Here is a 144,179-nt window from a genome sequence, read left to right on the forward strand (position 1 = left end):
TTTCTTTCTTTATGTACCCAGAACCACCTGCCCATGGCTGAAACTCTCCTCCCTCCCCCATATGTGGTCCTTCTACATTAATTATTAAATAAGAAAAGGCTCTATAGACTTGCTTATAGGCAATAAGATGGAGCGTTTTCTCAATTGATGTCTCTTTTCCCAGATAACCCAAGCTTGTGTAAACCACCCAGGATATATGTACAGTTGCAGAACTATTACTAATGAGCTATAGGAAACTTTAGTCTGTTATGATCCAGCACAAGAGGGGCCTTAGTGGGCCAAGGGGCCCCATGGTGGGTGAGAGAAATACACGCAGACCATGCTTACAAAGAGGGTTTTTATCTGAAGAGAGGAGATGGGAAAATGGGAAAGGGGGCCGCATTGGGGAGACTGGCCTCTGGGGACAGGAGCCATGTAAGGAGAGAGGCAAAGAGAGAGAAACAAAGACCTGTATCTTCAGGGGGTGGACCAGCATAGTGTCTGAATGCTAACACAGTCTCCCCCAAACCCAAATATGTCTGTGGCCTGTTTTGTTCAGTCTCTTCTTTCTAACCCCAGTCAAACTTTTGAAGTCTCTGTACATTCTTCAAGAATGTCATGAAAATCTTACAACATGCCATGTTTTGTACCTGATTTCTTTCACTCAGCATTGCGTTTTGAAGATTCATCCCATTTTATGCAAGTCCTTACTTTCCACTGCTGTTACTATTCCACGCTGAGTGTGAAGCACAGTTTGTCTGCTCTCCAGCTGATGTGCAATTTTTTTGGTGGGTGCACATAAATAACATGTGCCTATTGATCTTTGTGTCAACATGTGGTTTTATTCATCTTAAATAAGTGCAAAAGTCTGGAATTTCTGTGTGGTATAGTAATATAAAGAATCTGTACAACTTGAAATTAAGAAACAAATCAGTAAATGATAAACAAAATATTTGGAGAGGTAGTTTGGCAAAGAGGATATAAAGTGAGTTAAGAAACATATTTGAAATATGTTTACCATTAACAGTCTTTAAGAAAAAACAAAAACTACAATGATGGTGTAGGGAGATGTCCCATTTGGAAAATGAGGACCTGAGTAGGTATCTTCAACATCCAAGGTGGGGAAAACAGTTAAGTCCTGAGTCTATCACACAAGTTGGCATCAGTAATGGTGAAGTTAATGGGATGTGATAGGGTGGGGAGGAGTGAGACAGGTTTAGGCATATTCCTCAAGTTCATTGGCTAGCCAGTCTAGCTGTCTTGTGAGGTTTAGGTTTAGTGAGAGACCCTGTCTCAAACAACAAAGGTGAAGAGTGATTCAGAAAACAAATGCTTGACCTTTGACCTCCAGATGTGTGTGAACATGCACCTGCACACACAAATACACTCACCCACATAAACACACACTAAAACCTACTATGACATACAGCTGTATAGCTATTAGGACGAGTCAAATAAAAAGTAGTAAAACTCCCATGAGAATGGGAATGAAGCCTTCTGAATTTTCATGTGCTACTGGTGGAGTGAAAAGTGCTATAGTTATTTTAGACAATAGTTTGGCACCATCTCAGTTTTCCTGAGACCAGTTTAAGCAAATGGCTCCATCTAGTGTATAAATGGGAGAGGAAAAATCAAAAGAGAAATGTTTTACCTTAGTATTATGAAAGCATTTTTACTTCATTTTGAATCTTTCTAAGTGGCTGTTTGTGATTTTGTGTTATAAAAAGACAAATAAATACTTAAGAAAATTGGAATAAACCTTTTTCTAAATGCTGTTATTCTGATGGATGTTAGAATAAGAAGAAAGTACTGTATAATGGAGGATAAGCCCCAGAGACTGACCACTGTAAAGAATTCTTTCCTCCAAGGTAAAGTGGAATGTTGAAACAGAGTTCCATGAAAGCAAGGGACTTCACTCCTTCTGAATTCACAAGGTCTTATTTTTCCTTTTTTTTTTTTTTTGCTAATGCTAGTAGTAGTAGTGTATGCTATGGTTTACATTTTGGATGTGCCTATGGGATATATATATCACATCAATGCTTGGGTGCCAGGCTATGTCATTACTAGGAACCGGTAGAAATTTTAGAAGGTGAGGCCTTGTTGGCTAGCATAGATCTGTGCTGGCATGGCTTATAAAGGTATTCCTTGTCCTCTACCCTTCTTCCATGTCTTTGATTCTTTCTTACCATGAAGTAAGCCACTTTGTGGAGACACTGTTCTAGCTGAATGCTGCTGTATCTTGCCCTTATCCTAAAAGCAATTGAACCCTGAATGTGGATAGAAACCTTCAAGTATAGGTTACCAAAATAAACTTTTCTCCTCTTAAATTGTGTTCTCTTTTGGGCATTTTGCCACTGGAATGGAAAGTAAAATAGAACATTATAAAAATGAATGTGGAGGAAGGTGATTTGTTGCTCCTTGACCCCAGATCCATTATTCAACTGCTCCTTTATTCCTTGGACTTACTTTAGCATTTAGAGTGTTCCAGATAAAAAAACCGAGCCAAGCACATGCAAAGATCATTAAATTACAATACCTATGTTAAAGAAGTTCACCTATATTTTGGTATATGTGTGTATTTATTGTGTGCTTGTGTGCAGGCAAGTTGTAATATGTGTGGGCACAGGTACATGTGTGTGTATGTGTGGTATACATAAATGCATATTTATATGAATATGAAGGTCAGAGTGTCTTTCAGGATCACTCTGAATTTTCCTTACAGGGTCTCTGGGGGTGGCATTTACTCTTTCTGATGTGCCACCTCCCAAGCCCTCCAAAGTTAATTATTGATACAATCTTATTGAACTTACACAATATTCATGTCATATTCCAAGTGAGCAAAGATAGGAAAGCCTTCATTAATTAAGAAAAGGAATACGTTTTCTTTATGCAATTACAAGAAGGCTTCTTAAATTACCTTAAGAATTTGTTATTTTCAGGTAACTTAGTACAAATAATTTCTACATAGTTTTACGACAAGTGAAGCAATGGACACACAAGTGCCGAGTGTGGGAAACGAAATGGAATTTGATAGCCAATACTTCGTAATTTTAAACGAAACTCTAAATTAGATAAAAACTTTCAGGAAAGTCTCTTCTACTTAACGGACAGAGAATACATTCTTAAATGTATTTTTGGTGAACAATACCCAAAGGGTAAAACGTTGTAGGGTGGACAGTACCTTAGGATCAGTTCCTCTGACACCATGGCATCATTTTTTTCTGTACATATGATGAGAAGTAAATTTTTGAAGGGGTATACTTTTGAAAAATAAGCATTTCTATATTCTGTACTACACAGTGTTTTAAAATACTCACTGTGTTTGTGTTTTTTAAGTGAGGCTAAATAACTTTCTACGATGATCAGGGCACATGTAAATGCTGGACTTGGGAGGGGAAAGTCATCAAAGTACATTTGAGAAAGCTGTTCTTTGGTCTGGACGTCACTTACTACTGGGCTGTTTGTTTTACTGGCTTTTTAAAGACAGATTGTGACTTGGAAACTGCTTTCATCCTGTTTAGAATGGTCATGCCAAATGGTAGGAAAGACTCACGTTTCTGTTTCCTAGCAACACGTGTCCCTATAGATCAATAGTGGCCAAGACAATGATTCTATTCCCACTGTGACCATGACTATTCAAGGCCTAACTTGTTTCTTTTTTTTTATATTTTTAAATATTTTATTTATTTATTTTTATTTATTATGTATACAATATTCTTTCTGCGTGTATGCCTGAAGGCCAGAAGAGGGCACCAGACCTCACTAACTTGTTTCTTATCTAATTTAAATATAGAGTATTTGAAGTATTGGATATAGTGCTTATGTTTAATAGTATAAGGATACCCCAAGTATTCATAGAATATTAACATGTAGTGCTTGTTAATTTATAGATTGCTTCTTTTCTATTGCATGGCAATTTGCATAACAAAACATTCAGTGTAATTTTGATTAAAGTCTTAAAATAGTTAACAACAAAAATATGCAATTCTAACCTTTGTAAGAAATGGTTTATGTACTTACTCTATTGATAGAAGAAAACCTTCCTTCATGTATTCCACGCATGCTTAGCTATAAATTACAGGAGATTTAAATCATATGTCTTTATCCTATTGTAAATATTAGTATATGCACATTTTTGGTACAATACTGTGTAAAAGCGCTGAACAGCTTCTAATGGACAGTATTCCCATGCTTCCTGTGTGGCTGCATCCACAGTCTCTGCTCTTTGTAGCGTAGGTTAGTCAAGTTTCTATCCTGCTTCATGTTTTCTAACGTGGCTTTATTTAAATGAATTTATGTGTTACACATTGCCTCCCATAAAGGAAGTCAAAGCACAAAACATTATGACACCCTTGCCAAATCCAGGTGATGTAAGAGGCAAAAGTTGCTTTCCAGAAGTTAGTGATGAGGAAAGTGATGCCTGGTGAAGTTGAACAGCTGAATTCAAGTTCTTTAGTGGTGCAGAATGACTCTCTGCCTCCAGTGTTTAACAGTAACCAGAGGGTAAACACATTGTGTGACCACAGTCACAGCTTCCACCCCTACAAGTCACTGCACAGGAGTGCACCAACACTGCTGCAGGCACCATGTGAGGCCCCTGATTTTACAGTGCTCTGGAGCAAATCAGCATTTCTCTAAAGCTCTCTGCTTAGATGTTTCTTCTGAAAGTGGGTTTTTAAATTGTGTTTGTTTGCATCATCAGTTTCTTTCCAGATCTTTTCTAACCTAGGATCAGGTAAAGACATATGAGAAGGACCAGCTTGGATAGCTCTTTTCTAAGAAAAGTTTGCTTTTACCATTTTCTGAAATAGTGTTATAGTTCTCAAAAAGATGTTCACGCAGCAGTTGATAACCCAAACTCTTCAAAATCTTTCTTAAGCTGGGTGGTGGTGGCACACGCCTTTAATCCTTGCACTCCTGAGGCAGAGGCAGGAGGATCTCTGTGAGTTCAAGGCCAGCATGGTCTACAAGAGCTAGATCCAGGACTGTATCCAAAGATACAGAGAAACCCTGTTTCGAAAAACCAAAAAGAAAAATAAAAGTCTTTTAATACTAATATATGTTGATCATATTTCCCCCTCCTTCAACTGCTTCAGATCCTTGCCACCTCCCAACTTACCCCTTGTCATATTGGTAACCAGAAGTCCTACTGATATTTGACCACAGATTTTACTTAGACTTACAAGATTAGACTAGTCATTCCTTTTCTGATTATCTAGTACAGGGAGCATGGTTCACAGTTAAGCAGAGATGAAAAGCTGAGGCACGCAGGAGACATGTCTAGGATGGTGATCTTTTCATCGAGGAAAAGAAGACTGTAAATTAATGGAAAATTGCAGGATAAATGGCTATTTTCTTCATGTTTCTCAAAGCAGATACATTATGAAATTTAAAGTAATAAGAATTTCCACTACTCATTATGGTTTTAAAAGTCCACATTTAAAAGCGCGCGCGTGCACACACACACACACACACACACTTTAATCATGAAGTGCAGCTTTTAGATGTTTATCCTATTTTATAGGTGCAAACTCTCCTGCACCGTCTAAGCCAGGACCCTTGTCATTGCTGCTCATCCATAATGTCACTCGGAGACAAGGCCCAGGCAGAAGCCGATCTGTGAGAGCTGTTGTTGAGTCTGACTAACTCAGTTTTCTCCACTCATGTGGTTCCCCTCTAGGCCCAACCCTATATAGAAGCTTCATCTGAACGCTCTGTTGCTGAGGCTAACCCTACACACCTGTGATCCCAAGTTGCTGCCACCACCAGTCTTCTATGGCTTTCCAGGTTCAGACCCAAGCAGAAAATGAAATTAGGTAGACAATACAGGATTTGCAATATGAATTAAAGAGATAGAAATGTCGAATAACCTGCTTAAGCTCTCTAGCTCATACACCACAATCAATGACTTGGTTATCTCCACTGTGGGAGTGGTGACTGTGTCATTTATGTTCAGATTGGTCTCTTATGGCCACATTGGAGCCACCATCCTAATAAATCCTTATCAAGGGAATCTGAAAAAAAAAAGAAATGTCAAATAACAAGATTTTATTAGAATAACCGAATAAATACTTAAAAAGACAAAGTGTATGCATTAGTGTAATTAAATTCCATTTAGTATATTATAGAAACTAAAATAACTTTCAGCTTTTTTTTGTTTGTTTTTTGAGACAGAGTTTCTCTGTGTAGCCTAGGAGACTGTCCTGTAACTTTCTCTGTTGATCAGGCTGGCCTTGAACTCTGCTGGGATTAAAGGTGTAATACTTCGTGTCTTTAGCTTTTTTTCTTAGTATCACTTGAAGAGCACCTGATGAACACAGACCTTTAATAATGTTCTGTATAGGTTCATGGGCCAATGACAAATGTAATCCATTTTCCTGAGAACTTGGGTTGCTGTGGAATATTATTTTAACTATGCAAATATGTGTTCCATTTGTTTCTCCTTCAGATTATTACTTTAACCATGTAAAGGTGTGTTGCATTTATTGATGCTGCATTTATTTAAATATGTAAAGATGTGTTGCCTTTGTTTCACCACCACCTAAGGCATCTGATCGTTCCAATAAAGAGCTGAACAGCCAATAGCTAGGTAGGGAAAAGATAGGTGGGTCTGCTGGGCAGAGAGAATTCAGTAGGAGCAGAAAACTAGGCAAAGGAAGAGAAGGAGCAGAGCACTAGGGAGAAAGAGAGTGACAAGCCCAGGGCTAGCCCTGATGAGAATGTAGATAAAGAGAAACAGGTTAAAATAAGATCCAAGAGCTAGTGGGACAAGCATAAACTAAGGCCAAGTATTCATAACTAATAATAAGTCTCCATGTCTTGATTTGAGAACTGATTGGTGGCCCAAAATATGAAAGCCTGATACACTTGGGCTATAGGGCATCCCTTTAATATCAGTGTGCAGAAGGCAGAGGCAGGAGGATCTCTATGACTTGGAGATCAACTTGTTCTAGATAGTGAGTTCAAGACCAGGCAAAGCAATATATAGTGAGACTCTGTCTAGGAAAATGAATCCCTAATGTAGTGAAATACTGAAAAATTTTATCAAGATACGTGCAGTTCTAATGTGATGAATTTTTGACAAAATGGCCAGTTAAACAAATTAGTGTGATCTCAAGTCAGCATCTTTTGCATTTTACCCTTGTCCCCGCCCCCTCTTCCCCTCCCCTCTACCACTCTCCTTTTCTCCTCCATACCTTCTCTCACTGTCTGAATGAACTGATAGGCTGTTTCTAAGAAGTAGTCTAACTGAACCTCATGTGAAAATGCTGCGTTAGGTGTCAGAATGTTAACTCCCATGGATTGAGTCAATTAGATCACAAAGCACAGACATGTGTTTCCTGTCGCTTCTTCTTGTCACTGCTGTTCTTCCCTGACTGACAAGTGACTCTCTCTTGTAGCAGCCTCAGTCTCCCGGGCCTTTGGATTTTAGAGCAACTAATAAGATGCATATTTGTATATTTTTTTATTTCAACTTTTTTGTATAATATTTTGTGAGGTCATTTTTTTAACTCTATTCTGTACCCCTCAATGATCCCTGTTTTCTACCACAATAAGACAGACCAAAAGGGTGCTTTAGTCAGGTCTCTTCTGTATATCTCACTCCTGTTTCCTGGAGGTCATACTGGCCTCTATGGTACATATTTTCACATTGAAAAATATGCAGAAACTTACATAAACAACCTCACCAGGATTGCTTTTGTTGGAGCATCACTTTAAATATCACCCAAACTGTCAAAGACAAGAGAGGTTGCTAAAATCCTCACTAATTATCTTCTCTGTCTTCACAAGGAACAGGGCAATCCCCTAAAGAAGAGTTTCATCATTTTCAAGAAATAAGAGGTAAACCATATTAATATAGTGGAAATTTACAGAAGGAATATGGTACTATTTGAATTTGGTAGTTTGCAAAATAGTTTGTTAGAGGCCACAAAATGGTTTTAGAGTACAGTATTTAAATGATCTACAATAACATTTTGTGAACATTCCTATGGAAATAGAAAACACTATCCTGAGTGAGGTAAGCCAGACCCAAAAAGAGGAACATGGGATGTACTCACTCATATTTGGTTTCTAGCCATAAACCAAGGACATTGAGCCTATAATTAGTGATCCTAGAGAAGCTAAATAAGGAGAACCCAAAGAAAAACATATAGGCATCCTCCTGAATATTAACCTTCAGCAAGAGATGAAAGGAGACAGAGACAGAGACCCACATTGGAGCACTGGACTGTAATCTCAAGGTCCAAATCAGGAGCAGAAGGAGAGAGAGCACGAGCAAAGAACTCAGGACCTCGAGGGGTGCACCCACATACTGAGACAATGGGGATGTTCTACTGGGAACTCACCAAGACCAGCTGGCCTGGGTCTGGAAAAGCCTGGGATAAAACCAGACTCTCTGAACATAGTGGACAATGAGGACTACTGAGAACTCAAGAACAATGGCAATGGGTTTCTGATCCTACTGCACACACTGGCTTTGTGGGAGCCTAGGCAGTTTGGATGCTCAACTTACTAGACCTGGATGGAGGTGAGGGTTCCTTGGACTTCCCACAGGACAGGGAACCCTGATTGCTTTTTGGGCTGGGGGGGGGACTTAATTGGGGAAGGGGGAGGGAAATGGGAGGCGGTGGCAGGGAAGAGACAGAAATCTTTAATAAATAAATAAATTAAAAAAAATAAAAATAAATAAATGTGCACTGAAGTATTTGGGGCAAAATGATATAATAGCTTGGGTTTTCTAGAAGCACTCCAATAAAAAATAGATGGAACATGAAAAAAAAAAAAAAGAAAATAAGAGCTGGGCATCCCCTGGTGGCTGTTGCTCTCCTTGAACAAGAGATATGAACAGCAGATCCAGCACAGTTAATCTGGAACATGTCTCAGTCCTTTGTCCTTCTTTCTGAGACATAATTCACACCATATCTCTCTATAGGCCTTACTACAAATGTAGCAAGGTCTACCAGCAGCACATGGGAAGAGAGACTGAACCATGGTGAGAGCATGAACTCTCACTAGACACCAGAATCAGCAGCCAACCACGGATTCACTTTTCACTTTCTCTCCAATTAGGCTTTAAGAAGATCAAGATAGCTCCCCTGTATTGACTGAGAGCACTTTTTTCTCGTTTTCTTTCACTCTTTTTTGTAATACAGCTCTTAACTTCGTGCAAGTACTCCATGGGGTTGAGAAGACCCATGGAAAACACTGAAAATTAGTCTGGGAAGGAGCTGAGTAGAGAAAAAAGGTTATTTTAGAACTCATAACCTGTAGGTCTGTACAAAGGACTGTGAATAGAAAGTTTAATTTAGAACAAAATGGATTGAATAATAGATATAATTAGATATCTTAATATAGTATTTTTATTTGGAGTTTTTCACACATGTAAAATTTATAACAGCAAGGATATAAAATATTTCATTGAACTTTTCCAAAATATTTACATCACATGTTAGTATCTATCATTATTATCTATCTTTCTATCACCTATTTCTATCTATCTATCTATCTATCTATCTATCTATCTATCTATCTATCTATCTATCTTTTTTCTATGTATCTCTATCATCTCTATCTATCCATCATCCATCTGTTTATCCCTATCTATCATCTATGTATGTAGGTAGGTACATATGTATGTATGTATGCATCTATCTATCTATCTATCTATCTATCTATCTATCTATCTATCATCTATCTATCTATCTATCTATCTATCTATCTATCTATCTATCTATCTATCTACCTGTCTATCTATCTATCTATCTATCTATCTATCTATCTATCTATCTATCTATCTATCTATCTATCTATGTATCTATCTATCTATCTATCTATCTATCTATCTATCTATCTATCTATCTATCTATCTATCTATCTTCTATCATTTATCATCTATCTATCTACCTATCCATCTGTCTATCCTTTTCTCTATCTCTATCATGGTGTAGGAGGTCCTTCTGTATTTGTGTTGCTTTCATTGGTTGATAAAGAAACTGCTTTGGGCCTGGTGATAGGGCAAAACTTAGGTAGGTAGGAAGACAGAACTGAATGCTGGGAAGAAAGGCAGTGAGAGAGCCACCATGAAGATGGCAGGTCAGACTTTCTAAATTTTTTCCCGGTAAGCCATGACCTTGTGGTGAACACAGATTAATAGAAATGGGTTAAATCAAGATGTGAGAGTTAGCCAATAGGAGGCTAGAGCTAATGGCCAAGCAGTGTTTTAATTAATACAGTTTCTGTGTGATTATTTTAGGTGTAAGCTAGCCAGGTGGCCAGAACAAGTGGCCCCTCCCCTTGCAACACTATCATCTATGTATGTATCTATGTATGTATGTATCTATGTATGTATGTATCTATCTATGTAACCATCCATCTATAATCTATCTCTTCATCTATCTATCTATCTATCTATCTATCTATCTATCTATCTATCCATCCATCATCTATTTGACTATTCCTTTCTCCATCTCTATCATCTATGTATGTATGTATTTATGTATCTATGTATCTATCTATCCTCTACTATCATCTGCCCATCTATTTCTTTCTCTGTCTCTATCATCTATGCATGTATCTATCTATCCTCTACTATCATCTGTCCATCTATTATCTATCTATATATCTATATTCATATAAGATTTTAACTGGAGTTACCCAACACAGGGTATTAAGGGGAAGATTTGCATCATGCATAACATAAGTGTTCTCCCATTGGCTATAACATTTCTTCAATGGTAAGGTTCACCATCAAAATACAAGACATAGGACAAAACCACAGGAGCTGAAGACGAGGAGCAAGAAATTGGTACTTCAGTCAAAGAAAATGTTAAACCCACAAAAGTCCAAGCACAAAATATTTAGAAAATCTGTGACACTATGAAAAGATCAAATCTATAAATAATAGGAGCACAGGAAGGAGAATATACCTAGATCAGGCCCAGAAAAAAAAAGCATAGAAGACCCCAACCTGAAGAATGAGATTCTGTCAAAGTAAAAGAACCAAATAGAAAGGACAAGGAAAGAAATTCTACATGAAACATAGTGATCAAACGCACACTAAATGTACAGAACAAAGTATATGAAACTTTACCTAGTTACATAGTTCATATTATAAATAGATAGTTTTAAGGTGTTTCTTAGCATGAGAGTATGAGACGAAGTAAAATAAAATGGATTGCTACAAGTCAGCCTATTAAAATGATTAAGGAAGAAACATGGTTTTATTTCTAAAGATCAATGGAGTATTATAAATGTTTCACTCAGGAAAAGTGTCTTTGCACTTTCAAATAAAAATGAAAAGAACTTTTCTTAGCTGTGAGAAAAAAATAACAGGGGCTGATAAGGACCACAGGAAGAAAGAAAGCTATATCTGCACTAATATTCAACAAGAATGGAGGTAGAGAGGGGTGAGGGCAACTGTAAGTAGATTGCTGCAGGATTGAGAGTGACATGGGCTATAACGGAAGTCTATATATAAACCAAAAAATGCCTTCCAGGGATACAGGGGGGCCCAGATTAAGATTGTTTCTAGGTATTGGCAGCTAGCACAAAGGATTGGGAATAGGCTAGATGGGATGGCAGAGAGGGACGACAGAAAAGAAGAATTGGCATCTTGACATTTATATAAGTAACTGTGGTTTAGTTTGTAAGTATGTCATATTTTTTATTTACATATATGGTTCTGTAACTTTCATTAGTTTCTTAAAACCTGCATTCATTGTGTATTCAAATGGGTTTTCTATCTTTTGTCTCATGGTAGTCCCTAAATTTCACATTTATCAGGTAAGTTAACAGAAATTTTCAGGCAGTGAATATGAAGAATGGTGAAGACTGAATGAATTATTTATACATGGATACTTGCTGCACTTCTTTAGATACTGCATACGTTAATGGGTGTTCAAGCAGAGTTTGATTTGGAGTTTTTTTCTATACTAATCATTGTCATTGAACCACGAACTTCCAATTCTTCCAATGGGGAGTAAACTTCCTTGTGCCGCTGGTAAAACCTGGAGCACTAGAGAATCTTGCTAGTGTTACTGTGTGCACCACACAGATGGTTATGTTCCTCTGATGCTATTACTTGTCTGTGTTGCTCACATGGCACATTTTTCCCTAGTCATGGAAGTTGGACTTGATTCCCCTGGTTTAATCTGCCTTTCAGAATGACCTTAGTGTCCAGACCTAAGGGATAGATCTTGTCTTGTTTTGATGAATTTTTGGGATAAAATGAAGTTCCTTTCTCTCTTTCTTTGGCATTTTTTTTTTACTTATATTAGTCCCTGTGGTGGCATCCAACCTTTGGTAGATAGATGGCAGATAGATAACCTAGTCTTCCTGCTCCTTTTTCTCCTTATGAGAACATTTGCCTGGGACTAGAGGATATGGGGCTTCCCTGGTTTGTTTGAAAAGGCAAAGTGCTTCTGCTGTGTATGTCCAAAGGGACCAGCAATATAACATTCGGGAAGGAAGTTGAACATTGTTTTTTCTTAGAGCAAGTCTATTACTACCAGATATTTTCTTATTTGCCGACAAACTCTGCTAAATTGGGATGATCTATCTGTTATTCTTCAGACTTCCGAGGTTTCTCAGAGTATGGACTTGTCTCCACTTGGCTTTGAAGAGGTCCCCATGTTCTTTCCTTCTGTGTGTCTTTTCAATATGATACATACACACATGTTCTGTACTGCTTCTTAATACCTTCTTATACTTTGTAATGAATTCACCTGATGACTACAAATTCAGCTCTCTGCTGGAAACCCACAATATTAAAATATTATTTTTACCAGGCCTATATAACTGTTAGTGACAGACTGGGATAGAGTTCTCTTTGGATTTCTATAGTCTCATCAGAAACAAAATTTCCAGAGCTTTCATTGCTTGCAGAGCTATCCTTATTCTTCTGCCTTTAGGCCATGCAAGTCTGGTATCAGAAAACAAGAATAGCAATTCTCACCATCCCACACTTTTTATCCCTAAGAATCTCATTTTATTTGTGCTTATTAATATGATGAATCATTATGAGAGGATATTTATGCTGCATATAACAAAATGGTACACTAGGCATTTACCCTTATTTGTGTATTTATTATGATGACAATTTGAGTTTCTTAATACAAGAAAAAAGGCAACATTGACTGTCAAATGCATGTGGGTTTGCTGGCTTAGGCTTCAGTTGGTTGTTTGTCCTGGTATACCATGATGACACTTTGGGTGGCAAAATTGCTCAAAAGCTTCATGAATTTTGACAAGTCTATGCATGTCTTAAGGGTGGAAATAGGTTCAACTGTGCTAGAAAGTCACTCTCAGAAATATACATGACTCAGCTTCATGCCAGGAAGGAAGGAGATCTGAAATTGCATTTTTATATGAAACAAATTTAATGCCATAAACCATGGTCCTTCACGCAGGTAAGATTTTTACTCCCAGGAATAAAGCTCTGTTCTGCATTTCCTGACTTCATTTATAGTGGAATACATTGCTTGCTTCCTATTTTTGGAGGAGAATGAATTTTTCAGGACAACTCTTTTGTCACTGTAAGACCTTTCTTTCAAGTCCCTTGCTTGACTCCTTGTATTCTGATTATTGGTTGTTCTTCCAGCTCTTCCACCACAGTAGATGCAGATGTGTCTTACCATACACTTTGATTTCTTTTTATCTATCTATCTATCTATCTATCTATCTATCTATCTATCTATCTACCAATCATCTATCTATCTATCTATCTATCTATCTATCTATCTATCTATCTATCTATCTATCTATCATAATGCTTCACAATTTTTTTGAGGTAGCTACCCAGTTTTTAGATACCAGTTAATAAATTCAGTGACAATTCATGGTGTAGCCAGTTGATTCCTTTTGCTGATTTTTTATGTCAAGGGGAGAACAATAATCAGCAAAGAGCAGGCAGTTTACTCAGAAGTCAGCATCCAAGGTAAAAGAATTCTCTGCTGAATTCGAAATCACCCCCATCCTCTGATACTCTCCCACTCGCTTCTCAAGGAAGTTTGTCTTCCCTTCTAGTGAAATATTTTCCATGAAGTCAAATGGATTTTCTACTTTGGAAATCTTGCTGAACCCTAGCTCCAGAATAAGCGTGTCGGCCACGAATTCGATGTACCGCTTCATGAGGGTGCAGCTCATCCCGATGAGCTTCACAGGCAGGGCCTCTGTGAGAAACTCCTGCTCTATCCTCACTGCGTTGATAATGATTTCTTGTACTCTTTGCTCCGGCGGCTTGCTTACCAGGTGCCTGAACATCAGGTAGGCAAAGCCACAGTGTAAACGCTCATCTCTGCTAATAAGCTCGTTGGAAAATGTAAGGCCAGGCATCAGTCCCTGTTTCTTGAGCCAGAATATTGACGCAAAAGAGCCAGAGAAGAAGATCCCTTCTACAGCATCAAAGGCCACAACTCGTTCTCCATAGGTAGCCTCTTTGTCTCCAATCCCACGCAGGGCCCAGTCAGCCTACTTTTTCACACAAGGCATTGTCTCAATAGCATTGAAGAGATATTCCCTCTCTTTGGAATCTTTAATGTGTCAATGAGGAGACTGTACATTTCAGAATGTTTGTTTTCCATGGCAATTTGGAAGCCATAGAAACAGCGGGCCTCTGTAACCTGAACTTCTTGGCTAAAGTGCTCCACCAGGTTTTCATTGACTATTCCATCACTCGCCGCAAAGAAAGCCAGGACTTGAGATATAAAATGTCTCTCGTCAGGTTTCAGCACTTCCCAGTGTTGAATATCCTTGGAAAGGTCCACCTCGTCAGCCGTCCATTAGGAGGCCTCGGCTTTCTTGTACATCTGCCAGATATCATGGTATTCAATGGGAAAGACAACGAAGTGGAGGCGGTTTTCTCTCAGTAGGGGCTCATCCTCAATGCTGGGCTTAGTAGATTCTTTACTTTCCGGTTTGGCTGGGTCCGGGAAGATTCTCCTTGCAGCCTTGCTCACCAGGATGTGGATCCTTCTGAGACTCCTGGGCCTGTGGCAACACTCTCAACTGCTGCTGGTCAGTAATGGTGGCGAGTTGGACGCGGGCGGAGAGCATGGGGAGCGAGGGCGGCTGCCGAGGCGACGGAGAGGGTGGCGGAGCGGCTTGAACCCGGACCACGCTTCACAAATTTATCAAGTGGGATTATCAATTTGTAGAAAGACCACAAAAAAAAAAAAAGCAATTCTCGAGATACTAAAGGTTTGTTTCCCTGTCATATACTTAAATATTTATTTTTCCTTGTTTCTTTTAAAATGGCGGGGAGGAGGCAGAAATCTTTAATAAATAAGTAAATTAAAAAAAAACCCAAAATCTTCAAAAATGTTTGTATTGTAAATAGTCTTTGGTGTGCTTCGAGACCCCAGGTCTCCATGACACAATAGACGCCGGCCCCCTCTAGGACTTCCTGTACCTACACCACCCTGTGTAGTAGAGATCCTGCAGCATTGGCTCTATGGGTTGGGTCCCTTCACGCGCTCCAGCAGATCAAAGATGGGGTGGATGTTGGCGCATGTCAAGTCATAACCCTGGGTCTGGGCCTGGGCGGGGCTATATCGTTGGTCTGCCTGATGGGAAAGGGGATAATTACTCTTTGCAAAGGATGCTTTGCAAGTAGAGATGTAAAGGTGTACACGGCTTGACTTGCTGGGTCCCACTGCGGCTTCCATGACAAGATTTTTAATTTTTTTCCTCTAAATTTTTCCAATTTATTTACTTTCTTTTTCTCTTGACTTTTTTTTTTTTTTGTGGAGTTCGGGGAGTGCAGGAGCATAAGGTGGACATGAAGAAATGGGAATGAATGGGATCAAGATACGTGATGTAAAGGATTCCTTTCCTCTCCCCCTTTTTTCTTTCCTTCCCTGTCCTCTTCTTCTTTCCTTTTCTGTGACATAGAGAAGGCAGAATACTATCTTGGAATTTTGGCCACGTCAGTCAACCCTTCATTGGGGACGTTAGCTTCCTGCACCGGCAGTAACGTTCCCTGCAGAGGTTTAGAGTGGCAGCCACAGCGTTAGTCACTGGAGTCTACAGAGTGCACAGGGGCCTGGAAGCAGTCTCCTCGGATCTGTCACAGATAAGCTATGACACAGGCCCCGGGGAAAGAGCAAAATATCATGGAGGTGGCTCAGGCGCAAGAGCGGGATGGCAAGGACAACAAAAATATTCAGAAATCCAATAGATTAAGGCCCTTTCTGACAACAGTTCCAAGGTCCGTGTCAGTGTTTAAAAAGCTCCCACTAGAGAAAACGCCTGATTCTTCAAGTCTCTCAGAGATATCAGGTCCACAATACAATGGTACCCTGGAGGGGCCATTCGGCATAGGTCCGCTAGTTTTCCCTGTTTTTCAACGTTTCAACAATATTGACTTCTTCCTGTTTTTGTTCTTTGTGGTGGTCGTAGCTGATGGTAAGTTGGAGGAGTAGAGTTGCTTCGTTGAGAGTAGACGTGGCCAACATACTGAGAGAAGGAAAGGGTCGATGCTGAGCGTGTATGGAATCAAAATCAGTTAACCCAAATTTCTGCTCTTGCCTCTAGTCCTTGGTAACCTGCTTGGCTTGGTGCACTCCACAGTGAGTACCAGCTTCTGGTCTCCAGATACAGAGCTGATGGGAAGGTAGTATTGTTGATTCATGTCATTTGGTGACCAACATGAGTTCTGGGTTCAATTTCTTGGAGATTAAAGTTGAAAACAGCATTGCTACTCTGAGGGGGTTTCTGCTCACAATTTTGAAACACTCTGACAAAGCATCTTTTGGTCTGGATTTTGTTTCTTCATTTTAGAATTGTCAGGGAAGAAAAGTAAAGAGTGTTCTTATCCACATTTTGTCTTCTTCCTGTTCGTCTTCCTCCTCCTTGTATAATTTTAGTCATAAACTTTTCTTCACAAATTTTGTTACTATAAAAAGTCTCATTGCTTTTGCCCATAGTTCTCAAGCTCCATCACTCAACTTCTGAACTTACTTTTATTTGCAAATGTTCTGTTACCTTGGAAACTGCATTTGCCCACAACCTTCCACCTTTACACTGTTGATAGTGAGAGGCTCCAGCAGGAAGCATACCAAAAGTATAGCCAGAATCTTCTATGGTTTTCTGGTGATTTTGGCAGCAGGACCAATACAGAGTAATTGAAGTTCTTGGAGTTAAAAGTAGGGAATAGACATTCGATCAGCAGCATAAATGTTTCAGCAGCCCTGTGTACTTTGGGTCTAGCCTTGACTACTGTTTGGGCAGCAGACGCGCAGGAGATGAGTGGCTTCTCAGAGCTTTAGAACTTTAGGAAGACTCTGGACTCCCGGATCCCTGCAAACCAAGGAGTGTTTGAGATAGACAACAGCAGCTACGGATACTGCCCAGGGAATTTTGATCTAACCCCTTTTCAGATATAGTCTTGAGTTCTAATTTGTAACTATTTCTGTTTTCACTCCAAGAAAGATTATACTTTTTCTAGCTATTCCCTGTATCAAGTTATTTTTGATTCACTTAGTATGAATTTTTTTATTATTCTTTACATGCTGGATGGTGATTTTAAAGAAATAATGCTGCCATCTATCTAATACACAAGAACATAAAACAATTTACATTGAACGTATTCATGTTTTGAAAGATTGAAATGCTCAGAAATGTTAAACCTCAAGTACAGAATCCTCTCCAAAGCTACAGAGAAACCCTGTCTCAAGACATCTCCCCCCCCCATCAAAAAAGAAAAAAAATTCTAAGCTGGGTTCCAAATGTCTTTATAGTTTTAATATAGAAAATATGTAAACATCCCTTATATTATTTATTCATTCTACATAACTGATACATAGTGCATTTAAAATGAGGGATGACATGATAGACCGTAGTTTATCTTAATAAGATACTAATAGAGGTAGTTAAAGTAGCTTCTATTATTCAAGTAAATATTTAATTGGAGGAAATGAATTAATTTTTGTGTGTAAGTTGTACTCATTCACAGTATTATAAAATAAATCAAATCAGTGTAATGCTTTATTTGAATGGTTATAATATATATGTATAATAATATATATTAACATTTTTATATTGTCTTTTGTCTTCCTTTTGAATTTTTAGGATTTATATTTGCCCATGTTGATCGGAGTTATAAAATATTGGAGGAGGAATTTTCTCTGACAGATACAGAGAAATACTTAATGAATTACAGTGATTATTATGTATCTTTCATGGTAGCAATATTTGTAGCATACTACGGAGGCAGAGGGAACAGGTCAAGATGGATGGCAGCTTCTGCCTTTATATTAGGAATTACATCAGTTGTATTTGCTATTCCTTTCTACAAGTATAAAATTATAAGGCAATTCGGAGATGAGGAAGGTGAGATTTTTCAAATATATTATCATATACTAAATATTTAAATCACTGGTTCTGTAAGATCTATATATTACACATATGCTTGTAATATGTATTTTATATTTATAGAACTGAGAATTGGAATGAGAAGATGACCGATGAAAAGAAGGGAATGAAAAACATTTTATTTTTTGTTCTCTTAACTATATACTGGTCAGAAATGATAGAATCTTTTAAAAAAATTTTTATTGTTTTATTGAGCTAAAAATATTTTTCTGTCCTTCTTCTCCCTTCTTCTCCCCTCCTTTTTAACCTTCTTCCATGGTCCCCATGCTCCCAATTTACTCAGGAGATCTTGTCATTTTCCAGTTCCCATGTAGATTAAATCTATGCATGCCTCTCTTAGGGTCCTCATTGCTGTCTAGGTTCTCTGGGACTGTGATTTATGGGCTGGTTTTCATTGCTTGCTTTGTGTCTGAAAACCACTTATGAGTGAATAGATGTGAAAATTGTCTTTCTGGGTCTGGGTCATCTCACTCAAATGATGTTTTCTAGCTCCATCCATTTGTCTGTAAAATTGAACATGTAATTCTTTTCTGCTGTGTAGTACTCCACTGTGTAAATGTACCACATTTTCATTGTCCATTCTTCAGATGAGGGGCATTTAGGTTGTTTCCAGGTTCTGGCATGACAAACAATGTGTGTGTGTGTGTGTGTGTGTGTGTGTGTGTGTGTGTGTGTGTGTGTGTGAGAGAGAGAGAGAGAGAGAGAGAGAGAGAGAGAGAGAGAAAAAGAGAGAGAGAGAGAGAGGAGAGAGAGAGAAGCACATGTCCTTGTGGTACGATTGAGCATCCTTTGGATATATACCCAAAATTGGTATTTATGGGTCTTGTGGAAGGCTGTTTTCTAATTTTCTGAGAAATCATGATAGTGACATCCAAAGGTGCTGTACCAGCTTCATTTCCACCAGCAGTGCAGGAGTCTTCCCTTTATCCCATAACCTCTCCAGCATAAGTTGTCATCAGTGTTTTTGATCTTGGCCATTCTTACAGGTGTAAGATGGAATCTCAGAGTTGTTTTGATTTGCATTTCTCTGATAACCAGAAATGGCAGAATCTTAAGGAGCACAGTACTCTTTATAAATATTGAAATTCTGATCAGTGGTTAAGAGCATATTCTATGGTTTCAGAGGACCTGAATTTAGTTCTCAAAAGGCAGCTAAGAACATCCCATAGCTATAGCTCTAGGGCATTCGATACCCTCTTCTGTCCTCTGCTGGCTCTGACTTACACAAACATACAATTTAAAAATTAAAAATAAATCTTTAAAAGGTTGTCACAGATGGAAAGGAGTCACAGTAGCAAATATGTTTTTCTTCCTCTTGAATCTTGTTCATGTGATCTACATTTTGTTTTGCTTGGGATTACATCCATTAACCTTTTTGACCACAGACTGATATTTCAGTTTATACACACACACACACACACACACACACACACACACACACAGAGAGAGAGAGAGAGAGAGAGAGAGAGAGAGAGAGAGCTTTTGTATTTGTTTGTTTTATCTACCTCTATTCTCATTGCTATGTTTCCTGATTTTCCTGCTCTTCCTTTTGTGTACATTAGTAGTTACTTGGTCCATCTTCCATTGAGAGTTCCCTGAACTCTTTGGTTTATCCACACATTTTAATTTCTATTCTGTTTTCTTCTCCATTATTCCATCTGTTATCTACAGAGATGACTGCAGTCTTCATATTCAACCTGGTGCTTCAACAGACATGTTCACCACGTCTTGAAATATCTGACAGAAAATTTCTCCACAAATTCATCAAAATACTCATACCACATAGTCTACAATTGCATTGTAGAATTTTCTATGAAGTGACCATCCACAAGTCTTTCTCAGTAGACACACTGAGCTGGGCTTAATGGTGACAGCCACGATGTTTTCAGCTTACTCAGAATGGAGGCGAACTTCTTTCACAGGAACAAGATGATAGTGGCACCTTCTTTGTCTGATTCTCATAGTTGCTATTTCTCTTCATTTGTACCTTGTTTTCTGTCTGTCAACACAGCATGGTAAAATCATTCAGACCTCCTCCCATGAGTGTCCTTAGCCTTCTTCTCTCATTGTCCCTTAGGCAACACTCTATTCTAACCTTTAAAAACAATCTAGTTTTTCTCACTGAACTACTAACATGTCCTGTCTTGCATGGAAAATAGTGTTATAGAGAAAAATCGTCTTAATTTCTTTACACTGAAATGTTAATTGAGCCCACAGTTACATGTTAGTATTCTTCCCTTCTTCCCCCAGTTGAAATTCAGGGGGTGTCCTCTAGTGATCATTCTGTGTGCTTCTGTCTCACCCTCTGCTCCATTCCTGATCCCTCCTCCTGCCCTCTGCAAGCCACTCGTCTCTGTCAGTTCTTACTAACGCCTAAATATGAGCAAATTCTTTCAGTCCACTTCACATTTTGAATGCTTTTCTAGTTTTTTAGTTTTAAATAAAACAAAATGGTATCATTTCCTCCTTTCCTTTTCTGTCTTCTTACCCCTGCTACATCTTGTCTTCCTAAACACTCCCATGTTGTTGATTCTCCCCAATTCTTAAAGAATTTCTATACTTAGTCACTTTCAAAATCATGGTCTGTTTTTCTTTGTAATTGATATAGTTTAATTGGGAAAGGAGGTGGGAATCTTTTAAATTTCTTAAAACTTTTAAATGCTAATTTTGTCTTATCTGCTTGAGTGTGTGTGCCTGGTGCCTCATGAGGCCAGAGAGGCTGTCAAAACCCATAATCGGAGTTAGAGATGGTTGTGGATTGACAATTAGGTGTTGCAAACAGAATCCAGGTTCTCTGGAAGGACACTCAGAATCCTTAATTGCTGAGCCACCTTCTTAGCTCTAAGTTCCTCTCACTCTTAAAGAATAAATAGCGGGCATGCTACTGATCAGCCCTCTTTTTATGACCTGTTGAAATCTCCTTGTTTGCGTATGTGAGTCTTTGAAAGATCTGTACTGATTTCTTGAGGTTTTTTTTTTACCCATTTCTTTTGGGAATTTTAACATGACTTTACTCAAAATGTTGTAACAGTTATTTCTGTCTGTTCTTCAACATAACTCATGATATTTACTATAATTAAGCTTTGCGTGTTACAAAATCAGAACTTTAGTCAGTATTTGTAATATTGAACAAACTCCATTTCTTGTTAGTTTCTCTTCTGAGAATTTCCATGTGTGCTACTTTTTGCTACTTATGTTATTTACAATCTTCAATTTCCTTTAATATAGAATTATTTTTATTATTATGAGTAAGAAAGATTGTATTCAATTATTAGTCAATGTGAAACACAGAAATATAATTCTTAGGAGTAGATACACTAGTAAGCTCAATTTTCTAGAGCAAGGCAGAGGTAAATGGTCTCAGGAGATGTTTTATGACTGCAAAGAACATGAAGGATTTTCTTGACTCTATTTTCCATGAAGTCAAAATGGAGTTTGAATGCCACATATTTCTTTAACTCTAAAATTATAGCTAGAGATCATGGAAAAGTGATATTTTGACTATGACTGCAATTTTACTGAGAGTTTGTATGTTGTGAAAGAGAGCAAAGATACAGAGGAAACATATAAGGGACAACTTAGTTAACAGTAACATTCTAATAGGATTTTTATGTATTATTTGAATCACATACTAAAAATCTGGAAAGATTAGAAGAATACAAAATTAGAATGTGTGACTGTTGTATGATCAGCCCTTCATAATTCTTCCAAGGCCCACTGAACACTGAATATGCAGATGCAGGAGAATGACAGAACTGGATGAGCTTAAGGGTGTGGGAAGTAATATTAAATGCTGGAATTAGGCATGAAATAGTTAGTGTAGTCAAATAGCTCATGGAAGATGTGAATATCTGCACAAAAATTATTCAAGATAGTGTCTGCAAACACTATCATGGGGAAGAAAGGAGCTCACACGTTCCCATGCATTCTTGGACATTTATATGTAGCCATATTGTGGAGAATAAGAGCAGAGAGGGAGGGAGGGAGGGAAGGAGAGAGAGAGAGAGAGAGAGAGAGAGAGAGAGAGAGAGAGAGAGAGAGAGAGAGATATTGAGAGAGAGAGAGAGAAGCAGTGGAGTCCTTGCCAAGGTGCCAGGGCCTCTGCAAAAACATATCTTCACTCATCATCCTGTAACAAATTCTCACACAGCCCATTGAGTCATTTAAAAATGAAGAAGAACATGGATGTAGAAGAGATGGGTAGTGGAGAAGAGGAAACCACCCAGTGGGAGTGCGAATCAGGCAAAGGAAAGGGATGAAATTGATCAGAAACATTATATTTATGTGTGAAAATGTCATTAATAAACTAATTGAACATAGTATTTATTATTGTATTTCAAAAGAAAAGGATGAAAACATTGAATTAAACTACAATTTTAGGAACATCTTCCCATTTTCTGTAGTGTTATGTACTAGTCCATAGAAACTAAGTGAAATACCTTGCCTCTAATGTCATAGGTCATGAACGTCAGTTTAAGTTTTTCTACAGTAACATGCCAAGTATGTGTTAAATTTCACCCAAGATGGTCATAGTGGATATGGTTTGGTATAAGTTACTTAGCTCCACAAGTCTACTAGCAAGTATAAATACAAAAATCTTATCATCATTTGAGTAAGAAAATGAAGACAAACATGTCATCCGAAGATTTCAAATTCTAGTGGGTGGATTACCACAAAGTAACTAAAGAAATCATTATGATGTCATATCTCTTTTTTAATGATCCTATGTGTAACTAGATGCTCTGTTGTGAACTAATGTAAACAACTTGCAAGTAGGAAAGATTTTTTTTAGCTTTTCAGAGTGCTCCTCCATGGTTGCTAGGCTTCACTGACTCTGAGCCCATGGTCAAGCAGAAAACTGGGAGTGTGCAAGAGAAGTCTGTTTCCCTCATGTTAGGACACAAGCAGAATGAAGCTGGGAAGGGGCTAGGATAAGACATTCCCATTAGAGACCAGTGGTGTTTCCCTCTCGCGGTTCTAGGACCCTCTCCTAAACATTTGGTACATGAGCTGTTAGGGAGATACTTCATATACAAACCATTTGAGGATGGATTATAAAAGCTCATGGGTCTAAAATAGGAAATTACTTAGCCAAAGTAGTGCACATGTTTTAATTTAAAGATTGCTAAGGAAAGGGCAACAGAATTAACTCAGATGATGGACTTTGAGAAGTCTGGTGATCCAGGGCATTGCAAGTACTTTTATTCTGGAGCCAAATATCAGAAGAACAGGATGCAAAGTACAGAAAAAATGAGCTCATATGTATGAATAAATGTGTATGTATATAAGAATATCTGTGTACATGGTACCATGTGCATATAACAATCACATTGCTTCATTCATACTGTGTGTGTCTTTCTCAGTATTCCCACATTTCCTTTGATTCTACTATTTCTCCTTAGAATATGATCATTGATTGTATGACTACACTCAATGCACAAAAATTAAAAGAAAAAGTATGGTGGTAACAACTACAAGTTTAATTGTTCATTTAATTTTGAATTTGATTCAATAAAATGTGTTTCTTATCTTTCAAAAGATTTGTGTGAAGTAACAAAGGCGACAGACTGTGGGACATCTAGAATACCACACAGATCAATATGTATCTATCTCTTCATCTTCGCCCAGTGTCTTCACGGAATGACGGGGATGCCTTTTTACATCCTTGGTTTCACTTTCATTTATGAGCATACTCCCAAATTATCTACTGCCATCTATATAGGCAAGTTGGTTTTTTGTAATACGTACGACCCATTTTGAATATACATCAGGTTCCTGTAGGTTTTAACTGATACAGAAGTACTATTGACTCTGAGATGATACTGTACCAAGTTGTGATGACTTCTGTGCATAACTTCCAAAAATCACACACTGATCTACTTAATTTTGAGATTTAGAATACTAGAGAATCATCTAACTGTCTCTGAAAAGACATAGGAATAGAAAATACATGCACATTTATGTGGTAAAATTTTCTCTTTGTCTCCCTCTGGAAGAGAGGGGGAAGGAGGGGTTTAGGAAGGAAAGGGGCAGAGAGGAAGATAGGGGAAGTCTGAGGGAGGGAATAGATAGTTGAACACAGAGTCATCTCATATGCTTACAGTATCTTATGTAAACTCTGTCCTTAAGAAAACATTGATTTATCCCCAAATAATTTACCAAATAATCAGTAATGGAATCTGGTTCTGGTAGGTCAGAATGAAGACATATTTTCAAAGAGATATCTTGGTGTCATTTTTTAAAATAAAATCTTACTTTGAACTTACGTGGAAAATGTCTTTAGTAAAATATTACAGAAAGTACAGTCTATTTATGTTCATATTGAATATAAGTATATTTACTACTTAGTATAAAGATTAAATAATACAATTAAGTTTATAATTAAATTTTCTGAGTATCCAGTACTTGATTAGATAAGAGAATGTGCACCCAGCTGTATGTCAGGAAGTAGTCTATATGGCTCTCTGACATTGTCCTGAATATGATAAGCATTCACAATCAGACACTGTGTAAAGCAAATGACCTTTATGATAAGAACAGTTCTCACGCAAGTAAGGTAAAGTCCCAACAGTGCAAAGTGACTATTCCCAATGAAGCAGTGACTGTGGCTCAGGACGAGATCAACTATAAGACTCTCATCAACTCTCACACGAATTTCCCACTGGTCTCATGTACTACTAATTTTGGATTTGTTAGAATTTATATACTTTGAATATCCCTAACCCCCCTTTCACTGTCCCCTACTTTCCCCCCTCTTTTCCTACTTTCCTCTCTTAAGAAATTAAAATTAGCATGAAAAACTTTCAGATATCAAATTGTTCAGGCGTTTTGTATGATCAAGTTATGAAGCTGTTTGGTGCTGTGTTCATTTTCAAGCTATCGCTGAAACTGCACAAGTATTTGGATACGGTTTAGGTTTGGCAGTAGGAGACTTTGATGCTAGATCTTCTCAGAATCAAGCTTTGAATGGAGAGTAAGTTATGCTATTTGCTTTTCTATTTATTTAGTTTAGGTTGTATAGAATATTTTTGAATAGATACCATAGCTTGTAAGTAATACACATTTAATTAGTAAAAGTTTTGGAAAATGTATGTGATTGTGAGTGATGTACAGTTTTAGCATACATTTATATTTTTACTGTTTGAAATATAACTAAAACCATTACTTAAAAGTTCACTCATGGAGCCTGGACAGATGACTCAGTGGTCAAGTGTCAGTTATTTCAGTTCCAGGAGATCTAATGCCCTAAGACATGGATGCAGGTAAAAACACCTAAGCACATAAAATAAAATAATTTGTAACAAATTTAGAAAACAGTTTACTAATATTTTAAGTTTTACCTTTAAAAAACATGCCCTAATCACTCAATACAATAGTATATATGTTTAGAATAGGTAGAAATTTTCATCTTATTTATTTTATTATTTAAGGTTTTTTTCATATAGTATGTTTTGGTCATATTCTCCCCTTACACCAAATTCTTCCCAGATACTTCCCTAGCCATATTAGTTGCTTATGTTCTTTCTCTTTTATTGCAAAAAATGAAACAACCCCTATATAAAAGCACAAAAATTAAAATCAAAACAAACAAGCAGAAGACTAGCAAGACAAATATAAATAATAAAACAAAACAAAAATGAAAGAAAGTTTAGAAAAAAACCTGCTCATTTTTTTGTCTGTCTACTACCCCTGGTCATGAGATAAGCTATGGAATGTTGCTGTTATATACAGTGACCCTCTACTGTAGAAAACCTACTGTCTCTTTGAAAATGGCATTTATTGGAAACAGTTTCATGGTTAGGACTGGGATCCCGTGTCTTTTTCTCCATCTCAATTCTGAGAACCCATCTCGGATCAGCATAGGTCTTCTGTGTGTTTCTACAGTCCCTGAGTTCATATGTGTATCAGTCCTATTGTGTCTGGAAGATGTTATTTCCACGGAGTCATTCATCACTTCCTGTTCTTAAAATCTTTTCACCTCCTCTTCCAAACAGAGTCCTGAGACTTGAGGCAAGGGTTTCGATGTAGGCATCCCTTTCAGAACTGAGTACTCCAAAGTCTCCCACTTTTTCCACATTATCCAGTTGTGATCCTTTTCCACGAGAATGTTAGTAGTCCTTCAGCAGAATAATACAATTGGGTTTTACCCTAGGACCATGACTTATCTTGTCTCAGGTTCTTGGGCATTTTAGCAGTATCATATGTGGGTTCCATCTTATAGAGTGAACCTTAAATCCATTCAAAAAGTTCTTGACTACTCCCAGAAACTTTGTGAAATGCTTGTACTAATACAACTTAAAGGAATGATACTAATGTAGGTCACAAGTTTTATAGGTTCATGGTAATGATGATTATGTTTCTACTTTGGTAACATGCAGAGTACCTTCCAGCGCCATGAACACAAGTCAGTAGGGAAGAAGTGTCTCTAGTTGAGCACTAGCTCAACTTTTCCATGTTTAATGATATAAGTTAAGTGCTGTCTTTAGCAACTGGGCCTGACTCTCCAGTTGTGGAGAGCAACCAATAGCCCTGGTAATAACTTGTGGTGTATGGTGGTTTTATTGACATGCCTTTGGTAAATGGACTCAAGGTTTTAATTTATTTCTGGGACTTGATGGCTTAACATCTAGTTGGGGCATTGTTTCCCCAAATATTTGATGACTCTATTTTGATTTCTTTCATATATCTAAATACTTTAGGAAGCTTCTAATGTAGTTAGTTTTTAAATGAGATTTCAAATGGCCTTTAGTGTTGGATTTTTTCCCCATATTTTTTCTGTTTATCCATCTTCATCATTCCCTTCCCTATTTAACCCTCCCATTCTAGTTTCTTTCTTATCTGCCCATAACACTATGTTGTATTTTCCCTGTCTTGGTACGTCCTTTCATCTCTCCTGATTCCTTAGTATATACCTAACCTCTGGGTTTTTCTTATTGAAACACATATTTCAAGTGCTCAAAATCTAACATACATATATAAAAGAAAGTATATAGTACTTGTGTTTTTGTATCTGAGTTATCGCACTCATGATGATTTTTTTCTGGTTCCATACACTTATCTGCAACTTTCATAATTTTATTCTTAATAGATGAAAAATACTTAATTTTGTAAATATACAACATTTTTATTATCTGTTCATCAGTTGACATTTAGACCATTTCTGCCTTCTGGCTATGACGAACACAGTAGCAATGCACATAGATAAGCACATATTATTAAGGTCCTTTGGGTATATGCCTATGAATGATATAATTGGATTAAGGTAGATTGACTTCCAGATTTCCTGAGAGAAAATCCATTCTGATTTCCATAATGGCTGTACCGGTGTGCACTGTTGTCTGAGGTTTTCTGTCCTGCCCTGTTCCTGCAATCATTATGTCCCAAAGAAATCACACAGAGGTCTATCTTAGTTAAAAAACTGATTGGCCTATTAGCTCAGGCTTCTTATTAACTCTTATAAGTTATATTAGCCAATTATTCTAATATATGTTAGCCACATGGCTTGGTAACTTTTTCAGTGAGGCAGTCACATCTTGCTTCTTCTGTGATTGGGTCAAGACTGCTGACCAAGCTTTTCTTTTCCCAGAATTTTCCTGTTCTCCTCGACCCACCTCTACTTCCCATCTGGTTGTCCCATCTATACTTCCTGCCTGGCTACTGGCCAATCAGCGTTTATTTAAAATATAATTGACAGAATACAGACCATTGTTCCACACCACACTGTAATTAGCAATGCTATAATTTGTTTTGTTGAACTTGACACTTTGACAGGTATGAGATAAAGTCTCAGAGTAGTTCTTTGCATTTCTCTGAGGAATACAATTGCTCAGAATTCTTTGTTTTTCAACCATTTGTGCTTCATATTTTGAGACTCTCTGATTAGATCTGTACTCCATTTTTGAGTGGGATTATTTTCTTGATGATTTAGATCTATGTTTGTTTTAGTTCTCTATATATTTGTAGATATTACTATTCTATCAGACATAATTGATAAATATCTTTACTCATTCTTTTGACTGTAGTTTTGCTTGAATGATTGTATATCCTTTGTCTTATAGAAGCTTCTCAGCTTCATGAGGTACCATTTTTATTAAAGTTGGTCTTAGTGACTTTGCTATTAGAGTACTGTTCATAAAGTCTTCTCTGGTATCAATGAGTTCAAGCATATTCCTTCCTCTCTCTTCTGTGATGGTCAGTATATCTGGTCTCATGTTGAGGTCCTTGGTTCACTTGGAGTTGAGTTTTATTTGGAGTGACAGATAGGGTCTATTTGCTGTTGTATGGAGCAGTGGGCTGCGTTCCCGCCCAGCTCCCACACGGCTAGCTTTACCCGAAATAACTACATGGAAACTGTATTCTTTTAAACACTGCTTGGCCCATTAGTTCTAGCCTCTTATTGGCTAATTCTCACATCTTGATTATCCCATTTCTAATAATCTGTGTAGCACCACGAGCTGGTGGTTTACCTGGGAGATTCTTAACCTGCGTCTGCCTCGGAGAGGAGAATCATGGTGACTGCCTGACTCAGCTTTCTTTCTCCCAGAATTCTGTTCTGTCTACTCCACCCACCTAAGGGCTGGCCTATCAAAGGCCAAGCAGTTTCTTTATTAATTAACCAATGAAAGCAACAGATAGATGACACTCCCACATCAATTTGCATTCTTGTACATGCAGTTGCTATCCAGTATTACCACCATCATTTTTGAAGATACTCTCTTTTCTTCAGTGTGTATTTTTGGTTTCTTAGTAAAAATTCCAGAGTGAGTACCTGTAATGGTTCTTCAATTTGATCCAATTTATTAGTGTGTCTGTGATTTAACGAATACAATGCTGCTTACTATATTACTCTATAACTTTCATACAATTAACAATTGGAGATGGTGATATATCACCAATTCTTTTACAATTCTGGATCATCTTACTCTGTGTATGTATGTGTGTGTATGTGTTTGAATATGAAATTGAAGTTATTTTTTAATTGCAAAGAATTGTTTTGGAATTTTGATGGGGTTTTGCCAAATCTGCTGTTTGCTTTTTGTAGGACAACCATTTTGGTACAATGATCATTAATCTTAATCCATGAGCATGGGAGGTCACATCTTCTGACATTTCTCAATGTATTAAGATTTAATATACAATTTTTTTACTCACTTGTTTTAACAGAGCTCAAGATACTTTGTGAGGCTATTTAAAAAGTGTAGCCTCCCTATTTCTTTCTCAGTCTGTTCATCATTTGCAATTAGGAAGGCTACTGAATGTTGCATGTTTATTTTATATCCTGTTTCTTTGATGAAAGTATTTATTGGCTATTGTATTTTCTTGGTGGAGTCCTTAAGGTCTTTTATTCATAGAATCATTTAATTTCCAAATAAAGATAGTTTTGTAGCATGATTTATAAACTCAGAGACAGATATTGGGGTTGAACCTGAAGGTCAGAAAAGCAAAACAGCCAGCCGCTGGCTCTTACCTCTACTTCAGTCTGAAATGGCAATCATGCCCCCAGGAATCTCAGAATGAGAAGGTGTCTGAGAAATGTCTCTTCCTTTCTTATTTTCCTCTCTAGTGCTGAGATCAAAGGTAAGTAAAAATGCCACTAGGGTTCTTTGGCAAACTAGTGTGACTACGGGAATTAAAGGTGTATGTCACCACAGTTGGTCTGTAAGGTTGAACTAAACAGCTGTTTATTCTCTGTTCTTCAGGCAATCTCTATTTATTAAAATAAAAGTGAAATATCACTACACAGGTTGAATTTTTCCTTTTCAATTTGTATCTCCTTGATCTCATTCAGTTGTCTTACTATTCTAGGTTGTACTTCAGGTACTACAATGAGTAGATGTAGAGACAGTTCTTTGTTCATGTACTTAATTTTAAAGCAATGCTTTGAGTTTCACCCAAAGTAGGTTGATGTTGGCTGTGAACTTAATGCAAATCACCTTTGTTATGTTTAGGTTGTCTCTTATATGTCTAGTTTCCCTAGGGTTTTTATCATAAAGTGTTGTTGCATTTTGTCAACAGCCCTTCTTTATCTAATGATATAATCATGTGGATTTTGTCTTTTAGTCTATGTGGCTAACTATATTTACTGATATAATTATGTGGAACCATCTCTCCATAACTGGGACTAAGCATACTTGGTCATGGTGAATGATCTTTTTGTGGTGCTCTTATATTCGGTTCGCAAATATTATACTGAGAATTTTTGCATCTATATATCCCTTGTCATGCTGAAAGCCTACATTCCATTAAAAATAGAATCTTGGCAACCCTAATCTAGGTTTGTATAGCCATTACAGAGTAAAACTGACTATAGACTCCAAGAAAAAAATCTAGTTTAGAATTTATGAAAAGCAAGTAACAGTGATATAAAGAGGATTAGAACTGGCCTGCTCCCTCAAGCCAGGATTATGACTTGACTTGCCACAACATCCTCTCAATCAATGGACTATGAGAGCACATGAAGGAGCTTGACCAGCACCCAAAGCTAGAGGGTCTCCTTCACACAGTGCAACAACAGGATGCACAAGAGGAGTCCTAGTGAGGGCCTTGCATTGACAGTATAATAGAAACAAGAGGCCTCTGTAGTAATAAGGGCGACTATGGGGCTGCGTCCCCAACACCCCAGCCACCTGCTCGGCTAGCTTATGCCCCAAAATAATTACACGGACACTGTATTCTTTTAAACACTGCTTGGCCCTTTAGCTCTAGCCCTTACTGGCTAATTCTGATATCCCGATCAACCCATCTCTAATAATCTGTGAGCACCGGTCTTACCGGGAAGATTCTAGCCTAAGTCCATCCTGGGTTGGAGGTGGGGCATGGTGTCTCTCTGAGGCGTCTGCTCCGGAGACGAGAGCTGTGGAGTCTGAGCTCACTTCCTCTTCCTCCCAGCGTTCTGTTCTGTTTACTCCACCTACCTATGCTCTAACCAATAAAATGGGCCAAGGCAGTTCCTTTATTAGCCAATGACCTTCCTCCATCAGGCCTCAAACCAGTCCAGTGAATCTTCGCAGTGAACCCTTGTAAGCAATGATGCATGGAAAAGGCAGTTTACTGTGTCACTCACTGAGTCACATTTCAGCTTCCCCCATGAGACATTTAATTTTAACCCTTTTCCCATTTTTCCTCTTTAATTTTGTTTTATTTGGGGGGAGGTTGGAAGGGGTGGAGGGCAGATACAAAAGGATGGGGAAGTGACTGGGATCAAGATACGTGATTTAAAAGACACATAGAATAAAGAGTATTAGGAAAGTGCCAGCAGGACAGCTGGGTAATTGTACGTAGATGCTTGCCATCAACCCTGAAGATTTTCCCTGAAAACCCAGGTTGCACATGATAGACAAGGCAAACTCCTGAAAATTGTACTCTGACCTCCTCACGTATCATTCCGATACACTAATATGTATGCAAAATCAAAAAACAAAACATCTTCTAAGTACTTTTTAAGAAAATCTGGAATAAACATCTACTATATTAATATCTGAATGCTGCACATGAAGAAAAGCATTCATTAAAAATGACCTCAGTTACAAATCAAACTTAAGCAAGAGATTCTACCCACATAAAAAAGCATTGTGAATGAATTCCTGGATAAAGAATTTAAAATATGTGATTTATAGAAGCCAAAATAAGCTTTAAAAAGACACAGAGAGGGTTGAGGAAATGATTCACTCTGGAAAAACACTTGTCAGGTTTGCCACCCAGAGTTCCATTCCTAGGAGCCTCATAGTAGAACTGAAGAATTTATTCATGTTATTCACCCTCTGACAACCACACGTGTCATGGCACATGTTTAAAGTGCATAGTTGTCTTTTTATTTTAAAAACAATCTTATTTTGTATACTAATACCAGTTCCCCTACCTCCCTTCCTTCTACTCCCCCTATCTTCTCCCACTGCCACCTACTAGTTGTCTTTCTACAATCAAGCATTGACATTTATTAGAAATACTTACATGTTCTGGCTAGGCTAATCCTACAATGACTGACTATGAATGGAAGGCCCGTAGTTTTTCAGTCAATGAAACTGGGTGTCTCAGTTGGTCTTCAGTATATACTGGAATTCCAAAGAATTGGGCTTTAATGCCAGTGAAGGAACAGATTGCTGCTGAGGACCAGAGTAATCAGGCAAAGGACATGGGTGACCAGGAGGAAGTCTGAGCACTCACTGTCAGAACATGAGTTAAGAATTCAATTATTCAGTTCTTAAAGAAATACAAATGAACAATAAAGATTTGAAAAATATTTGACAAGCTTCCCCATTAGCGAATTGCGAATTAAACCTGCACTGAAATTTCATCTCAACTTTATCAGAACAGCTGTCATCAAGAGCATAAATGCCCACGAGGATGTGGGGAAAGAAAAACTTTTATTCACTGCTGGTAGGAACATAAACTTGTTTAGTTAATGTGAATGTTCCTCAAAACAATTTCAGAAAATAAGGGGTTTGAAAGATGTCATAACAGTGATTAAGAACACATACTACATCTTCTAATGCTATGAATAATGCCCCTGGAATTTGATGATTGCATTGCATCTACAGAACTCTTTTGTTCTGTTTATATAAAAATATGCAATTTTTATAATGTTAATTCTCGGAACTAGTGTATATGAAGGTCAATCTAACTAATTTCTTTTATTTTTCTCAATGTCTTGATGGTTTTCTACCTTCTAGAGTTTTGTGTACTTCACCATGGTGTTTTTTCTTTTTTTCTTTCCTTTTTAACCTTCATCAGTTCCTTTATGTTTTGATACGGTTATGAAAGAGGTTATTTTCCTGATTTCTCTGTGTATGCTTCACATTGGTTATAGGAAATTCAAAATTATCATACACAATATTCCATTCTACTGCTCTGCCAAAAGCATTTATCATAATCTCTCAAGAATCTTTAGGGTATTTTAAGTATAGAATCTTATCATCTTTAAGTAAATTCATATTTTCCCTTCCTATGTATGACATCTTTCTATTTTATTTCTCTGCTGAGCTGCTTGGATGAAGACTGTAGGTGCTCTCTTGAGAAAAGGTGCAGAGAGTACTCAATGTACATTCTCAGCTGTAGAGGAAAGGCTTTCAGATTGCCCTTGCTTAGCACTGTGCTGACTGTAGTCATGGCTTACATCCTTTATTATACTCAAGTCTACACGATTCTTCTAATAGTACTGCCTTTGGAGTTTTACTCTGAAGAGGGGTTGGGTTTTTATCGTGGTGTTTTTTAAATAACCATTGTTATGGTTATGTAAATTTTTCATCTTTGATTCTATTTTAAACTCTTTCTAACAATTATTGGTAATAAGGAATTTTATAATTAAATAACCTTATAGTTACAGTTTTTTTCTATTATAGTCTAGTCTATCCCATGACATATTTTCTTCATCTCTTTGTTAATATCACTTTTTTATTTTGTTTCTCTGAGACAAGCTTTGGTGCCTATCCTGGAACTAGCTCTTGTAGATCTGATCTTGAACTCACAGAAATCTGCCTGCCTCTGTCTCCTAAGTGCTGGTCTTAAAGAAGTGTGCCAACACCGCCTGGCTTAAAATCATATGTTTAATATTTAAAATTTTATAATCTATAAGCACACACACATGCACACACACACACACACACACACACACACTTTGGAGCTAAAGAGGAAGGTCAGCAGTAGCAATCTCTTGATTTTTTTTTCAAAGGACCTGAATTGGGTTCCCACTAACCACATGGTGACTCACATCTATCTGTGACTTCAAGCCCAGGGTGTCTAACAATTTCTTCTGAGCTCTACATGTGGTGTAATACATAGAATGTAGGCAAAACACTCATATACATAACATAAAATAAAATGTATATAACAAGAGGTTTAAAAATAGTAAGAATTATATAAAATAAACAAGTATTCTTCTAGCTATAGTTGGCATCCTGATAATAATCAAAACATTTAGATTTCAACTAAATTCATGTGTCAAATTTCTTTCCATGAAAGAAAACAGCATGCTGTGTCATTTTCTCTAGTCTTCTTAGTGTTATCTTATTTATAGTGAAGTTTTATTATAGTCATTATTGAATATATATCAGAAAATGAGTGCATGGGACTTTCCAACAGGTTGCATAGTGGAATCCTAACAGCTTTTAATTTTCAAGTCACTTATTTTTAGAAAGAAATATTTTTTGCTGTCAACAATGTATCTTATAAATATGATCACCCTGTCAAAGATATTGCTTACATTTAATAGTCTGTTGTATGTTTTGCATTTGTCTGAGGCCTCTGCTCCTCTGGTACACAATCACACACAGTATGAAACAACTGTGTAATATGAAACTTGTTACTAACAAAACATACGAGTGTATTCTAAATGCTAAGTAACACAGAACTTCTGGATCTTACAAGCAACACGGAGCCAGGGTCACGAAGAAGAGATTTCAGACGCTATGTGACTCTGAGAGTCAGGTGCCATGTACAAGAGAAGCTGTGTAACTTAAAGTGCAAGGCCTCTTGCCCCAGAGGTCCAGGTGCAAGGTTTAAAGGGGCAGGATAAAGAGGGAAGACTTGTCTTCCAGGGGCACAGCTGTTAATGGAGATAATTTTGAATCAGTACAAACAGGAACGTCTGCCACCCGAGGAGTGTCACTGAAAAGGAAGGTGGGAAAGTTAGGCTCTGATGGGAGGAAACACACCACACAACTGAACATTAGCACCTGACCCATATGAGCAAAACCCCAAGATTAATTGTGACAAATTACAAATGAATGCAAATTAACAGGGAATTCTCTTCCTACCCCTGCTAATTATGATCTTCAAAAAAAATAACCCTAATAGAAATTTCCTATTTTCCTCTGTTCAAGCGCAAATGCTCACAACTTTCGACAAGGGCAGAAAGTTTGGTGGAGTGGTTTTATCTCAGTTGCTGTGGTGTCATGGTGTATATTTCCCCTGTTTCTATGCTTTCCACCTAGGTTACCTGGTGAGTATAAAAATATTGACTCCCATTCTCAAAGCATAGATAAACGACATTTACGTATGAATATGTTTCTCCTACTAGTATTGCTCTGTAATAGAATAATATCACAGTGTTTTTATCAGCACCATCAGTATCACATCCAAATATTACATTTGTGTGCTACATTTTTATTAGCATATATTGTATCACTCAATATTTTCTTTAAAAAACCCTTTATATTTAATTGCATCTTATAAAAGTGAAGTATATGGGAATCTATTTACCTAGTGTTTTAGTCAGCATTCTCCAGAGTAATCAAACTTTCTATACAGAATGAATCTCTCTCTCTTGATACACACACACGCCATAACCATACATTTTAGGGCTGTGTCATCAACTGTCAATTATTGAATGTGGCTATTGAATTTTACATTAATTTAAGAATTAATTAATTCCGCCATAGGAAACACACTTCCAGCAGTTAAAAGACAGACATAGTGGTCAACTGCAGAACTGGGCAGTGCAGATGTAAGAAACTTTTATAACCAAGAAATTGTCTTTTGTGAAGTACTACTGTAGAAGAATTTGCATTCTAAAATACACATTGGTTTTAGTTCGTTTAAAACAATTCACATTTCTTTCCATGACAAATAGGGATTATTATAACATAGACAAATGCGTGGTGTATATTTTCTTATGGACTTGGATATATCAAAAGACTGTTTGCTTGTGACCTATAGGTGGAATCAAGCTAATTCGAGAGAAAGAAAAGGAACATCTCTTCTTTGACAAGAGACTTGAAAATAAGGAATTTGGACCTAGTTTGAAGGATTTACTTCAGGCTGTTATGGTAAAGTAAAATGCCTTTGTTAACAAGCCTGTAAAGTTGACTTGTTTAATTTTCTTATAGAGTTAAGAAAATGGCAAAGTCTTTAAACTTATGTGAAGGTTTCAGGGCCTCTTAATTAAATTGCTCATTTTCCTTGTGATGAAAAGGAAGACCGTCTTTTTTTTTGGCATTGGTGGGGACCTGTCTAATGTTCAAGACTGATTACGCCCAACTGTAATTTTGATTTTTAAATTGCTTTCATATAATTTTTGTGTTATTCCCTTTGAATAAATAAATAAGGCATTTTAACTAAGGTCATGGATGGGAAGAATTCTGTTGTCAACACATATTTCCCACATACAAAAGAGTCTCACTACTGAATACAAAATCCTGCATTGCTTTGATGTTAAACAGGACAACTACCAGTAGATACCAGGATGCAGAGAAAGCCCCTTCTAACACTGTACCTTTATTGTCAATGCTTTTTCTTTTATTTACAACGTATCGTTTGCAAGGTTGTAATATTCACATAATAAAAACCTGGAGTCAGATATCAGGGTAAATGCTGAAAGATCAGAAAAGTAGTCGGTCAGCCAGTGTCACCTCTTACCACCACGACTCTCAAACAGAAAAGGGACAAAGCTCCTATCTCTTCCTGCTTTATATTCTCTCCCCAACCATATGGCTTTTTATCTGTCTGTACAGACCTCCAGATCTGTGTGGTTAACTAGTGGCTAGCTCTGTCCTCTGATCTCCAGACATGCTTTCTTTGTTAAAGTATAAATAAGAAATCACCACAATGTTTTACAACTGTCATTGTAGAAGTACTTCATTTCCGTGGTTTAAATTACTTCTGGGCATTTTGATGTTTTGATGGTGAGTTTTTCAGTGATTTTTTTTTTCACAGCAAGTCCATTTGGCTAATTAAATGTTACTAAGATTTATGGCTCAGTTTTATATGCTACAAATATCCCAAATTAATGTATTGGTTTTACTGCTGCATTAATATTAACTTTAGGTTTTTCTATACGTAAAAGCATATAATCTTTAAACAGTGACCCTGTCCTGTAACCACTATTTGCATACCTTTTTATCTAAATCAAAGATTGGATTGTCGGCTAAAACAATGACAAAATTGTAAATAATTCAGAAATTCATTTAACAGCTATGTCTAAAAATTTCATTAAGAAAATTTAATGCAATCTATTTGTATTAATAGCACCTGGGAAAGCTGACATATATGTAATGTTTATTTATAAAGGCCCAATAATCTATAAATTCAATGCAATAATAATCAAATATGGCATATGCATTTTATATTTTAAAGAATGACACATTTCTTACTTGGATCCTAATAAATCATAGAGCAGGCTACCTAACAATTGGTTATCTGTGCGTATATGTACACATATATGTTTAAGAAATATTTTCTGTGGCTTAAGCAAAGAACAGGGTATTGTTCAGTGTATGTTATGATAAATCTAAGACCTCCTATCTCACATTATATACATAGATACTTTGCAGGTTTATTGAGTTCTTTAGGTAAATTAAAAAGAAAATGTTGACAGAGAATATATGTATAAAAGAGAAGTGGAAACGTGCTCTAAGCAAATTTTAATCGTTATAAAACACAAGATAAAAATTAATAGGTCAGATAATATAAAGTCAAGAATGTTAGTTTTATGAATGAATCTATACTATATGAGTGTTGGCTACTTAAATAAAAGAAGGTAATACTAAGAATGAATTGGTAATTCTTAGGAAATCTACCCGATCCATAATAGGTAGAGTAGAATAGCACACATAAACACACAAACTGGACTTCTAAATTATATAAAGAAATCACATATTTTTGTGTATTTATGTATATGTAGATATTCACATATGTTCACGTTCACATACAAATGAGTACACATACATGTGAAATTCAGATGACTCAGGTGTCATTCCTCAGGTACTATACATGTTTATTTACTTTTTTGAGACATGTTGTTGTGGAGCTTTCTATGTAGGCCAGAGTAGTTTCCAGTAGGCCTCAGGGACTGTCTTTGCCATCACCATCTCTCAGCACTGATATTATAAGTGATGTTATGAGCACTGATATTATGTTATGACACCAAGTCTGGCATTTTTATTTTATCTGAGTTCTGCAGATTGAGTTCAGGTCCTTGAGCAGAGCAAGTACTTTGCCAACTGACAGATAATCCAGCCCCCAAAGGGCACATTTAATTTGCAAATAGAAATGCAAAAGAAATACTATCTTGTGTATGTCTGTAGGACAAAATTTTCGAGGTCTACAAATATCAGCAAAGGTTATCTGTTTCTAATTATGTCATCTATGCCTCTTAGTTATTGCTGCATGATGAAACTTAGTAGCATGACAGAAAACGGTTTTACTTATCAGTGCAAAATTTGTATGACGCTTTTTCCTCTCAGCTATACATGGGATGACTACCAGTGTGAAGGATGGATTTATATCGAGGCTTCTGTGCTCTAATATTAGCATTATTGCTGGCTAGTTTTTAGAACACTCAAACACAGTCTTGCTGGAAATTGTAAGGCCTTCCCATGCTCAGGGTCTTATTGATGCAATCATATATGTCTGCAAGAGCCTTCCAAACATGAGATGTTATTCTGATGAATCTTAGCATATATGCTGCATCCTTAGGAAATTATACTCTCTGTAATTAAGGTGTTATTGTAAAAATATACAAACTGAAGAAAAATTTGGATAAAAGTGAAACAAATTACTCATAAATCCAATATAAAAAACCCCTTCCAACGATGCACAATTCTAAACATACTTTGTCATAGGAAATCAAGAGTACATGCATAGGGGTTTTTATTGTAATCATGTACACCGGGGAGTTGAAGGTGTGATAAGTATTTTATCCTGTAGGAATCAATAAGTACATTGCAATCACATGATGCAAAATTACAGAGTATCCACCAGCTGAATGAAGGAAATTCAAAATATGAGTGTATCTAAATAGGCACTGAGAGATACTTTCAACAAGCTAACAGATCCAGAGACAAAAACTATTTTGGCTGTATAGAAGAACCAAACAACAAATATCTTATGGAATGTGTCTATTGTGAAATTACATAGTTTTGTTTGCATAAGTCTGATTTATCTATAGAAAGATACTTCTGCAGGTTGATAGCATCTAAAGACATCAAATGATTGTGATATGACCTGTTCTGTTTCAGTGTCTGGTCTGCAACCCGCTGGTGATGTGCTTCTCACTGTGCAAAACGTCAGAGTGCCTGACTCTTAAGGGAAATTACGAGTTTGTGCCCCTATATTTAGAAAGTCGGTTTTTGATGACGCCGACACTTTCCAGTCGTCTCACAGGTAGGTTTTTCTTCTTACTGTGCTGATCTCAAAATTCCCATGATGTATGTATTTAAATGTGTTATGTATATTTAAGAACCATGTCATGTAAGCAGAAGACACAGGGTGAATGTCACTTGCAGAAACTATATAAACATGATCACTCTATACTACATCAATATTTTTAATACATAAAACTCCACAATGTTGTTTTTATAGCCACTATCTTCTGGCTTCCCTCTCTATATGCCTGCATATTTATTTTCCCATTATCTATAGAAAAGCAGTCTTAGCAAGCTACAATTAGTCTTTCCTTTCTGTGCTTCTATACCTTTCTGCTTGTGTGTCAGTACTCAAGGTTTTTCTAAAATATTCACATAATTCCCTACTTATTCTTCAGTTTCTTTCACCAGAAAATGTATTTTCTGGATTCACATTGGTTTGAAGTGAATGCATTGTAACTGTGCTGTAGTACTGCTTATTCCCTAACTGCCACAGACATGCCACTGTTTATGTAATATAATTGTATATCCATTATTATACTAAGAGATATAAAATTCGATTTAATCTTAATTTCTCTAAACATTGTCACATTACATAAGACCTTTGATATCCATTCGTATTGCTAAATAGTGTTTTATGTTTTTACACTAAACAAGAATTGCTATTGTTTACACTTTCAATCTTAAAACAGAATTGAGAATTTTGCTCAATAAAAGATTCCAAATAATAGTTCAAAATGAAAGCATAAAAAGGTTCTAGTATTAATTAAAAAGTGATGAACATCAAAGTTTATTTTAGGCTACAAAACATCAAGCAGGTTTCTAGGACAGCCAGGAGAAGCCCTATCTCAAATAAACAAGCAAGAAAACACATGAAAAACAAACAAAAAGTCAAGAAGCTTTGTTATAGATTTAATGTAACTTGAAGGCATAGATAGTTAAGGGAGTATTTACATTATATTTGACTATACAGAAGGGCAGAAAAAGATAGGAAGGGATAAAGCACATGGGGAAAAAAAACAGAATCAAATGTTCACACATGCAGAACCCCTGATCATCAGCAGATTTTATGGTATATTATATATTGGCCAGGCTCCCAAAAAGCTAGAACATGAAGTAGGATGAAAACCCGTGCCATTGTCCTTGGCTTCTCATCAGCCCTCCTTGCTCGCCATGTTCAGAGAATCCGGGTTTATCACATGCTTTTTCAGTCACAGTCCAGCTGGCCTTGGTGAGCTACCAATAGATCAGCCCCACTGTCTCAGTGGGTGGGTGCACCCCTCGTGGTCCTGACTTCCTTGCTCATCTTCTCCCTCCTTCTGCTCCTCATTGGGACCTTGGGAGCTCAGTCCAGTGCTCCAGTGTGGGTCTCTGTCTCTATCTCCATCCATCACCAGATGAAGGTTCTATGGTGATATGCAAGATATTCATCAGTATTGCTATAGGAACTATAGCTGCCCAAGGAACTAACTGGGGACATCGCCTTGGGCTCCTGGGAGCCACTCTAGGTTCAAGTCTCTTGCCAACCCTAAGGTGGCTCCCTTAACTAAGATATGTGCTTCCCTGCTCCCCTATCCAACCTTACTTTATCCCAATCATCCTGTTTCCCCAAGTTCCCCCCATCCTCCCCTTCTCACTTTTCTTTCCCCATCTCTCCTTACCCCCATCCCACCCCACCCCCAAGATCCCAATTTTTTCCAGGCAATTTTGTCTACTTCCCATAGCCAAGAGGATAACTATATGTTTTTCCTTGAGTTCACCTTCTTCTTCTTCTTCTTCTTCTTCTTCTTCTTCTTCTTCTTCTTCTTCTTCTTCTTCTTCTTCTTCTTCTTCTTCTTCTTCTTCTTGTTTGGTTTTTCGAGACAGGATTTCTGTGTGGCTTTGGAGCCTGTCCTGGAACTAGCTCTGTAGACCAGGCTTGTCTCAAACTCACAGAGATCCGCCTGCCTCTGCCTCCCAAGTGCTGGCATTAAAGGCGTGTGCCACCACTGCCCGGCCTGGGTTCACCTTCTTATTTAGTTTCTTTAGGTTCACCAATTGTAGACTCCGTGACCCTTATTTATGGCTAGAAACCAATTATGAGCGAGTACATCCCATGTTCATCTTTTTGGGTCTGGGTTACCAAATAGAAAACACTATCATGCAGTTTTTGTATCAATATCAATGTCTTGGATTATTCTAATTCTATAAGTCTGCAGAGCTCCAAGCTTCTATGCCAAAGCTTTGATTTTGTCAAGTGTCTCATAGTAAGTTATATTGCATTTTGCGAAACTGCCTTACATTAGAAAATCATTGGCCTCCAGTTTTCTGAAAAAAATCTCCTAGAAGACTATTCCTCCATTCTTCATGATCTTTTGTCTCATAAAACCATCTGTCACAAAGAGCTGTAGGTCAAGGAGGTGATTTGACTGGTGATGCCTCAAGGTAGACTCTTAAGAGAAAACTGCTGATAATGTAAGGTAGACTTGTAAGAGATATGCTCTCTCCCACTCCAAGCAGCTAGAAGCTGCTAATAGATCTATGCTTTGGACTTGGAGTTCTATCCCAACTCCTATTGTCATGCTAGGATGAGGTATTGCTTGGGCTTTCACAGGTTTTGCGGATACTATTGCAACTGCTGTGCCTTCGTGTGTGCCTCTGACTGGGTGTGTTCATAAGATGCTGTTCCTTCATAGTTACCCACTGTCTGGCTCTTTACAATCTTCCTGTTTCCTCTTTCCCAGTGATCCCTGATTCTTGGGAAGAGATGCCACAGTATATATCTTCCATTCAGAGCTAAGCATTCTTCTGTTTTTTTCTTCTTTGTCTTATTAAAGGAGGCATTAGCTCATTCAGAAAGTGTCTGTTCCCTATCCCTAGCATTCATCCCACTTTTACAGCAGTAGGTACATCTTGCCATGCCACACATTCATAGTCCTTGGAGTTAACACCTGGGTATGACTAATAACTACTGTTCTCCTCCAGTAGCGTGTGGAGGACCTTCTGCATTATGAAAACTAGTCAGTAGGGTTGAAGCATCCATGTCAGTATCAGCTGAATTTCTCCATGTTTTGTAAAGCAGGTTAATGATGTCTTCAGAAACAGGGATTTATTGTCAAGATCAATGAGTAAGCAAGAACAAGGGCAAAATCTGGGATGTTTGGGGGCTTTGTGAGGCCTTATTGTCCAACAATTCTAACCTATTTTTCTGAGGAACAATTCTGACAAAGAGATGTGAAAAGGAGCCAGGCAATATCTGTACTCATAGTTAACTGGGCCCTAGAAAACAGAAACAAAACAAAAACCCAAACCCTAAACTTAGAGAACTCAAACTTTTTAATAATTATATCACTAGTCATTCTTGTTGTTTGATTCATAGGAGGTCAATATTATACCAGACAACACATTTTTATCTTAGTTCTGGAATGAATATTGTGTTTGTCATCTAAAATTTTATGGTATCTTATCTCTTCTCTAAAGGCAGAGATACAATCTCTATCATCTATGGCTGCTTAGAGTACAAAAAAAATGTTAGCAAAGAGTTTAGAACAAAAAGTTGCTTTGTTATTCAGTACATAACTAAGATTAATGTTCATAGAAGAAAATTATTTAACAAATATCCATGAAGTATATCCTATATATACAATACAGGAAGAGGCTAAATATTGCCATACTGGGAGGAAATTGCAATATATATTGCCCAACTGAAGTTTTACTTAAATATGGAGAAAAACAAATATTGAAAGATGCAATATATATATATATATATATATATATATATATATATTATATTATATTATGTGAACATCAACCAGTGTTAATGCTGATGTAACCACATTGATTTTAGGTAAAATGACAATTCAAGAAAGATTTAATGATATGACACAAAAATGGTATATATCATAAAATTATAAGTGAACATGCATCAATAACATTGCTTTAATACATGTAAAACAAAACCACACAAAATTAATTAAATGAACCTCAAATATCTAGTATTTCTTCTCTACTTCTCCCTTTCTTTCAGTTGCTAGTGCCCTTCACATCTGGGATTCTAAAGGAAAAATGATCTTCTCATCAGGGTGCTAACTGTCCACTTGTCTAAAGTTCCTAAAATTAATCTTAATCTGTGGTAATTACTTGGAAGTTATTGCTCTCACACTTTATATGTTTCATTTTATTTTAATATACCCACAAATGCCTTTATAAAATATCCAAATATTTGCTTTCCATGACATATTTAAACACAAAACAGAAATGCATTTATATCTATTAACAAGTTTATGATGGATGTGTTATTTATATAGTTAATTCAATGACATCATGTTTTTAGAAATGATTTTTATTTTCATATATCATTCATTTATCATTTCTGTTTTTGTGTATGTATGTGTTTATGGTCTTGCAACAGCATACTTGTAGAAGTAAAGAGGCATCTTAGGGGAGCCATTCTTTCCTTCTACCATGGGGTTCCAGGGATTGGTAGCATGCATCTTTTCTTATAGAACAATCTTGCTGGTCACATAGTGATATTTTTCTCTTTAGCTTGATTTAGTGTTTTGGTAAGTCTTTTGACTAATTTTGTTAGTTGAGATTAGATGGAATATAGCCTAGACTGGTCTTGAATTGGAACTTGATCTGTAGCTGGGACTACAATTCTTTATCTGCCATATCCAGTGTAATTGGTTTTGGTTAAATTTATCAAGATTTGCATTTCCAAGCTTTGTATTATTTTTTTCAGAATCTTTTTTATTGTATTTTTTTTCTTATTTTTATTTATCTTCATTAACTGATACTGTTCATCTGTTATGTATTGCTACTTTTCATATTTTTTCATATTGAAATTTCCACATAAAGTCACATGGACAGATCTTTATTTTATATGGATGGATTTCATAATATGTTGAATTATTCTTCCAATGTCACTTGGCATTATCTGGTCTGTTTTCTACATAATTGGATCACAGCTTGACAACTTAGATTACCATGTCGACATTAGAGTATACTTTCTTTTATGCAAATCTTCATAGAGTGGACACATTCTGGCATTTCAAGCATGTTGTGGGTTTCTCCTCTGTATGCTGTGAATATGTTTTAGTACCATTTGTTAATAAAAAAGATGCTTTGGTTAGCAGAGTAGAGTCAGGCAGAAAATATGAACAGAGATATTTAGAGACAGTAGGCTGAATCAGGGAGATAGTATGTAGCTATCAATGAATAGGATGCTAGAAATTTACCGGTAGCCCACAGCCTCATGGTGTAACACAGATTAATAGAAAAGGGTTGATTTAAGAAATAAGTGCTAGCTAGGAATATTCTTGAGCCGTTGGCCAAACAGTCTTATTAAATAATTTCTGTGCGATTTAGGCTTGGGTTGCTAGGAAATGCAAGCGCCATCTCTGCTTACCCAAGCAGATGGGGAGGCAACATAAGTTTTGGTATACATTGTCAATGGTGACTCCTCTTTGGAGCAATAGCACTGTTTGGAGTCATAGACTTCCAAAGACACTGCTATTCATAAGTGATTCTTGGGTTGGTTGCGGCATTCAGGTTGGAGGGTCTATGGGCTAACTGAAGGTGCTTCATGGTGGAGGTTAACAATTAGAATCACAGATTTTGCTGTGTGACATTCCGTCACCAGACTTACCTGTTACATGCAGTCTGCCCTGCTGCAATCTTGATTGCTGTAGAATATAGATGTAGATGTGGTCTCTCCTACATCTTGATCTCTAATGCTATGGTGTGGATATTTGCCCTGGAACTAACCACAGCTTTAAATGGAGACTGCATGCTCATTTTCTGGCTTCCCAGACCCAAATAACCACATAGAACTCTATTAGCTACAACACTGTTTGGCCGATGGCTCAGGCATATTTCTACCTAGCTCTTATATCTTAAATTACCCCATTTCTATTAATGTATATTTACCACGAGGCTCATGGTTTACCAGTATGGTTCCAGTGCCTGTTTCATTCAGCAGCTACATGGTATCACCCTGACGCTGCCTTCTTTCTCCCTGCATTCATTTTAGTTTTCCCTGCCTAACGCTATTCTGCCCCGTCATAGGCCTAAGTAATTTCTTTATTAACCAATGGTACAGAAGGAAATCCTACCTCATCTCCCCTTTTTTCTGTCTAAATAAAAAGGTTTTAACTTTAGCATAGTAAAATTATATATACAAAAGCAAGAATTATAATATTTTTGTTTTATATCAAATTTATTATTTATAATAACTAAGGAAAACTATAACTATCTGTCTTCAACTACATCAAACCCCAGAATGATGTAATATTACCTAAGTAAACAGGAAGTACATTTTAAACAACTTCCAAAACTCTAGAATTGACAGAGTCAGCTCATTGCCTGGACAGTTACACAAAGTTCTTTTGTAATGTTGCGGCATCTATCTTCAGTCTACAGACCCATAGTATCTGGCAGACTTTTCCATGAAGCAGGAAATTTGAAAGAATGTTTTGTCTTTATTGGCAATTTATCAGACACTTTCTTATATATCTAGTAGAATAACAGGCAGACTCTTTCATGAAGCAGAAACCCCAAATGACTCTCTCACCTTCTTCATTTGAGTTCAGCAGTTATTTTCCTATAGGCTCTACATGTCCAGTTTATACAGCATACCACCAAGAAGTCCAGGCAAGAATAGTTTTCTGCACAAATGACTAGCCTTGTCACATTGAAAGGAAATTTCATAATGAGTTTTTTCAATGCCCATTAACCTCTCTGAAGTAATTGGTGTTGCCAGAAGCAGACTTATCTCACTATTGAGAAATGTCTAAGTTCTTTTCTTTTTTAAGACAGGGTTTCTCTGTGTAGCTATGGAGCCTACCTGGAACTCTTGGAGACCAGGCTGGCCTCAAACTCACAGAGATACACCTGTCTCTCCCTTGTGAGTACTGGGATTAAAGTCATGTGCCACCACAGCCTAGCTGAAACATCTTAAGTTCTTAAAACATTTTAAATGCCATATTCTGTAAGTTTTTTGAAGGGTTTGAATACCTGTCAATCTGAAATATATCTCTACATCTAGAAAACCTAACATGACTACAGTTTGACTATTATAGATTACTATCTATTAATCTATATTTTAAAATTTTGCATTACATTTTAAAATGAGATTGGAATTTTTTAAAGATTTATTTATTGTGTATACAGTGTTCTGCCTGCTTGACAGAATAGGGTGCCAGAACCCATTATAGATGTCTGTGATGCGCCATGTGGTTACTGGGAGTTCCACTCAGAACTTCTGGAAGAGTAGTCCATACGCTTAACCTCTGAGTCATCTTTTATGTCACCCCAATTCTGGGAAGCAGTGGGCCCATGCTGCCACCAAGTAACTTACAGCATCCTGTCCACAAATTCCACTTAAGTGCTTGGCCTCCTGAAAGAGCCAGAGTTGTTTATCAGCATGAACCAGGAAGCCATCTCTCAAAGAAGCTTCAGAGATTTTGCTGCTAATGCTGAGTCAGGAAGCCTTCTCTTAAAGGAGCCATTCCTCTGCTCTCTGCCAGCAAACAAGAGACCATCTGAAAAGTAATGCAACTACCAAGAAACTGTAGTTGGTTTCTGTTTTTGTGGATCTAGAAGCTCTTTTCTTTTTTTAAAGCTTTTTAAAGACTTATGTCAATTCATGTCCCACATTGGAAGTCATTATGTAAATGGAGACTGTGCAATGATTTTCCAGACACAAATAATCACACAAAACTGTATTAATTACAACACTTATTTGGCCCATAGCTCAGGCATATTTCTACTTAGCTCTTCAGGACCTCTTCAGAAAATATAACTTAGGGCACAATAACATTCCAGTATACACCAGGCCCTAGGTTAATGCCTAGTTATTGTGGGATGGAGAATAGAGAAAAGGAGAAGACCTTTTAAGATAATAAAAATAGATAAATAAACAAGAAATTCAAAGGCTGGAACATTAACTCAGTGCTGGAACACTTGCCTAGGGTACATGAAAATCCTCATCATTTAAAAAAGAAAAGAAGAAAAAGAAAAAGTATAAAGGATAAAAATAGGAATAAGAAGGAGGAAAAATGAAAACATGAAAAGGAAAATTTAGAAGAGAGTAAAATTCAATAAAAATTAAGATAAATATAAGAAAAATAACAAGAAATAAAAATACAAATTTAAATGAAAATAAATGGAGGAACAATTAAGTGAAATTATCTTCCTGCCTAAGATCTCTCTGGATCCTCTAGAGTTTAAAACTTCAACGAATAAGGTGAGAAGTGTAGGTTGTATTTTCAGATTTTTCTAATTTTTTTTTTTCACTAAAATAGTGGGCACAGAAGCACACTGTGACCAACATTTGACAAAGTCAGAGGGTGTAGTGGCGGTACTAGGAGCATATACCCTCTAGAGTCTTGGTCTTCAATGCCCTAAGCATGGATATTAATAGTGGAACAGGGAGACTGCCTTGCCATATAAGCATAGGAATGAAAAAGCTGCTTTAAATATATCTTTACTTAAAAAGATGTTTTTATTCTGTAGAAAGGAGAAATAGACAACATTTGGGATACAGCAAGCTCTTCTCACTGAACACTAGATTTGGAACAATAAGAACTATTCTGAATGGATACATTTGCTCTGAAGACTTTTAGATTTTTGCATCTAAGACATGGGGATATTCCTGGAATGCCTCTCACACTGTGTGTGAGCATAAATCTGTCAATACATTGTATCAAATATACTCAGGTATAACTTTCTTGACTTTGCCTTTAGTTGTTGCTTACCCAGCTATGCACTGAGGTGTCCAGTAGAAGTCTGAGATGTGACTCTGTTGAGATTTCCATTCTCAAAGTTGAGTCCCTGATACCAGGTACTCTAGCAGTAAGATTTTCCTATTATAGGCTACGTGTATATAGGATGCAGCCTTATATGCCAAGGCTTGGCTTCCACTGTCACTTCCTCCCTAGGAGTACAGACTCTACTTCTCTATTAAATTTTGTATTCTAGGAGCCAGGGTATTTGCTCACCTTGCCTTGTCATTCTCTTTAGTTTGTGGAAGGTCCCAGGTTTCCTTTTCTTTTTTTTTCATTTATCTTCTGCTTTATTTCTTTTTTTCTTTTTTTTAATTTATTTATTTATTAAGGATTTCTGCCTCCTCCCTGCAACCGCCTCCCATTTCCCTCCCCCTCCCCCGATCAAGTCACCCTCCCTCATCTGCTCGAAGAGCAATCAGGGTTCCCTGACCTGTGGGAAGCCCAAGGACCGCCCACCTCTATCCAGGTCTCTTAAGGTGAGCATCCAAACTGCCTAGGCTCCCCCAAAGTCAGTACGTGTAGTAGGATAAAAAACCCACTGCGATTGTTCTTGAGTTCTCAGTAGTCCTCATTGTCCTCTATGTTCAGCTAGTTCGGATTTATCCCATGCTTTTTCAGGTTTCCTTTTCTGTGAAACTTCCAGTGTTGAGCCACTTTTCTTTTCATGACGAGTTAAATCTCTCATTTAGTTTCCATCCCATGGAAGAGAAAACTAATGCCTAGTATCCCTCTTCTACCACTTTGGACCTGAACTGGATTTTTTTTTTATTATCTCAATTATGTTTTCTTAACCACTTTTCTTATTTGTTTTTCTTTTTCAAATGTCTCCTTTATTTCTTGCTGCTTTTTGTTATTGGTTATCTTTTTACTTTGACTCTTTATTCTTTAGTCTTTTGGTCTTTGGTATTTGGGAGCTCCCAAATAAAACACATGGAGGCTTATTCTTAATTACGAATGTCAGGCCTAAGCTTGGCTTGTTTCTAGTCAGCTTTTCTTAAAATAAATTATCCCATTTATCTTTTGCCTCTGGACTTCTTTCTTTCTCTATTTCTGTATAGCTTTCTTTACTTCTTATTTCATTGCTGGTTGTGTGGCTGAATGGCTGGTCCTTTGAGTTCTCCTCTTCTCCTTTTCTCCTTTCTTTGATCCTCTCTCTTTCCAGAGTTCTCTTTCTATTTATTCTCTCTTCATGCCAGCCCTGCCTATCCTTTCTCCTGCCTTGCTATTGGCCATTCAGTTTTTTTTTATTAGAGCAAACAGGTATTTTAGACAGGCACAGTAACACAGCTTCACAGAGTTAAACAAATCCAGCATAAAAGAATGCAACATATTTTTGCATCATTAAACAAATGTTCCCTAGCATAAACAAATGTAACACATCTTAAATTAACATTACATGACATCTTTCAATTTTTCCATTTTTGTGGAACATTTCAAATGTGTATATTTATTATGGTATGATTTAATTTTGTGTTTGTGTTGTTATATGGTATCTCTACCCATTTCTTCTACTTAATAATAATCAGCTAAGTAATAATATCTCTCAATAAGACAGCTCATAGCTTCTGTGTGGTATGGATTAAATTCCTAGTCTGTACTGGATATCCTGTGTATATCCTGGCAACAAAGCACGATTTCGACCAGAATCCAGGAAGCCTATAATGGCTCCATCCCCATGCATGTGATGGTATATATTAAAAAGTCCAGATACAATATCTTCTAGGTTTTGTGCTTTGTTTTGCTTTTTAAAAATGTATTTGGTTAGAGGGATTGTCACCTATGTGTAATTTTTCTGTACTGTCAACAGGTTACTTTTTAACAGTATTTTCTTTTCCTTTTCACAGCACTTTTTATGCTTTTAGGACATACAGTTGGCCGTTTCCTGGGAGGTTTAATTGTAGACAGATTGGAAATGTCTTACAAGAACAAAATAAGATTTATAGTGTCGACATCTTTTGTATCACTTTGTATTTTTATATTAATCCTTTCTGTAGAGTGTGAAACAGCGAAATTTGCTGGAATCAGTGAAGATTATGATGGGTAAATATAAGTTTTTGTACTAGATAATTATTTAACTAATAATCCAGGAGATAATTTCCAGAAAAATCATCCAGTAACAACATATATTTATATAACTCTTGGTGTTTTGAAACATATAAATGAAGTATAAAACACAGTTTTATTCTTTATATTAAAGTTGCATAACTCATAGAGATATGTTTGTCTTGTATTTATAAATAATTTAGAATCAAAATTTGAACTTTGTATTAAGGTATGCAGCAAGTACAAAATGGTATGTATACGTGATCTGACCTTTTGTTCTTGAACTGATCTGTCAGCATTCTTGTAGATATCAAGGATGGGTTTAAAGTATGTATGAGCAAGCATGCACATGAGCATTTTAATTTAAATATGCAAAAATTCAAAGGGTTTGGCATAGGTGAATATTAAATATTGTACAACAAAAATACAACTGAACACCAAAGGATAAGCAAGTGAAAGGATAAAAGAGAACAAGAGCACTTTCAACTTTAATGGAGTAGCTTACAGCAAACCAATGTCCAGTACATGCTCCTGGAGCTGGCCGTAGGGTTAGAAAACATGGCTTTAGCTTTGCTTCTCTTACAAATGGAGCCAAGGTCTTGAATTTGTAGACATAGCAAAGAAAGAGACACATCTGTAACTGAAAAAATGATAAATTAAAAGTCTTATAAAAATTAAAATCCTTTCCTGTGCAAAACCTTTTGTTAATCTGGTAGAACAATCATACTGTGCAGTGAAGAAAATGAAAATTAAAGCCTGCACTTGGAGAATTAATGACATGTCAACTGAAAAAGATTCTCTGAACACAAAATTAATAAGACTTAATGTTAAATGATTCCTCACTCCAGGAAAAAGAAAAATGGAAAAAAATATTTTTAAGTCTTTGTTTGTAAATATGTTTCCCAAATAAATTCCTCACATATCCAATGTGAGCAAAATCATTTATATATAAAATAAAATATTTCTCACTTTATGTCTAAGCTAAAGTGCTGTTGGCCCTCATATATGTGAATACTAAATGTTATGAACATGCTGCTTCTCTCTAAATTTGTAAATCATTTATAATTCATAGAATATCTTTTCAAAATGCATTTGAGTTAAAATAGAATTATGACATTTTCCCAAATAAAGATTTCCATATACTACAAAGAGCCCATATACATAGAGCAAAAAAAAAAAAAACCAAAAGGTTATGAGTGGATAATACACTGCTTTAAAAATCAAAACAATGAAACCAAGTTGGGGACTCAATGGCAACAAATAAATATTTATTTTGAAGCCAAAACAAATATGGTGGTATTGTATTTCCTGAAAATCTTTATAAGATTCAAAATAGCCGGGCAGTGGTGGTGCACGCCTTTAATCCCAGTACTCAGGAGGCAGAGGCACGGGGATCTCTGTGAGTTCATTCCAGCCTGGTCTACAAGAGCTAGTTCCAGGACTGGAACCAAAAACTACGGAGAAACCCTGTCCCCCCTCCTCCCCCCAAAAAAGATTCAAAATAGATGTCTCAGTGATACATTAAAAATACTCAGAAACTTAGTGTGTATAGACATTCCAACCTGCAAGGGATGTTACATTTTTGAAAAATATATTCCTGGGAAATAAAATTTAAGGCATCATAAGCAATTTTACATAATTGTTCAGTATGTACAAGATCTATGTATGCACAATAAATATTGTGGTGCTAGGAAAAAGTAGGAATTATATTTATACCTTACAGTAAGATAGAATTTTCCAAAGAAGATAAAGTGCTTTAAAATTGTGTTTATTTCATGAATAAATGGTTTGTTACAAACATGAAAAATATGATCAAACTATATCTTCTGATGCAAAAATTTAGAAAGTGAATATTACCTTACTTTGTATATAAGACAATATCTATTCTATTTGACAGGGAACTGCTCTCAGGAAATCTTAACAATATGGTCCCTGAAATAAGGCCTCTACAAAAAAATGGCAGTTAACATTCCAACATGATAGGAGAAATCTCACAAGGCCCCATGCCCAAGTTAAGAGCTGCAGGCAATTAATGGCCAGTAAGAAAGGAATAATCAGTTTTGTCCAGACGTGAGAGGAGCTCCCTTATAGTTTATCAAACCCAGAGTTCATCCTTATTTTTACCTTTAGGGAAAGAATCTCATGCTAGGTTTAAATTAAATGAAGAGTGTAGTCAAAGATAACCCTCTCATATCCAACTCCCATGCGCTACTCCTGGCTTTTGCAGTTCTCAGGATAGAAGTCAGGGCTTTGTTATTCTGGAGAAGGACTGTGTTTTCTGAACTGTGTTCCAAATGCTATGTATAATTTTAAATAAGATTACAATGCTCATATAGAAACAATATTCCTTGCTCAGAGTGGTATCATGTTCTAGTTAACTGGGTGACAAAGTGACATATGAAGGAAGCAAATGTGTGCTGAACAACACTGAGTTTATTTACTTATTTCACTTCAAGAAAGCTTTATGAACTTAGAAAGGACTGGTAGAACACTTCACGGTATTCAGTAAGTGAACCATTTCAGCCTTGTTGCGCTATAATGCAGTAGTTTAACTCTGACTTCCACAATCCTGGCCATGACAATTAAAGGTGTTATGTCTCAAGCCCAGCCTTTATCATACGACAAATGAGGGTTTATGAACAATTTCTGAAAGGAAACACACTTACAAAACATGCTTGTCTGACATACCATCCGCACAACTGGTTTGGTGTAGTAAATTGCTTTTATTCTGATTTTCCATGTGTGTGCTAAATAAAAGTAAGGTGTATATTGCAAAAGGAAAAGACATAGTAGGGCATAAATTTGTCATAAGCATTGATACATCATCATTCCAAAAATTCTCATTTCGAAATTAAACTATCTTTAACTGATGTATAAAGAACGACAATTATTTTTATTAGTGGGGTACCATGTGGGATTATATATATACATTACATGCTTTTCTATATTTTATATATAATATTTGCTGTAGGAAGTCTTACAGCATTTGGTTACCTGCCCACTGGTTTGTGGCCTCTTATACTATATATGCTGATGGAAAGGATGAGTCTGGCCTCTTTTCCAGCCTCTCTGTTCCGGCTACAGATTTTACTTTCTGATCTCCATTCAAGCAGAGGATTCTGATTTGTGAGTCTACCCCTAAATAAATAACCATCTATTTCTCAGTTATGAGCTAGTGTGGGATTTCTATTAAGCATCCTTCTTCAAATATATATTTCATATATAATAAATATATATGTAATATAAATATATATATACATATACTCACAATGCAGCTACAGAAACTAACCAACTACATAAACCAAATATCACTAAACACACAAGGAGAATTAAAATCTAATAACATAATTGTGGAGATTTAAATGTATCATGTTTCTTGAGCACAAATAACTCAGACGGATTAAAAAAAATTAGTTTTAAACTGTACTGTAAAATCAGTGGACCTCACAGACTTTAATCAATATTGTATTTAACACCTATTGACACATATTTCCTATCAGAGAAGGGAACATTATTTAGAATGGATTATATCTTAAGTAACAAAATCTGTCTCAACCTATCTTAAGAAATGCAAAATAATTATATATGTTCATTTTGACCACAAAATAATAAAAAATTATAAACTTGTAAGATAGATTGAAAATTATGTACAGCTATATAAAAAGGCAGTGATATGAACAGCAACAATGAATGGATCAGCACATATTTTTAAAGCAAAAAAAGTAGAAATATGTAAAATATTAAAACATGACACAAAAGAAATAAAGTACAAGTTTATAGCAATGAATAACTTTTCTCACAAATGCAGAAAGATTTCAAACAGGACATGTAATAATGAAAGCAAAAAGTATACAACTAGAAGAAATTAGTAGAAACGAAAACAAAATATACAAGAAGCAAGACAGGCAGTGGTGGCACATGTCTTTAATCCTAGCACTCAGGAAGGCAGAGGCAGAGAGATTTCTGTTAATTTCTTGGCCAGTTTGTACTACAGAAGGTTTTAAAATGTTATTAACAATGATGTAAATCAAATGTTAAAACTCTGTATTGATTATTACAATATATTGGTAAAAATAGAGACATTTTTTAAAAGAAAGAAACTCCATGTTCTTAAACTGGATGATTTATTTTTTATGAAGAGTTGACTCCTTCCCAAATTTCTGCTATGTATTCAGTTTAATGACAACAAAATCGCATCAGGCTGTTCTTCGTAGGTATTAGCAATAAAATGTAATATTGTCATTGATATGCAGGGACCTAGAAGAACAAAAAGGTAAAAAAGAAACAAAATTAGCAGACTAATTCTATTTGCTTCTAAAAAGAATTGTAGAACTCAGCGGGGCGGTGGAGGCACATGTCCTTAATCCCAGCAATTGAGAGGCAGAGACAGGTGGATCTTTTTGAGTTTCAACACCAGCGTGTTCTATAAGAGCTAGTTCCAGGACAGGCTCCAACACTACAGAGAAACCCTATGTCGAAAAAAAAAAATGTAGAACTCTGTTAATCAAGGAAGTGTTAAAAGCTTGTCAGTTGACCGGAATTTTGATCTTTGGGCTGGGTACAGATGCAATGAAGTAGAGACTCTAGAGCCATTTATAAAATTATTATTAGCTGACTTTATGGCCCTTGAAATATGTATATATATGTGTGTGTATTTATATATATACGTATATATATTTGTATGTGTGTATAACATCATATGGAGTAAACAGATTATAGATTTAGAAATATATGCATATGCATAGATGCATACAATACTATTTAGTGAAAAAAATTAAGCCATGAGTTTGAAGGAGAGTGGGAAAGGCTTGGAGGAAAGAAAGGGAGTGGAGAAATTTAATTATATTATAATCTCAAAAACTATAAAAATTTTAAAGAACAAAATTCATATTATATATAAATACTATTAGCATGGCTAGAGAGATTGCTTGTGCTTAAGAATGCCTGTTATTCTTCCAGAGAGCATAAATTTGGTTCCAAGAACTCGTGTCAGTCAGTTCAGCACTGCCTGTTATCCCAGCTCTGGGGGATCTAACATCCTTTTTGTGAGGGTATCTAACTCCATGACATGATCTTATACAGACACATGCATACCCACAAATAAAATATAATAAAAATAAAGATATAATAATACTATTGGATTGGTACCATTACATGTCTTTATTTTCATATAAACCAACTTGGAGACCCCACTTTGTATTATGTAGAGGAATTTAAAATGAACCATAAGTATAAATGTACAATATAATATTCTAAGAATATAAGGGAAAATATTTTTGATTTTGAAGTTCCCTAGGATTTCTTTCACGAGATATAAAACACATAACCCAGGAAGAACATTGCAAACTGAACTTCATAAAAATTAAATCTGCCCTTTCAAGAACTTTTTTTACTTTTTTTTCCTGGGGGAAGGCTTGATACAGGGTCATACTATGTATACCTGATTGTTCTTGTATATAGACCAAGATGGCCTCAAACTTGCAGAGATTCATCTGCCTTTGTCTCTGCCTTGCAAAACCTGGGATTAAAGGTATATGCCATCATGTTTGGCTTTAAAGGACTTTTATTTTTTTTAAATGAAGAAACAGATTTTAAAAAGAAATAATATATATATTGAAAATAAATATATAGAAAACTAAAGGTTTGTTTCTGATCATATAAAACATCTAATGTAAAAAATTAACAACATAAATGGAGAAATGATTTTAAATAAGACTTATAATTATATTATTTATATTTATATAGCTGGAAATATACAGAAAGAATTTATTATTACTAATTAAAAATGAGAATCAAATGTTATAGTCTAAACTATTGTTCCTATGTCATGCAAGTAGGGAGAGATATATTGTGAAGAAGTCAGAATGAAATCTTGGTTCAGATTGACTTTGCCAGCATTGATCAAATTTTCGAAAGTCTGATGCCATTTTGATTCTTTTCCATTTTTGTGTCCAAGTCACTCATGTGCCACCGTTTCCAACATCTGTTTACTAAGCTCCATCAGTTTCACTGTTACAAATGTTTCCATTCATGCACCCTTTCTACATTTACAACCCTTCTGCAATATTTCTTTTCTCTTAAGTTAGGTTGTTTGAAGTTCTCAGTGCATCTCTATCCTTCATGTGCTAATGTATACATGAGGTGGGTTAATGTTGAGTTTTAATCTTCCTGTTGCATTTTAGGTGTTAAATTTCTTGTCAAATTTAACCAAGAGTCTCCAGGAAACAGCTTAAAGAGTGGGGTCAAACCCTTAGAAGTGCTAGGCAGTTAAAAGTACATCCCATAGACTTGGACACAAAATTTTAATTTTGATCTTTTATTTTATCTAATATGAAAGATAAGTACTCATTCAAGCACTGATTTGATGAGCAGGAGGGAGACAGTCCTCCACATACTGAACGACCAATACCTTAGGAAATTTAATCAGCGTTAAATTGATTGCTTTACGTCTTAGCTGCAGTTGTTTCTATAGTAGAAGATGGCCTCTTTTTGATATTTTTCTCTCAATAAACTGAGCTATTCCTGCTATGAGCAAAAACAAAAACAAAACAAAACAAAAATAAACCACCAAAGCTCTATTCCTAGGTCATGCTGCAGGTCACGGAGCTCCTTCTGTCATTCCTTGGAGCTCAGGTGCTGTTCTGAATTAGTAGGCCCTGGACAGGGTGGACTGACTGGAGGCAGGAGAGAGACAGCTCTGAGTTCTGGTCAAATCACACAGGAGGGTGAGCGCTGAACGGGTGTGGCTGAACTGGAATCCGAACAGCTGTGGAGTTCATTCAGCCTGCCCTGCCAAGATATAAACAGCAGAAAATTCTCTCTCTCTCTCTCTCTCTTTCTCTCTCTCTCTCTCTCCCTTTTCTTTCCTCTATTTTCTTAAATAATGGACAGGGATTGTAACTCCCTTCTCATGGAGATTTCTTCATATCAGTTCCTATGCCTATAAACTTGCAAAACTATACATCTGAATGTTTATTTTTCTGGATTTGAACAGCATTTCAATAATTGCACAAAAATGATTTGTCCCAAAGGCTGAGAAGAATACACATTAGAACCCCTCTCTCAAGGATTTGTAACTCTTTTCAGTGAGAGGCCTCAGTTTCCTGAAACCCCAATAGCTTTTTATTTTTATTTTTTGTAGTGTTAATTTGGGTATTGTTTATTATAGAAAAAGGAAGGCACATCTGAGAACTCTATTTTGAGTTCATAATAAACAAGAAGTCTATGTTTCCTGGTCTAAATAGTAAATACTATAGATCTACCTACTGGATTGTACTTTTTACTCATTTCTGTCTCCTTTTGTCTTCCAAACTCATATAAGTGACCCCAATAGCTTTTTAAAGAAAATTTTCTTTACCTTCTTAGAGGGTCATGTGACCCACATTTTGGCACCAGTAGGTGTCACTACAGGTAGTGAAATGAACCAGGGAGAGGTGAGAATGAAAACTCCATCCAGATTGACTTTGTTAACCTGGATCAAACTTTGGGTGGTCTGATGCCAGGAAGTATAATGTCACCATATTCAAACACAGTATAATTTCAAAAAATACTTTCCTAGTGTAATAGCATCCCCAATGCACAAGGAAGCATGATTACATTGAAAGTCAATTCAGGATATATGTTATTTCTTCCAAGAAGATGTCTTATAGAGATAGGCTATCTGTATTATCTTAAGGACCTAAGGAAAGATTTGGCATGATCATGGTCATACAGACAGAGCAGAGATCATATCGGTTACCTCTTTTCCTTGTTGTATGATCTTGGGAGACCCCATGGCTATAAATGTAATGTAAGGATTATTTATATTAGCTCTGGTCCTGCCTCTGAGATCTTTATATTTCCTACCCAATGGATAATGCAGATCACATGACTATTCGTCACCTCCAATTCACAGCTTCCTTGATGGAAGAAAAGGCTAAAAGTCCACTCCTCTGAGAGGAAAACCATGAGCACTTAACATTTCTGGTTTCCCAGCTCATCTGTGAGCACAAGGATCTTTCTGCCCCTAAGGATAAACCATTTTGGGAAATTGATAGTTTCTCAAAACGTTTTTAAAAGGTAAAGGTAGGTAGAGAGTGGCTCAGTGTTTAAGAACACTTATTCTCTTTCCAGAGAACCCAGGTTTGGTTTCCAAGACTCACATTGGGTATCATAACTGTCTGTAAGCCTATTTCCAAGGGATTCAATGACTATTTTTGCTTCCATAGATGTTGTACTCACACAGTGCATAAATATACATTCTAACAAATCATGTACACATGTAAAATAATTCTAAAATAGTTACATAAAACCTTTTACAAAATCTAAATATTCTACTTTAATATTTCACACAAGAACAATGGAAAAAATGTCCGTATAAAGCAAAAATAATTATTTGCATGTATTTATCCGGTACCTGTAAAGATCATAAGAGAGCATCAGATTCCCTGGAACTAGAATTACAGGTGGTTCTGAGCTGCGCTGTGGATGATAGGAATGGAATTTTGGTCATCTGGAAGAACAGGAAGTGTTGTTAAGGGCTAAGCTATCTTTCCAGGACTATCATGTGATATACTCTTAAATGTGCACTTTATGTTTTTATATTTTAGTAAAATCCATGAAAAAAAATTTAAATGAAAATATTTGCAAATCTTATTGATGTATTGTTATATGCATCAACAATTTAAATGGTGATGTTATAATTGTATTTAATGTCAACTTCACAGGACAGGTATTCTTGGAAACCTCACAGCTCCATGCAATGCGAAATGTGATTGCTCAGACAAACGCTATGCTTCTTTATGTGGAAGAGATGATAAAGAGTATTTCTCTGCATGCTATGCAGGCTGCACTGCTTATAAATACTTCCAAGGTGAAAAGGTAACTTTTATTTATTATGTTTTTTCTTTTCTGTAGATGGAGCGGTGGGCTGCTTCCCGCTGCCCAGCTCCCGGCCGCTGGCTAGCTTTACCCAAAATAATCACACAGAAACTGTATTCATTTAAACACTGCCTGGCCCATTATATCTAGCCTCTTATTGGCTAATATATTATTTTAACCCATATCTAGTAATCTGTTTATCACCACAGTGTTGTGGCTTACCGGGAAAGATTTATTGTGTCTGATCTTGTGGCTGGCTCCATGGTGGCTAGCTCACTTCCCTCTTTCCCAGCATTCTGTTCTGTCTACTCCATCTATCTAAGCTGCTGTCCTATCAAAGGCCAAGGCAGTGTATTTGACCAATGAAAGTAACATATAGACAGAAGACCCACTTACATCACTTTTCCAGTAACAGGTCCCTTATTTTTAATTTTTGAAATAGAGAGGTAAAACCTAGTTTATGATCCTTGTGTTCACTTTCAGCAGCATTTACTGAACTTTGAACACAATCTTTCACACACCAAGAAGTTGCCTGGTCCCATCCTGTGAGTCATCTTTCCTTCAAATGTGCCTTCTGCTGAGATTCAAAATGCCTATGCTGTATCTCTACTTCTGCTCCACAGTAACTCAGATAGAATAAGATTTTTCTTAATGGGCTGTTGAATCCAGTGCTTCACTTCCACATAAAATTTGAGAGAGCTTGGAGAGGAATTCTAGACACAAAAGACTAGAGTTAAGCATGACTTCTTAGTAGCAGCATTTTCTTGAGTGGGTTGTGTTTGCTAGAGGCAAGCAAAGGAATGATTCCTTTAAGAGAAGGCTTCCTGACTCAGTGCTAGCAGCAAAAACTGCAGCTCCCTTAAGAGCCGGCTTCCTGGTTAATGCTGGTTATGGTCTCTGAGAAGTGTGTTACAAATTTCTTAATGGTGACATAGACCCACTGCATCCCTGGATTTGGGGCCATGAGGATGGCTCACAGAAGCAGTGAACATACCTCTGCCATGGTTCTAGCCACATCCTCTTTGCATTAAAAAAATGCACCCCTGGTCAGAAAATTATTACAGATACACAATAAGACAAATTCAGACAAAAATAAACCTCTGAATGGGACACAGAATATTTAAAAAAATGTATGTAGGCTTAAGAACAAAATGGGCTATAAGCAGTTATAGAACAAAAAAGTTTTAAAAAATAAAACAGTCTTGAAGGAGACATTAAAAGTAATAAAAAGTACAGACACACAAATTAAAGGAAATATTAAAAACATAGAGAATAAAAACCACATAAAGAATGAAAATAGGCAGAGTCTAGATATTGTATACTACTGTGTTTTCTTTGATTTTTTTTATTGTGAATGAGCTAAGTACAGAGAGACATTTCATTGTATAGGCTGGAAAGCTAAACCAATATATGTATTTTAAAAGTATCTTGATGTCAAAATTTAAGACTAAGGATATATTTCTTTGGAAAAGAGGTTCTGCTTTTTTTTTTTTTGCAGAAGACGAGAACTTGCTGATTTCTTCCTGGCTAATGTGATTTGATGGAACAAGACCCCCCCCCCCAAAAAAAAAAAAGGTCTCCATGAACCATAAAAATACTCTGCCCTACAAACAGCAGGCAGGAGTTTGGCAAAAACAATACCCACATTTCCACAATGATTGTTTATAAGTGTTTGTTTTCATTTAAAAGGGGATATGATATAATAGCTAAAACCTCATATTGATATGGATCTTAATCTATTGCTACAAATTTAAGCTCAATCTTGTTGTATGCATATTTTTACTCTTGTTTACAGTATTATGTTCATATAGCTCATTTAAAAGTGCAATATATAATTAAGCAATACAGATTAATAGATTGTCATCTGTAATAATTAAATATTAATTGTGTTAGGCTTTCTACATAAACAAATATATTTCAGTTAGATAGATAAATCTTCAACACTTCAAAAATCTGCAGAATATGGTATTTAAAACGTTTTATGAACTCAAACTTTTCTTGACAATGAGACGTATCTGCTTTGGGCAGCACCAATAGAATTTGATGGGCATTGCAGAAATTCGTTATGGAATTCACTTTCATTGCAATAAGGCTAGCCATTTTGGCAAGAAACTGTTCTTGCCTGGAATTTTTGATGGTATGCTGTATGAACTGGACAAGCAGGACCCACAGAAAAATGACCACTTAACTTGCCTAAAGAAGGTGAGACTGTCTTTCAGGGTTCCTGCTTCATGAAAGAATAAATTACCAGACATTTTGAAGGACTGAAAAACTGCCAATATAGGAGAAACAGCCTTTTAAATTTTCTGATTCGTGGAAGAGTCTGCCAGATACTATGGGCTTGTAGGCTGAAGATGGATGCACCAATGTTACAGAAGAACTTTAGGTGACTGGACAGGCAGCAAGATGTCTCTATTAATTCTACAGTTTTGGATGTTGCTTATAATCATCTTCCTGTTTACTTAGGTAATATTTTATCCTTATGGGGTATTTGATGGAGTTGAAGACTGATAGTTATGATAAAAGATAATTTATATATGAAACTTTAGACTCAAAAAATTTTGCCTAATAAAAATATTGTACCTGTAATTCTTGCTTCATAATTGTTTTGTTATATGTAATTTTACTATGTTAAAGTTAACAACTTCCTTTTTAATTAGACAGAAAATGAGAGATGATATGGGATGCCCTTCTGTATATGTGATGCTTTTATTGGTTGATGAATAAAACTGTTTGTACAAATAGCATAGCAGAGTAAAGCCAGGCAGGAAATCTGAATAGAGATGGAGAGAGAATAGGTAGAGTCAGAGATATGCCATGTAGTTACTGAAGAAGAAGGATGCCAAACCTTATTGGTAGGCCTCAGCCTTGTGGTGATACATAAATTAATAGAAATGGGTTAATTTAAAATACAAGAGCCAGTTGAAAATATGCCTAAGCAATTGGTCAAACAATATTGTAATTAGTATAGTTTCTGTGTGATTATTCTTGTCTGGGTTGCAGGGAAACCTATCTCATGGCATGAGATAAATTCATCAATGAAATTTCTTATTTTCTTGCTTGTTGCCAATGCCCGCAGTTCCTTTAAATTGTTCCTAATCTTTATTCTGTTGTAGAGAACAATGAACTATTCTACCCTTGTCTAAGTTTGTGGGTTTTTCTTTTTATGAATTTATATGTATGCACATTTTGATACATGTATGCATGTGTTTACACAAGAGGCACATGTGCAAAACTATGATAGTATTTGATACTTAAAAGGGGAAGGCATACTCAATCTCAAGATATGTGAATGAAGGGGACAGAGAACACTCTCTGATGTCATTCCTCAAGAGCAGTATACCTTGAGTTTGGGGGCAGTTTTTCACAGGCTTGGAGATCTCCAAAGTAGGCCCCAGAAACTCACACATTTTTCTTTTGCAGAAGTAGGGTTAGAAGCACACCACCATGCTCTGATTTTTATGTGGGTACTGGGTATCAAGTCCAGGTCCTGATTCTTGGTACTTCAGGGATTTAATTTTCTGCCCATGAACATTTTATCACTAGTAATTACATTTTCTTCAGTTTCTACCTTTTAACTAGTAAAAATTAAGGATCTGCATACTTAAAAATACTGTGCTTTCCCCCCCCATTTGTTTTCTAGTTTTTGTGAAGGGAACAGAGCAATAAGTAGGAATATTTACCAATGCATATATATTTTGTCAGTATCTTTAGTAGCATTTATAATTTAGTATCATATCAAGGTACCTTTTAACAAACATTAGTATAAAAAGATTTTTGCCATTTATAAAAATCATTCTCCATAAATGATACATGTTAAAATAGCTTTTAAGTCTTTAAAATGGGAAAAATTTAAATGAAATAGAAAAATATAGTGACTCACATATAGAATTTTCTATCTTCAAAAGTTGACTAAGTTACTGCAAATCCCTGTTTTATCCATGTATCTGTTTCTTTTCGTGTGCTGAAATATATAAACACAGTTGTAAATGCCCACCATGACACCATATAGTAAACATACATTTACTAAGACCATGTATGAATATTGAGCTACATTCCTTTATGGTAAATCCTGATTTGGAACATCTATTCCAAGGAATTCTTAATATTTCTTTTATTTCTATGAAGCATAATTAATTTATAATGCATAGCAAATGTACAAAGATTCTACAAAGTAGCAATACACTATGTATGGAACCATTTGATATTAAGACAGGGGAAACAATAAAACATTTCCAGTGAGGAGTATAACTGCCAGAGGTTGTCCAGAAAGACAATAATCCTTGATATAAATAATTGCTCTGAAGTAAAATTGACAAAAACCATGACTATAATTAGACAAATTTGGTATGGATGGAACTGAAGAATGTGCAGAATCAGCATTAGTGCCACATGGGAAATATGTGAAACAAAATAATTTTGATAAAACTAAGGAGAAATTCTTCCATTACTGAAACAAACAATGTTTTTCTCCTTTAGACTACATCATATACTCCTCAAAGATGCTCACTCTCTTGTTTGTTTTTCGCTGAGTAATGTAATAAAAACAAGTGGACTTTTCTCCATGGATCTTTTTTTTTTTGATATTGCAGGAAGACATTTAAGAAATTTTATTTTATTTTTTTTATTGAGAAAAGAAAAAAAAGTATCCGCCTCCTCCCAGCCTCCCATTTCCCTCCCCCTCCTCCCAACCTTCTCCCCCTCCCCCAAACACCTCTCCCCCTCCCTCTCCAGTCCAAAGAGCAGTCAGGGTTCACTGCCCTGTGGAAAGTCCAAGGTCCGCCCCACTCCGTCCATGTCTAGGAAGGTGATCATCCAAACTGGTTAGGCTCCCACAAAGCCAGCACATTGCATAGGATCAAAACCCTGTGCCATTGTCCTTGGCTTCTCATCAGCCCTCATTGTATGCCATATTCAGAGAGTCCGGTTTTATCCCATGCTTTTTCAGTCACAGTCCAGCTGACCTTGATGAGCTCCCAATAGATCAGCCCCATTGTCTCAATGGGTGGGTGCACCCCTCATGGTCCCGACTTCCTTGCTCATCTCCCTCCTTCTGCTCCTCACTGGGACCTTGGGAGCTCAGTCCGGTGCTCCAGTGTGGGTCTCTGTCTCTATCTCCATCCATCACCAGATGAAGGTTCTATGGTGATATGCAAGATATTCAACAGTATTACTATAGGATAGTGTCATTTCAGGTTCCCTATCCTCAGCTGCCCAAGGGACTAACTGGGGACATCACCATGGGATCCTGGGAGCCACTCTAGGGTCAAGTGTCTTGCCAACCCTAAGGTGGATCCCTTAACTAAGATTTGTGCTTCCGTGCTCCCCTGTCCAACCTTCCTGTATCCCAATCCTCCTGTTTCGCCAAGTTCCCCCTTCCTACACTTCTCACTTTTCTCTCCCCATCTCACCTTACCCCCATTCCACCCCACCCCCAAGATCCCAACTTTCTCCCCGGCAATTTTGTCTACTTCCCATAGCCAAGAGGATAACTATATGTTTTTCCTTGGGTTCACCTTCTTATTTAGCTTCTTTAGGTTCACCAAATTGTAGTCTCCGTGACCCTTATTTATGGCTAGAAACCAATTATGAGTGAACACATCCCATGTTCATCTTTTTGGGTCTGGGATACCTTACTCAGGATAGTGTTTTCTATTTCCATCCATTTGCATGCAAAATTAGAGAAGTCATTGTTTTTTACTGCAGCATAGTACCCTAATATGTATATATTCCATAATTTCTTCATCCATTCTTCCATTGACGGGCATCTAGGTTGTTTCCAGATTCTGGCTATTACAAATAATACTGCTATGAACATAGTTGAACAAATGCTTTTTTCATATGATAGGGCATCTCTTGGGTATATTCCCAAGAGTGGTATTGCTGGGTCCAGGGGTAGGTTGATCCCAAATTTCCTGAGAAACCGAAACACTGATTTCCACAGTGGTTGCACATGATTGCATTCCCACCAGCAATGGATGAGTGTACCCCTTCCTCCACAGCCTCTCCAGCAAAGGCTATCCTTGGTGTTTTTGACTTTAGCCATTCTGACAGGTGTAATATGATATCTCAAAGTTGTTTTGATTTGCATTTCCCTGATCGCAAAGGAGGTTGAGCATGACCTTAAGTGTCTTTTGGCCATTTGAACTTCTTCTGTTGAGAATTCTCTATTCAGTTCAGTGCCCCATTTTTTAATTGGGTTAATTAGCATTTTAAAGTCTAGTTTCTTGAGTTCTCTATATATTTTGGAGATCAGACCTTTGTCTGTTGCGGGGTTGGTGAAGATCTTCTCCCACTCAGTAGGTTGCCTTTTTGTCTTGGTGACAGTGTCCTTTGATTTACAGAAGCTTCTCAGTTTTAGTAGGTCCCATTTATTCAATGTTGCCCTTAATGTCTGTGCTGCTGGGGATATACATAGGAAGTGATGTCCTGTGCACATCTGTTGTAGGGTACTTCCCACTTTCTCTTCTATAAGGTTCAGTGTTTTCGGGCTGATATTGAGGTCTTTAATTCATTTGGACTTGAGTTTTGTGCATCGTGATAGATATGGGTCTATTTTCATTCTTCTACAGGTTGGCATCCAGTTATGCCAGCACCATTTGTTGAAAATGCTGTCTTTTTTCCATTGTATACTTTTAGCTCCTTTTGAAAATGAGGTGTTCATAGGTTTGTGGGTTAAAATCCGGGTCTTCGATACAATTCCATTGGTCGACTTCTCTGTTTTTATGCCAGTAGCACACTGTTTTCATTACTGTAGCTCTGTAATAGAGTTTGAAGTCAGGGATGGTAATGCCTCCAGAAGATCCTTTATTGTATAGGATTGTTTTGGCTATCCTGGGTTTTTTGTTTTTCCATATAAAGTTGATTATTGTCCTCTCCAGATTTGTGAAGAATTTTGATGGGATCTTGATGGGGATTGCATTGAATCTATAAATTGCCTTTGGTAGAATTGCCATTTTTACTATGTTGATCCTCCCAATCCAAGAGCAAGCAGGACCAGGTGAACAATCTAAACAGACCTGTTAGTTGCGAAGTATTAGAAGCTGTTATCAAAAACCTCCCTACCAAAAAAAGCCCAGGACCAGATGGTTTCAATGCAGAATTCTACCAGAATATCCAAGAAGAGCTAATACCTATACTCCTTAATGTATTCCACAATATAGACACAGAAGGGTCATTACCAAATTCCTTTTATGAAGCTACAGTTACTCTGATACCAAAACCACACAAAGACTCAACCAGGAAAGAGAGTTACAGGCCAATCTCACTCATGAACATCGACGCAAAAATCCTCAACAAAATACTGGCAAACCAATCCAAGAACACATCCGAAAAATTATCCATTATGATCAAGTAGGCTTCATCCCAGAGATGCAGGGCTGGTTCAACATACGAAAATCTATCAATGTAATCCATCATATAAATAAACTTAAAGAAAAAAACCATATGATCATTTCATTAGATGCTGAAAAAGCATTTGACATATGGAGCATTCATCTTATTGCATTTGGGAAGGAGAGAGGAATAAGTAAGTGTGTCTGCCTGACCGTGTTTTGGTTATTATTGTTGTTTGTAAGACTTATAATGACTTTTTCTATTTCATTAGAGGTTATAGATAAATTTGCATGTTTTTATTTGATCTTGATTTAACTTTGATTAAGTGGTGCATATAACACAGAAATCATCCATTTCCTTTAGAATATCCAGTTTTGTGGAGTACAGGTTTTGAAACTATGTCTTTATGATTCTCAGGGCTTCCTTGTTCCCTGTTGTTACGACTCCCTTTCAATTTTTGATTTTATTAGTGTGGATATTGTCTCTTCTTCTTTTAGGTAATCTGAATAAGGGTTTGTCTATCTTGATTTTCTCAAAGAACCACCTATTTTTTTCACTGATTCTTTGTATTTTTCTCTGTTGTGGGAAGGTGTATAGCTAGCAACTACCCCCCTACTGGGGCATGGCCTCATAGACTATTTACCTGGATGCAGAAGTGCATCAGGCCCCTCTTCCTCTCTGCTTTCCCTTGGGCCCTATTTGTTGTTTGGTTTGCTTTGGGATCTGATCTACATCCATTGTTCAAGTAGAGAATCCTGATCTGTAAGTTTTACCTTTCAATAAACATCGATCTATTTCTTAGTTCTGAGCTACTGTGGGATTCCTTTTTTTTATAAGTGTCCAAGCTCTTTGCCTTCAGTTCTCTTTGTTTCTATTTCACTGATTTCAGCTCTCAGTTTGATAATTTATTGCCACCTACTCCTCTTGGAAGTATTTGCCTCTTTTCTGTTCTAGAAATCTCTGGTTTGCTGCTAAGTTGCTATTATGAGATTTTTACAATGCTTTTATGTAGGCACTTGATGGTAGGAACTTTGCTCTTAGCATCACCTTCATTATGATCCATAAGTTTGAGTATGTGTAGTCATTTTCATTGAATTCTAGGAAGCCTTTGTTTCTATATTACTATCTAGACCCATTCTTCATTTCGTTGAGAGTTGTTCAGTGTCCATGAGTTTGTAAGCTTACTGTCCTTCCTGTTGTTTGTATTCAGGTTTATTCCATGGTGATCTGATAGGATTCTTGTATCTTTTGAGACTTGATTTTTGTTTCAGTATGTAATCGATTTTGAAGTTCCTTGAGTTGCTAAGAAGAATGTATATTATTTTGTGTTTGATTGAAACATTCTGGTAATATCTGTTAGGTCCATTTGGTGTATAAGATATGTTAACTGCAGTCTTTTTCTGTTTAGCTTTTGTCTGGATGGCCTGTCCATTAGTGACAATGGGGTATTGAAGTCTCTCACTATCAGTGTGTATGGGTCAATGTATATTTTAAATCAGCAGTGTCTCTTTTATAACAGTGTGTTTGCTTTTGGGAGGACATAGGTATATAGAATTAAAAAGTTATTTTTTGATTTTTTTGCTTTGATGAATAGATAGCATACTTTCCCATTGCTTTTAATTAATTTTGGTTTGAAGTCTATTTTGTTCGATATTAAAACGGTTATACCAGCTTGCTTCTTAGGTCCATTTGCCTGGAATATCTTTTTCCAACACTTTACCATGAAATAATATCTGTCCTTAATGTTGAGGTGTGCTTCTTGGATGAAACAGAAGGATATATAATGTTTTTATGTTCTGTCTGTTAGTCTGTGTATGGTGGTTTCAAAGATAATGGCCACCAAAGGGAATAGCACTATTAAGAGGTATGGCATTATTGAAGTAGGTGTTCTTTGGTTGGAGGAAGTGTGTCACTGTGGGGTGTAGGCTTTGATGACATTTTCTTAAGCTTCACTTAGAGTGACAGTCAACTTTATGTTGCCTGCAAGATTTAACACTCTCAGCTCAGCAGCACATCTGCCCGCATGCTGCCGTGCTCTCCTCCATGATCATAATTTACTGAACCTCATACACTCTAAGTGAGTCACCCTCAATTAAATGTTATCTCTATAAGAGTTGCCATGGCCATGGTGAATGAGTGAAAACACTAAGACAGAAGTTAGTACCAGGAGTCAGGGGATAGCTGTGAAAAACCTGACCATGTGTTTGTTTGGAGAAATTTGCACTTTAGTACATTGGGTTTGAAAAGAAGTAGAATGCTTTCAACACTGCTTAATGAGGCATACTAGTAGAAACATGGATGGCAATAGTCCTTATAATGATTGAAATGTTGGGAGCTTGCTATAGAGGTTTCAGAGAAGAACTTTAGTATGTTGCCTACAAATCAATGATTTCTGTGATACATTGGTGAAGAAAAATGACCCCCTTTGCCCTTATCTGAAGAGTCTGTCTGAGATTAGGGTGAAGAGTTTTGGATTAATTCTTACGGCAGAAAAAAAATCTCAAAACATCCTAGTATAGACTCTGCCTTGTGATTTTTAGTGGTAACTCAAATGAAGGAGTATTATGAAAAAGATTAAACTGAGCAGGATAAGTTACAAAATGTAAATTGGGAGGAGAAAAAGAGCACCGGGATGTAGAATGGGGCAAAATATTATCTTCAAGGAGGTAAATGGAGTAATAAATGAAATAAAGGGAGTTGTGATCTCAGAGCAAGATTCTACAGCAGCTAAGTTTCCAACTTGTGGAATGGAATTAAACAAAAATTCAAAGCCAAGTGTGCTAGTACACTCCCTTAATCTCAGTACTGGGAAGGCAGAGGCTGGAACATCTCTGAGACAGAGGTCAGCCTGATCTAAAGATCAAGCTTAAGGATAGCCAAAGTGAGGCAATAAAGGAAAACTGAAAGCTTGTGAAGATGCAATTAGTCAAGGTGGACATGTTCCAGCTCAAGTAAGCAGCAGAATTTGGCAGCTTTGTCCTTGTGGTTCTGGCTTTAGAGTTAAGGATAGAGGAAACAGATTACAAATGTGGCCTCCGTGCCTAAGGACAGTTTCTGAGGTCAGGCATGTATCAGGGGTGTTTCCTTCAACTATTCTCACACACACACCTTGGCTTTCTTTGAAGGATTTATATAGTTCCTCCAATTGTTTGTGCTTTACTGAATTTCTTTAAGATATTTATTCATTTCCTCCTTAAGAATCTTCTATATAGCCGGGCGATGGTGGCGCACGCCTTTAATCCCAGCACTCGGGAGGCAGAGGTAGGCCGATCTCTGTGAGTTCGAGACCAGCCTGGTCTACAGAGCTAGTTCCAGGACAGGCTCCAAAGCCACAGAGAAACCCTGTCTCGAAAAACCAAAAAAAATAAATAAATAAATAAAAATAAAATAAAAAAAAAAGAATCTTCTATAATCTACATCTATCTAGTTGGTTTTATGGTATTTTTCTTATGCTTCAGATATGTTGGAATATTCAGGGCCTGCTATGGTAAGATAGTTTGACTCTGGCAGTTACTGTGTTCTGATGTTGGCCTCTAAGCATCTGGGTTTGGGTTAATTATACTTCTAGGTATTGATATCTGGGTTTGTCTTCATTGAGAGGGTGTTTTTTCCCTTGATTTCAGGTTTTTCTTTGGATTTATAGTATGTTGACTGTTGCTTGTTTTAATGGCCTGCTCAGTTGATTTTTTAATTTAATTTAATTATTATTTTATGTTCATTGGTATGAAGGTCAGATGCTCTAGAACTGGAGTTACAGACAGTTGTGAGCTGCCATGTGGGTGCTGGGAATTGAACTCGGGACCTCTGGAAGAGCAGTCTGTGCTCTTATGACACTGAGCCATCTCTCCAGCCCCTCAAATGATTTTTCCCCCACTGGAAATACTTTCTGGTGTTGGAGACTGCAGGAAGAGGAGGCTGGAAGAGGGTGGTCTATTGCAATGCTAGGAGTGACCTGAGAATTGGATGTGGAATCACATAGAGTGTTGGGGAATATCCAGGGATAGTCCACCTGGTCTTCTGGCAGGAAATGCCTATTCTTTTCTAATATGTTTAAAAGATTATTTATATTGCTCTGTTTTCCAGTTATTAATTGATTCTATTCTAGAGTGCTCACTTTGCTGCTACACCTATTTTCTGAAATTTAATTTACTTTTAGATTATGATGCTATGATTTCACAAAACCCAAATATCTACAATACTACACATATTTTATTCTTTTATTGTAGTTTATAATACATGCACTTTTCTTGCTACTAACTCCACCAGCTATATCTAGAAATACATTTCTGATAAAGAGAAAAAAAGAAGTCAGTCATGAAGCAATACAAAATGCTTAAAATGAACTATGATAAGTTCTCTTTTTTGGAGACCTTGCTTGCTTGAGATGGACCGCAGACATTGATTAACTTGCTTAGGTTCTTATTAATAAAAACATATTGGTGTCTGTTTTTGATAAGATTTTGATTAATATGATCTCTTTAGTATTCAGTTCTCACCCAAGTTCTAGCCTTTCAGGTAATTCCTCATCTCCATTCCCATATGTTTCTGATTTGTATATCTCATCATTTGACTTCATTTTCCATGTATTTATCCTACCCTACCCTCTAAAAACAGAGTTTTCTGTCCAAGTGCTACTTCCTTTTCCATTTCATTTTCTGACTAATGTCTACCCCTCCTACTTGCTTCACATTAAGATGCCCCTGAAAAGGTAGCTTTCTTATTGTTTCCATGACAATTTAGGGCATGTTCTATTCTCCTTCTCCTAAGTACCTCTCACTGAGACTTTTCTCAGCAGAATGGACTTCTGTTGCACCTCCTTCTTTTCTTTAGGTTCAAGTTTGAGCCATTTCCTCCCATTCCTTGCAGAGGGTTTAGAGCTTGAGTTACTGATGCATTTCTTTCATCTGATGCTAATGTATGGACTCCTTATTTTTTTAAAAAAACTTTATAGAGTATAACATTGTGAAATCTCGCCAGGTGACAACTAAACTTTATGTTTTCAGTCTTGTTGTCAATCACCTTACTTTGTATGCTTTGTAGACAATTACTGCACGGCATTTTGGTTCTTTGGATCTGTTCAGTATGCTTTTGTACATCGGTTCTGCCCCAGAAGTCAATCATATTCTTAGAGGCCTATAAAGGGATCCTTTGATCACATCAGAAAGATAGAAAAGAGAAGTGAAATCAATATTCTATTTTCTTGTCTTCTTCTGCGCTCTCTCTCTCTCTCTCTCTCTCTCTCTCTCTCTCTCTCTCTCTCTCTCTCTCTCTCTCTCTCTCTCTCTATGGTTTTTCGAGACAGGGTTTCTGTGTGGCTTTGGAGCCTGTCCTGGAACTAGCTCTGTAGACCAGGCTGGTCTCAAACTCACAGAGATCTGCCTGCCTCTGCCTCCTGAGTGCTGGAATGAAGATTTTTTTTCTTCTTTTAGTAAAACTTCTGTGGTTTTCTTGCTTTTGTTCCAGGTAATTATACAGAGATTCCAGAAAAGTCTTTCATATCTACTTACCTATAGGATTATTTTACTTATTTTTTGTTACATAATGCATTCCATCAGCATTGAATTTTGTTGTTCTTTATTTTTTATGATGTATATAAGCTTATACCTTTGTCTTGGTAATTCAGTAATCTCAGCAACCAGAATGACTTCTAAGAATAAATACGAAAGTTCCCAACACTACTGTTGCATTGCCAACATCTGTACAACTTAATATCTCATTCCATTGTGTTTTTTTGTGTTTTTTTTTTGATATTTTGAGGCAGTGTTTCTTAATGTAGCCCTGTCTGTTCTGAAACTCACTTTGCCAACAATAGTGGTCCCATACTCACAGTAAACCTGCCTTTGCCTCCTAAGTACTGGGATCAAAGGTGTGCACTGCCACAACCTGGCTCTACCTTAGTTTTTTGTTTTCTGATTCTTTCACATCCTTTCTGCTCTAACCCTTGCTGTGTTTGGTCACTGAACTAGTTAAGCATATTTGAGCTCACTGCCATTATGATTGACTGCTTTTCTTCTCTTATCTGTAACATAAGTCTCTTAACTAGAACCATATGATCTTTAAATTTCATTTCAAATAGTACTTCATCATTTGTGCATTCTCTAATCCTGGTAAATACAGAAGTATTTGTATAAACACTGCCTGCAATTTTGCCTTGCCTTTTTATCTTCGTAGTAGCCACATAATATTACATAAAACCTGTTCTGTTGTATAATTGTTTGCCTTCCTAAGAAGAATGTTCTGTAAATGGCAAACAAATATCTGTTGTATTCTTCACAATATATCCTTAATTTAAACTGTTGTTTGACATACAGACATTTAAAAACTTTGACAGAAAGATAATTTTAGCTTGTTTGTTTTTATATTTATGCTATTTAACATGTCTATTAATTCATCAACTAGGCTGATACAATTTTATATTCTTATTTTCTTAACCCCCTCAGTCCCAGGGCATTTTTAACTTTTTTTTCTAGCTCAAGGCATTTTAAATGGTCTAATAAATTCCTATATAATCACTTCATCTCTGTGGTGGTTTGGATTTATTTGACCCCCATCGATTCTTAGGAAGTTGAGTGTAAGGTGCTGTGGCCTTGCTGGAAGAAGTGTGTCACTGTGAGGGCCAGCTCTGAGGTCTCATATACTCAAACTACCCCAGTGTGGGACTCAGTTCACCTCCTGTAGTCTGAAGATCAAAATGGGAGCACTTAACTCCTTCTCTAGAACCATGTCTTCTTGAGTGTTGCAATGTTTCACAATGACGAATATGGACTAATGGTCATTGTATCTCTCCACAGTAAGAAACCCCTAAGACAATCTCCAAACACTGTGCAAGAATTTCTGACGTGTGTGTGTGTGTGTGTGTGTGTGTGTGTGTGTGTGTGTGTGAGCACTTCTGCCTCTCCAGTGCTGGAATTACAGTTGCTGTTCTGTATACTCCTGAAAATATTTCATCTCAGAAACAATGTGTCTACCCTGCTTAAAAAAATAAACACTGCCATGATTATACACAAAAGAAATTATGAACATTGTTACACAATCTTTCATAGTTGGGGTATTGTCTATATTTCAGATCTAATATTGTAGTTCTAAATAATGTATGGCAGGTATAACATGAGTATATTCATTAAAACTAGGCTGCATAATCTGGATGTGATTGCAAATGTCTTTAATCCAGTACTCTGGAAGAAGAGGCAAACAGAACTCTGTGAATTCCAGACCAGCCAGGGCTATATAATGAGACACTATCTATGGAATGCTGAGAGCAGGAAAATATTCTTCTTCATGAAAAAGCCCACCAATTGATTATCCAATACCAAAATGCCAACCCTAAAAGCATATCTACAAATAATATTATACAGATTGATCAATTTGCATTAAGAAAAAGAGGCTATGAATTTGAAAGGGGACACATAGAAAGCATTGGAATGGAAAAAGGAAGGGGGAAAGTCATCATTATATTTTAATATCACTAAATTAAAAAATATTAACATAAAAACAATCAAAACTCTGTAAGTCTCCCTTTAAATATTTATTTAATTTTTATTTTAATAATGCTAAAACTATTTTCTCCTCTCTGTTTCTGAAATACTGTATTTATGTTCAATATTTACAGACATACTACAATTGCTCTTGCATTAAGGAAGGCCTGACAACTTCAGATTCCGATGGTCATTTAATTGATGGCACTTCTGGAAAATGTAGTACCAAATGTGACTCATTACCCTTGTTTTTTGCTTTTTTCTTTTCTTCCATTGTTTTTGCTAATTTGTCTAGTGTATCTATCGACTTGTCTATTCTCCAGTAAGTATGTAATTTTCATGATTTTTATTTACTTAATACAAAAAAGGATATATTTAGAAACAGTTCAGATTATTAAATGAAATGATATCTTGTGATTTATAGCTGTAAATATAAAGATAAAATATTTATATTGCTAAAATTCCTGTGTAGGTATAATTTTTCTTTTTAATTCTTTTATTATTTGCCTAATATATAAATGTTACATTTGGTCTCAAATTAATCTCAAAATAAGTGCAAAGTTTCGGAATTTCACCTATTACTTTCAAATTTTGTAGAAAATATAGGTATCTGTTCACCAGTAACAAACTAAACTTACATTTATTTTGTTTAACACAAATGAAAAATCCATAAACAGGAAATTTTCAATTGTAACCTATTTTAGTGTAAAGTTCCTTCACTGGTCTAGGTATTTAATCCAGTTCTACATTAAAATCCTGACTATGAGGAAACATTAGAGTCATCCACAGAAGAACACAGTTACTTTTACAATTTTAACTTATTATTCTAAATTGAGCCCACATTTTCATTCATGTGTTCTTCCAGAATAGTTTAAGTTTACCTAACATTGATTTTCATTCTAGGAGCAGATTAAAAAGGCATATTCTGAAACTTTTTCTTGTAAAAAAGAGGTTAACAACTGTATTTGAATCCTAACTGTCATGTAAGAGCTGAATAACAAAATAACAAAAATATAGCTTGTTTCTGGAATGATTTCAATTAGCTGTGGAGTTAAGGTAGAGACAGAAATGTGTAGACTATCCTAACAAGTGTATGGTTCTGATGGAAGAAAAGGCCTGATGGAGAATAAGAAGGAGCTAGAGGGGAGGAAAAATGGGGGTGGGTTTGATCAAAACTCATTATATGAAGAGTGGAATTCCCTATAAAAGAAAAGCAAAATTGATAAGATACATGTTGTTTTATTTTTTCTATGTAGTTCCATCATTTTGCTTTCTTTTCTGAACAAGGTCTTCTTATATAACCTAAGCTACCCTCAAACACATAATCCTCTGTTTCTGCCACTTTCTTGATGGGCTTAACAATGAGATAGACATCTTTTAGGTAGATTGAAGAGAGTAAGGATAATGGAGCTAAAAGAGGAAATAGTCAAAAAGAAAATGAGAGTGTAATGATAATGTTTATAGAAAATATGATAGAGCATATTCAGGAAGTACTTACCTTTCTAAATACTAGAATAGGGTTATAGAATCATATTCAGACTTTCCATTTGTGCATCTAAAAGAATAATAGTTCTAATAACTAATGTTTAAAATCAGACAAAGATAAAATGCAAAATAAGCCATGCTTGAATTGATAAAAAACCTCAGTAGGTATAGAAACTTTTTACCATGTCTGAGGACCTGTATTCAATCCTTCAAATTCACATGGTAGAAAAAAATAACAGTTCTTGAAAATTTTCCTTTGACTCCTGAAGCATCTCCCCTCTAAACCCCTCTTGTGTATGCACACACACATACACAGAAATTTTTAGAAAATTACGAATATGAATTCTTTGAAGATGGTTTGAAGTATACAAGCCAAATGTCTTTTTCAGCCCTCTCCCAAGGTCCTCATGCTCCCAAATTACTCAGGAGATCTTGTCTTTTTCTACTTCCCATGTATATTAGATCTATGTATGTCTCTCTTAGGGTCCTCCTTATTGTCTAGGCTCTCTGGGATTGTGATTTGTGGGCTGGTTTTCTTTGCATTATGTTTAAAAACGATTTGTGAGTAAGTACACATGATAGTCTTTCTGAGTCTGGGTTACCTCACTCAAAATGATGTTTTCTTGATCAATCCATTTGCTTGCAAAATTCAAGATATCGTTATTTTTTTCTGCTGTACAGTACTCCATTGTGTTAATGTACCGCATTTTCCTTATCCATTATTTGGTTGAGGGGCATTTAGGCTGTTTCCAGGTTTTGGCAATGACAGATAATGCTGCTATGAACATAGTTGAGCACATGTCTTTGTGGCACGATTGAGCATCCTTTGGATATTTACCCAAAAGTGGTATTACTGATTCTTGAGAAAGATAGTTTCCTAATTTTCTGAGAAATTGCCACACTGACATCCAAAGAGGCTGTACCAGCTTGCATTCCCACCAGTAATGCAGGAGTGTTCCCTTTACCCCGCAACCTCCCCAGCATAAGGTGTCATCAGTGTTTTTGATCTTGGCCATTCTTACAGGTGTAAGATGGAATCTCAGAGCTGTTTTGATTTTCATTTCTCTGATGACTACAGATGTTGAATATTTCCTTAAACATATTTCAGCCATTTTAGATTCCTCCATTGAGAGTTCTCCTTTTAGGTCTGTACTCCATTCTTTTATTGGATTGCTTGTTCTTTTGATAAACAATTTCTTTGAGTTCTTTGTATATTTGGAGATCAGACCTCTCCCTGTTGTGGGGTTAGTGAAGATCTTTTCCCATTCTGTAGGTTGTCATTTTGTCTTGTTTACCGTGTTCTTTGCTTTAAAAGCTTTTCAGTTCCAGGAAGTCCCATTTATCAATTGGTTCTCTCAGTGTCTGTGCTACTGGGGTTATATTTAGGAAGTGGTCTTCTGTGCCAATGTGCTCAAGTGTACTTTCCAATTTTTCTTCTGTGAAGTTCAGTGTGGCTGGCTTTATGTTGAGGTCTTTGGTCCATTTGGACTTGAGTTTTGTGTGTCGTGAGAGATATTAATATATTTTCGTTCTTCTACATGTTGATTTCCAGTTATACCAGCACCATTTAAAAATATGCTTTTTTTTCCACTTGATATTTTTTTGCTTCTTTGTAAAAAATCAGGTGTTTGAAGGTGTGTTTGAAGATCTAATCCAGATCTTCAATTAGGTTCCATTGGTCCTCTTGTCTGTTTTTATGCCAATACCAGGCTGTTTTCTGTACAGTAGCTCTGTGGTAGAGTTTGAAGTCAGTGATTGTGATGCTTCCAGAAGTTCTTTTATTGTACAGAATTGTTCCTACTATCCTTGGTTTTTTTGCTTTTCTTATATTTTTTTTGTTGTGAGCCTAGCCTTTAACAGCTGAGCCATCTCTCCAGCCCAGTTTTTTGTTTTTTTGTTTTGTTTTGGTTTTTTTTTGCTTTTCTATATGAAGTTGAGTACTGTTTTGATGTCTGTGAAGAATTTTTGCTAGGATTTTGATGGGCATTGCATTGAATCTGTAGAGTGCTTTTGGTAAGATTTCCACTTTTACTATGTTAATTCTACCTACACAAGAGCATGAGAGATCTTTCCACTTCCTGGTGTTTCCTTCAATTTATTTCTTCAAAGATTTAAAATTCTTGTCATACAAGTCTTCCACTTGTTTGGTTAGAATTACTCCAAGATATTTTATGCTATTTGTGGCTATTGTGAAGGGTGATGTTTCTCTGATTTTTTTCTCAGCTCATTTATCATCTATGTACAGGAGGGTTATGGATTTTTTTGAGCTAATATTGCATCCTGCTACATTACTGAAAGTGTTTATGAGTTGTAGTAGTTCCTTGGTATAATTTTTGGGGTCTCTAATGTAAACTATCATATCACCAGCAAATAGTGAGAGTTTGACTTCTTTTCTGAATTGTATCCCATTGATCTCCTTTTGGTATCTTATTGCTCTAGCTCAGACCTCAAGAACTATATTGAATAGATTTGGAGAGAGTGGAAAACCTTGTCTTGTTCATGATTTCAGTGGGATTGCTAGGAGTTTCTCTCCATTTAGTTTGATTGTTGCTGTTGACTTACTATATATTGCTTTTATTATCTTTAGCTATGTTCCTTTGGTACCTGCTCTCTCCAAGACTTTTATCATGAAGGGATGTTGCATTTTGTCGAAAGCTTTTTCAGCATCTAATGAGATAATCATGTGGTTTTTATTTTTGAGGTTTTTTTTTTATATGAATTACACTGACAGATTTTTGTGTGGTGAACCATTCCTGAATCTCTGGGATGAAACTGATTTGATCATGGTGGATTATGGTTCTGATGTGTTCTTGGATTTGCTTTGCCAGTAGTTTATTTTCTATTTTTGCATCAATTTTCATAAGTGAGATTGGTCTGTACTTCTCTTTCTTAGTAATATCTTTATGTAGTTTGGGTATCGGGGTAATTGTAGCCTCATAAAAAGAGTTTGGCAATCTTCCTACTGTTTCTATTGTTTGGAATAATTTGAGAAGTGTTTGTATTTATTCTTTGAAAATCTTGTAGAATTCTGAGCTGAAACCATCTGATCCTGTATTATTATTTTTTTTTGGTTGGGAGACTTTTGATGACTGTTTCTATTTCTTCAGCAGTTGTAGGTCTGTTTAATTTGCTTATCTGGTCTTGGTTTAATTTTGGTATGTGTTATTTATCCAGAAATGTGTTCATTTACTTTATTTTCCAATTTTGTTGAGTATGGATTTTTGAAATATGACCCGATGATTCTCTGTATTTCCTCTATGTCTCTTGTTATGCCCCCCTTTTTATTTCTGATTTTGTTAATTTGGATATTTTCTCTCTGCCTTTTGATTAGTGTGGAAAGAGGTTTGTCTATTTTGTTGATCTTCTCAAAGAACCAACTCTTTCTCTCATTGATTCTTTGTATTGTTTTCTTTGTTTCTATTTTGTTGATTTCAGCTCTCAATTTGGTTATTTCCTGATGTCTAGTTTCTTGTTGACTTTCCTTGTTTTTGTTCTAACATTTTCAAATGTTCTGTTAATTCACTAGTGTAGGATTTCCCCCAGCTTCTTTATGTAGGCATTTAATGTTATGAACTTTCCTCTTAACACTGCTTTCATTGTATCCTATAAATTTGGGTATTTTGTGTGGTCATTTTCATTGTATTTTAAGAAGCCTTCAATTTCTCCCTTTATTTCTTCCGTGACCCATTGATGATTCAGGTGAGTATTGTTTAATTTCCATGTGTTTGTGGGCTTTCTGACATTTTATTGCTGTTGAATTCCAGTTTTAAGCCATGGTGATCTGATAAGATACATGGGGTAATTTCAATTTTTTTGTATATGTTGAGGTTTGTTTTGTTACTGATATGTGGTCAGTTTTTGAAAAGGTTTCATGAGGTGCTGAGAAAGTATATATTTTTTTATGTTTGGATGGAATATTCTATAGATGTCTGTTAAATCCATCTGAGTCATAACATCTATTAGTTTCCTTATTCTCTGTTAATTTTTTTGTCAGACTGGCCTGTCCAGTGGTGAGAGAGGAGTGTTGAAGTCTCCCACTGTTATTAGTGTGTAGGGATTAATATATGATTTAAGCTTTAGAAGTGTTTCTTTTATGTATGAGGGTGCCCTTGTTTTTGAGCCATAGATCTTCAGTATTGAGATTTCCTCTTGATGGATTTTTCCTGTGAATAATATGAAATGTCCTTCTTTGCCTATTTTGATTGATTTTAGTCTGAAGTTTATTTTGTTAGCTATTAGGAGAGCTACACCAGCTAGTTTCTTAGATCAATTTGATTAGAATGTTTTTCCCAACCATTTACTCCAAGGCAACGTCTGTCTTTGAGGTAGAGATGTGTTTCTTGTATGCAGCAGAAAGATGGATTCTGGTTCTGTATCCAATCTGTTAGCCTGTGCCCTTTTATAGGTCAGTTGAGTCCATTTATATTAAGATATATTAATGACCAGTGATTGCTATCTCCTGTTAATTTAGTTTTCATTGTTGGCGATGTTACTTTGTGCGTTTATCCCTTCTTTGGGATTTGCTGCTATGAAACCATCAATTGTGTGTGGTTTTGTTGATATAGCCAACATCTTTGGGATGGAATTTTCCTTCTAGTATTTTGTGTAGGGCTGGGTTTGTGGCTAGGTATTGGTTAAATCTGGTTTTGTCATGGAATATCTTGCTTTGTCCTTCTATGGTAATTGAAAGTTTTGCGGGGTATAGTAGTCTGTGCTGGGATCCATGGTCTCTTAATGTCTGCATAATGCTTGTCCACGACCTTCTGGCTTGACCTTCTAGCTTTCATTGTATCCAATGAAAAGTCAGGTGTAATTCTGATAGGTTTGCCATTATATGTTACTTGGTCTTTTTCCTTTGCAGCTCTTAATATTCTTTTTTTATTCTGTATGTTTAGTGTTTTGATTATTATGTGGTCAGTGGAATTCTTTTTTTTTTTTTGATCCAGTTAGTTTGGTGTTCTGTAAGCTTCTTTTATCTGCATAGGCATATCATTCTTTAGGTTGGGAAAGCTTTCTTCTATGATTTTGTTAAATATTTTTCTGTGCTTTTGAGTTGAACTTCTCCTTCTTCTATACCTATTATTCTTTGGTTTGGCCTTCTCATGGTATCCTATATTTCCTGAATATTTTGGGTTAAGCTTTCATTAGATTTAATGTTTTCTTTGACTGACGAGTCTATTTCCTCTATTATATCTTCAGCAATTTGTAGTGATGAGGTGAGCAGGCCTGCTTTTTGTCCCACCAGCTCCTGCACGGCTAGCTTTACACCTGAAATAACAACACACAAATTGTATTAATTTAACCACTACCTGGCCCATTATATCTAGCTTCTTCTTGGCTTCTCATATCTTGCTTTAACCTGCATTTAGTAATCTGTGTATCACCATGGGGTCATGTCTTACTGTGAAGATTCTAACCCATGTCCATCTCGGGCCGGAGCTTCATGGCATCTTTCTTCCTCCCAGCATTCTGTACTGTCTTCCCTACCTACCTATGTTCTGACCTATCAGGCCAAGCAGTTTTCTTTATTAATTAACCAATGAAAGCAACAGATAGATAAAAGACACTCCTACATCAGCAATTGAGATTCTCTCTTCCATCTCTTGTATTCTGTTTTCCATGCTTCCATTTGTGGTTCCTGATCATTTTCTCATGATTTGTGTTTCTATAAATCCCTTGGCTTATGTTTTCTTTATTGTTTCTGTTTCAGTTTTCAAATCTTGAATAGTTTCTTTCATATGTTTGATTGCTTTTTCTTGGTTTTCTTTAGGGATTGCTGAAGTCTTTCAATTGATTGTTTGTCTTTTCATCCATGGATGAATTTGATAGAATTTCTCATTTCCTTTTTAAGTGTTTCAAACATTCTCCTGAAGTTATTTTTAGATCATTTTCTTCTGCTTCATCTACATTTGGTTGTTCAAGCCTTGTTGTTGTAGGGTCTTTAGGTTTTACTGGTGTCACGTTGCTCTTTGTGGTGTTGCATGTTTTCTTATCTTTTCTATTTATCTTTTCCTCTAATAGGTATGGTTGGGGCTGTCTGTGATTCTGCTGATTTACCTTCTAGGTGCCAGTGAATCCAAGGCTCAGATGGTTGTCAGTGATGTGGTTCTAGTTATCCTGTTGGTCACTTGACATTCCTGGAGGTCGCTCAGCACTCCCTGGCTTTGCTTCTGCTCCCTTGGAGTTTGCTGTCTCAGGCTTGCTCTAGCCTATGTTGTTGGCTCAGACCTGTTTTTGGAAATGTCCCTGGTCTGAATCCATTCCTGCAGAGGTCCCTGGCTTGGCGGTTGTTCCCACAAAGGTTTCTAGTTCTGATCTACTCTCTCGAAGGTCCCAGACTTAGTTTTGTCCAGACCCTCAGAGGCCCTGGCTCAGGCCTTTTCCTTTAGAGGTCCCAGACTCATGGTTGGACCTTCAGAGATCTCTGGCTCCTGCCTACTCACTCAGAGGTCCCAGATTCAGGCTCAGACCTGCAGAGATTCTGGCTCAGGCCTAGTTCCTCAGAGGTCCTATACTCACACCCAAACCCACAGGTGTCCTGGTTTAGGTCTACTCCCTTGAAGGTCCCAGATTCATGACCAGACTGCAGTGGTCTCTGTCTCTGGCACACTTGCTCAGCCGTTGCTCCCCTGTACCTGCTTCTGTGGAGTTTGCTGTCTCAGGTCTTCTCTGGCCCAGGTTGCTGGCTTAGTTTTGCGTTTATAAATGTCCCTGGTCTGGATCTGCTCCCGTTCCTTTGGAGCTCACTTTCTCAGGCCCACTCTAGTCTAGGTAGCTCGTTCAGTCTTGCTCCCGTGGAGCTCATTGCCTCTGTATTCCAATTTATATTTAAAATTCTGAAAGCTGACAGGTGAGATGCCTGGCTGTAGACTGTACCACCATGGCCAACACACACCTTATTCTGTTCCCCCAAGATCCGCTCTGCCATCCAACCCCCACCCACCTCATCAACCTCCCTTTAGCTAGCCCTCACCCCAAACCCCAGCAGAGTACATAGGCACAAACATAGCCCACACCAGTTGGAAGAAAATACGTCCTAGGCACAGGTACAGCCCACATCAGCCAGAAGAATAGGAGGATATGCTGGATCTAGGTACACAAATGGCCACAAACCTTAGCTTAGACAACCTTCCTGGATCTGAAGATCTACCAGTCACCAGAACCCTTGGCCATTTCTGCCAAAAACTTAAAAAGGAAACAGATAATAAAAGGAATAAAACACCCACCCAACAAAGACAACACAAGAATTAACACCCATACATAAAGTCATCCCAAACGCAGACGCATAAATGCCAGTGTAAGAATACATTCAACAACAGAAAGAGCAATACGGTGCCACCAGAAACCAGTGATCAGACAACAGCAAGACCTGAACATTCCAGTGCAGCAGAAGCACAAGAAGACAAACTTAAAAATAACTTTATGAAGATGATAGAGGCCCTTAAAGAGGAAATAAAAAGTTCCATCAAAGCAATGCTGTAAAAGACAAACCAAAAATTGGAAGAAATCAATATATTCTATAAAGAAAGTAAGGAAAAGCAAAGAGGTGAAGGAAATGTTTCAAGACTTAAAAATTTCAATAAAAGCAATAAAGAAAACACAAAAATGAAGGAATTCTGGACATGAAAAATCTGGGTAAGGAACTACAGATGCAAGGAAGCATCACCAATAAAATGCAAGAGATGGAAGAAATATCCTCACATGTTGAAGATACAATAGAGTAAATAGATTCATTAGTGAAAGAAACTGTTAAATCAAAAAAAAAATCATATCACAAAACATCCAGGAAAATCTGGGATATCATGAAAATACCAAACCTAAGAATAATAGGGATAGAAGAAGGAGAAGAACACCAGCTCATATGCTCAGAAAATATATTTAACAAAATTATAGAAGAGCACTTTCCAACTTAAAGAAGGACATATCTCTAATAGTATAAGAAGCTTACAGAAAATCAAATAAAGTGTGCTGAAAAAAGTCCCCTTACCACATAATAATTAAAACACTAAGTATACAGAATAAAGAAAGGGAAATAAGAGCTACAAAGGAGAAAGATCAAATAACATATAAAGACAATCCTTCAAGGAAGAAATAAAAAAATTAAAGAATTCCTAGAATTCCATGTGAATGAATGCCTAAACTTATGGGACACTGTGAAAGCAGTGCTAGGAGAAAAGTTCATAGCACTAAGTGCCTACAATGAGCAGTAAGTTTCTTGACAAAATGCTGACTGTATAGTATACCTATGCATCAATTTTCTTCTTCAATAAATATTTAATCAGTGAGAAATACATATATCTTCCTTCTTATTTTTCAACACTTTCATACTAAAATGTAGATTTTAGTTGTTTTTACCACATAATCTGTTCTTTTCTTCTTCCCAACAAGCTCCTTTGTTAGTGCCTTCTCTCTATGTGTGACTTGCTAAACTAATTAGAGTTGTTTGAATCATTGTGGGTGGACACCACTTATTTAAATTGTTGTGAAGTTTGTTGTCATCTATTTAAACATATGACTATATATTAAACATAATGACTATAATAGAGGTAATACAGGAAAGAAAACAGTCAGAAACTAGGACTATGTAAGTAAAGCTGAATAAAGTTGCAGGTTGGATGTAAGGAACACCATTGCACAGTGTGGTATGTAACCACCTCCCACTCAAGGGAGTAAGAGTGAGAAGAAACACGTGTAAGGTGGATGCCTTTCTGTGGTACTCAGTCACCCTGAGCAACTATGGGAAGGAAGCCTGAAGAAATAGACTTGACTTCACCCTTCTCCTTTCAAGGTAACATTGCTGATATAATTTGTGGAGTACAGAATCCAAAACAGTCAACAAACTGGAAAAATGTGGAGTGGACTTCACAAAACAGTGCTATGCCTGACAGCATGAGGAGAGATGAATTGAGAGGCAGAGAACTATGTCATTTCAAAAAAAGGAGGCTTAGGGGGAATTTAATACATAAAGTTCCTTCTCTTTGGAAGAATAAAGAGCTGGCAAAGAATGAATAGGAAAATCAAAAGATTTATACTCTATCTATAAGCCAAGTTGAACTTCTGTTAGCTGATGATCTGTAATATAAATTATACAATTTATACATTATGTAAATTAAAAATTGTATAATATATAAATATATTTAAAAAATAAACCTAGCATATGTCACCCGTAAGTAATATCATTGCTATTTGCTTTCAGATGTACACCTATCAGTTATAATTCGCTGAGCATGGGTGTGGCCATTACAATTTGGAGATTAATCGGTATGCATTTTCAATCTATCAAATCATCCCTTTTTAATATATAAATGTACCTATATATGTATTTAAACCTAGAGGTAAAGAATAATGTAAAATAGGAGATTGCTTTTTTATGGCTCTCCCAATACTTCTATATTTTAGTCATGGGTTTTCTACCTGGTACATAGTTTACTGTATATACATGTACACTTATTGTAACATAATGTCTCCTCCACATTTCTTAAATTTTTTTTATTGATTTTATTGAACTGTACATTTTTCTTTGCTCCTGTCCCTTCCTTCCCCCACTTGACTGAAGAATGGATAAGGAAAATGTGATACATTTACACGATGGAATACTACACAGCAGAAAAAAATAATACATGTTGAGATTTGCAGGCAAATGAATGGATCTAGAAAACATTATAATGAGTGAGGTAACTTAAACCCAGAAAGACAAATATTAAATGTACTTACTCATAAGTGGCTATTAGACATAAAACAAAGAAAACCAGACTAGAATTCACAATCCGAGAGAACCTAGACAATAATAAGGACCCTAATAGAGACATACATGGACATACATGGAAAGTAGAAAAGAACAAGATCTTCTGAGTAATTTTTGAGATTCCTTTAAAAAATATAACTAAATATAGAGAGAAATTATGTGAAATAAAAGCTATCCTTTTAAACAAAGAAATGCATCAATCGTATTCTATCACCTGGAGCCATGCAATTGGATCCAAAGCAGACAAGTAACTCTGAGAGATCATACAAAGCATCCAGATGCTCACAGTAATTTCATACTTCTTATGTGCTTGTGAAGTCCCCGATCAAAAAGATTCTTTAAATAATTTTCCCTAGTCATTGTTTTTGACAAAGTTTACAGCACCAGTCATGATTTTCCTCCATCAAAGAGATCTCAGAATCAATCAAGAGAGTGGTTGGTTGTCCCTATATACAGTCTTGTGACTTTTGCACCAAAGGCACTACCAAACCAGTAGGTTGGTACTGTAGCAGGCTCTGGTGATAGCTAGGTAAGAACTGCTTTTTCTCCTCCATCAGGCTGCATAGTGCCTTATAACTCTGTAAATACTAGCCAGCTGGGAGCTTAGGGCTGTTTTCTCTGTGTCTTGTAACCAAAGAGTGCAGTGTCTTCAGTAATAGGGTCTTATGATTGGGTTATGTTGGGATTATGATCACTGGAATTGAACTGTATTGTCTCAGGTACCTCTCCATCCTCCTTGGCCAATACTCAAAGGAGAGGAAAACCATGTTTGGCAATGAGATTTTTATTTAACGATACACGTCTTCAGGGAACAGGATCATTTACTAATGTGGCATACTTTGGTTCAAACTCTGAACTAGATCTTACCACATAACCCAGATATACCACTCCTGGGCATAAAATCAAAGGAGTTCATATGCTATTACAAAGATATTTGCACATTTATGTTCATTGATTTTATAACCATTACAGCTAGGAATAGAGTCAACTTAGATGATCATCAGCTAGTGAATGGGCAATGAGAATGCATACATACATACATACATACATACATACATATTACTCACCTGAAAAGAAAAGGTGACATTGAGAAACTTTCAGGCAAATGAATATAACTGAAAGAAATTATACTGAGTAATGTCATCCAGGTCAGAAGATACAACTCAGAATGTTCCATCTCATGTGAATATAGCTTCCTTTCATTTCCATGTTAACATAAAGTACAATTGGAAACTAGAAATGATTCATTGCTTGATGGGATGCATTTGTGAAGGAGAGATAGCAGAATATAGGTGAGATGAAAGGAGAAAGTGAGAATATAGGGAACAGAAGGGTTCAGACAGGAAGTGAAGTGACGGAGCAGCAGGAAGATGAGTGTGAGAAAGTATTAGACAAAATGAAGTCTTTAAGAAGTTATATGGGCAGCAATGATCTTGTATCTGAGGAAAAGTATAATAAAAGGGAATAATAAGACTCATGTGATGTAAAAGGCAGAAGAAAAATACTGGGAGCTAATATTTAAGAGAATATGAGATGGATCAGAGAAGATATTGGGGATAATTCCAAAACTAAGAATTATAGATTTATGATATCTCATCAGTTTGTAAGCTAAATGAAAATAAAAGACATGAAGAGGCAATGTATTTCAATTTAATTGGCAGTAGTACATTTTGCCAGAAAGTAGTGTGTATTTGTGCATGTTTGTGTGAGTGTGTGAAGTTTGGTTCCATATGTGGTTTCACACATCCACTGGAGAATCTTGGAATCTCCAAGAAGTATGGGAAGAATACTGTAGGGACAAAAGAGAATACAGTAAGAAAACATTAAGTCAATTTCAGTCATTAAAAAATCTCATAGTTGTGTATTTTTTACAGATACTAGAAATAACAAAATCATGTAGTTTACTTCCTTTGAACTAAATATGTCCTCCTAAATATCCCATGCAAATTCACCAACTGCTTTAAGATATCCTGTAAACAACATAGACATAATTCTAAAATCACTTCACACTGCTAACATTTGTATAATTCAGGGTTAAAGATATTGATTACCAACATTAATAAGTAAATCTATAAAAGACCATTATGAATTTTAAATAATGTGTTTAGAGGATTGTATATGTGTGTATTTTAAGAAGAAATTATTTTAATTATTTAGTGATCAAAGTGTTTCTATAGACAACTTAAAATCATTGTCTACTTCATAGGATCTGTTGGTCTACCGGAGATTTTTAAAGAAGCAACAATAAAATCTTGCATTTACTGGAACATTAATAAATGTGGATTAAGAGGACGTTGTTGGATCCACAATGTCTCAAAAGTGGTCTACATGATGATAGGAATAAGTAAGTAATGTATTCTGATAAAATTGTTTTTAGAATTTGTAATTGTTTATAATAAGGTAATAATTAAGAATGAGTAAATACTTAGCTAATTGTGTACAAAGTATTTTATAAACGTGTACTACAGAATTTATGTAGATACTTAAACTTTTGTTCTAAATGCACTTGATTTCTGTGATATCATATAATAAAGAGTGATAACTAGTATGATTTCAATTTGTTAACTAATTCTGGCTCTACATTGATACAGCCAAATTGATTTTCTTTATGAATTTTTCATTTTTAGTATTAAATATTATGTAACTTTGAATAAAAATTATTATAGTTCTAAATAATATTATCACAATCTTTCTGAAGACTAAATGTCACAATTTCTCCTTTTTAATGATAATACAAGACACACGTTATTTTTCAGATACTGAAAATCTCATAAAATTACTTAGTATTTTTCTTCCAAATATATTTTGACATGCCATTGCCTTGTCCCCAGAGTTTGTGTCTGTTTAATAAACACAAAGTGGAGACAGTGATCAGGATACAGTACAAAGACATGAGCTCTCAAGTCTTTCCCTGTCCCCAGTGAAGTGTTTCGTCCACTGAGGCTGCTCCATCTCCCAAAACAGTGCTAATCACCAGAAACCAAGTTTTCAAATACCTGAGCCTATGGGGATATTCTCATTCAAACTACTACATTCTACTCCCTGGTTCTCTCATAAATAAGCCCATGGCTGCATCATCATATAAAATGCTTTTAGTTTGCCTTTAAAGTCCTCATTCACTTCAACAGTCTTAACACTGTTTCAGTGACCAAAGATTCAAAGCAATCCTTTAGCTGTAACCCTACATAAAGTCAAAAGAGCAGTTACAACACTCATTATACACATTACTTTCACAAAGGGAGAGATGGGAAAATTGTTAGAAAATAACAGACCAAAGCAAGATCAAAACCCAGAAATGAAAATATCTAACCCTGTAACTCCACGCCAAGTGTCAAGAGTTTTAGATGGCTCTACCCCTCCATACTTGTTGAACACAATATATATTATTCTATTTTGTTTGCTGTGCTCTCTGACAGATATTTCACTGCTCTAGCATCTCCAAAATCTTGTAGTCTCAATGGTCACCCAGGATTCATTTTCACAACTTCATGGCTTCTTATAGCATATTTTTGGAAGGGACTGACCTGCCAAGTGCTTGCTGACTTCAGCATCAAACCAAAACATTGAAGGAGGAATTTACAATCCCCTCACTTTTAATTATTTTTATTTTTTTAACTTATATTCTTCTGTCATGTATTGCAACTTTATCACAGTTACCCCTCCCTCCACTACTCCCAGTTTCTCCTCCTACCTCCCCTCTCCCCAAGATCAACTCCCCATCTGTTTCCTATATTTCCATAGTTGTCCTCCTAGGGATACTCACTGAACATGGCCTTATAAGATACAATCAGTCCGGGCACAGACCCTCACATCATGGCTCATTGTGGCAACCCAGTAGGAGGAAAAGTGTCCAAGTATAGGTAAAATCACTAGTGTAGTACCTTGTGAACAACAATGTCAGATTTGGCTTCCAGTTTGCCATGGACCCTCACACCCTGGAGTCACATTTATAGTAGCTCTAATGGGTTTGCTGTGAGTCCCTGACAGCTTGCTGTGGGGTCTCCAAAGCAGCCACCCCCAAGTAGGGACAGTGAACAAGACCACGTGGCAGATCTCCAGGTCTCCATGCGATGGTGGCAGGTGAGAGAGAGATGGATAGGCACACCATGCAGAGTGAAGTTGGACATTTATTAGGTGGGTTATGGAGGGGAAGGGAAAAGGGGAGAAGAGGTGGGAGGGAGAGACAGAAAGACAGAGACAGAGAAAGAAAGGGGGAGAGAGGAGAGTCAGAAGCTGCCTCTCCAAGAGACGGACAGGAAGAGAAGAGAGAGGGGCTATAGCTGCAAACAGAAAGGGAGTGGGTGTGGCTTGTCTCTTAAAGAGACAGAGCATTACATTCCCATCTCTTTTTTTATAATAAGAAGTGGGAGATTAGGCACCACAGGTTAAAGAAAATGGGTTGGCGGATTCTTGAGACTGCTTCCTGTTTATTTGTGGGCATCATCTTTGGTGGGGGGAACCTGAGAAGGCTTGGTGCTGGTCACATCCTGTCATGGTTAGTCTCTTTGCTCCTGTCTGGTGTTTGCGGCATGGAAATGTCTGGTATCTCTTACACCCTGTTAAGGTATTGGCAGAAAAGAGGACAAGGTTAAATTAAAGGAAAAATATTAGGACCAGGGAATTGACGGGGATGTATCTGACTTGTTTAAGGTGGATCAGGGAATTGAGGAGGATGTATCTGACCTGTTTAAAGTGGAACCTTCAATTTGGCTTCCTGGAACTCACAATAATTCTTTGGGTTTGTGAAAATGGAAGTTTTAGCCATAAGTCAGAATGATTATGACAGTTATTTTTGCACAATGAAAAGTATTTTTTAAGACTATGAAAGACATTATGAGAGAGAAATTTGATCTAAAATTTGTTTGGTGAGGTTGTCCTTTTTAAATGGCAAAACCTCTCAGTTGTCAAACTGCATCAGAGATATTTGAGAAGGATAAAATTTTACTTGAGTTACTGATAAGAAAAAGACAGAGAACTTACTTGCTTGGTACTCCTCAGGGTCCTCCATGGTGGCATTTGCCTTTTCCTATTTAGTGCAGGGCCTGACAGGCTATTTAGACATGGCTGAGAAATCTGTAGGAAGACAAGCCTACCTTGACCTGAGCAGCTAGGCTGTTGATTCCAGAGATTCTGTCCATCTCTGGAGATCTTCAGTTTATATGAAAGGTTTTGCTTGGTGGTCAGTACTTGGCAGGTGAAGCGAATTGCAGATGGATGTTGCTGTGTGCCCATTTGTCTTCTGTCTTCTTTGGAGGAAGTAGAGTGCTGTTTCTAGGAGCCAACCTGTCTCTTTTTGTTATGAAAAGTTTTTTAATAAATGCCACATTTCCCAGATCTCTGAGCAGTTGAGGGCTATTTATCAGGTATAACTACAGAATAGAATCTGTCTGGAGGGTTGGATCTGAGTTTGACTGCACTGGCTCTCAACAGGTAAGATTTACACTCATAAAAAGACAGAAAGAAGAAGAAAAACTGCTTGCAATAGAAGGTTAATGGCAGAACTGAAAATAGTAGAGAACAGCTTAATATATTTTAAATGAGGGTTGGATTAAATATAAAGTATTTTTGTAAGAGACTTAAAAGTGCATACCAGTTTAAAACATGAGAGTTATTGTTTTTGTAGTCTGAAATGAGATGTAATGAACAATTATAACATTTAATAGTAAACATAGGTGCATTTAAAGTTACATGTATGAACACACACACATACAGAGTGGACAGGAATTGGGGAAAGTGGATGCTCTTGGTGGGCCCTACCAAAGGCATGCCACTGCACAAAACACACATGTAACAGAGTCAACAAGAGAAATTTAGTGAAAAAAAAACATAATAAACCAGGGGACAAGGCAGAGTATACTTCAGTAAAGATAGTAGAACTTGATCACCTTACCTGGCTGTCAGCCAAGATGGCCACAAAGTTACCCATGTAACAAGAGTTAACACTGGGGAATCAGACAGGAAATACCTCAGTAAAGATGGCAGAACTTGGTCACCTGACCTGGCTCTCAGCCAAGATGGCAACAAAGTCACCTGACCCCAGTCAAAATGGCAGCAGTCACATGTTGTATGGAAAAGCCACAATTTTTGAGCTGCAGGGATTTTAAGCTTATTAAGAGAGACCTAGAGGTGCGATCTGCATTGTGGCTAAGTCACCATGCCACAAGCTGCAGAGGGGAGCAAAAGGTTGGAACTGAAAAAGCTGAACCGTGCCATGGCTAGAATTGGAAAAAGCCAGGGGATAGAGAGGGATGTCTGCTACCCACAGCTAAAATTGTGAAAACCCGCAAAACACCACAAGGTGCACAGTGAGACATCTCTCGACTGTGGTCAGGGTGTGAATCAGCTTCTAAGACTCATTGGGGAGCATCCACCTAGGCCATGAGTGGAAAGGTAAGGCCTGATGTGATCCGGTTGCGATTCAGAAGCCAGAGAGGCCAGAGACTACTCCGAGGGCCTTTTACAGTGAGAAAAAAAGAAAAGGAATGGAAAAAAAGAGAAAGAAGAATCTGAGGGACCCTGGACCCACAGTTGAATGCACTGCACAGAGTGTACAGAGATAGCACAGATGGATTGAACCCAGGTCAGTCCAAACACAACTCTAGCTAATGGAATGACCATAGCAGAATGGGGGAAACTCACCAATGGAAGTGGGCATACAGAACACGTGGTTGTTGTGGAGAAAATACCTGGTTCTGGATTCTGACCACCTGGAGAGAGACTGGGAGGAGAGAGCTTCTTGAGTCCTGGCACAAAAGTAATGGGTTTGCTGCAAGTCCCCAGCAGTTTGCTGCAAGGTCCCAAAAGCAGCCAATCCAAAGCATGGGCATAAGACCATGCAGCAGGTCTCCAGGTCTCCATGTGATGGCAATGGACAAGATAGATGGATAGGCACACCATGCAGAGTGAAGTTGGACATTTATTAGGTAGGTTATGGAGGGGAAGGGAAAAGGGGAGAAGGAGAGAGAGAGAGAGAGAGAGAGAGAGAGAGAGAGAGAGAGAGAGAGAGGAGAGAAGAATTAGAAGCTGGCTTTCTGAGAGAGGGACAGAAAGAGAAGAGAGAGAGGCTAAGGCTGCAATCAGGAAGGGAATGGGTATGGCTTGTCTCTTAAAGAGACAGAACATTACAAACTCCATAGAAGCAATAGCCAAGGGAGGATAACAGAGTCAGAGACCTCTGCAGGACTGGGACAGAACCAGGGACCTCCACAAGAGTAGATCTGAGCCAGCAACCTCCAGTGGAGCAAGCCTGAGCCAGTGACCTCAGCAGGAGCAACCCCAAGTGAGTAACCTCTGTTGAAGCAGGCCTAAATGAACTCTGAGATTGAAGAGTAACCCCTTGAGTGTCAAGTGACCTCCTGGAACACCAAGTGATCTCTGGGGTGTCTGAAACTGTGACCCTTAATATACCATGAGGAACAACTATCTGAGCCTTGTATCACCTGGAACCTTGAAAAGTGATTACCAGAGGCATAGGCTCAATGACATCAATCAAAGGAAAACATGGGTAGACAAGGTAAGAGCACACTCAATACCACAAAGAACAACACACCAACAAAAAAACAGTGGTTCTACCACAGCTAGACTTGAACACCCCAACATAGATGAAGTAGAAGAAAATGACCTAAAAGATGACTTTGGAAGAATGTTCGAGTCCCTTAAAGAGGAAATGAAAAATTTTCTCAAAGAAATGGAGAAAAATACAAAAAAAATGAAAGAATTTAGAGAAAACCAAGAAAAAGCAATCAAACAGAGGAATAAAAAATTACCTCAAAGAAATGGAGGAAAATACAAAAAAATTGGAAGAAATCAGCAAATCCCTTAGAGAAAACCAAGAAAAAACATCAAACTGATGAAAGAAACATTTAAAGACTTGAAAACTGAAGTAGAGACAATAAAAAAAAAACAGAAACTAGGGAATTCTGGACATGGAAAATAAAAAAAATGATCAAAACAAAAAATGCATGTATAAACAGCAGAATATAAGGCATAGGTGAGTTAATCTCAAGCACTAAAGATACAATAGATGAAACGGACTCATAGATCAAAGAAAACATTAGATCTAACAAAAACTTAACACAAAATATCCAGAAAATATGGGAAATCATGAAAAGACCAACCTAAAATTAATAGGGATAGAAGAAGGAGAAGTCCAACTGAAAAACACAGAAAATATATAGAAAAAAATCATAAGAAGAAGACCTTTTCAACCTTAAAAAAGATGCCTGTGATGATACAAGAAGCTTACAGAACACCAAATAGACTAGGCCATAAAAAAGTCTCCTTGCCACAGAATAATCAAAGCACTAAATATAGAGAATAATAAAAAAAGAATATTAAGGACTGCAAAGGAAACGTATAAAGGCAAAGTAACATAAAAAGGCAGACCTATCAGAATTATACCTGACGTCTCAGTTGAAACAATAAAAGCATGATGGTCCCCGTCAAGCGTTATACAGACATTAAGAGACCATGGATGCCACCCCAGACTATTATACCCAGCAAAACTTTCAATCACCATCAATGGACACACAAGATATTCTATGACAAAATCAGATGTAACTAATATCTAGTCACAAATCTGACCCTATACAAAGTACTAGAAGAAAAACTCTAACCCAAGGACAAACAATAGATGATCTCACAGAATCAAATTCCAAAAGCAAAAAAAAAAAAAAAACCCCACACAATAATAATACCAACAACAAAAACTTAAATAACAGGAACTAGCAATCACTGGTCATTAATATCCAATATATAAATAGACTCAACTCATCTTTAAAATGACACAGGCTAACAGATTTGATACGAAAACAGAATCCATCTTTCTGTTGCATACAAGAAGCACATATTAACCTCAAATATAGACACTGCCTCAGAGCAAAGGTATGGAAAAAATTTTTTCCTATCAAATAAATGAACCTAAGAAATAAGCTGGTGCTTATCTAACAAAATAGACTTCAAACTAAACTCAATTAAAAAAGGCAAAGAAGGATATTTCATATTCGTCACAGGAAAAATATATAAAGAAGAAATCTCAATATTGAACATCTAAGCCCCAAATACAAGGGCACCTTCATATGTAAAAGAAACACTGATAAAACTTAAATCACATATTACATCACAGAAAATAATAGTGGGAGGCTTCAACACCCCACTCTTACCTCTGGACAGTTCTTCCAGATGGAAACTTAACAGAGAAATAAGGAAAGAAGCAGATGCAAAAAATACTCAATATATTACTGGCAAACTAAATCCAAGAACAGATCAGAAAAATCCACCATGATCAAGTTGACTTCATCCCAGAGATGCAGGGATAGTTCAACATATGAAAATCTGTCAATGTAATCCACCATATAAACAAACTGAAAAATAAAAACCACATGATCATCTCATTAGATGCTGAAAAAACCTTTGACAAAATACAGCATCCATTCCTGGTAAAGGTCTTAGAGAGAGCAGGGATACAAGGAACATACCTAAACATAATAAAGGCAATATACAGCCAGCCAACAGCCAACATCAAAGTAAATGGAGAGAAACTCAAATCGATTCCACTGAAATCAGGAACAAGACAAAATTGTTCACTCTCTCCATATCCAATATAGTACTTCAGGTTTTAGCAACAAAAGGAGATCAAGGGGATACTCATCGAAAACGAAGTCAAACTCTCACTGTTTGCTGATGATATGATCGTTTACATAAGTGAACCCAAAAATTCTACCAAGGAACTTCTACAACTTGTAAATACCTTCAGTAAGGTAGCAGGATACAAGATTAACAAGAAAAAAATCAGTAGCCCTCCTGCACACAGATGAAAAATGGACTGAGAAAGAAATCACAATCATCACCTTTCACAATAGCCACAAATAACAAAATATTTTGAAGTAACTCTAACCAAGTGGAAGATCTGTATGTCATGAACTTAAATACTTGAAGAAGGAATTTGAAGAAGACACCAGATATTGGAAAGATCTCCCATGCTTATGGATAAGTAGAATTAACATAGTAAAAATGGCAATCTAACCAAAAGCAATGTACAGATTCAATACAATGCCCATCAAAATCCCATCAAAATTCTTCACAGATCTAAAAATATAAACACTTGACTTCATATGAGAAAGAATAAAAATCCAGGATAGCCGAAACAATTTTGTATAATAAAGAAATTTCTGGAGGCATCACAATCCCTGACTGTAAACTCTACTACAGAGATACAGTACTGAAAACAGCCTGGTATTGGCAAGAAAACAGACAGGAGAATCAATGGAACTGAATCAAAGACTCAAATATCAATCTACACACCTATAAAACACATGATTTTTGACAAAGAAACAAAAAATTATAAAATGGAAAAAACATATTCAACAAATGGTGCTGGCATACCTGGATATCAACATGTAGAAGAATGAAAATAGATCCATTTTCATGACCATGCACATAGCTCAAGTTCAAATGAATCAAAGACCTCAACATAAAGTCAACCACACTGAACCTCACAGAACAGAAAGTCACAGGAGATATTACTCTTAAAATTCCAAACCTGATCTTCTATGATCACTGTGGTGAAGGGTGCCCCCTCAGGTAACTTATATCAGTGATTTTGAAGATTCTACAGGACTCATAGTTTCTTTTTTGGTCTGCCTTTACATTCCATCTACAACTTCTGCAGATATTGTTTAATATTTCTATCTTCTCTGGCTGCCTATTGTTCACTCTAGACGTGCACCTCCAAAGCTAAACTTGGCATTGTGCTATTAGGCCTGTTCTATGTGGGCTCGAATCTTGCAGCAGATTTCGGGCTTTTATTTTTCAAAATTTATGAAGGTGTCAGGTTCCCAAAATATTTGCATTTTCCCCTCTGGATGACTAGGACCACTTAGTAAGATTTGCTTCCAACATGAGTATTGGAACTTAAGTCTATAACTACTTAGCGGTACTCACTTGGAAGCAAGGAAAGTTACCCTAAGCAACAAGTCCATTCAGAGTTATAAAGTTTAGCCACTGAAGAATCCTCCACTGGCAGCAACAGACTTCTGTTCCAAGAGTTCTGGAATGTTCTGAAGCCCCCTTTTCATTGTTGTGATGGATAATGACCCACTCCTGTTTAGTCACTCTAATCTCATTAGCAAATGCTCACTGGGCCCCACTTCTATTTTCTTCTTCCAAACATTTGGTCTTGCTCTTTCCTGTTCCAGGCTATGAACTCACCAAGTCTTTTCATTCAGTTTCTTTTTATTCAGCTGTGATTCTGAATAACAAGGCCAATACTACCCACAGCATAGTCTTACTCTTTTGATGTTTGAACTTCTGCCCTCTTGGTGTTAGGCACACGTCTTGGTATATAATTACTATAAGAGTAATTTTATTTTTTATAAATTAATATTTAAACAGCTACATAAAGATTAAAGCAACTTGGTTAAATTTCAAAAATATAATTCATTTATGTGTTCACAAATTAGCACACCTCATAAATTTGTTGAATATTAATCTTTGGAATCTATCTGATGAATATGAAAAATTTTGTAAATATTTTAAATAAATATTTTGAGGTAAGTTTATATTATTAATTATATTATTTTAGAAATTAATACTTTAAGAAGAAAGTTTATCTTTTGTTTGGGTAGTATTTTTCAAAACTTTTGTTAAAAGAATAGTTACATTCCTGATTATTATTTCTTCTTTATTCAGGTATTGTTTTCCAAGCATCCTTAACCTTCTTTAGTCTTTTGGCACTTTTCAGCTATGATTGTCGTGTAAAAAGAAACACTGAGAATGTGGTTAAGAAAGCAAATGCAAGTAAACAAGAAAAAATTTAATTTCTAACAGATTTCTCCATTGGGTAAGAATTGTATCTTTTCCCTTCGTCAATGGAATATCATATTGATAACCTTTAAAACAATAATAGTACATAGTTACATTAAAATATACTTATTGTAATCCCATAAGTTTTATTATAAGCATATAATCTTAATATAATCTGTGTTAAAATTATTGAAGATATTAAAAATATACACTTTTTTAACTCAAAAAGTTATAGTAGGTCTTATTTTCCCTTATCTTGGAAATAGATTCTTTTCTCTATAATCTATCTTGACTACAGTTTTCCCTCCCCCACCCCTCTCAGTTCCTCCCACCTTATCTCCCCTCCAGATGCACCCCATTTCTTTCTCTTATTAGAAAAGAAAAGGCTTCTATGAGATTACAACTAAACATGGCAAATTAAAATGTAGTAAGATAAAAAGAAAAACCATCACACCAATGATGGAAAAGGCAACCCAATAGTAGGAAAAGAGCCCCCAAAAGCAGTCACAAGAATCAGAGACCCATTTCATCATATACTTAGAAGCCCCATAAAAATATTAAGTTAAAAGCTATAATATGGATACAGAGGATCTGGTAAAGACAACTATAGGACCTGTGCTTCCTGCTTTAGTCTCTGTGAGTTCTTAAGAACTTTGTTGATACAGAGGCTTTTCCTTGGGCTCTTACATCTAACACTCTTTCTGCTCCTGTTTCTCTGGGTTATGGAGCTCTTAAAGGAGGGATTTGAGGGAGACATCCTATTTAGATCTGTGTATTCCAAGAATATACAGAAGAACTCTCTCTCTCTCTCTCTCTCTCTCTCTCTCTCTCTCTCTCTCTCTGTGTGTGTGTGTGTGTGTGTGTGTGTATTTGTGCGGAATATTGTTGGGAGTCATTTTATTTATATTTATTCCTGGGTTTCATTGAAGGATTTATTCATTTTCTGTTTCAGGACGCCTACTATATTCATAAGGCTGTTTTAAGGTCTTTTTCTTGTGCTTCAGCTATGTTGGAGTACTCAGGTGCTCTGGTGGAGACATACTACTCTTGTTATTATTGTTTGTGCTTCCATGTTGTCATATAGACATCTGGGATAGGGATGAATATAGATCTACTTGCTGATCTGGATTCGTCATTGTTGGGTGGGATTTTGTTTCATGGTTTCCTTTTATGCTCTAGATTTTCAAAGAGTGTGATACCTCTGTGGTGGAAATTATCTCTGAAACTGATAGATATGTCCACTTAGTGTTTCAGGTAAAATGTATTTCTGAATATTGAGAGATGGTCCTAAATAATGGGGATGGGCTAGATGTGTGAGTAGATGAGAGTAGGGTGTTCAGCCAGGATCTATTTGTTTTGTATCCTTGGAATCAGGGGAAGACAGTGAAGAGAGTTTACCCCACAGTTTCTTCTATAGCTCTGGGGATGATACAAGCAAATGGGCGCTACAGGCACAGAGGAAGAGCAGAAGATCTAGACACAGTCTATCTGATTTCTTGGCAGGAGTGCTGTGTGGGATAGCAGGGAGTGTCAGCTGGAGTTGGGGGCTGAAATAAAGAAACAAGTAGGGAGAGGGAGGTACAAGGGGAAAGCCTCTAAGATCCATAGATGTAGCAGAAGGTAAAGGAAGCCTGCAAGGGGTGTTCAGATGAAGAGATAGGGATGAGACTGGGGGATTGGGTTTGGAGGAGAGGAGGGAGAGTGGGGGTCTTTAGTATACTTACCTGTTTGCCCAGCCTGCTCAGCCGGTGTCTTCACAGGAGAGCTTTCTGGTGTTAGAGATTAGTATAATAAGATGAATTGGGGGAAGAAAGGATGGAGGAGAATGTCTTTGGGATCTGTTGGGTAAGGGGTCAGAGAGGAACAGGAGACCGTAGCAAGTTGTTATGGGGCTGGGGATGAGTCTAGTAGATTGGTTCTGAAGGAGAAGAAAGAAGTAAGGATCCACCTCCTGTCTACTTCCTGTGCCAGAAAGAGCAGCAAAACCTTTTGGTTTTCAGATGATGCCTTCTTGACTTGGATGCTGGGTGAGATCAACAAGTGGGAGAAGGAAGTTAGAAGGGGAATATCTACCAGAGATGTTAGAATGGGGTGGGTGCAGGGAAGGTTGACACCTGTGTTCTTCCTGCAGAGCTGAGGTGAAGACTGGACGATTGGATCTGGGGGAAAAGGATTCATACTTTTTGCTTTTAATATGAAAATACTTAAAAGAAGCATCTGAGATGAAATGTGAAAATATACACAGTTTAACCCTACAAGACTTCCTTATTAGTTACTGGGCATAGAGAATTTGAGAGTTTATTAAAAATGTTCTACTTCATTTTTGAGAATTTCACACATGTATAAAATGAAATATTATCACATCTACACTTCATTACCCTCAATTCCTCTATGTCCACACAGCATGTACAGTTCTCAACTTCATTTCATGGCGCACATATGTGTGTGTGTATGTGTGTGTGTCCCAACAAGGGAAGTTAGTGCCACCCATGTATTCATGGGTATGGGGCCATTTACTTGAGCATGGGACTCAATCTATTTTTGAAATTTTTTATTATTTACGTGTGTATAAGCATGTATGGATTGGCATGTGTGTGCTGTGGCATTTGTGTGGAGTAGACTTGAACTAAGATTACTCATCTTGGTGACTTTACCTGCTGCGCTTTCCTTCCAGCCCCTAATGTCTATTTTTGTTACTTTTGCTTTGGAGTTTCAATAATTGCTTTTTAATAATCGTATAAATCAAATTTCACTACAGAACATAACAAAAAATTTAAAAATTAAAATCATGTTAGATTTCTAAAAGATTATTTTAGCAACTTGAGTCAAAATTACATTTATTGATGATTTGACAAAGATAACTTGAGAAACTTTATTCTAACTTTTTTCGCTGCTTTTTATTTTAGAAGATATAAAATATGTCATCATGTTCTCTACATTTTACCTCCACTTGAATTTTATGAATAGTGCCTGATAACCTAACTCAATTGCCTATTTGTTTTAATTTTTGAGTTTATATTTAATCACAAGTATTTCTTCAGAAGAAACTTTTGCATTTGAATATAGAATATGTATCCATCAACATAGGAATTTTTCTCAAGTTAAAATATTCTAAACAAATTAAAATTTTCTTATATATAATGTAGTATATTTTTGTGTTTTCCAAGTACTAGATAAAAATGATTTTTTTTTAATAGCAAGAACACAGAAGCCAGTTTTCTCTGCTCTTTCTCTGGAAGAAATGATAAACTTAATATGACCTTGCATGGAAGGGTGGCTCTATCCATGGCCACGATATGCAGAGGAGAGTGTGAAGCAGGAATTAATCAGTGCACTCACAGTCCATAAACTGAACCTGCAGGATGAAAATCTATCAACTAGTTTTATGTGAAAATTGACTTACTTTTTTTGGTTTAAACCCACAGGACCAGAGAACCTATGAGGATCTGAGTTCTAAGTCTATCCTTTGAAGATTTCATAGGATTTGTGGCCGGGCTATAATTTAGAAGAGAAAATATAGCAGAAAATATCTATCTCATTTTCACAATAAATAATACTTTTATGAAACGTTTCTGATTGTGGTTTATGAATTAGGATTTTTTTCTTCGTTTTATTATTTGGAAACATGTGTTGCTGCCATAGTGCATGCATGGGTAAGTCCCTGCCCTCAGTTTACTCACAGCATCTTGTGGGCTATGGGGTTGAACTCAGACTGTCAAAACTGTAGATATTCACTCTTACTCCCTAAGCCATTTGCTAGTCATTGATTAGGATTTTAAAATATTATTGTATGTCTGTGATGTAGATTTTAGTCAGAATTAGTTTTACATTATTAAATTATGTATATGAAAATATTCTTAAATCTAGATATGATTTGAATATGTGTATAGAGTTAGATAATGTTAAAATAATAGCCTTCAGATTCTCTTGAATATACATGTAATATGTATTAATGCATTAAGGACTCATTTAATTTACATTTACTCCCTTCTCTCTCGAAGAAGAAGAAGAAAAACAAAAGTTATAATAAAAACTAAGAGTTGAGTTGTTGGGTAAAGACTTTTTTTTTTGCTATGGCAGAACATCATACACTGGCTCACAAATTTATTCAGCGCAAATGAAAAAGAAGGCTATTAAATAAATTAAATAAAAATTCATCATCTTTGCGTAAGTGAATTTGACTGCCTTTGAAATAATCCTGGGAAAATAATTCAGTATTAGATAAGACAGCTTAGCAAATAAATAATATTTTTTAAAAGTTAGCCGTATGAGGAATTACTCAAGCATGTGACCCTCTATTTATATTACTATAATCTTTGTAAAGTCAGACATGGAACCATGCCTCTGTAGTCTTTGCACTCCTGTTACGATACATAAGGTAGAACCAAGAGAACCTCTGGAAGCCTGGTACATACAATGGTGACAAAGGAGAGACCCTGTCAAGCAAAGAACAAGGCAAGGGTCAACATCTAATACTGTCTTTGACATCACATGTACATGCATTTTTGGTTTCAGACTGTTCACGCACACACGAATATGTACAAACACACATTACAATAAAAATATACGCAAGATTTTAAAAGAAAATGATATACATTAGAAAGTTCAAGTATAAATGAAAAATTTTGAATATTTCTAGTTTTCATGAAATTGGAATCTTTGGAGAGTACATATTTTGAATGACCTATTTTTTGTTTGTCCATTCAAAAATTTACACTTCCTCACCTCCTCCAATTCCCTTCCTGCTCCCCAACTCACCCTACTCTGTAGTAATATGGGCGGTGGCAGGGTTGCGTCCCCAAACACCCCAGCCGCCTGCCCGGCTCGGCTAGCTTATGCCCCGAAATAATTACACAGACACTGTATTCTTTTAAACACTGCTTGACCCATCTCTATCTAGCCTCTTCTAGGCTAATTCTCACATATTAATTTAGCCCATTTCTAATCATCTGTGTAGCGCCCGTAGGTGCGCTTACTGGGAAGATTCTAGCCTAAGTCCATCCTGGGTCGGAGCTTCATAGCGTGCGTCTTCCCTGGAGCAGGTAGCATGGCGTCTCTCTTGCGTCTGCTCTGGAGAGGAGAGCTGTGGAGTCTGACCTCACTTCCTCTTCCTCCTGGCATTCTGTTCTGTCTACTCCTCCCACCTATCTTCTAACCAATGAAATGGGCCGAGGCAGTTCCTTTATTGCTTAGCCAATGAAATCAACAGATTGATATATGACACTCCCACATCACTTCCCCTTTTTCTGTTTAAACAAAAAAAGGAAGGCTTTAACTTTAACATAGCAAAATTACATATAACAAAACAGTTATCAAGTAAAAGTTACATCAGAAACATTTATACATATAACAAAATTGACCGTAAATCTCTATCAATAAAGCAAAATCTATACTAATGCAAATTATTCATGTCTATATCATATCCCCCTTTAAATGTAAAAGAACATTTATAAACTATATTTGGGAACATGGGCGCAGTTTTTTCTCTCCAAACTGCTTCCTGCTGAATGGGGGCGTCGTTAATTAGGTCTTTCATGGTATAACCTGTGTGCTAGTTTCATCTCAGTTGGCAGTTGAGCAGAGCAATTTTCTGAAGATGTTCACAGCAACCCTTCAGGAGGACGTGGTCCATCATACCAAATCGGAATTGAAGAAATCCATAGAGTCTCATCCTCTGTGAAAACAAAAGAAGAATCTCTTTTCCAAAGTATCATATCCTTAGATCCAAATTCTGAAATCATACCCTCATGATATCCATTCTGGTTCCACTTGGCAGCCCATATAATGAAATGTCTCTCTGTACTTAACTCCTTCACAGTCAAAAATTTTAAAGAAAACACAATGTACATAATCCAGACTCTCTGTGAATTTTTCATTTTTACGCGGCTTAGTTTTATTTATATCTATAACTATCTGTACTCTGTCTCTTTAAAGACTTTACCTTTTTTTTTAAACCATTAACTTTATTCTCTATATTCCTTTTCTTCTCTCTCCCAAGCCTATGTACTTTCATCCAACAGTGTGACTCGTTTAGTGGTCTGAATCTGTCCTATTGTGAATCTGCAAATTTTTACTATCCAGGAGCACTTTTGATTTACGCCTTTAAATCACTAGACGCTTAAGAATCTAAGCTGTGACATTCCTAGGTTAACTTTTTGCTTTTTGGGCGTATATCTGTAGACCAGGCTGTCTTTGAACTCTCAGAGATCCGCCTGTCTCTGCCTCCCAGGCATTGGGATTAAAGGTGTTTGCTACTACACCTTGAACTCACAGAGATCTGTTCGTCTCTGCCTTCTAGGCACTGGGATTAAAGGCGTGTGCTACCACACCTTGAAGTCACAGAGGTCTATCTCCCTCTGCCTCCCAAGTGTTGGGATTAAAGGTGTGTACACACAACAACTCTCTTCCTTTTTTTTGTTTTTTGCTTTAAGAACTTCAACTTTCAGCTTGCATATATTTTTAACACACTTTAAACCATTCAGAAATTTTCTCTGTCTTTGAATCTCTCTTTACTGTATAGCTCTCTGTTTTTTTGACCACACGAGTCTTTAATTTACCAAGCAATATCAGTAGGACTAAAGGCTTGGCTTTGCCAGCTAGATCCAGTCCATTCCTTAGCTTTTCAGCCTCTTGGCTGAGGTACTGGCTGTAGCCATGTTTATAGCATTTCAAGGTCCCTGCCAGCCAGCAAGCTACAACAGACAACACTCAAGTCCTCTCTCTGTAGCCGGCCCTCCTGCCTCAAACAGTCAGAGTTTGCCCTGGCAGGATGGCCCAGAAAGCTGGCATTTTTAAACGGCAGCTTTTTTCCTGCTACGGCTGAAAACCGAAAAGCGTGTGTTCATCTTTTCGTCAACACCATTTAAGCGTTTCGTGGCAGGACCTCTTAATGAGCTGCAGGTTTTGCAGCTAAAGCTGAGTCAGGAAGCCTCTTGGGGCTACCAGGTAGGAGCGGCACTCAGCACTTTAATTCTGAGACTGAGCATGCAGCACAGAAATTCTTTTCATCCAAGTTACATCCAAATCTGACATGCAGAGCACTGTGCAGTCTGAAAACACATCTCTGTATGGCGGCAGGAATCCGCCATGCTCTTCCACCTGCCTAAGCCTGATTCTGCCTTCTTCCCAGGAGCAGGCGGGGAGCTCTGAGTCATCGTCACGGTCTCAGAGCACTCTCCTTCCGATCCCAAGCGGGAACACAAACATAAAGCCAGAGTTTGCACTGGGGGCACAGCCCCAGGAAGCCACGCTTTGAAATGACACAGCGTTTTTTCTGCTGCTGTTGCCGAATCAGGAAATCTCTCTACAGCACGCCACCAACAAACAGCAAAAATCTGTGTTAAATGCTCTCTCCCTTATTTTTAAGCCTTCTCAGGTTTTTTAAGTGGGTTTAGTTAGCCACACGTCTGGGCGTCATTTGTAGTAATAAGGGGAGCGGCGGCGGGGCTGCATCCCCAACACCCCAAGCCGCCTGCTCCGCCCGGCTAGCTTATGCCCCGAAATAATTACACAGACACTGTATTCTTTTAAACACTGCTTGACCCATCTCTATCTAGCCTCTTCTAGGCTAATTCTCACATATTAATTTAGCCCATTTCTAATCATCTGTGTAGCGCCCGTAGGTGCGCTTACTGGGAAGATTCTAGCCTAAGTCCATCCTGGGTCGGAGCTTCATAGCGTGCGTCTTCCCTGGAGCAGGTAGCATGGCGTCTCTCTTGCGTCTGCTCTGGAGAGGAGAGCTGTGGAGTCTGACCTCACTTCCTCTTCCTCCTGGCATTCTGTTCTGTCTACTCCTCCCACCTATCTTCTAACCAATGAAATGGGCCGAGGCAGTTCCTTTATTGCTTAGCCAATGAAATCAACAGATTGATATATGACACTCCCACATCACTACTCCCTCTCCCTCCCTCCTTAAGAGAGGACAGGGAACCCTGCCCTGTGGGAAGTCCAAGGCCCTCCCCCTCCTACATCCAGGCCTAGAAAGCTTTGCATCCAAAAAGACTAGGGCCCCAAAAAGTCAGTACATGCAGTAGAATCAAATCCCAGTGCCTTTATTAATGACTACTCAGTCAGCCCCTATTGTCAACCTCATTCAGAGAGTCAGGTTTGATCACGTGCTCTTTCAGTCCAGGTCCAGCTGGATTTGGTGAGCTCCAATTAGAACAGGCACTCTGCCTCAGCAGGTGGACCAACACCTCACTGTCCTGACTTCCTTGCTCATCTTCTCCATCCTTCTGCTCTTAACTCAACCTTGGGAACTCAGTCCATTGCTCTGATGAGGGTCTCTGTCTCTATCTCCATCCATCTCCTGACATAGATTCTATGGTGATATTCGAGATAATCATCAATGTGATAGTGGGGCAAAGACAGTTCAGGCACCCTCTGCTCTGCTGCTCAAGGACCTAGTTGGGGACATCCCCATGGGCACCTGGGTTCCGCTCTAGAGCCAAGTCTCTTGCCAACCCTAAAATGGCTCACTTATTATAGATATCCTCTTTCCTGCTCCTATTGCTGCCCTTCCTCCATCTCCACCCTCCCATTCCCCCAAGCTCTCCCCAGTCTTTCCCTTCTCCCATCTCTCTACCCCTCTCCCCTTCCCCCAATCCCACCCCACCCCTAGCCCGACCCCCATGCTCCCAACTTTTGCCCTGCAATCTTGTTTCTTTCCAATTTCAAGGAGGATCTATATATGTCTTTCTTTGGGTTCATCCTGTTATTTGGCTTGTGAACTATAGACTTACTGTCCTTTGTTTATGGCTGGAGTCCACTAATGAGTGAGTACATACCATATTCATCTTTTGGGGTATGGGTGATCTCACTCAGGGTAGTGTTTTCTATTTCTATCCACTTGCATGCAAAATTCAAAAGGTCATTGTTTTTTTTACCTCTAAGTAGTACTCTAATGTGTATATATTCCATACTTTCTTTATACATTCTTCCATAGAGGGGCATCTAGGTTGTTTCCATATTCTGGCTATTACAAGTAATGCTGCTATGAACATAGTTGAACAAATCCTTTTGTAGTGTGATTGGGCATCTCTTGGGTATATTCCCAAGAGTGGTATTGCTGGATCCTGAGGTAGGTTGATTTCCAGTTTCCTGAGAAACCGCCACACTGATTTCCAAAGTTGTTTCACAAGTTTGCATTCTCACTAGCAAAGGATGAATGTTCCCCTTACTCCACATCCTCTCCAGCATAGGCTATCTTTGGTGTTTTTGATTTTAGCCATTCTGACAGGTTTAAGATGGTATCTCAAAGTTATATTGATTTGCATTTCCCTGATCACTAAGGAGGTTGAACATGACCTTAAGTGTCTTTTGGCCATTTGAACTTCTGTTGAGACTTTTCTGTTCAGTTCAGTACCCCCATTTTTAATTGGGTTAATTAGAATTTTAATGTCTAGTTTCTTGAGTTCTTTATATCTTTTGGAGGTAAGACCTTTGTCTGATGTGGGGTTGGTGAAGATCATCTCCCATTCAGTAGGATGCCTTTTTGTCTTAATGACAGTGTCCTTTGCTTTACAGAAGACTCTCAGTTTCAGGAGTCCCATTTATTCAATGTTGCTCTTATTGTCTGTGCTACCAGGGTTATACGTAGGAAGTGGTCTCCTGTGCCCCACATGGCAATCTACTTCCCACTTTCTCTTCTATCAGGTTCAGTGCAGTTGGATTTATATTGAGGTCTTTAATCCATTTGGACTTGAGTTTTGTGTATGGCGATAGATATGGACCTATTTTCATTCTTCTACAGGTTGACATCCAATTATACTAGCGCGATTTGTTGAAGATGCTTTCTTTCTTCCATTGTATACTTTTAGCTCCTTTGTCGAAAATCAGGTGTTCATAGGTTTGTGGGTTAATATCCGGGTCTTTGGATTCCATTGGTCAATGTCTCTGTTTTTATGCCAATACCAAGCTGTTTTCATTACTGTAGCTCTGTTACAGAGTTTGAAGTCAAGAATGGTAATGCCTCCGGAAGTTCCTTTATTGTATATAGGATTGTTTTGGCTATTCTAGGATTTTTGTTTTTTCAAATAAAGTTGATTATTGTATTCTCTAGATCTGTGAAGAATTTTGTTGGGATTTTGATGGGGATTGTGTCGTATTTATAGATTGCCTTTGGTATAATTGCCATTTTTACTATCTTGATCCTACCCATCCAAGAGCATGAGAGATCCTTCTGTTTTCTGGTGTCCTCTTCAATTTCTTTCTTCAAAGCGTTAAAGTTCTTGTCAAATAGATATTTGTTTAGAGTTACCCCAAGATACTTTATGTCATTTGTGGCTATTGTGAAAGAAGAGATATGGTGAGAGTGAACAGCCTTATCTTGTTTCTGATTTTAGTGGAATGGCTTTGAGTTTCTCTCCATTTAATTTGATATTAGCTATTGGCTTGCTGTATATTGCTTTTATTATATTTAGATATGGTCCTTGTATCCCTAACCTCTCCAAGACCTTTATCATAAAGGTATGTTGAATTTTGTCAAATGCTTTGTCAGCATCTAATGAAATGATCATATGGTTTTTTCTTTAAGTTTATTTATATGATGGATTACATTGATAGATTTTCATATATTAAACCAGCCCTGCATCTCTTGGATGAAGCCTACTTGATTGTAATTGATAATTTTTTTGATGTGTTCTTGGATTCGGTTTGCCAGTATTTTATTGAGAATTTTTGCATCAATGTTCATGAGCGAGATTTGTCTGTAATTTTCTTTCTTGGTTGAGTTTTTGTGTGGTTTTTGTATCATGATAACTGTAACTTCATAAAAAGAGTTTGGCAATGACTCTTCTGCTTCTATTATGGGAAATACATTAAGTAAAGAGTATAGGTACCAGTTCTTCTTGGAAGTTCTGGTAAAATTCTGCATTAAAACCATCTGTTCCTGGTTTTTTTTTTTTTTTTTTTGGTTGGGAGGTTTTTTTATGACAGTTTTTATTTCCTCACAACTTAAAGGTCTATTTAAATTGTTCACCTGGTCTTGATTCAATTTTGGTATATGATATTTATATAAAAAACAGGTCCATTTCTTTTATAATTTTTAACTTTGTGGCATATAGGCTTTTGTAGTAAGACCTATTGATTCTCTGAATTTCCTCAGTGTCTATTGTTATATCCCCCTTTTCATTTCTGATCTTGTTAATTTGCATGCTCTCACTCTGCCTTTTGATTAGTTTGGATAGGGGTTTGTCAATCTTGTTGATTTTCTCAAAGAACCAGCTCTTTGTTTCATTGATTCTTTGGATTGTTTTCTGTATTTGTATTTTGTTGATTTCAGCCCTCAGTTTGATTATTTCCAGTCTTCTACTCCTCCTGAGTGAGTTTGAATCAAATGGACTTAACAGACATCTATAGAACATTCCATCCAAATAGGAAAGAATATACCTTCTTCTCAGCATCTCATGGAACCTTCTCAAAAATTGATCTCATACTTGGTAACAAAGCAAACTTCTACAGATACAAAGAAATCTTAGTAACCATCTGTGTCTTATCTGGTCACCATGGAATAAAGTTAGAATTCAATAACAATTCTACTCCCAGAATGCCTACAAACTCATGGAAACTGAACAGTCGACTACTGAACCACCCTTGAGTCCGGGAAGAAATAAATAAAGAAATTAAAGTCTTCTTTAATTCAACAAAAATAAAAATACAACATACCTAAAACTATGGGACGCTATGAAAGCAGTGCTAAGAGGAAAGTTCATAGCAATAAGTTCCCACATTAAAAAAATGGAGAAAGCTCACATTAGAGACTTAACAGCACAGCTGAAAGCTCCAGAAAAATAAGCAGGATCACCTTTCTCCTATGGGGTGTGCAGAGAAACTTTTGCTAACCAGAGATGCTAGTGAATAGTGTGAAAAGCTCTATATTGCACCAGCTTGACTTCCCTAGTTCTTTGAGTTGTTTAGGTGTTGTCTTCAGCCTTGGGACTTGTTGTCAGTTTGCAGAGACAAAACTACAACCTTGGCAAAGTCTGGGTTGTTTGTGACTTCCCATGGGACACAATTGCCCCAAACCTCAATCAGATGTAACTCTATTTCAGTAGTAGAAGCTTCTTTTGCTAACAGGAAATGTCTATTTAGGGACCATTCTCCCCAATTATTTTATAATTTTACTTAAATCACCTTCATAAATGTTTGTTATTTGGGAAGTTCCAACTGCATTGTTTCCATACTACCTCTCAAATGGTCCTTAATTTTTATTGTCTCTCCCTATATTTCCCCTCTCTCATTCCCCTCTCTGCACCCAGACTTTTCACTCTAACCTCTCATTCCAGTCTTATCCCCATCTATCTATAACAATCTATTTCTGATTTATTTCCATAATGCTTTAGTCCATACCTAGCCTCTCTCATTCTACAGATTTTAGCTAGACTATCATTGTTTTAACAGCTAATATCCACTCTTTCCATATCTCTGTTGCTTGTGGATGATGTTTTCTAGTTCCATCCATTTACCTGAAAATTGTATGATGTTAATTATTTTAATCATTGAGTACATTTACACAATGGGGTATTCCACTGTGCATTATAATACTACATCATGTAAACGTACAACACTTTCCTTATTCATTGTCCTGTTGAGGGACATCTGGTTGGTCTCTGATTTCTGGCTCTTTTGTGTAAGGCAATAATGAACATGGCTGATCAAGGCCTCTACAGTATGATGAAGCATCCTTTGGGCATACAGCAAAGAGTGGCATAGTTGGATTTTTGAGGCAGATAAGCACTCATCTTCTTGAGGAAGTGCCACACTGATTTCCATAGAGGCTATAAAAGGTAGCACTCCTACTAGCATTGAATCTTTGTTTTCCTTGCCTAATATTCTAGCAAGCATGAGCTATCATTGTTGTTATGGTTCTTAGCTATTCTTATTGGTGTAAGATGATATCTCAAAATAGTTTTGAATTTCATTTTCTTATGACTCTGGATGTTGAACTTTTCTTTAATTGTTTCTCAGCTATTTGATTAGGTGGAAGGACTTTGACAAAAGTCTCTTCTACTTAATGGACAGAGAATATATTCTTAAATGGATAGATATCATGGACAATACCCAAAGGGCAAAAACTTGAAGGGTGGACAGAACCTTCCCCATTAGTTTCTCTGAGACCACAGCATCATTTTCTCCTGTACATATATGAGAAGTAAATTTTTGAAGGGGTATACTTTTGAAAAATTTTGCATTCTGTGCTATATAGAGTTTAAAAAAACACAGTGTGTTTGTGTTTTGTAAATGAGCCTAAATTGCTTTCAAAGATGATTAGGGCATAATTGTCTCCAATGTATATGCTGAACTTGGGAAGGGAAAGTCATCAAAGTAGGTTTCATAAGTCATTTCTGGACGTGCATTTATTACTGGGCTATTGTACTGTTTTTAATACTGATTGTACTTTGTTTAGAATGGTCATTTCTAATGGTTGGAAAGTTTCATGTTTCTGTTTCATAGCAGTACCTGTCCCTAAAGATCAGTAACAGCCAAGATCATGATGTTATTCCCACTGTGGCCAAGAGTATTCAAGGGCTAAATTGTTTCTCATCTTGTTTAAATTCATAGTGTTTGAAGTATTGGATATAGTATTTATGTCTGATATTATAGGGATACCTCAAGTATTCATGGCACATTAACATTTTTTTCTTGCTTTTTAATTCATAGGTTGCTTCTTTTATATAGTATGCCTATTTTCATAGCAATCATTCAGTGTAATTTTGATTAAAGACTGAAAATAGTTAAAATATAAAAGATGCAACTCTCACCTCTTTCACAAATACTTTCCATACCCGATTGATAGTAGAAAATCTCTAAGTATTCCAAAAATGCTTTTGTATAAATGACAGGAGATTTCACCCTAAAGCCTTTATCCTATTATAAATATTAGTACATGTACATTTTGGTACAATGCTGTGAAAAAACACTGTACAGCTTCAAAAGACAGTAGTCCTATGATACCTGTGTGGCTGCAACCACAGTCTCTGCTCTTTGGAGTGTAGGGTAGTCAAAGTTCTATCTTGCTTCATTTTCTATTGTGGCTTTGTTTAAATAAATTTATGTGTTACACATTGCCTCCCACAAAGGAAGTCCAAAGCACATAACATTATGACACCCTTGCCAAATCCTGGTGATGTATAAGAAGCAAAAGATGCTTTCCAGAAGTTGGTGAAGAAAGTGATGCCTGGTGAAGTTGAGTGGCTGAATGCAGGTTCTTCAGTGATGCAGACTGACTCTCTGCCTCCAGTGCTTAAAAGTAACCAGAGGGTAAACACATTGTGTGACCACAGCTACAGCTTCCAATCCTACAAGGCACTGCACAGGAATGCACCAACACTGCTGCAGGGACCATGTCAGGGATCTGATTTTACAGTGCTCTGGAGCAAATCAGCATTTTTCTAGAACTTTCTGATTTGATGCTTCTTCTGAAAGTGGGTTTATAAATTCTGGCTATTTACATCATCCATTTATTGCAAGTTCTTTTCTAACAAAGGATCAGGGAAAGACATATGAAAGGAATAACTTGGATAGTTCTTTTCTAAAAAAGTTTACTTTCACAGTTTTTTGAAATAGTGATAAAGTCAACAAAAAAGGTGTCTACAGTTGATAACCCAAACTCTTTTTATTTATTTATTAAAGATTTCTGCCTCCTCCCTGCCACCGCCTTCCATTTCCCTCCCCCTCCCCTGATCAAGTCCCCCTCCCTCATCAGCCCAAAGAGCAATCAGGGTTCCCTGCCCTGTGGGAAGTCCAAGGACCACCCACCTCCATCCTGGTCTAGTAAGGTGAGCATCCAAACTGCCTAGGCTCCCACAAAGCCAGTACATGCAGTAGGATCAAAAACCCATTGCCATTGTTCTTGAGTTCTCAGTAGTCCTCATTGTCCACTATGTTCTGCGAGTCCGGTTTTATCCCATGATTTTTCAGACCCGGGCCAGCTGGCCTTGGTGAGTTCCTGATAGAACACCCCCATTGTCTCAGTGTGTGGGTGCACCCCTCGCTGTCCTGAGTTCCTTGCTTGTGCTCTCTCTCCTGATTTGGACCTTGAGATTTCAGTCCAGTGCTCCAATGTGGGTCTCTGTCTCCTTTCACCTCCTGATGAAGGTTAATATTCAGGAGGATGCCTATATATTTTTCTTTGGGTTCACCTTCTTATTTAGCTTTTCTAAGATCACGAATTATAGGCTCAATGTCCTTTATTTATGGTTAGAAACCAAATATGAGTGAGTACATCCCATGTTTCTCTTTTTGGGTCTGGCTTACCTCACTCAGGATAGTGTTTTCTATTTCTGTCCATTTGCATGCAAAATTCAAGAAGTCATTTTTTTATACTGCTGAGTAGTACTCTTATATGTATATATTCCACACTTTCTTCATCCATTCTTCCACTGAAGGGCATCTCGGTTGTTTCCAGGTTCTGGCTATTACAAACAATGCTGCTATGAACATGGTTGAGCATATACTTTTGTTGCATGATAGGGAATCTCTTGGGTATATTCCCAAGAGTGGTATTGCTGGGTTCAGGGGTAGGTTGATCCTGAATTTCCTGAGAAACCGCCACACTGCTTTCTAAAGCGGATAACCCAAACTCTTAAAAAGTCTTTTCATACTAATATACATTGGTCATATTCCCCACCCTAACTCCTTCAGATTCTCCCCACCTCCCAACATGACCCTTGTCTTATTGGTAACCAAAAGTCCTGGTGCTATTTGACCACTGAATTTACTTATTTGGATTTATCAAAACTCATCAGTCCTTTTCTGATTATCCAGCACAGGGCAGCATGTTCACAGTTAAAAAGCAGAGATGAAAAGTTGAGGCATGCAGGGAATTAGATAGAAGGCATTTCTAGGGTGGTGATCTTTTCTTTGAGGAAGGGAAAACTGTAAATTAATGGAAAATTGCAGATTAATTGATTAATATTTTCATGTTTCTCAAAACAGGTACATTATAAAATTTAAAGTAATAAGAATTTCCTCTACTCATTATGATTTCAAAAGTCCCACATTCAAAAGTACATATGTGTGCATGCATACACAGACACATACATGCATGCATGTTAATCATGAAGTGTAACTTTTAGATGTTTATCCTATTTTATAGGTGCAAACTCTCATGTACCCTTGAGCCAGGACCCTTGTCTTTGCTGCTCATCCATAATGTCCCTCCAAGTCAAGGCCCAAGCAGGAGCCAATCTGTGAGAGCTGTTGGTGAGTCTAACTAATTCAGTTTCCTCCACCCATGTGGTTCCCCTCTAGGCCCACCCCTATTTAGAAACTTCATCTGAACACCCTCTTGCTGAAGCTAATCCTACACACAAGTTGCTACCACCATCAGTCTTCTTTGGCTCTCCAGGTTCAGACCCAAGCAGGCATTGCATTCATGGAAACAACGAAATTATGTAGACAATACAGAGTTCACAATCTGAACTAAATAAAGAGATACAAACAGTGGATAACAAAATTTTATTAGACTAACTGAACACTTTAAAAAACAAACAGAATGTATGCAATAGTGTAGTTAAATTCCATCTAGTATATTATAGAACCTAAAATTACTTTCATTTTTTTTGTATTGTTTTTGTTTTTGAGACAGAGTTTCTATGTGTAGCATTAGAGATTGTCCTAAAATTTGCTTTGTAGACAAGGCTGGCCTTGAACTCACAGAAATCTGCCTGCTTCTGCATTTTGAGTGCTGGGATTAAAGATGTGTGCCACCTCTGCCTGGCTTTAGCTTTTTTTCATTACTGTCACTTGAAGTGGGTCTGTGTAGTCACCAGGTAGCAACTGATGAACACAGACCTTTAACATTGCTCTACTAGTGTTTATGGGACAATGACAAATGTAATCCATTTTCTTTAGAACTTGGGTTGCTGTTTTAACTGTGTAAATGTGTTACATTTGTTTATGCCGCAGATTACTTAACCATATAACACTGTGTTACATTTGTTTATGCAGCATTTGTGTAATTATGTAAAGATGTGTTACCTTGTTTAGGCTGCATTTGTTTAATTATGTAAAGATGTGTTGCCTTTGTTTCACATCACCTGCTTTAGGCACCTGATTGGTCCAATAAAGAGCTGAACAATGAAAAGCTAGGTAGAAAAAGGATAGGTGGGGCTGTTGAGCAGACAGAATTAAGTAGGAGGAGAAATCTAGGCAAAGGAAAAGGCTGAGAGATCTAGGAAGAAAGAGCGTGACAAGCCCAGGGTTAGAAGCCAGAGCTGCAAGCCAGACACAGAAAAGACCATACAGAAAGAAAGAAAGGTAAAAAGACCTGTGGGAAAATGTAGATGAAGAAAACAGGTCAAAATAACCGATAAGAGATAGTGGGACAAGCATAAACTAAGACCAGGTATTCATAACTAATAATGAGTCTGCACATCTTGATTTGAGAACTGGTTGGTGGCCTCAAAACTGAAAGATTGGGACAATTGGCCTATAGAGCACTGTTGTAGGAGGCCACTTGTTTGTTCCCAGCTATTCAAAATAATCACACAGAAACCATATTATTTGCAATTGCCAAAAGATTAAGCTTATTTCTGGCTAACTCATATCTTAAATTAACTCATCTCCATTAATCTGTCTATCACCACGAAGCTGTGGCTTATGGGGAAAGTTCTGGCATCTGTCTCAGGTAGGGCTTCATGGCTTCTTCTGGCTCAGCCTTTTTCCTCTTAGCATTCAGTTTAGTTTTCACTGCCTATCTCTACTCTGCCCTATCAGGCCAGGGCAGTTATTTCATTAACCAATAAAAACAAGACATAGACAAAAGGACCTCCTACCCCAGGGCACACCTTTAATACCAGTGCACAGGAGGCAGAAGTAGGAGGATCTCTATGAGTTGGAGATTAACTTGGTCTACATAGCAAGTTCAAGACCAGGCAAATCTATATGTATGTCTATGAAAATGAATTCCTAATGTAGTAAAATATTGAATATCAAGATACATGTAGTTCTAATCTGATAAATTTTTGACAAAATGCACAAACAAATTAGTATAATCTCAAATCAGGATCTCTTGCCTTTTATCCTCTCTCTTCTCTTCTCTCTTCCCCTTTCCTTCACTACTCTCCTTTTCTTCTCCATAGCTTCTCTTATTGTCTGACGGAACTGATAGGCTATTTCCAAGAAAGCAGTCTAGCTGAACCTCATTTGTATATTGAAAGAAATCAACAAATCCCTTAAATAAAAATAAATAAATAAATAGAAAAACCAATCAATGGGTTAAAGAAGTGATTCAGGACTTGAAAACCAAAATAGAGACAATAAAGTAAACACAAACTGAGGGAATTCTGTAAATGGGAAAAATGGGAAAATGATCAGGAACCACAAAAGCAAGCATAAACAGTAGAATACAAGGGGTGAAAGAGAGAACCTCAACCACTGAAAATACAATAGAGGAAACAGACACCAATCAAAGAAAACATTAAATCTAACAAAAGTTTAACAAAAATATCCAGGAAATATGGGATACCATAAAAAGATTAAACCTAAGAATAATGGAGATAGAAGTCCAACTAAGAAGCACAAAAATACATTCAACAAAATCATAAAAGAAAACTTTCCCAACCTAAAGATTATGCATATGAAGATACAGAAAACTTACATAACAACAAATACTTATACTTTTTAATGTATTTCACAATATAGAAACAGAAAAGTCACTGCCAAATTCCTTTTATGAAGCTATAGTTACCCTGATACCAAAACCACACAAAGACTCAACCAAGAAAGAGAATTACAGGCCAATCTCACTAATGAACATCGATGCGAAAATCCTCAATAAAATACTGGCAAACTGAATCTAAGAACACATTAGAAAAATTATCCATTATGATCAAGTAGGCTTCATCCCAGGGATGCAGGGCTGGTTCAACATACGAAAATCTATCAATGTAATCCATCAAATAAATAAGTTGAAAGAAAAAAACCATATGATCATTTCATTAGATGCTGAAAAGGCATTTGACAAAATTCAACATACCTTTATGATAAAGGTCTTGGAGAGGTTAGGGATACAAGGGTCATACCTAACTATAATAAAAGCTGCTTATAGCAAGCCAACAGCTAACATCAAATTAAATGGAGAGAAACTCAAAGCCATCCCACTAAAATCAGGAACATGACAAAGCTATCCACTCTCTCCATACCTCTTCAATATAGTGCTTGAACTTCTAGAAATAGCAATAAGACAAATTAAGGGAATCAAGGGATTAGAATTGGAAAGGAAGAAGTTAAACTTTCCTTATTTGCAGATGATATGATAGTGTACATAAGCGACCCCAAAAACTCCAGCAAAGAACTCCTACAGCTGATAAACACCTTTAGTAGCGTGGCAGGATACAATATCAATTCCAAAACATCAGTTGCCCTCCTATACACAAAAGATAAGGAAGCAGAGAGGGAAATCAGAGAAGCATCACCTTTCACGATAGCCACAAATAGCATAAAATATCTTGGGGTAACTCTAACCAAGGAAGTGAAGGATCTATTTAACAAGAACTTTAAGTCTTTGAAGAAAGAAATTGAGGAGGATACCAGAAAATGGAAGGATCTCCCTTGCTCTTGGATTTGGAGGATCAACATATTAAAAATGGCAATTCAACCAAGGGCAATTTATAGATTCAATGCAATCCCCATTAAAATTCCATCAAAATTTTTCACAGATCTTGAGAGGACAAAAATCAACTTTATATGAAAAACAAAAAGCCCAGGATAGCAAAAACAATCTTATACAATAAAGGAACTTCTGAAGGCATTACCATCCCTGACTTCAAACTCTATTACAGAGCTTCATTATTGAAAATAGCTTGGTATTGGCATAAAAACAGAGAAGTTGATTAATGGAATCGAGTAGAAGACCCGGATTTTAACCCAAAAACCTATGAACACCTGGTTTTTGATAAAGGAGCTAAAAGTATTCAATGGAAGAAAGAAAGCATCTTCAACAAATGGTGCTGGCAGAACTGGTTGTCACCCTGTAGAAGAATGAAAATAGATCCATATCTATCGCCATACACAAAACTCAAGTCCAAATGGATTAAAGACCTCAATATTAGACTGAACACACTAAACATGATAGAAGAGAAAGTGGGAAGTACTCTACAACATGGGCACAGGAGATCACTTTCTACATATATCCCCAGCAACACAGATATTAAGGACAACATTGAATAAATGGGACTCCTGAAACTGAGAGTCTTCTGTAAAGCAAAGGACACTGTCACTAAGACAAAAAGGCAACTCACTGACTGGGAGAAGATCTTCACCAACCCTGCAACAGACAAAGGTCTGATCTCCAAAATATATAGAAAACTCAAGAAACTAGACTTTAAAATGCTAATTAACCCAATTAAAAAATGGGGCACTGAACTGAACAGAGAATTCTCAACAGAAGAAATTCAAATGGCCAAAAGACACTTAAGGTCATTCTCAACCTTCTTAGTGATCAGGGAAATGCAAATTAAAACAACTTTGAGATATCATCTTACACCTGTCAGAATGGCTAAAATAAAAAACATCAATGTTAGCCTTTGCTGGAGAGGTTGCGGAGTAAGGGGTACTCTCATCCATTGCCGGTGGGAATGCAAACTTGTGCAACCACTTTGGAAATTAGTGTGGCGATTTCTCAGGAAATTTGGGATCAACTTACCCCAAGATCCAGTAATACCACTCTGGGAGTATACCCAAGCGATGCCCTATCATATGACAAAAGCATTTGTTCAACTATGCTCAAAGCAGCATTATTTGTAATAGCCAGAACCTGGAAACAACCTAGATGCCCTTCAATGGAAGAATGGATGAAGAAAGTGTGGAATATATACATATTAGAGTACTACTCAGCGGTAAAAAACAATGACATAGTGAATTTTGCATGCAAATGGATGGAAATAGAGAACACTATCCTGAGTGAGGTATCCCAGACCCAAAAAGATGAACATGGGATGTACTCACTCATAATTGGTTTCAAGCCATAAATAAAGGACACTGAGATATAATTTGTGATCCTAGAGAAGCTAAATAAGAATGTGAACACAAAGAAAAACATGTAGTCATCTGCTATATGGGAAGTAGACATGATTGCCAGGCAAAAACTGGGAACTTGGGGGTGAGGTGGCATGGGGCTAAGGGGAAATGGGGTGAAAAACATGAGAAGGGGAGGATGGGGGGAGCTTGGGGGAAGGGGATGGTTGGGATAAAGGAAGGATGGATACGGGAGCAGAGAACTATATATCCTAATTAAGGGAGCCATCTTAGGGTTGGCAAGAGACTTGACTCTATAGGGGCTCGCAGGTGTCCAGGGAGATGTCCCCCGATAGTACCTTGGTCAACGGAGGAGAGGGAACCTGAAATGACCCTATCCTATAGCCATACTGATGAATATCTTGTATATCACCTTAGAACCTTCATCTGGCGATGGATCGAGATAGGGACAGAGACCCAAATTGGAGCACCAGACTGAGCTCCTGAGGTCCAAATGAGGAGCAGAAGGAAGGAGAACATGAACAAGGAAGTCAGGACCACGAGGGATGCACCCACCCACTGTGGCAGTGGAACTGATCTATTGGGAGCTCACCAAGGCCAGCAGGACTGGGACTGAATAAGCATGGGATGAGACCGAACTCTCTGAACATAGTGGACAATGAAGGCTGATGAGAAGCCAAGGACAATGGCACTAGGCTTGGATCCTAATGCATGAACTGGCTTTGTGGGAGCCTAGCTTGTTTGGATGCTCACCTTCCTGGACCTGGAAAGAAGTGGGAGGACCTTGGACTTCCTGCAGGGCAGGGAATCTGGACTGCTCTTCATTCTCCAGAGGGAGAGGAATGGAGTGGGGGGAGGGGAAGAGGAGTGGGGAGAGGAGGAGGGGAGTGGGGGGAGGGGGAGATGTGTTGGAGGAGGGAGAGGGAAATGAGAAATGGGGAGGAGGAGGAATTTTTTTTCAACAACTAAAAAAAATAAACAAAAAAAGTTAAAGAAACGAAAGATTATGCATATAAAGATACAGAAAACTTACGTAACAACAAATAGACTTGGTCAGAAAAAGTCCCCTCACCACATAATACCCTGCCCTCTCTTAGGACTGGAGGGGGTGGAGGAGGGTGACTGAGGACTGGAGGGGGTGGGGGAGGGTGACTGGGAGAGCGTGAGGGAAATGGGAAAAGGGGAGGAAGTGGAAATTTTAAATAGTATTATTATTTTTTTTGTGTGTGTGTGTGTTTAATTCTCTTTCTTATTACAAAATCCCAACTTTAGACACACAGGACTACAGAGAGTGAATAATCTTCTTTGTTTCTATTCAAAGGTCTTGCATGTGTATCTCTATTTTTTTTTACTTTTATTTTTTTTAATTGAGAAAAGGAAGAAAAAAAAACAAGTTTTCACCTCCTACCAGCCTCCCATTTCCCTCCCCGTCCTCAACCCTTCTCCCCCTCCTCCCACCCTTCTCCCCCTCCTCCCACTCCTCTCCCCATCCCTCTCCAGTCCAAAGAGCAGTCAGGGTTCCCTGCCCTGTGGTAAGTCCTAGGTCCTCGCCCCTCTGTCCATATCTAGGAAGGTGAACATCTAAACTGGCTAGCCTCCCACAAAGCCAGCACATTGCGTAGGATCAAAACCCCATGCCATTGTCCTTGGCTTCTCATCAGCCCTCATTGTTCGCCATGTTCAGAGAGTCCAGTTTTAACCCATGCTTTTTCAGTCACAGTCCAGCTGGTCTTGGTGAGCTCCCAATAGATCATCTCCACTGTCTCAGTGGGTGGGTGCACCCCTCGTGGTCCCGACTTCTTTGCTCATGTTCTCCCTCCTTCTGCTCCTCATTGGGACCTTGGGAACTCAGTCCAGTGCTCCAGTGTGGGTCTCTGTCTCTATCTCCATCCATCCCCAGATGAAGGTTCTATGATGATATGCAAGATATTCGTCAGTATTGCTATAGGCTAGGGTCATTTCAGGTTCCCTATCCTCAGCTGCCCAAGGAACTAACTGGGGACATCGCCTTGGGCTCCTGGGAGCCACTCTAGGGTCAAGTCTCTTGCCAACCCTAAGGTGGCTCCCTTAACTAAGAATTGTGCTTCCTTGCTCCCCTATCCAACCTTCCTTTATCCCAATCCTCCTTTTTCCCCTAGTTCCCCCCATCCTCCCCTTCTCCCTTTTCTCTCCCGGTCTCCCCTTACCCCCATCCCACCCCACCCCCAAGATCCCAATTTTCTCCCCGGCAATTTTGTCTACTTCCCATAGCCAAGAGGATAACTATATGTTTTTCCTTTGGTTCACCTTCTTACTTAGCTTCTTTAGGATCACCAATTGTAGACTCCGTGACCCTTATTTATGGCTAGAAACCAATTATGAGTGAGTACATCCCATATTCATCTTTTTGGGTCTGTTATATGGAAAAACAAAAAACCCAGGATTGCCAAAACAATCATATACAATAAAGGATTGTCTGGAGGCATTACCATCCCTGACTTCAAACTCTATTACAGAGCTACAGTGATGAAAACAGTGTGGTACTGGCATAAAAACAGAGAAGTCGACCAATGGAATTGTATTGAAGACCCGGATTTTAACCCTCAAACCTATGAACACCTCATTTTTGATAAAGGAGCCAAAAGTATACAATGGAAGAAAGAAAGCATCTTCAACAAATTGTGCTGGCATAACTGGATGTCACCCTGTAGAAGAATGAAAATAGACCCATATCTATCACGATGCACAAAACTCAAGTCCAAAGGGATTAAAGACCTCACTATCAGTCAGAACACATTGAACCTAATAGAAGAGAAAGTGGGAAGTACCCTACAACAGATGGGCACAGGAGATCGCTTCCTATGTGTAACCCCAACAGCACAGACACATTAAGGCAACATTGAATAAATGGGACCTCCTGAAACTGAGAAGCTTCTGTAAAGCAAAGGACACTGTCACCAAGACAAAAAGGTAACCTACTGACTGGGAGAAGATCTTCACCAACCCCGCAACAGACAAAGGTCTGATCTCCAAAATATATAGAAAACTCAGGAAACTAGACTTTAATATGCTAATTAACCCAATTAAAAAATGGGGCACTGAACTGAACAGAGAATTCTCAGCAGAGGAAGTTCAAATGGCCAAAAGACACTTAAGGTCATGCTCAACCTCCTTTGCGATCAGGGAAATGCAAATCAAAACAACTTTGAGATATCATCTTACACCTGTCAGAATGGCTAAAATAAAAAACTCCAATGATAGCCTTTGCTGGAGAGGCTGTGGAGGAAGGGGTACCCTCATCCATTGCTGGTGGGAATGCAATCATGTGCAACCACTTTGGAAATCAGTGTTTCGGTTTCTCAGGAAATTCGGGATCAACCTACCCCTGGACCCAGCAATACCACCCCTGGGAATATACCCAAGAGATGCCCTATCATATGACAAGAGCATTTGTTCAACCATGTTCATAGCAGTATTATTTGTAATAGCCAGAACCTGGAAACAACCTAGATGCCCCTCAATGGAAGAATGGATGAAGAAAGTGTGGAATATCTACACATTAGAGTACTACGCTGCGGTAAAAAACAATGCCTTCTCGAATTTTGCATACAAATGGATGGAAATAGAATACACTATTCTGAGTTAAATAGTATTATTTATAAAGCAATAAAAAAGTCAAAAAATTATTTTAAATGATAAAAAAATGAATTCTTCGAGTGATAGTGACAAATACCTTTAATCCCAGCACTCAGGAGACAGAGGCAGGTGGCAGGTGGATCACTGAATTTGAGGCCAGCCTGATTTACACAGTGAGTTCCAGGACAGCCATAACTACACAGAGAAACCCTGTCTCATAAATAAATAAATAGTAAATAAAAAATAAACAAATCTCCTTAAGAGTTGTATGCAATTATTTATATCCTCCACTTAATCATCTGGCTGGCAAAATAATATTTCTGTGGATTCTAGTGATAAGTTACTTTCACATCGTTTCTTACTCTAAGGTTAGTTTGAAATTTTTTTTAGAATTTTAATCAGAATGCAATTATATCACTTCCACCTCCTCTTTCCTCCCTCCAGAGTGTCTCATGTTTCCTCCAACCATCCAACCCCTCCCATACTCCCTCATGTTCTCTTGAATTGATGGCTTTTTTCTTTTTTAATATATATATACATATATGTATACGTATACATATATATAATATATTAATATATGTGCATTAAAATTTAAATGTAAAAAACCACTAAACATACAGAATAAAGAGATAATATTAAGAGCTGCAAATTAAGGCCAAGTAACATATAAAGGCAGACCTATCAGAATTAAACCTGACTTTTCAATGAAAACAATGAAAGCCAGAAGGTCCTGGTCAATCATTATGCAGATATTAAGAGGCCATGGATGCTTTTCCCAGCTACTGTACCCAGCAAAACTTCCAATCACCATAGACAGACAAACAAGATATTCCATGATAGAGCTAGGTTTAACCAATTCCTAGCCATAAACCCATCCCTACACAAAGTACTAGAAGGAAAATTCCAACCTGAGGAAGTTAGCTACATCCACAAAACACAGAGAAAAGATTATCACAGCAGCAAATACCAAAGAAGGGAAAACACATATAATAACATTACCAACAATGAAAACTAAAATAACAGGAACTAGAAATCACTGGTTATTAATATTCCTTATAAATGGACTCAACTCACCTATAAAAAGACACAGGCTAACAGACTGGATACGAAAACAGAATCCATTTTTCTGCTGCATACAAGAAACAAACCTCAACCTCAAAGACAGACATCATCACAGAATAAAGGCTTGAGAAAAAATTTTCCAATCAAATGGACCTAAGAAACAACGTGGTATAGCTATCTTAATATCTAAGAAAACAGACTTCAAACTGAAATCAATCAAAAGAGACAAAGAAAGACATTTCATATTTCTCAAAAAAAAAATCCAGACTAATCTTGTTCATGAACATTGCTGCAAAAATATTCAACAAAATACTGGCAAAACGAATTCAAGAACACATCAGAAACATCAATAATCTATGACTCAAATACAAGGGCTTCCTCATATGTAAAAAAAAACACTACTAAACCTTAAATCACACATTAAACCACACATACTAGTAGTGGGATACATCAACACCCCGCTCTCACCACTAGACAGGTGTGCCCGACAGAAACTTAACAGTGAAATAAATGAGCTAACAGTTGTTATGACTCAAATGGACTTAAAGACATCTATAGAACATTCCATCCAAACATAAAAGACTATACTTTCTTTTCAGCACCTCATAGAACCTTCTCAAAAATTGACCACATACTAGGAACAAAACAAACCTCAGCAGACAACAAAAATGGAATTTGTATCTTATTGAATTACCATGTCTTAAAATTAAAATTTAGCAGCAATATTAATTTCAGAAAGCCTACAAAAATATGTAAATTAAACAATGCTCACCATTGGGTTAAGGAAGAAATAAAGGAAGAAATTAAAGACTTCCTAAAATTCAATGAAAATGACCACATAACATACCAGAATTTGTGGGATACAATGAATGTAGTGTTAAGAGGAAAATTTATAATACTAAATGTCTACATGAAGAAGCTGGGAAAATCCCACACTAGTGAGTTAATAGAACATCTGAAAATGCTCAAACAAAGAGAAACAAACTCACCAAGGAGGACTACATGGCAGAAAATAATCAAATTGACAGCTGAAATCAACAAAATAGAAACCAAGAAAACAATACAAAGAATCAATGAGACAAAGAATTGGTTCTTCAAGAAAATCAACAAAATAGACAAACCTTTATCCAAGCTAACCAAAAGGTAGAGAGATAATTTCCAAATTAACAAAAGGATAAACGAAAAGGGGACATAAAATGGAGGAAATCCAGAGAATCCTCAGGTCATATTTTGAAAATCTGTATTCTAGAAAATTGGAACACTTAAAGGAAATGAACAATTTTCTGGATAAATATCACTTACCAAAATCAAATCAAGACCAGAGCAGCAAATTCAATAGACTCCTAGCTGTGAAATAAATAGAAACAACCATCAAACATCTCCCAACAAAGCTAAGCCTAGGACCAGATAGTTTCATTGCAAAATTCTACAAGATTTCCAAAGAAGAACTAATACCAATACTCCTCAAATTGTTACACACAATAGAAACAGAAGGAACATTGACAAACTCTTTTTAAGAGGCTACAATTACCCTGATACTCAAAGCACAAAGACATTACTAAAGAGGAGATTTACAGACTAATCTCGCTCATGAACATTGCTGCAAAAATATTCAACAAAATACTGGCAAAACGAATCCAAGAACACATCAGAAACATCAATCATCCATCATGACCAAGTAGGGTTCATCCCAGAGATGCAGGAATGGATTAACATATGAAAATATGTGATTGTTTTCTGCCATATAAACAAGCTGAAATAAAACACACATGATTATCTCATTAGTTGCAGAAAAACGCTTTAGCAAAATACATCCCTTCATGATAAAGGTCTTGGAAAGAGCAGAGATACAAGGAACATACCTAAACATAATAAAGGCAATATACAGCAAAACTCAAAGAGATCCCACTGAAATAAAAAACAAGACAAGGTTGTCCACTCCAAAGTAGCTGGACAAATGGGAACTCCCACCAGCAATAGGAGTTCCACATCCTTTCCAGCATGAGCTGCCCCTTTTGACTTTTAATCCTAGCTATTTTGACAGATATAAGATGGGATCTCACAGTTGTTTTAATTCACATTTCCCTGATGACTATGGGAGTTGAACATTTCTTTAAGTGCTTCTTAGCCATTTGAGAATTTTCTATTTTGATCCACTTTTAATTTGTTAATGTCTAGTTTCTTGAGTTCTTTACTTATTTTTAGTATCAACCCTCTGTCAGATATGAGACTGGTGAAGATCTTTTCCCATTTTGTAGGCTGCTGTTTTGTCCCTTTGACAGTAGTTTTGGCCTTATAAAAGCTTTCAGTTTCACGAGATCCCCTTTATTAAATGTCAGTCTCAGTGCCTGCATAATTGGTGTTTTGTTTAGGAAGTTGTCTACTATGACAATGTGTTCAAAGCTCTTCTCCATTTTCTCTTTGGTGAATCTGTTTTTATGTTGAGGTCTTTGATCCACTTGGATTTCAGTTTTGTGCAGAGTGACAGATATGGATCTATTTTCATTTTTCTACATACCAAAATCCAGTTGGACCAGCATCATTTGTTGAGGGTGCTTTCTTTTCTCCATTGTATAATTTTGGTTTCTTTGCCAAAATCAAGTGTTCATAGACATGTGGATTTACTTCTTGGATCTTTAAATTCAATTGCATAGATCAGACTGTTTTAATACTAATATCATGGGTTTTTCATTACTATTGCTCTGTAGTATAGCTTGAAATCAGGGATGGTAATACTTCTGGGAATTCTCTTTTGTACAGGACTGTTTTAGCTATCTTGGGTCTTTTTTTTTCATGTGAAGTTAAATATTTTCTTTCAAGATCTATAAAGAGTTGTGCTGGAATTTTGATGGGGATTATGTTGAATCTGCAGATTGTTCTTTGATAATATGGCAATTTTTACTGTTATCATACTAATCCATAAGCATGGGAGACCCTTCTATTTATCTTCTTCAATTTCTTTTTTTAAAGACTAGAATTTATTGTCATACAGTATCCAGCCACTTGACTAAAGGTATTTATCAGCTGTAGGAGTTCCTATGTAGAATTTTTGTAGTTTCTTATATATACTATCATATTATCTACAAATAAAGATGCTATGATTTTTCTTTTTAATTTTGTATCCCCTTGATCTCTTTTGTCTTATTGCTCTAGCTAGAACTCAAGTAGCATATTAAATCAATATGGAGAGAGTGGATAGCTTTCTCTTGTTCCAAACTTTAGGAACTAAATGTTGGATATTGGCTTGCTGTATATTGCCTTTATTATGTTTAGGTATGTTTATTGTATCCCTAATCTTACCAATAGTTTTATCATGAACAGGTGTTGGTTTTTGTCAAAGGCTTTCAGAATCTAATGAAATTATCATGTACTTTTTCTTTCAGTTTGTTTATATGGTGAATTGCATTGACAGACTTTTATAAGTTGAATCATCCCTACTTCTCTGCAATGAAGCCAGATCATAGATGAATAACATTCTTGATGTGTCCTTGGATTCTGCTTCTGAGTATTTTTGGAATCATGTCCATAAAAGAAATTGGTCTGTAATAATCTTTATTTGTTAAGTATTTGTGTGGTTTGAATATCATGGTGACTGAACTCTTAAAATTACTTTGATAATGTTCCTTCTGTTTTATTGTTTCTGCTATTTGTAATTTCGTCTTAGCTCTGTGAACTCAGAAGAGTTCTTTCAAGATTTTCCTATGACTAATTTCCATGGGTGATATCAATTAGCTACACATACATACACAAACACACACTAGATAAAATTACTAGGTCTTTTTCCCCAACATGGTATTTTTATTGATTATTTGTGAATTTCATATTATGAATCCCAATCACACTCCCCAGTTATCCTTGGTCCATTCTTTTACTTTTAACACCCTTCCAAACAAATGAAAAAGAAAAAGATCCAATTTGTGTTGTGAATATCCTCTTTAGAGAAAATTCCCAGTCGCCAGGTTCTTAAAGAAAACTGAGCCTTCCCCATTTGTACGCGCAGCAGAATTTACACACTGTGAAAAGCTATACATTATGATTACTATCAGAATTTTTAAAAGGTCTCTTCAATGGCTTCCTGTCTAGGCTGTTACTTTGTGGGGTGTGGAAGTAGTAGTTGTCACAGAAGTTTTCTTTTACCCTCTTTCTTAACTGTGTGTCTGCAGTCAACACCATTGCAAATGTAGCTTCCATGGTCTTTGTAGAGATCAGGAACATGAAGCACAGACATCCACATGGTTTCTAGCTTCAGTACATGACATGGACCTCAGCTTGGTCTCAAGTGGCAATAGAGGCCAAGGACATCAAAATGGCCTCTAGAACAATAAAGGATATGGGCATCAATATCGACACTGGCTGTAGCCTGGTGCTGAAATATCCACATGAATTTAAGAGGCAACAAGACCACAGGCTTCCACATGGCCTACAGGAGTAACTTAGCCAATGGACATCAACATTACTTAAGGTGGCAGATAAATGGTCAACATGAGATTGTAATCACAAAATACCATTGCCTCCATGTACCCTCCCTAACGCTCCTTAAGTCCAAAATCCAGTGTCCTAGACTTAACTGGTCACCCATGCCTGATGTTACAGTCAACATCTAGGCTTCCAACAGGTCCTGATCTACAACCCCTTCATCATCACATTTGACCTTACATATTTCTTAATGTTGTTGGTGTTATTTACAGAGTAAAAGAGTATCAATGAATTGAACATTCATTTTATCTAGATCTACAATTACCTTTTGTTGAGGCCTCCAGGAAAGTTTATGACAAGCATTCCCAATACAGTACATTAAAAAACCTTTATACTAATAGATTTAATTTTCATATGCTTTCAAATATGAAGCTCTGTTTCTGCCACATGAACTGCTTTTACTGTTATTTTAAGATCATGCAACTTCAAATGAGGATAGATATTTTTTTTGCCTGTTTTTGATGCTGTACCATTTTAATTGAGATCCTCCTTCAGACTGGGAAAAACTTTACCAGATGTTAAAAAAGATATTAATATTGAGAATATATACAAAGCTAAAACAATTGAAATTCAAAGGAATATATAATCCAATAAGTACATGCATGGATGAATGAGTTGAGAAGGCAGTTCTTAAGGTACTTAGAACCAATGGAAAAGAAATAAATTAAAATGTAGTTTCTCCATATTATCACCAGCACTTGTTTCTATTTTCTTGGTATTAATTATTTTGAATGGGGTGAGAGGAAATCTTATTGTAATTTTTGTTGACAGTTTCTTGATGCATACAAATAAAGTTTTTTCATTCATGGCTAAACTCAAAGACTACATGACAGAATGGAAATTCTTCCTTTTAATGAAGCTGAAGAAACTTCCATAGTGCACAAATGGGGCTTCCGTCATGGTCCCAGTGCCAGCCCACCATCTATATGGCCTGAAGATATTAAAGAGGGATTACAGAAAACACACAATTCCTGCGTTTTATAATATATGCTATTTTGAATACTATGGGGAAATATGCAATGCTCTTTTTCCCTACCCAGAATGCAAATCATCTCTTTATCCAAGTATCTTATCTTAAACCTGATCTCCCATGAACACTGTAGTGAAGGGTGCCTCCTCACATAAAGTTTGCTTGTGATTTTGAAAATCCAATAGAACCCACAGTTTCTCTTTTGGCCTGTTTTTGTAGTCCATCTGCAACTTTTTCTGATATTGCTTAGTATTTCTGTCTTCTCTGGCTGTGTATTGTTTACCGTAGACATCCATTTCCAAAGCTAAACTTGGCATCACCATATTAGGCCTGTTCTATGTGGGCTCCAAACTTGTAGGAGATTTCAGGCTGGTCTTTCTGGCTTTGTTTTAAAAAATTATTGAAGCTATCAAGATACCAAAACTACTTTTTGCATTTCACTCCCCTGTACATCGAGGACAGCTTAGTAAGATCTGCTTTCAACATGAGCATTGGAACTTAAGTCTAAGCTATGGCTATTTAGTGGTACTCACTTGGAAGCAAGGAGAGAAAGTTTCCCTAAACAGCAAGTCCATTCAGAGTTACGACGCTTAGCCACTGAAGAAGCAAACTTGTCTCCCAAGAGTTCTGAAATGTTCTGAAGCCCCCTTTTCATTGTTCCGATGCACAATGACCCACTCCTGTTTAGTCACACTAATCTCATTAGCAAATGCTCGCTGGACCCCACTTCTCTTTTCTTCTTCCAAACATTTGGTCTTGCTCTTTCCTGACCAGGCTATGAACTCACCAAATCTTTCCATTCAGTTTCCTTTTGTTCAACTGTGATTCTGAATAAAAAACCCTAATATGACCCACAGCATAGTCTTACCCTTTGGTTGTTTAAATCCTGCCCTCTCAGTGTTTGCATGTGTCTTCGTATTTCTTTGCACTCCTTGTTCTACGCAATCATTCCATTTCAGTCTTTGTGAGACTATAACACACTGCTCCAGTTACAAGTTCTTCTGGGATAAATGTTTGGTTTTCACTTCTTGATTCCATCTGTTATGAAAATGGACTCAAGGCAGATTCCATGCTACTGCCATGATATTCTTTGCTTTGCATGTTAATGTTTTATTTCTTTATCTATTGAACATAGACATTTCAATGTCTTGTCTGAATTTTTCTACTGTTATTAGATGAATTTCTTACCCGCACTACACTCTTCTTGGAGACAATACTAGATATATTTTCTTAATTCATTTTTTCTCAAACTCTATGCTTCCAAAGGAACATTAGAGCCATTCCCTACTTATATTTTTATTGTAATGTTACATCTATTTCACAAGTACATGTATCATTAAGAAAATATCCTATTGTAAGAGAAAAGAAGCTATGTCTAATAAACAGGAAAAATGGGAAAATGAAAAAAAAAAGAAAATATCCCTTAAAACAGATGGGGTATTTCATAAATGGAAAATATTTATTAATGTTTCTTTTTTTTTAATTTTAACTTTTATTTATTTATTATATATACAATGTTCTGTCTGTGTGTATGTCTGCAGGCCAGAAGAGGGCACCAGACCTCATTACAGATGGTTGTGAGCCACCATGTGGTTGCTGGGAATTGAACTCATGACCTTTGGAAGAGCAGGCAATGCTCTTAACCACTGAGCCATCTCTCCAGCCCCTTATTAATGTTTCTTGACTTGTGAGATGACTGTGCTAGATTACTAGTATTATTTTGATACAACCTTTGACTCTAATTAACAGGGTTATTTACTTGTAAAGTTTAATTGCTTTTATGTAATATAATTTTTACAAATTTTAGAACAAAAATAAAACCTATGAAAGTAATTATATTTTTTATAAATTAATATTTAAATAGCTACATGAAGGTTTAAGAAGGCTTCTGTTCCTACAGATGGTTAAATTTTGAAAATATAATTTATTTATGTGTTTGAAAATTAGCACAATTCATAAATATGTTAAACATTACTCTTTATAAGCTATCTGATGAATATGAAAAAATTTGTAAGCATTTTAAATATTTTGATGTAAGTTTATAATAGTAATTATATTGGTAATTGGGAAATTAATATTTTAAAAAGTAAACTATATCTTTTTTCAAGTAAATAAATTTTTTTCAAAACATTTATTAAAGTTATAGTTACACTCCATTCTTTCTTTTTCATTTAGGTCTTGGTTTTAATTTATCCACAGTCTTAATTAGTATTCTTACACTTTTCATCTTTAATAGAGTTATGAAGGGAAATGCCGACAGTGTGGTCGAGATTTCTAACTGATTCTTCTTTGGGTAAGAATTGTATATTTTCCCTTTGTCAATGGAATATCATTTTGATAGCTTTTAAAATGGTAGTAAATAGCTACATTTAAAATATGCTTAAAATATGCTTAATGTAATGTCACAAGATTTATTATGAGATAATAATATAGACTGTGTTTAAATTATTAAAGGTGTTATGAAATATATGCATTTTTAACTCATAGAAGATAGATTTTTTTTTTTGATTTTCGAGACAGGGTTTCTCTGTAGCTTTTTGGTTCCAGTCCTGGAACTAGCTGTTGTAGACCAGGCTGGCCTCGAACTCACAGAGATCCGCCTGCCTCTGTCTCCCGAGTGCTGGGATTAAAGGCGTGTGCCACCACCGCCCGGCTACTCGTAGAAGATATTATCAATCTTTTCCCCTTTTCTTGGAAGTAGATTATTTTCTCTATAATCTGACCTGACTATAGTTTTCCCTCCCTACACTCCTCCCAGGTCCTCCCATCTCATCTCCCCTCCAGATACACCCCATTTCTGTCTCTCATTAGCAAAGAGAAGGCTTCTAAGAGGTTGCAACCAAACCTGGCATAATAAAGTGTAATAAGATAAAAGAAAAGCCATCAAACCAATGCTGGACAAAGCAACCCAACAGAAGGAAAAGAGTACCCAAGAGCAGGCACCAAAATCAGAGACCCATTTCATCATAGACTCTGAAGCCCCATAAACATATTAAGTTGAAAGCTTTAATATAAATAGGGAAGACCTGGTGGAGACAATTGTAGGACCTGTACTTCCTGCTTTGGTCTCTGTGAGTGCTTATGAACTTTGTTGATACGGAGGACCATTTTTTTCTGGTGTCCTCCATCTTCTCTGGCTCTTATACTCTTTCTGTTCCAGTTTCTCTAGGTTCTGGAGCTCTTAAAGGAGGGATTTGGAGACATCCAATTTAGAGTTGTGTATTCCAAGAATTCCCCCCACTCTTTAATGTCTGGATGTTCGTTTGCGGGTCTGCGTATCTGTTCCCTTCTGCTGCAGGAAGAAGTTTCTCTGATATTAACTGAATAAGACACAGATATTTATATATAGCAGAATGTTTCTGGGAGTTCATTTTTTTATAGATTTTTATATTAAAACCAGTAGGGTTTGTTTTTAACCCTTGGTCTCTAGGCTGTCTATTCTGTCTAGTCAAGCAGTGTCAGGTATGAGTTCTATTTCATGGAGTGGGCTTTAAGTCAAATCAGATGTTGGTTGGCTATTCCCGTATTTCTGTGCAATCATTGCCTTACCATATGTTGCAGATAGGATTGATTATAGGTCCAAGAATTTCTACTGCCCTATGGAATTTCGATATCATCTCTCAAATGCCCCACAAATCCATCTGTACCTTCTTTCATTCCTCAACTCAACGTGATCTCCACTCTTTTCCACTTGATCCTCACATTCACATCCCCACTGGCTGCCCTGGCTGCTGGACAAAATCTGTTCTATTTTCCCTTCCCAGGGAGATCCACACATACCCCCACCCCAGCTCCTTCCTGGATACATAACCTCTGTGGTGGTTTGAATGTAAATGGCCCCCCTATAGACTCATAAGGAGTAGCACTATTAGGAGATGTGGCATTGTTGGAGTCAGTGTGGCATTGTTGGAGGGAGTGTGTCACTGGGGGTAGGCTTTGAGGTTTCAGATGCTTAAGCCAGCCCCCCCCCCCCTTATGCTGCCTGCTGATCAGATGTAGAACTCTCAGCTAACTCTCCAGCAACATGTTTGCCTGTATGTCACTATGCTTCCTACCATGATCATAGTGGACTAAACATCTTAATCGTAAGCCATCCCCAGTTAAGTGTTTTTCTGTATAGGAGTTGTCATGGTCACAGTGTCTCATCACAGCAACAAAAATTTTAACTAACATACCCACTGCGGGTCTACAGATTATAGGCTGGTTAACATTTATTCAATGGTTAATATCCACATATATGAGAAAGCATACCATATTTATATTTCTAGGTCTGGGTTATCTCACTCAGGATGATTTCTTCTAGTACCATCCATTTGTCTAAAAATTTTGTGTTGCTATTTTTTTAACAGCCAAATGAGTTTTCCTCCATTGTGTAAATGTACCACAACTTCATTACTGATTATTAAGTTGAGGGAAATCTAGGCCGTTTCCAATTCCTGGCTATTATGTATAAAGTCACAAAGAGCATTGTTCTTTCTGTAAGTGTTCTTGTGGTATGGTGAATCATTCTATAGGTCAATGCTCAAGGTAGTAAAACTAAGTCATGTAAGATTTATTCCCACTTTTCTAAGGAACTGCCATTTTGGTTTTCATATGGTTGTAGAAGTTTGTACTTCCACCAACAGTGGCTTTGTGATTCCTTTATTCCACATCCTACAGCATGTGTTATTGATCTTAGTCATTATGACAGGTGTAAGACTGATTCTCAAAGTAGCTTTGATTTGGAATTCTCTGAGGGCTAATGATGTTGAATATGTCTTTAAGTGTTTCTCAGCCTTTTTCATTTCCTTTATAGAGAATTCTGTGTATATCTCTAACCCATCCTTCAATAGGATCATTTTTTTTCTTTTACAGATTCTTTTCTGGATTTCACATTATGATTTCCATTACCATTTATCTACCCATCTCCTCATATCTATCCTCTTCTTTTGCAACCTCCACCAAAATCAAAGCCAGATTTAAAACAAAGAAGAAAATATCAAAACAAAAATTAAAACAAAAGCAACAACAGAAAAAAAAAGAAGAATCTAGTTGTGGAAGTTGCAGTGTGGCCTGTTGACTCACACAGTTTATCCTTTAGTTCATTCATCTGTACTTGCAAATGTTCATTTGTCACAAGTTATTGGTCTGAATTGAGGCATCTGGTTTCTGCTACACCAGTAATAAGGGGATCTCATTGGGGGCTCCCCTCAGTTAACTTGTTCCGTGTCATGAGGATCCTGCAGTTTTGGATCTGTAAGGTCATCCCATCTACACAGGCTCCAACACGTCATAGATGAAGTGGAAATTGGGGCGGGCCAATCCTTAATTCTAGTTATGAGTCTGGGTGGTAGCTGGGTTGGTCAGCTCTGTAGCTTTCCCTCACTGTCACTTACCTGGGCAAGCTCTCCAGCACTGCCATGGCTAGATCATCCAATGCCATTTCCAGCAAGTAGTGGGGTCAGCCCTCCTGCTCTTCAAAATCAGATGCTCCTCATTTATGTCACCAGGGACATCTCAACTGTCCACGCAAGGCACTGGGCTGTCTCTACTGATACTTAAGGGGAATGTGAGTGGATAAATAGTAGGGTCAGTTTTCCGGCTTTCATGCCTTCAGGCTGGTTCACCTGTGTCCCTGACAACAGGGTCCACTCTATTATGCTGTCAAGGTATGATGGTCAATATACAATTTAAACTGGAGTTGTGTTTCTTTTAGAAACATGGATGCTCATGTGTTTGAAGCATATATATTAAGATTTGAAATGTCATCCTTCTTGAATATTTTATTTGATCAATAGTGTCTCCCCATCTCTTAATAATTTTGGTTTGAAGTATGTTTTATTAGATATTAAAATGGCCACATGAGCTTGCTTCTTAGGTCCATATGCTTGGAATAATCTTTTACCAATCTTTGCCCCAAGGTAATGTCTATATTTGTTGTTGAGGTATGTTTCTCGCATTGAGCAGAAGGATAGATCCTGTTTTCCCATTCATTCTCTTAGTCTTTTATCATTATTGGGGAATTAAGGTTGTTGATATTGAGAAATATCAATGGCCAATACATGTTAATTCCTATTTATTGTTGTTGTTGGTAGTGGTGGTGGTAGTGATATGTTTGAATGTATGTGAGTGTGCGTGTGTGTGTGTGTGTGTGTGTGTGTGTGTGTGTGTGTGTGTGTTTAGGCTTCCCTTTGTTTTTTCTGGTGTGGGATAATTTATTCCCTGTGTTTCCATGGTGTAGTTAACCTCCTTAGATTGGAGTTTTTCTACTAGCACTTTCTGTAGAGCTGGATTTGTAGATAAATGTTGTTTAATTTGGCTTTCTCAAGAAATATCTTATTTTTTTATCTATGGTGATTGAGGGTTTTTCTGGGTTTAGTTGTCTAGACTCTCAGCTAGATTTCTTCTTCCTTTATATTTTTTAGATTTCATCTTCTCATAATATTCCAGATTTGCTGGAAACTTTTTGTTAGTAATTATTTTAGATTTATCATTTACTTTGGCCTGTGTATCAGTTTCTTCCATTGTCTTCCACACAGATTCTCTCTACTATTTCTTGTATTATGTTTGCAAAGGCTGCCACTACAGTTTCTTTTGGAAGTCTATAAGTTTTATTTCAGAATTCCTTCCATTTGATGTTACTTTATTGATTCTACTTCCAATTTCTGGTCTTGAAAAGTTTTATTCTTTACCTTCCACTGTTTGTATTTTCCTGGGTTTCATTGAAGGATTTATTCATTTTCTGTTTCAGGACGCCTACTATATTCATAAGGCTGTTTTAAGGTCTTTTTCTTGTGCTTCAGCTATGTTGGAGTACTCAGGTGCTCTGGTGGAGACATACTACTCTTGTTATTATTGTTTGTGCTTCCATGTTGTCATATAGACATCTGGGATAGGGATGAATATAGATCTACTTGTTAGTCTGGATTTGTCTTCATTTAACCCACCAAGATTTCCCTATTAGTTACTGGGCAAAGGGAATTTGAGAGTCTATAAAAATGTTTTACTTTATTTTTGAGAGTTTTACACATGTGTATAAAACAAAATATTATCACATCTTCCCTTCATTCCCCTCAGCTCCCCTCATGTCCACACAGCATGAACAGTTCTCAACTTCACTTCATGTTGTGTGTGTGTTTCAAAAAGTGTAGTTAATGCCGCCCATATATTCATGGATATGGGGCCATGTACTCGAGCATGGGACTCAATCTATTTTTAGAATTATTTTTATTAATTATTTACATGTATGTGAGTGCATGTATGGATTTGCATGTGTGTGCTGTTGCATCTGTGTGATGTAGACTTGATCCAAGAATACTCATCTTGCTTGTTAGTGACTTTACCTGCTGAGCCTTCCTTCCAGCCCCTAATATCTATTTTTGTTACTTTTTCTTTGGGGTATCAATAATCGTTTCTTAATAATCCTACACATTAAACTACATTGTTCACTATAAAACATATCAAGAAAATTTAAAAATTAAAATCATGTTAGATTTCTAAAAGATTATTTTAGTCCCTTGGTTCAAAATTACATTTATTGATGATTTGACAGAGATAACTCCAGAAACTTTGCTCTACACATTTTCCACTGCTTTTTATTTTAGAAAACATAAAATATGTCATCACATCCTCTACATTTTACCTCCATGTGAATTTTATGAATAGTGGCTGATTGCCTGTTCTTTTTTTTTTCATTTTATATTTACCCAAGTATTCCTTGGGAAGAAACATTTGCACTTGAATATAGAATATGTATTCATCAACATATGAAAATTTTCTCAAGTTAAAGTGTTCTAAGGAAATATTTTTCATACATTATAATGTAGTATTTCCTTGTATTTTCCAAGTACTAGATAAAACACAAATTTTTATATTAAGAACACAGAAGCACTGCAGTTTCTCTGTTCTTTCTCTGGGAGAAATGATAATCTTAATGTGACCTTGCATGGAAGGGTGGTTCCATCTGTTGCCAAGGCATGCAGAGGAGAATGTGAACAAGAAATAATCACTACACTCACAGTCCGTAAACTGACCATGCAGGATGAAAATTTATTAACTAGTTTTATGTGAAAATTGACTCATTCTTTTTGGTTTAAAACCCACAGGATCGGAGAACCTATGAGGATCTGAGGCCTAAGTCTATTCTTTGAAGATTTCATAAGATTTGTGGCCGAATTATAATTCAGAAGAGAAAATATAGCAGAAAATTTCTATGTGGATTTTTGTTTTCACAATAAATAATACTCTTATGAAACATTTCTGATGTGTTTCATGAATTAGGAATTTTTTCTTAGTTTTATTATGTGGACAGCAAGTGTTGCTGCCATAGTGCATGCATGGGTAGGTCTCTGCAGTCAGTTTACTCGCAGCAGCTTGTGGGCTATGGGGTTGAACTCAGATTGTCAGAAATGTCCATAAGCACTCTTACTCTAAGCCATTTGCTAGTCATTGATTAGGATTTATGCCATTCTTATGATACTAAGATATTTTAAAGAACCTCTTAATATAGTTACAGATTCACAATATGCAGAAAGAGTTATCTTGCATATTGAAACCGCTGAATTTATACCAGATAATACAGAGTTGACTTCATTGTTTATCCAGGTACAAAACATAATCAGGAATACTCTATATCCAATGTACATAACACATATCTGGTCCTGTACAGGTCTGCCAGGTCCTCTAGCCCAAGGTAATGCAGAAATTGATCAAATATTGATTGGAAGTGTGTTGCAGGCCTCAGAATTTCATCAAAAGCATCCCGTCAATAGTGAAGGTTTAAAGAGTTTTCCATTACATGGCAACAAGCTAAGGAAATTGTAAAGAAATGCCCTACTTGCTCTTTATATAACCAAACACCACTCCCTGCAGGGACTAACCCGAAGGGTATTCAAAGGAATGAACTGTGGCAGATGGATGTGTTCCACTTTGCAGAATTTGGAAAATTAAAATATCTACATCACACCATTGACACTTATTCATGTTTTCAGTGGGCAGCTGTTTTAAGCTCAGAAAAGACTGATTCAGTAATCACACATTTATTAGACATTATGGTCATCATAGGTATAACTGCACAGATAATGGTCCAGCATATGTCTCTAGGAAAATGAAACAGTTTTTTGCTTATAATAATATTAAGCATATTACAGGTATACCATACAACCACACAGGTCAAGCAATTATAGAAAGATAAATGATATGTTAAACAAACAGAAAGGGGTAGAAAATGCCCCCAGAAATAGATTACATAATGTTTTATTAACCTTGAATTTTCTTAATGCTAATGAGAAAGGGACAACAGACAACATGAGCAGAGAGACATTGGGTAATAGAAAAGTCTCTGAATTAAATCAACGGGTTTATTTCAAGGATGTGTTGACCTCACAATGGAAGCCAGGAGATGTGCTATGTTGGGGAAGGGGTTTTGCTCTTGTTTCCATAGAAGAAGAAAACTAGGAATACCATCAAAATTAATAAACATTAAGTTTGAAAAGGAGAAACCTCTTTGAAAAAAAGAATGACAGCTCATTCACAAGGGTGACAACCATACAGATGATAAGGAAACCTCATCAGGGTTTGGGCAGGGTTCTGTTCTTTTCTTAGCAGGAAAATACTCGTCTTCAGAAATTCAAGAAACCTGGATGTTTGGATGCTGACAGAAGGAAAATTAACTATCCAGTAAGAATCATTGAGAGAAAGTAATGTGACTTATGAGATCAGGTAACTGATTTAGGTGTGTGTACTTATGAATATAGACCTAGTTTTGGAGTTGGACAATGGCTCTGTTTTTCTCTAAAACCAAGCATGTTGTTAAAAGAAAAATTCAGAGTTTCTGTCTCATGTCAAGAGCCATATGATATGGGACAGTAAGAAAAAAGAATCAGAAAAAGTTGTTTTACTTTTCTTCATTTCTATTTTTGCCTCTATCATACCTTTCATTGAATATATATGTCTGTATATGTCTATATAAATAATGTTTAAGTTTTCCACAATGAACAATGACTTTTCTTACAGTAACCTTTGAAGTTTCCAGGAAGAAGATGAAGCCCCACAACAACAACTCCACCTGGTTGATATGACGTCGTGATGCTGATAGCACTACTACAAGATCTGTTTGGGGTACCAGCTGCTAAAGATGGTTCCAACTTGTTTAGCTGAAATGATGCAATTTTTTATAACTTTCTGGCCAGACATCAAATAGGAAGCTCAGAAACACCCTACCAAATACCCAGAGACTATTTGCAATTACACCAAACAGTAATCTTGGAACTTAACTATCATTTTACTTTCACAAGATCCCATAGAAAGAACATCATTTTACTTTCAGAGAATCCCATAGAAAGAACATTGCCCCCATGACAGCTGTAAGTAATTCTAGAAGACAATGTCCCCTCTCCCAACAAAGTTTGTTCTCAAGGTTAGGGATATCATTTAGGGGTTGATTATAATTGTTATAGGGTTGGGTGTTGGGGGAATTTTATAGGCTCAGGGATCTCTTTGAAAAAAAGAGGGAAATTGGATGGGATAATAGATTAGTATGAGCTTACTCACACTAATAATAATAGTGAGAAATAGAGTAAATACTTGTGAGTTATTATTTATAGGCAATTCCATTGTTATAGAATCTTGTATATTGATACAAAGTTAAATTATATTGAATATTGTATGCATGCATGCTTCTACCTCACCTTAATTTTTTTTTATAAATTGATATGTATTTATCATATTACAATGTACATTTCTACCTCTGATCAACATTGTTTACATTTTGAGGTCATTTGTTGCATAGTTGTTTCTTTCTTTTTTTTTTTTTTGGTTTTTCGAGACAGGGTTTCTCTGTGGCTTTGGAGCCTGTCCTGGAACTAGCTCTTGTAGACCAGGCTGGTCTCGAACTCACAGAGATCCGCCTGCCTCTGCCTCCCGAGTGCTGGGATTAAAGGCGTGCGCCACCACCGCCCGGCATGCATAGTTGTTTCTTTTATAATATTCTAATATAAAGTCTTAGTCTTTAAGTTATATAGGTATTGAGAATTATAGATCAATAGTCATTTATGTTTGTCTTACACTAATCAGGTTCTTTAGATACATAGAGATTATATTATATATAGATAATCTTCAACCACTTCAAAGAGTGGTAGAATATGGCATTTAAATATCTTAGGGTTCTGTTGAAGTGAGACACAATTGCTCCTGGAAGAACAGATCTATTCCCAAGAGAAAGTTGAACACTGAAGACACTTGGAGCTTGTTTTCTTCTTGCCAAAACTGACCTTTGGGCAAAGAAATGCCCATGCCTCAACCACTGGCAAGGTACATGATATCCAGAAATGGATAAGCAGGACTGTCAAATCCTGCCAAGACAGGATAAGATGGTTTTGAAAAATTTCCTGCCTCTGAAAATGGTCTGTCAGTTATACTAGGACTCAGCCAAAATTGGTTGCTTCAACATTGCAAATGAGATTTTGGTAATTGCCAAGGTATCTAGTTGTCTCTGTCATTTGTTTTAAATTTTTGGAAGTTGCTTGATTGCACTTCCTGCTTACTCAAGTAATATTATTTCCCTTCTTGGATCTTTGATGGGGTTGAACACTAGATAGTTGCAGTTACTTTCCTTGCATGACTTGGCCAATTTATTTATTATACAAGATTTAAACTAGTTATCATAGGATAATTATTGAAAATATTTGTTTTTATTATATATAATTTTGTATTAGGCTTAGAACTCTCTTGTTTAAACAAAAGGGGGAGGTGCTGTAGGAAGTCTTACAGTCACTGGTTACTCTCCCACTGAGGTGTGGTCTCTTATATATGATGATATAGAGCATGCATCCGGCCTCTCTGTTCTGGTTGCAGATTTCAAGTTTCTGATCTCGTTCAAGCAGAGGATTCTGATTTGTGAGTCTACCCCTGAATAAATAACCATCTATTTCTCAATTCTGAGCTAGTGTGGGATTTCTTTTAAGCATCCGTCTTCACTCACCCACACCTCCACCAACAGGATTTCTTTCACTCAGCATTGCATTTTGAAGATTCATCCTGCTTTATGCAATCTTTTCCTTTCCAATGTTGTTATTCTTCCATTCTGGTGTGAAGCAGTTTGTCTGATTTCTAGCTGATATGCAAGTTTTAGCTTGGGTGCATATAAATAACACTTCTATAAATGTATATATTGATCTTTGTGTAGACATACGGTTTTAGATATCTTGGATAAGTACAACAAACTGGAATTTCTGTGTATCATAGTAAGATAAAGACTTGTACAATTTGCCATCATGAAACAAATCAATAAACAATAAACCAAATATTTGGACAGGTATTTGATAGAAAGTGAACTCAGAAGCATATGTAAAGCAAAAAATGTTTGCCATCATTAGTCATTAAGGAACTACAGTGATAGTCTTGGGAGATGTCCCCTTTGGAGAACTACTTACTATGCAGGCATGAGAACCTGAGTTAGCATCCTCAACATCCAAGAAAAAAAGCAAACTCTAGTTTGAATCTGTAACATGAGTTAACACTGATAATAGTGGAGTTGGGGTTGGGTGGAGTAGGATGTGGCTATTTGCGACAGGGATAAACATATTCCTGAAGTTCCTTGGCCAGCCAGCCTAGCTGAATTGTGAGCTTTAGGTTTGGTGAGAGACCCTGTCTCAAAGAACAAAGGTGAAGAGTGATTCAGAAGAAATTCTTGACCATAGACCTCCACATGCATGTAAACATGCAATTGCATGCACAACTGTACTGACCCACACAAACAGGTACATATGCCCCAACACACACACACACACACACACACACACACACACACACACACACACACACATACTAAATAAAACCTACAATGATATGCAACAGAGTAGCTATTAGGACAAGAAATTTTACAAAAAAAAGAGCACAGCTCCAACCATGTAATAAATGAAGCCCCCTTGGTTTTTATGTCATACTGGTGGAGTAAAAGCAATATAGTCATTTTAGGAAACAGTTTGTAACCTTCTCAGTTTTTCTGACACCAAATTAAGCAAATGGCTCCATCTAGTGTATAAATGTTAGGAAATGCCATTTGAATTAAAAAATATCAAAATTCTTATCTTTGCTGTTAATCATTTTTACTTTATTTTGAATCTTTGTCAGTTGTAGTTTATGATTTTGTAGAATACAGAGATAAATATTTATTAAAATAGAACAAAAATCTTTATAAATACTGTTATTTTGATAGATGACAGAATATGAAGAAAGTACTCTATAATGTAGGGTAAATCCCAGAGACTGACCACAACACATGTTTTTTTCCTAAGTAAAGTGGAAAGGTAAAACAGAGTTAGATCTTAAATGTTAAATTAACTCATTTCTTTTATATTTTACAATGAGGATTGTGGTTTATGAGTACTGTACATCTGTCTCCTTCAGCATCTTCATGGCATCTCCCTGACTCTGGCTTCTTTCCTTCTCTGTCTCCTTGGGATTCCCACCTTACTCTATTCTCTGCTTCCATGGACTGAAGCAGCTTATTTGTTATCCAATAAAAGCAGCACATATACAGAAGAACTCCCACACCATTTCCCCTTTTCTCTCCAAATTAAAATAACAGTTTTAACTTTAACATAGTAAAACAGAAAAAAAATGTATCAAGTACAAATTACAGTTATAGTATTTATATCTATTTTATCTTTTATCACAATTAAGAAAAACCATAACTATCTATTCTTTTATGCCATAAAAGTACCCAGAAGAATATAATATTACCTAAGTAAACAAGAAGTGCATTATAAGCAACTTCCAAAACTCTAGAATTGACAGAGACATCTTGCTACCTATACAGCCACCCAAAGTTCTTTTGTAATGTTGTGGGAACCCATCTTCACCCTATAGGCCCATAGTATCCAGCAGACTTTTCCATGAAACAGGATATTTCAAAGACAGTTCCACCTACATTGGCAGTTTGTCAGTCATCTTCTTCTATGTCCTGCAGAATGTCAGACAGATTCTTTCATGAAGCAGGAAACCCGAAGGACCATCTCACCTTTAGACAAGTTCACCAGTCATTTTTCTGTGGTTCTTTCTTGTCCAGTTTATACAGCATAACATCAAACATTCCAGGCAAGTGTAGTTTCTTGCCCAAATGCTAGCAAACTCCATAAGGAGCCTCTTTGATGCCCATCATCCTCTTGAAGTAAATTGGTGCTGCCAGAAGCAGATGTGTCTCATTGTCATGACAAGTCCTAAGTTCTTAATACATTTTAAATGCCATATTCCATCAGTCTTTGATAGGTTTGAAGAATACCTATCTAATTGAAATATATTCTGTCTAGAAAACCTAAATAATATGACTATAAGCTTGACTATTACAGGCAATTATCAATTAACCTATATTATTTAATTATACATCGCAATTTTAAGTAAATTGCACAAACACAATACCTTAATAAAGAGCAGATATATATGTGTGTGTGTATTTAACAAAATTAGCCTTAAATTTGTATCAATAAACCAAGATCTATACCAATGTAAAGTTTTATTTCTGTAGCATATTCCACATTTAATGTAAACAAACATTTTTAAACATTCATTTAAGGAATTTGGGCATTGTTCTCTGGACTTCTTCTTGCTGAGTGGGGGTGCTGTTAATTAGGTCTTTCATGGTGTATCCTGTGTGGTAGGTCCATCTTAGCTAGTAGTCCTGAAACTGTCATTGATTTTGAACCATCTGGACCATTGTTTTAGAGGGTCTTCTTTGATTAAATCATATTAGCCTGGAAGGAATACAAAGGCTTTCAACTTCTGTGGAAATAAAGCAGAACTTCTTTTCCAAAGCAACATATCCTTAGCCCCAAATTTTGAAGTCAAGATACCTTTAAAATATACCTGTTTATTTAGCTTAGCAGCCTGTATAATGAAATGTCTCTCTGTACTTAGCTAATTCACAGTCAAAATTCAGAGAAAACAATAATATACATAATCCAGACTAACTGTGTATGTTACATCTTTATGTGGTTTATTTTTCTTTACTACTCTAATCTATGACTGTCTGTACTCTGTCTCTTTAAAAACGTTTTTTTAAAACAATTTACTTTAATGGTGTGGGAAATCCTTTATCATATGTGTTATTTTTATTGGTTAATGAATAAAACTGCTTTGGCCCATGACAGGGCAGAATAGAATATGGTGGGAAATCAGAGGAGATAGAGCAGGAAAGAAGGCATGAATTCAGGGAGAAGCCATATAGCTGTTGGAGGAGAAAGACACCTGTGTGCCTGGTAAGAGTAAAACACGAGCCTTGTGGTAACATATAAAATAATAGAAATAGATTAATTTTAGATATAAGAACTAGCTAGAAATGCACTGAAGTGATTGGCCAAGCAGTGTTTTAATTCATACAGTTTCTGTGTGATTATTTCCAGTCTGGGCAGCCAGGAAACAAACAAGCAGCCTCTGTCTACATTATAGGGGTACTTCAAGTATTCATACCACATTAAAAATTTTCTCTTGCTTTTTAATTCATAGGTTGCTTCTTTCATATACTATGCCAATTTGCATATAATTATTTAGTATGCTTTTGATTTTCGATGTAAAATAATTAACATATAAAAGATGCAACTCTAACCTCTTTAAAAAATACTTTCAGTTGATAGAAGAAAATCTCCAAGTATTCCATACATGCTTAACTATAAATTACAGGAGATTTCAAGCATAAACCTTTATCCTCTTGTAAATATTAGTATATGTACATTTTTGTAACAATGCGGTGTGCAAACACTGAAAAACTTCTAGTGGGCAGTATTTCCATGCTCCCTGTGTGACTGCATCTACAGTCTGTGCTCTTTGGAGTGTATGGTAGTCAAGGTTCTATCCTGCTTCAAGTTTTCTAATGTGGCTTTGTTTAAATGAATTTATGTGTTACACATTTCCTTCCACAGAGGAAGTCAAACCACGTAACGTTATGTTACCCTTGTCAAATTCCAGAAGTTAGTGGTGAGGAAAGTAATGCCTGTTGAAGCTGAATGGCTGAATTCAAGTTCTTCAGTGGTGCAGACTGACTCTCTGCCTCCAGTGATTAACAGTAACCAGAGGGTAAACACATTGTGTGACCACAGGCTCAGCTTCCACTCCTACAAGTCACTGCACAGGAGTGCACCAACACTGCTGCAGGGACCATGTCAGGTA

At 36.9% G+C, this 144,179-nt stretch overlaps 1 protein-coding gene and 1 pseudogene across 1 annotated transcript; one reads left to right on the top strand and one right to left on the bottom strand.

The window, feature by feature from the left end:
• Positions 1–13,896: 13,896 nt before the first annotated feature.
• Positions 13,897–15,033, bottom strand: LOC142836958 (ribonucleoside-diphosphate reductase subunit M2 pseudogene; annotated as a pseudogene).
• A 1,025-nt stretch (positions 15,034–16,058) lies between these two features.
• LOC142836812 (solute carrier organic anion transporter family member 6C1-like) lies at positions 16,059–74,231 on the top strand. Its single transcript, XM_075951423.1, has 10 exons — positions 16,059–16,383; positions 18,049–18,309; positions 23,891–24,073; positions 25,228–25,324; positions 29,915–29,928; positions 36,004–36,113; positions 39,303–39,447; positions 50,038–50,233; positions 58,942–59,095; positions 74,040–74,231. Exons 1-10 carry the CDS (start codon positions 16,059–16,061, stop codon positions 74,229–74,231), a joined length of 1,677 nt encoding a protein of 558 aa, XP_075807538.1.
• The last annotated feature ends 69,948 nt before the right edge of the window (positions 74,232–144,179 follow it).

This window comes from Microtus pennsylvanicus, chromosome 17, assembly GCF_037038515.1.
Source record: "Microtus pennsylvanicus isolate mMicPen1 chromosome 17, mMicPen1.hap1, whole genome shotgun sequence".
In the NCBI taxonomy this organism is placed as follows: Eukaryota; Metazoa; Chordata; class Mammalia; order Rodentia; family Cricetidae; genus Microtus; species Microtus pennsylvanicus.

What these genes read in the sequence shown, in the direction of transcription:
- LOC142836812 (XM_075951423.1), top strand. Translation starts at nt 16,059, where the DNA reads ATGACACAGGCCCCGGGGAAAGAGCAAAATATCATGGAGGTGGCTCAG. An exon ending in TGTGGTGGTCGTAGCTGATG is followed by an intron (nt 16,384 to 18,048) that starts GTAAGTTGGAGG and finishes TTGAATTTTTAG; the next exon opens with GATTTATATTTGCCCATGTT. An exon ending in ATTTACTTCAGGCTGTTATG is followed by an intron (nt 36,114 to 39,302) that starts GTAAAGTAAAAT and finishes GTTCTGTTTCAG; the next exon opens with TGTCTGGTCTGCAACCCGCT.